This window comes from Anopheles coustani, chromosome 2, assembly GCF_943734705.1.
Source record: "Anopheles coustani chromosome 2, idAnoCousDA_361_x.2, whole genome shotgun sequence".
Taxonomy (NCBI): Eukaryota; Metazoa; Arthropoda; class Insecta; order Diptera; family Culicidae; genus Anopheles; species Anopheles coustani.
This window is the reverse complement of record NC_071289.1, coordinates 77,160,419-77,273,433: the sequence shown is the minus strand read 5'-3', so window position 1 is coordinate 77,273,433 and position 113,015 is coordinate 77,160,419. Positions and strand designations below refer to the sequence as shown.

The window sequence follows — 113,015 nt, the reverse complement described above, 5'->3', positions numbered from 1 at the left end:
AGCTAAAAGGGGAAACAACAAAACAAATTAATAAACGATGATAAAAGATAAAACTAATAACACACAAATCCAATCGGTCAATGTGAAAGCGTAGCATGTGAAACATGTACAAATTTACTATTAATACTATTGATAACAATAATGAAACTAAACATAATAATAATAATAATAATAATAAACCTTATGGTAACATTAACGTGAAAAAAGAAAACAAAACATACATGATTAAATAAGTTGATTTGAAAAGAAAAACGAAATGTTTGTATGACAAAAAACAAAGTGATCCCGAGAGCAGAGATAAGAGTGAAAGAGTGTGCATTACAAATGTTGTGATGTGGGAGGATCAAGTAAAGGGAAACCTGGGACAACAACTGGAGCTAAGGAGAATGAGAAGTGTGCAGGCGGAAAACAAAATAATGGAAAGCTTATAATGACCACCCTCAACGCTGCAGTTAAAATCCAGCATGTGTCTTGTGCATGCAAGGATAGGTCGTTTGAGGCTGAGTGTTGAAAATAGGTGCCCATGTAATGAAGCTTAAAAGACGGCTCGTTTCGAAACGTAACACCGTTACCCAGTTTCACATCACAAACCGGATTTTTGTAGTAAACTAATAGCAATTTTCAGAAAAATAAAACAACACGAGATGAGAAAGTAGCAAGAACAGGCAAAGTTTTACAGAGAACGAAAATATCAAGCACGGTTTTTGTTCGATCCCGCGTCACACAACATCCCCAGGCACCAGGTGTCCATCGTATGCGTCCATTATACAGAAATAGTAGGAGATACTACACAGAGCACATTTATCGGGTTTAATAGTGGATAGTTTATTTTCTAGCACCAGCCTGGGCACGGCCAAGCATCATAACGATATTGAGAAGAACGGTAATCGGAAAGTGAGCTGTGGTGGAAAATTGGAAAATGAATGTGTTTTAAATCCGTATATCGCTCCCCAGTGTTGTAGGATGAACCCCAGAAAGGGTTGGCCAGAAGGAAGTACAATGCAGAAAAGAATGTGAGATTGTGGGAAAAACATAGGTTTTTTCTCTTGGTAAAATACCTCCAATATGCGCATTTGTTTGTTCTCATTTCATTTGTAAGGATTTTGTTTGTACTCTCCGCGATTCATCGGGTACGGTGGAAATAAAGTAGATCGATAATACCTTGTAATAGTAGTAGCATAAGTTCAAAAATAAGTTTTCAGCGTAAACACAGGAATAGCGGAGGCGTTTTGAGGTGATGAGAGACCAGGTCTTATCGAAGAAAATCATATAATTATTATTAATATTATTATCCTTATAGTTAGCGCTAGACCCTTGCGAGATACGATGCAATGAGTTTAAGAAAGCACACAAACAAATAAATGAGCGTCGAAGAGTTGAATAAAATATGAGCCAATCTAAAATTTGTCCAGTTTCGACTGGAAACTGAAAATTGCACGAAATATGTTGTTTTTGCAATTCTTAAGAGCCTCTTCAGATTTATGTAATAAAATTGGTAGGCGAATGACCGTCCTGTATTATTGAGTGCTGATTTGCGTTCAATATTGGAATACAAAAGAATGGTAATAATGAGGTAATAATTTTTTTGTTTTTTGGTTGAAACTAACCCAACCATCAACATGTCGAATGTGAATCTGTCGAAATGTATGGCTAATTTTAGATAAGCTTCCTTCACTTTTGAAATGGAAGCTCAGGTTTGATGGAAGCAATACAAAGATTATTTTTGTAATTCAAATTTTATCCTAACATATGGTTGTCAAACTTTGATGTCTTGCAAAGTATTGAGAGTAGATAAATTGTTCGCAGTACCCTTTATGTTCAGAAGGTTTCCGACACCAGTGTTATTTCCTCTTTTTATTTCATTTTCATTACTTTCAACCGAAAAACTAATTAAAAAGTAACTGGTGGACTTGATGGGAATCAATCCATGGGTTTGAGCAAACGAGTACGGTGGGAGAACAGTGAAAACAAAAGTTTACAACTACGAATGGTTAAAGGTACGCAAAACCCACGTTCAAAACAAACAAATTCCTTCCGGAAGCGCCAAATGAAAAATCTGCAGTAAATGGAAACTGAATGTAGCAGTAGGAAGGATGGGTGTTTGGCTCGCATACAGTTTAAAATGATCATAACTATTAGCAACTGACAGTGGAAAAACGTAAAAATGAAAGTAGACATCACAACAACCCAAATCTAATACAGTCTTTATACAAAATAAAATGAAACTAGAACTGGAAGCAAAAGATATGGCAAACGCAAAGTAAACAATACAAATGAAGAAACAAAAATAGCCATTGATGAAAGTAATACAAAAAACACACACAAATTCAGACTTAACTTAGAAGCATAAAGGACAACACAAGTAGAATCAGACTAATAAATTGAGGGGGTGAGTAGAATACGAAAAATATTTGGGGAAAAATATAAAGGAATACCGAAATGGAAAAAACGGATTGAATGAATTCTATGGAGTGTGTGTTCCGATAGAGAAGTGTTTAATGGTACGCATCTAGGGATGCAAATATACAAAACAAAATCGAACCTAAATGCGTTAGTTGAAAACAAAACAAAACAAAACAAACAAAAAAAGAAATGGTGAAAACACAAAACAAATTAACGATTAATGTGATTGTACTGTACATACATTTGTATTATATAAAAAAGAAACAAGAAAAATGTGGAATGAAACTACAGCAGGAAACTTAATGAAAAATGAAAAATCAACCCTTTGGTGATGCGTGGGTATTCATTTCGTTTTTAAACCATATCCGAAAAAGACAAGGATGCTGTATTGTTTCCGAAACATGTATCAGAATTTTAAATACTTCTACAATTTTTATTGGAATACTTTTTTACCATCAAACGCATGTTCATCGCATGCCATGGAATGAATTTTCGGTTGTCTCTGAGGTTGTTGAACAAACTTTGGGCCGTTCAGTTACGTTCGCAAATAATTTCCACCGCATTTGGTTCCATGAGGATAGGCTCGAGGCAGCGTAACACGGCCGAGCCCAGGATTTCATCGAGGAGCACGTGAATAAGGCTGAAAGTAAGAAGGAAAACAAGCAAAGGGTATGAACATATGGAGCGTAGTTGATACGGAAGAAATGGAGAAGCCTACTTTTCGTCACTAACGAAACGCCACAGGTTCATCTGCAGGTAGTGCGCATCGACCTGGATTTGCTGGAGGCCATACCGGCTGAACGTACGCAGACGCACGCACTCGAGCAGCGTTTTGAGGCAGATCTTGATGATGCCGGTAATGATCGAAACCTTCGAGAATTCGACCGGGGCAAAGATTTCGATCTTCTCCGAGAACAACCGTTGCATGTTCGATACGAAGCTACTGTCCATTTGCGATTGGGGCGTGTAGGTGGACCAGGTCGACCGAAATTGCGACTGCTTCGAAGTGCCGATGCTGCTGAAGTGCGTCTTCCGGCTGGAATCGCTGCTGGCGGTGGTCCGCGAGCCGGTACCGTGTGCGTGGCTGCTGCCATCGTACAGCTCACCCAGCACGAGATCGATGGCGGAGATTTCCTCCACGACGCGTTTCATCACGGCCCGTACCGACCGTGGTTCAAGACAGTTAAGCCAATCGCGCGTTTCCACGCTCTTGCGCAGCATTTGCGAAAGGTTGAGGGCCTGCAGGCGGACGTACGAGTCGAGTAAGAGCTGGGCCGAGTCGCGCATTTCCGCACACAGTTCCGATTCGTGTACAAGCGTTACACTACGCTCGGAGTCGATACTGTACAGCTCATCGACGAGTGCGGTTAGTGTGTGAACACCGGCCCGTTCCATCTCGAGGCACACCTTGGAGAGGACGAGCAGTAGAGTAGGCGGTGCAGTCGAGCTAATGCTCCCGTACCCGTTTACGGTGCAGCAGAAATGACGCAGGAAAGCGACGAGCAGGTTTTCACGGATACCTTCGATACACTGGATGCCTTTAGGATCACTCTTGAGATTGAATGACCACTCGGGCTGGAGGAAGATGAGCAGATCCTGCATAAGTCCTTTCACCTTCTCGATGGTGGAAACGTACAGGTTGGAAATAAGCTCCCTCAGTCCACCCGTGCCCGTTCCTGCGGCAGGTGGATTAACCTGACCACCGCCAGCACCAACGGAGGTTGACTGTGTGGACGACGCGGATCCGGAATTTGATGCTGACGCTGTGTTGGACGAAACCAGTGCCAGCCTTATGGAGCTCAAGCTATCCGCGAAGTGATCCTTGAGCGATTTCATATGCGCCTGGCATAGTTGCTGTGCCGCACTGACGATGATATCGAGTCCGGATTTGCTCATGTCAACGGCCTTGCAGAGCGTACGCATCGCGGTCATTCGCCGATGCAATCGATCCAGCCCCCGCAGTATGATCTGGGAATCGCCGTGGCCAATCTCCAACTCTGCCCTGTCCTGTACCAACGCCAAATATTCGTCCACGTTTCGATTAACAAACTCGTTCAGATCAAGTCGCGCAACCTGCTCGAAGTTGTCCGCCTCCTGGTCGAGGTGACGCGCGAGAAACATGTCATTATACGAGCTAATCACCAGCGTTAGGTCTTTCAGGAAGCCCTCGATGCCGAGATCGATGAACTCGATCATGTCGCGATCGGTTTGATCCTGCAGTACGACGATCTGCTCATGCAGACGCTTGGACGCACACTCAAGCATCTCTTTGGCAAGCGAGGACGGTCGCTCGCCGAGCTGCAACAACAGTTCTCCGATTTCCGTAAGCGATTGGGCCGACTTGCCCGTCTGCCGGAACTCACCCCGCAAGCGATCCTTCAGTTCGTCCAGTATCTTAATGCAATCCTCCTGGATGCCCTGGAACGATGGCTGCTGGCCATACTGCTGCAGTACTTTCTGGGCGTGCGAGTACTCCTGCACTGCCTGCTGGTAGTTTTCCTCCTCAATCAGCGTCTTCAGCTTGGCTGGGAGGGAGGATAGAAACTGCAGCTTCTTCAGCAGCTGATGTTTGCCGGACAGGCGCGTCAACTGGGAGCGCGTTTCCTGCAGCGTGTCCGTGATGCGCTCACTAAAGTCCGTGATCGACTGCATGTTTGTCATGAGCAGGTTCATTTCGGTTTCCATCGATTTGAAGTCGGTTTTCATCTTCCTAATGGTATCGGTGGCCGAGATAAACTTGTTGTAGTTTTCGTACACCAGCGTTTGCATATCACTGTGTAGGGTTTGCGTTTGGCGTACAATTGCCGCCTCGGTGTCCATTATTTGCTTGAGGGAACATTCCTGTGGTAGCAAGGGAGAAAATGCATTCGATTAAGTTTTCCCATCGAATCCAGCTTACATGTAGCTTCTGCATTACCTTTAGCAGCTTCTGTAAGTAACGATCCGCGTCAAAGGACGGTCCGTCCATATCGTACGGGTTGCCTGATTTCTCTCCCATATTGCAGGTTCAGTTTAGGGCCCATTAACTACTATAAATATAATTATCACATAACAAAAGGGAAAATAGCTTCGTACGTACCACGTACGAAAGCAATGTCAGAGGCGTGTTTGTTTACAAATCCCTGAAATAAATGACAGCTCGCGAAACTGGTATAAACTTGTTGAACGTTCGCCAGATGCCAGTAAAACATGCGTAAATTCATGGCGATATTAATAGACATTGTTGATTAATTGAAAATAATCTATTTTTTGTACAATTTCTCTTCGTTGTTGCATTTTTTGTTCATTATTAAAAGCCTCTTTCCGAATGACAAACAAATCTTTCGATTCAAATCCATTCTGAGATTCGGATCTTCGAGTCCGAATCCCAATCCGTATGTGTTTAATTCGATGAATGATTTACATAAAGCTGGCCGTAAACGTTGCGAACTTGTTCGCGCGAACAATTTGACAACCAGGCATTGCCTATGTTAAGGAAAGGAAAGGAAGATATCCTCTTATATCTTCCTTTCCTTTCCTTAACATAGGCAATGCCTGGTTGTCAAATTGTTCGCGCGAACAAGTTCGCAACGTTTACGGCCAGCTTAAGAATATCAATATAGTTGACATTATTCTTCTAATTGTATTCAAACAACACGAACAATTTAGTCGTTTTTGGGAATATGCACTAACTGATTTACCCGAGTTCATTCCAAGAAGAGTAGCATTTATTATGTTTTAAAAACAGTTATGACAGCGTTATCATTCAAATTGAATCCATCGTGGGTCACTAAAACAGGGAAACAAGTCGTTTTGATGTTTTTCCGCACTTCCTCGGCGGGTACTTTATCGCGGAACGAACATGTTTGAGGTTCTGATAGCATTCTTCACAAATAGCGCCTCAGACATGGCTGATATAATGTATTTAAAGCTAGACAGGTAAGTAAACTGGTGCTTTGCGTCCATTAAAATATATCTAACGTATTTGAGATATTCAATTGGCCCAAATGAGCTGTTTTATTCACAGTTCAAGTTTGTAATACCCACCACTAGTTCACTTTTTTCGCCGCTCGTTTTTGGCGCGAAAAGGCGAATTCTCTCCAAAAATTTTGAGAGATCCGGGCGAAATATGCTCACGACCTCTGTGTGTTGGTGCAACAAATGCAAATGTGTGCGTGACCAAATTTGGTCTCCGCGAGAGGAAATTTCCTCTTTTCTCTCGACGTGAGCTGGTAAAATAACTAGAAAAGATGGATAAAATGTAATAAGACCCTTGAGATAAAATTACGCGTCTTGCAAAGACCTTTCATTTGAGGGGTCATTTGTGGAAATCGGTCAAGGAACTTACAATTTATGCGAGAATTGGCTTTTTTAACCTAAATTGCCAACCAACCTGATTTGCCTTTTCGCCCCCTCGGGCGAAAACATTCCAGGTGTGTTTTTTATGTACGGTAACATCTACCTTCAACGCAGTTGCGCGTCTTGAAAAGACCTTTCATTTGAGGGATCAATCGTGAAAATCGGTTAAGAGAATCAATAGTTATTAACAAATTGGCAGATTTTGGCTTTTTAGCTATCGAAGTTTATTCACCTTGTTCCCAGTAGAGTGCTGTCTCTTTTCCACACAATTTGTTTTCTAAAAAACTAGAAAGTATGGATGGATCCATTGTTGTACAAAGTTGTGTGTCTTGAGCAGACCTTTCATTTGAGGGGTCACATGTACAAATCGGTTCAGCAATTGTAAAGTTATTAACAAATTAGTTATTTCAGCAGAAAATACCAACCAAGGTTTCTGCACCTACGCCTCAGAATTTCATAAACTAAGAATTGCGGAAGAGTCTTTGTTGCACAGAGTTATCAGTCTTTAAAAGACCTTTCATTTGAGAGTTCTGGCGCTAAAATTGGCCAAGCCACTAAAAAGTTATTGAGAAATTAGTTAATTTAGCCATTATTTACAGTTGTGACCAACAGCACACTGTGCATCTTGCTCTTGTCAAGCATCTCTTGCTGTCAGTTGTGTGAGGTCCGTCGAGCGGGATAGTCGTGACGGTCGCTGTTTCGGTATGTGATGGATAGGCTTCCGTGTGCCCTCGGACGCTCCCGACTTTGGTGCACCGTCTGCTGAATTGTGTTGCAAACTTGTTTTCCAACGACCAACTCACCAACACGGTGGATCTTGATAACCTTCCGCCAGGGAATAGCAAGTTGCCCCTAGCAGGGGAAAGTTCCATCACAATCTTTACGTGTAGCGGTTCTTCCTTCTCGCTGCTGTTGTTCGTGGCGTTCTAACTCGACCGGTGCATGCTGTGAATGCGTGAAAGTGTTTTACAAACAATTGATTGTTTGTGATACAAATAGTGAACGTGCGTTAGATAGTTTTACAATTGGTTTATTAATTTCACGGTCCTGTTATTACAACCGTGTGCGTGTTGGTTCAAGGAATTGTTGTCGCGGAAGACCTTCGTTAAATGTACGAATGACTCACGACGCTGAATTTACGGCACAAAACATTTTCCTTTCATCGTAGTCCATCGTGGACTAGGATTCTTTTGTTTCGGAAGTTTCGTTTCGGTTCCTTCGACAGGTGGTATTGATATCGCCATCGCACCGATGCGCCTGTGCCTCCGTCCTTGAGAACGACCGTCCGCAGAAAAGGGCTGGTGTTGCATCTCGGCCGCAATTGTGCAAGAAGGAGACAGATTTCGCTCAGCAACAGCATCCCGAGCGCGGGATGGAAACGTAGAATCGGAGCAATCTATGCTTTTTGCCCTTTCGCGCGATCAAACGCCAGAGAATTTCTCATCGACCGTCAAGTTCGGCTGAACGAAAGAGAACGGATCTCATTACAGCATCCCGGAAGAGGCAAAACGAAAAAAGTGCATACATCCAGTTGCAACGAATCTGCAACATCTGCTAGGTCTGCATTCGCAAAGGGCCCTTCTCTCGATTGCCAATCTGTCATCTTCTTTGGCCTCTACGTGGGGATGTCATTCTGCTGAACGACGGATCGTGACTTCCAGCAGCAGCCGGCAGCCGCGATTGATCGATGCTTCGATGATCGCCGCTGGCAGAGGAAGGAACGCATCTCGTTGCAGCTGCAGCTGACCGAGAGTGAACGGCAATTTTTAAACACATATACACACAGTACCAGGTCGGAGTCTGATCACAATGTTCATCCGCGGTGGGCTCAGCATCCGGCGGCATCTCTACTCGAAGGTGCTTTTGCTGCTCGTACTTGGGTTGTTCGTTCTGTTCTACTTCAAGAACCTGAACGGTTCCCCGAATGCACTTGGGGGCGAACAGGCGAAACCGTTGCTTCCGCAAGCCATCATTGCCAATGGTGCCCGGGAGGTGAACGCATTGGTGGAGGCTGGCGCACTGAACAAGGGTAACGTGCTGCTCGGTGCTGACGGTGAGGCACTGTACGAGCAGCTGATACGGGCCGATCTGGCCAAGCAGAAACCCGGCCTGGGCAACAACGGTGAGGGCGTAGAGCTGACCGGCGAGGCGAAGGACATCGGCGAAAAGCAGTTGGCCACAATCGCGCTGAACGAGGAGCTAAGCGAACATCTCAGCTACAACCGGACACCACCGGATGGGCGTCATCCGGCGTGCAAGCGGAAACGGTACAATGACATCGCGTCCCTGCCCTCCACCAGCGTGATCATCATCTTCTACAACGAGCCGTACTCGGTGCTGCTGCGCACGGTGCACAGCGTGCTGAACACGGCCGACGCACGGCTCCTGCAGGAAATCATTCTCGTCGATGACGGCAGCACCAACGTCGAGCTGAAGGGAAAGCTCGACTACTACGTCAAAAGCCGGCTGCCGGCGAAGGTGAAGGTGCTCCGGCAACGTCAACGGTAGGTGGTGCCCAAGCGAGCAGATCAGGTTGAAGAAGTTAACCCCGTCCCAAGCATTCCTTCTCCATCTTCGTGGCAAACAACGCACGCGCGCGCGCACATGGACACGTTTCCATGTGGGGCCGCGTCGATTGAGTCACTCCGTCGCTTCCACACCTACTGGCGCACGCGCATACACACTCCACCTTGGGCGTGCGTCTTTCCCACGGCCACGCGAACATACGAAGTAGTGTTTGTCATCTTTTCGCCGTTTATTTTTCATCCGCCGCCGGCCGCGAGGGTTCGCCCTCTGCCCGGTTTTCCCACAGCGCAAAGCGCGCGTCCAGAGCAAGGCCAAAACCCAACCGTGGTGTTGTTGATTCTTTGTGCGTTTGATTCATTCTTGTTGCTTTTGTGGAAAAACTGATCCGGCCCTACATTCTGGCCACAATGGACGGTCCGCACGAAGCGATTTGTTGCCTACATGTTTTACGCTTCGCTTAGAAAATGGTTTTAAAAATAGTTCTTTACCCATTTCTCTTTGAGAGTGGCTCTTACCTTTATTTACTTACACGTTATCAATTAGAAAATTTCCATCTGGCCGATGATACCCAAGAAGTACACGAACTCGCCCGTTTGCGGAACATATTGATGGGATTTAACAGAGCATATCAAAGTAGGGATGTGGTCTTTGAATTCTGTTGTTCAATGGCCTAAAACCTAAACTTAAGTATTTTTCACTTCTTAAAGTTTCAGACGGATCTTGTTTCTTGTTTGTGTTCTATTGGTTTCCTATTGTCAAAACTTTCGACTCTACCTTTTACACCCCAAAAATTGTACCTATGCTTGTTGAACTTTCCTTGACTATAAAAAGGTACCATGAAGATTCCTTCCACGACATTCCCGTTCCGCTTAAAGTTGTGTCAATAATTGTGTTTTCTTTTGGAAAGCTTCTTTTTTTTATAAAAATAAAACCACCGCCTCAAGAAGAATGTCTGTGTGTGGAGCACGACGCTCGGTTTCTTCACCTTTTCTTCATCGTCAGCCGAAAATACACCCTTGGGGAAGATGGGTGGCGGACAACGTAGAAGTCAACGTACCCCGAACTTGCTCTATCACCATCCCCGTTGACCCTCCTTTACCTTCTCCCGAGACCGACCGGCTTTCCCAAATGTTTGCTGTACGAATGTCGAAATCATCCCGCAAGCCAAGCGGCGAGAACCGGGAGATGGTTAAGGTTTTGGTGTGGTTTCCATCTCACATCCATACTCCCCGAACCACAGGTACGCGCGTACCGCGCCGGGAACAGGTTCGTCGTCGTCGTCGGCATCGTCATGCTTAGCACCTTCTTTTTAACGCATCGTAATCTTTTCCACCGGCGAATAACGGAGTTCCCCGGTCGGTTTGCTGGATGGAAAATCGAAAACACGAAGACGCTGAGCTAATGGGGGCTAATTTTTACCTCGGCTGCTTCTCGGCTCCCAACCACGAGTGCGCAAAATGGCGTTGATAATGATCGCTTCTTACCGAACCGAGGCCCGTAAGAAAATCCCCAATCGTTTTCCTCGCCAATTCTTCTCCCCCGGTTCCAAACCGAACCGGTAGCGGAAGTAGCAGCGGAATGGAGAATAAATCAACCGATAAGATAAACATTTATTACCGGTTAAGCACGAAAGCGCAATGGTTTGAGTTATGATGGTTCGCCCTAGTTCGGACGAACGCTTTTGTTTGTTCTGTTTTTACTCCCTTTTGGAGCGCGGACGGCGTGGGGAGAGAGAGTACCCATTAGGATCACCATTAGAGGCCACCGCTAAAACATTAAAGCATAAACGCCACCGTTCAATTAGTTTGTGCCTTCGCAGCCCTTAATCGGCAATTAATTGTTAGGTTGGTGTTAAATGATTCTAATATGTATGTTAGATGCGTTTCTCGGCGCTTTCAGTTTTCGGAGCGCGTGGGAAAATGCAACAGGATGGAGGCCTTTTTATATCGATCATCGTATAATTGGATGTTAAGTAGATAACCGTTTTGCAAGCAGGATAGGCTATAATTATGTCCCATTTGTTATGGCAATTTCTTTTGGATTTTTTAAAAGAACATTGATCATTGCTAGTTTTAGGTTATTAATTGCATTTCGCTTTTTCATCTCGAAAAATTTGTGGAGGAACTGCTTCCTGCTAGCAAATCCTGGTCTTAAACTTGCAAAGACTTACAAGGTGGTAATTTTTATGATATTCAAATCATCCGCTTCAATAAATTTATTGTGATATTTTACTAAATTTCGTTGAAATTGAATCCTTTTCTAAACAAAAGGTGTTGACTTGAACGATCCTAAAAGAGAGGTAGTTTTGCGTATGAACTACAGCGTTAATTTTCCTTGATCGATCATGATCGAATATACTGAATTGAACGTCGTATTCTAAAAATGTTAATGGTTCGATTTTTTTAAAAATAATCAAACCATTTAAAATTCCTTAAAATAATTGCATAGAATTCAATTCCAATTATGAAAAACATGTGTTGAACTTGTTGCGTAAAACAAAATTTTTGGATATTACTTGACGAAACATGTTGTACTGAATTTAGGGTTTTTATATTAGTTTTCACAACTCAAAGTTTCTTCTCAATCAACATTATCTTGCCGTAAACTTTTATGGTTTTTTTTCTTATTGTTTTCGCATCGATTTAGTGCCCCAATAAATTTATTGCATGTGTTCGGCGTTTCCGCTGTAAAAGCAGGAGCACAGCATAACAACTGTTAGATGGAGCAAAACCCATTAACGTTTGGTTTATCTTGCACGACCGCCCTGTATATTGGTACATAAAAAGTAATCTGTTTGAACACATTTTTATACAGACGTTGCATCTCCACAACGTTTTACGATCCTCCAATGCAACGACTCCCATTGTTTTCCACTGTCCGATCCGAGCGACCTGCGCCAATCTCCTTCGGTCCTACGGCCAAAGAAAGTGTGAAAGAAATCTCCCTTTTGCCGGTAACCTCGAGGGGTTCAGAAAGCCCAACTTTAAACTATCGCCCAGCTGGACGAACGCTCCTGCTCCTAGCCTTATGAAACGGACGGCTACTAACCCAATCGCCGGCTAGTGAAAGTGTTGAAAAAATGGGTGGAAAATGCCAAAACATTGCTCGCGCGCGCGGCGAAAATGACCGGCAATTTACACACAAAGGGTCGTCGATCGGCGGCGGAACGATCTGCAAATTGTAGCTGCCAGCTGCTTCCTTCGGGTAATGGTTTCGCCCCACAGTCCGCAGCCACGGGAATGGCAGGAAATGGGCCCCATTTCTCAGATGAAACAGTGGGAAACGTATAATCTAATTATTTCTGCATGAGTGCAATGCATATGCAAGAAGTGAAACATTATTGTCTTGTGTAATGTGCATCACTCTTTTATCAGCAGTTCTCTTGAAGCTGTCGTAAAGTATTCGCCATAAATAAAAGACAAATCTTCTTTCTTCTGGACTAAATACTTCCATCAAAGTTTGTTAAACTTTGACCCCGGTTATGCCACAAGTATCGCCGCAAAATAAAGCAAATAATTTTCCCAGACTTCGGCTGTCCAAAAACTTCGCGACCAACGAGATCTGTTTTCTCATAATTGGATGCGTTGCTGGGGCTTCTTTACTTTGGTCGTGCCAGCCTTTTTTCGGGCTTCAAGTCAGCCACATGAATTTAAGGTACACGTTCCAAAACCATGCGTCTTTTTTGCTGGTTTCTGCCCCCCAAAGATGGTCAAACCCATTAGGTGAAGATACTCTCTGATCTTTAACGAGATTTTTTGTTGTTGTTGTTTTGCGTACCCCAAGTTGAGTGAAATTGGCGGCACCATCTTCTTCATCGAGTCATCTCTTTTTGTGGTTAGTGTGCCTTTTTGGGGACTTTTGATTTACGCCATTTCTTTTGGATGGATTTTTTAAATTGCTTTCCATAGGCGGAAAGTTTAACTTTTGGGAGACACGAACATTTTTAATAATTTCAGTACAGCAATGTTTATTTAGAAAATTTGAATCCGCGACGAATTTGTTCTTCTGTCGGTTTTGGCAAGTTTTCTACGCCGGTCCATTATCAGGCTCTTCCCTTATTTTTAGCTCCCCTCCTCACGGTCACAAATTACAGAAAAGAGGTAGGTCCGAAATTACTGACCGCGCATCATAGCATAACAGCGTGCGCTGGGCTTGTACCAGACCATCAGTGATAGTTTTCCCGTTTTCCCTCCCTTTTTCGCTGGCGTAACTCAAAAGTTACGCGAAGTCACTACGCCATCACCCGGTGTGTGTGTGTGTCTTTAAGACGTTCCTCCGCGTTCGCGGTTCGTTGATTTCGGTGGGTGCTGGCGTGACTCCCCGCTATATCGTTGTTTTATTTTCCTGCTGAAGAAGAAAAACGACGTGCGCGGGGCGCGCGTTGGGCGTTCGCACGCGGACCAACTATTTGGACAAAAATTAGTTGCGGTTTTCCTGGGAAAATCGGGTGCCCGGCTGTGGTCACTTTCTCTCTGCATCTGCGCTCCAAGGAAAGTATCAATACGTTTGATGGCTAGTGGAGGCAATGTGTGTGCATTTTTGTTTCGAAACCTTTCGAGCGATAGTTTTGCATGGGAAGATGCTAGCGTATGGTATTTAAGGCATAGAGTTAATGAGTTTTAAAATTTCTCATACTGACAGCTTTAGTGATAACGGACTAAATTTTGACGGATAAAAAAATAACACTTTCCTTTTTAGTTAAAACATTGACGATCAAGTATATGATTGCGTTTCTTTGTCGATCAACGTCAACGTCGTTCGGTTTGGTTTTGAATAGTATCCACCAAAAACCGCAAGCCGCACTAGGGTGGCTTCTCTGACGTACAAAACATCCCCGAAAGGTCAACCGCTGTACGGTTTGTCCCAAACTGGAATGCCATTTGAAGTATGTACGCAAGACGCTAGGCGGGCCATCTTGCACTGACATTCGATTACAGAAATTTGGAAATAATGCCTGGGAAGATGAAAAGCGTGGACGGCTTTTATGTTGCATTGCCGGCTGAGGTAACCGGTCAATCTTACCGGACCCTAGACATTAGGCACTAAAGTGGCTCTCGGTGTCCATTCCCCCAGCCCGTTCCGGCCAACCGCCGTTGGTTGGTTGGAGCGGTGTTGTGTGGTGATGAATGAATTATTCAACGCCTCAAGGTTGGTCAGTTTTGGATGCACGTAGTGAGGCAAGGCAGTAAGGCACTGGTGCTTAATGCTCCAAATGTAATACGACCTGTACATCGTACGTTCGAAAGAATCGAAGGGGAACGGTGTTGATTTTTTGTTGTTGTTGTGGGGAAGATTCGGTTCCTTACACGTTTTTATTACCCAACAGCATCGCGCCAATGCTATTGCCACACTTTTGCCCGCTAGTCCGAAACCTTTGTCGAACTTACACCGAGGGCGCGGGAGTGATTTATTTTAACATCATAAAAACACTGTTTGTTTGATTTTATAACGGCACGTCCTGTGTGTTTCGTGCGTGTCAACAGATCGTAGACTCGTGATGCGAAAGGCACGATCCAGACGATTTTATGTTGCGCGTGTTTTTTTATATTTAATAGATGGTTTATTCCTCGACCGGATGTGTTGATAAATTGGATTCCATAAAACGTATTTAAAACACGTCCCATATTCCAATCTTTTTCTGTTGAAAACTTTTACTTTCTAAATGTGTGTAATTTTTTAACCCTGGGTAGAATTAAACCGTTATTTCCTCATCTATTGTACGTACCACCAACAACTCTTAGTATTTCGTAGGAAAAACCTTCCTATCGAAACGAAGGATCCTCTGCACCAGTTGAATCAACCGTACATCGGCGCCCACCTCATCCGACACGCGGTTTATTTATTCATCTGACTTATGCAAATCTTTCACAACAATTCGGCATATTTTCGCCAACGCTAAATGCCAACCGTCCAATTCCGATTCCTTGCGATGGATTCGCTTCTCCCCATCCTCCGGTCTCGCTCATCTTTTTCCCCGCCACGATTGTGACACCGTCAGCCGAAACGTGCCAGCGTGTTCAAAAGTGCCACCGTAGAACGAACTTCGTTGACGACTCGGTGGCGAGACCGGACACCTCCACCGGGCCGGGTTTTCTCGAGCCGAAAGCATCGTGGCACCATTCTCGGCTGAACTCGGGGGGATTGAGACTTTGAGGGACACGTAACGCGTTAAGCGTCCCCCTAATATGTAAATTCGGTACCGTACGAATGGGTGCGTGCGTTCCTATGTGAGTGTGTGTGTGTGCGTCATGCTTAAAGAAACCGGTCCTCCAAAGTGCCGAGCTTTGGTGAGTTCAAGTTTATGCCACCGAACGTGTTTCTTCTGCTAGCTTGGAAGCTGGAAGCAAACCCTTCCGCGACCGATCATCTTCGATCAACATCGCATTGGATTTGTGGCCCGATTTTTCGATCCTTTGCACTCTGGCCTCACAACACACGCGGCATCGAAAGCGTTGTGCCCCGTGGCCAATCTGCGTCTGTTGTTCGGGTGACAACCTCGCAACCATTTGCGCTTTTCGATCTCGGATCGTGTGCGCACTCCGGTTGAGGCGAAAGTTGATCGCCTTGAAACTCGAACGCCGTTTTGGGTACGGAGCATTTTGGAAATCTTCTTCAATTTAAAGGTGGCGATTGAATGATTCACTCACAAGAACCCGCGATGAATCTTCCACGGTCGCGAAGTCTCTCTAAATGGAAGCTTTTTACTCGTTTCGATGATTTGAAGAAATGAATAACCGGCCAATACACAAATGCTATGGAAACCATGCTGTTTGTTTTTGTCGGAACCAAAACACACTTGTTCAAATTCAGAATAAGCCTTGAGATCTGTCGAATCGGTCGTAGTTTCGAAGAGGATGGAACCACTGCGTGTTGAAACGTTTATACATTTGAGACATGGCTTTAACTGTTCCTTGTTTCATAACAGAATTCACATTCTTTACTGTCCTCAATCTTGTGCAAACTTCTAACGGTGAAACGGGTCTCTTTCCGTGAAGCAATCGAAAAGTGCAACAACTTATTTAGCGATGCCATTTTGCCGCTTCCAGCCAAAGTTTTATGACGCACCAGACCGTCAATGCAATTTATTTTCCCGTAGGAACACCTTTGAATGTCATCACTACAAGACCGAATGGAGTTGAACAACTGTTCTTCTCCCACCATCACGCCTCCTCCATCGGTGGCGGCGTTCCACAAACGGAACGGAGTGGAAAATGGTTTTCCACTTCAAACCATCCGCCGGCTTCGTCCGATGCGATCTTCCCTCATCTTGTTGTTGTTGGGCGTATTGTTGTCAACCCTTCCCCGTCTGAACCTCGTCGAAGATGCCACACCGAACGTACACGGTTGAGGTTGCAAACGATCAATCATTCGCACCGGGTGAGGCGAGGCCATGTTTGTGAGGGCGAGGGCCCTTGATGGGTTTTGGTGCCTTCGAGAGGGTTCTCCGTTCCACCGCAAAAACCTCCGACAATCCAAACCGAACGATCGCAGGCGATGCTATTATTTATCGCTTCCGTAGTTCATTTAATCGTAGCCCGCGAGATCGTGCTCCGGTCGTGTGTCGCGATCATAATTCCGTTTTTTTCCGTTTTTACATTTTACAGTTGCCTTCAATGTGTCCTATTTCTCTCGCAAGAAAACGGAAACCAGTGGGGGGGTGCTGAAAGTGCAGTTACCGGCAGGCTTTAGATGTTGTGTGTTGATGTTGTTGTTTAGAAACCACCGAAAGGTTGTTCTAACCTCTTTCTAGTGAAAAGAAACCGCACTTCGGTGAAGACTCTACGCACGAGTTGGACAAATTGCATTTAGCACTTCGAGACAAGCGGGAATTGGCAGGAAAGGGGGAACCGGTCTCCGGTCGCACCCATTTGCTCTCTCGTGTTGGGCGTATTTTCCCCCACCCCGAAAGAATCCGGTCCGTAAAGACCCCTTTTCGAGGATTTGTCGATTTGCATACGCCGCACCGAGAGCTGGGTTGGCCGTAAAAGAGAAAGCGATCTGGCGAACGACATCGATTTACGGCCGTGCGCAGCGTCTCTTTTTCAGCCGGATCTTTCCAGGACCCGGAGAGGGGTGGCGGAGATGGACGACCCGGTCGGATGGTCGGTTAATTATGACCACAGTGTCATCGTGTTTGCTGCAGTCCGGTGGAAAGTCATCCAACCGAGAGCCATAAGACCACACTATCGGGTGAACTGATAAAATGTAAATTTTCATATTGCCGGCACGTTCTTCGAACTTCGAGGCCTCTCGGCCGGAGAAGAAGGCAACTCCGGTGTCCGATCCGGCATATTGCCCCCTTTTTTTCTTCCGTACAACAAACTGTTGTGTGCAAAATGTAGCCGCAAAGTTGTTCTCCGGTGTTTTTCTCATCTCTCATCCACCTAATAGACGTTTAGAGTAGAAACCTTTTATACGACCGTCGCTAAGTTTCTCCAGCACCTCCCCGGGGCTGGCGTTTTAATGGACCATTTCTCCTAAAGCTAAAGTTGTCCCCTTGCTTGCCTGCCTGCTCGTTCGGTGTTGAAGAGTTTGATGAGCGAAGATGGGGACGTTCATTTAATTATCGTCAACAGGTACCTCGGGTGTAGTCTGGTCGGGCGAACGCCATCGATATTGGTCCGGGTGTGTGCTGCCTCGGAAGCTGATGTTGCCAATTTTCGATGCAACAGTTTACCTTATCGATTTTCTTTCCGTTCGATCGAGAGAGTTTCAGAAAAATATATACGCTCCCTTCCCAGTACGGTGGCCGGTTCTATGAAGTGGACCTACTTTTTCAGCCATTTTGGCGAAGCGAAAGAGATGCTTTTAATTTAATTGAAAGTTGAACCATTGAGGCAACAAATCACCCCGTCAAATATATCATTTTCTAATGGTTTTTAATATGTCAGAAGGTTCCAATGAAACGCCATCATGGAATGGGGTACTGGGTGCTAAACAAAGTCAATCTCATGACCGCCAATAATGTCCGCCGTGTGGTATGTAAATTAATTTCCAATAGAATGTAGTTATTATGCCAAAGGACGGGTATTGGTGTTTTTGTGTGTGTGTCCCGTGCAATTTCCGCTCTATTTCGCCATCCTTTGATGATGGAATTACTTTGACGCTGCACAAAACAACCGGAACAAATCAATTAACCAGCTCGGGTTTCGGGATCGTACGTACTTTACGTTCTGGTTTAATAAACAACCTCCTCCATGATTGCATTTTAATTCACCGGCGCCGGCTGTGACAGAATTACCAGTTTATTTGTCAATTTGTTGAGCAGGAACTTTAGCCCACGGTTTTTTTTTTAAATCAATTGGTTCATTTCCGGCTCTTATTCGGGATGTTTGTGAATTATGACGTGCTTCAAACGCTTTCAACTAGTACCATTTAAACGTAGCTAATTGAGTGGTAATGGTTTACTGCAAAACGACATAAGGATTAGATTTATTATTCGTTCCTTCTTGCCGCTGACGTCATTTTGCGATTGAATTTAAAGGCAACTTGTATTGAATTACGTCGAAAAATGGCAAACGGGCGAAACGCAATCGAGGTTTCCCCGATTGATCCACCAACTAACGGGATCCAATGCGCCCACGTGCGACGTTTGGGTGTCCTTACGCTTTATGGCACTGATGAAATGCCGTCATCCAGCAAGCAATTCGAAATTCCCGTGCTGGGATTTTCCTCGGCCCCCGTTTATCGCCCCCTGTGCAGCTGTAAAAGGATACCATCGGAGGAGGGATCATTAGCGTTCGTTATGGATTCATCTCAATTTCTTCCGTTTCCTATTTTTGCAGCCTGTTGGAACATTTGAGGCGAAACGTGGATCAACGAGGGACGGAAAGAAACCTTACACATGTCATACGATAGGGATTATGCAAGAAGCGAATGGAATTGGATGCTGGTAAATCATACTTAATCCAGTTTTGTTCCAATGATTGGGATTGTATGCATCTTATTTTTGTTAAATATATTACAACATGTTACAATGAGCTCTGAATCTGTTAGTAATTGGTAGTGCTCGATCTGATAAAAGTTAAGAGACATTTAAAAGAAACCCACCGTCTGAGATTTTTGTAAGTATTTTATTTCATATGTAAAATTGATATTAGGTTGATTACAACGAGATTATCAAAGATTACTGTAAAAGGGGCAGCTTGAAATGAAACCTTTTGTCCAGCTCCAGTTGATTTATAATTCGTGAACGCGTTTGTTGCAAAATGACAAAACAATTTCCTACTGCGCGCCCACTTTGTAACAAGCTGGTGACTGAATATTTAATTTAAACACCATTTGAGTCCCAACAACAGTGAAAACAAAAAGCACACACAACGAGAGTACAACGAAAATCGTCAACCACCGATTCCGGGTGGTAATTTATTTCCCATTACCATCATCCGGTATTGAGGGCATGAGGGGGCGTTGTTTGGTTGGAACGATCCTTCCTCCCCCGTCCTCCCTCCTTTTCCTTCTTCTGTCTTGTTTGATGAACTTTTCCTCCCTGCTCAGTGACCGTGGACAATTGGTGCGGCGGCAATTGTCGGTCGCAGGAAAAACATAACCAACCTGCCAACAAGTGCATGGCGAAAAATTCCCGCTGGATTGGATCCACCGTACGGGGGGGGTGTAAGGGGTTGGGGTTGAATCGCCCGGTCGCACACTAATCTAATCACTTCATTTTCTTCCATACGAAGACGAGGAAGGCGAGGTGGATTGAGTCATTTTTTGCGACTGTAGCCAAGAAACAAACAAACCGACTGACCCCGTCATCACCCAGTGCCGGGGTGCATCCGACGATTCCCCCCGGGGTGTACCGCTTTGGCGGCGGAATGCAACGATCAAACGGAAAAAAAGTGCACGGGAAACAATAGGACCACTGCGGCGAGGTGCAGATATGAAAGTGAAATTAATGATGCTCCTTTCCAGCTGACGAATGGGCCTCATTCCCGTAGGTGGGCCTCTTGTACACCACCCTGCTTTTCAGCTACGACACGATATTCAACTCTTCCTTTCCCTACACGAGAAAAACGAAAAATAACTCCCAAAGACGTAGCAGTAACTCCCAGAAGAAAGGTGTTGGCCACCGAACTCGTCAGGAGGGTGTACACACCTGTGACGAGATTACATAAATTCGTCTGTGCGAAAATGTGGAAATTTAAGATGCACTCGCCGGTATTTATTACCGCTCGGTTGTGCAGCTCGGCGAAGTACTAATGGACGTTCGCACCAACAGTGAACGGCAGCAATCTCTACCCTGGTGGTGATGGCTTGGTGGGCCACAGGAAACGATGTAAATTGTTTTGGGGTGCAACTTACCAGGGCAGTAACACATTCGAGACACCTGAAATGGAATATTGTTAGATACGTCATTGAATACGCCTTTAAAATGGAGAACTTTTGTTAACAATTTCACTGTTTTGCTGGCTTGGCAAAAGGGATTACTCGCTTACTACATTTTACTGAAAAGTACCATAACTGGCCAATGTGGTTTTGAGAGACATTGAAGAATAATGTTACCTTCTCGTGGCAGTTGATGCAGGGATTCTAGAAATCGGTTTAGTTTTCATAGTCTACCTGTGAAAAACAGCTTAAATGTTACTTTTTATTATCTACAGTCTATCAAGAAAGTATCCGTACAGTCATCAATTTCAACTTTAAGCCTAGTTATCTCAGCGACTACGTGACCTAGGACAATTATTTAAACGACATATCGTAGATAAACTTCTATTCTATCCAATGAAGTCTTAACATTTCGAGAAAGTTACTTGTAGGTCACTTTGTTCTATAGAAACCCAAAAAAGGCTCAAAATCGATGACAAAAAAGTATCCGTACATGATGAGTATTGATGATGTGCCATCCGCACATGATGTGCCAATATGTTGCAATCAATGTCACTTGCCTCAATAATAGCCTACAAGTGCCAAGGTATCATTTCTACCACTTTTTTTCTCGAAAGATGCTGGAAATTTGACCCGATTCCATAATAGTTCTAAAGATGTCTACTAAGATCAACATAATGTCCCGTTGATGGTAAATCTAGGTATCTTTCGACAAATGTTGTATAGAGATCGATTCCGGAGACTTTGGGAGTATCGTTAACACTTGTACGGTCTCATAAAGTGGTCACTCTTAGACAATACATGGCCTATTCTAGAGATCGTTATTTTACTCAGAGAACATATTATTGAACATTTAAAGTTTATCCTAGGCATGGCTTGTCCAAGTGACAAAATGGGCGAAGTAGACTATGTCCCACAGATGATTCATACTTAATTCAATATTTCCAGTTCGATTAATGGCCTTGGAACACCATAACACAAACTCTCAACTACTGTGTTTTATCGTTGGAACAACGTTGCTCGTACTGATGGTTGAGTTCGACATCTGGTGTCTATTGTTATTCGTTTTTGGGCAAAATTGCTTAATTTTGTCTGTATTATGTCTGTATATAGTGTATAAAACACTGTGCCGACACGGCAATGGCATCAAAATACAGCGATATGCAAATCCCCAGTCTTCCTTATTCTTTCTTTAGAAACGAAAAATTTGCAACGTACAATTATGCAATGTTATTGTTTTTTCCAATAAACCTTCTTAAGAGTTGTAATCCAAATGATATGATTGGTGATCTAGACACTTCGTTCGTCATGTTTAAAAACTCTAAGTATGGAGGACTTCAGCTTTTCGAGCAATCACCCCCTCATAGCGATTGAGTAACCACGAAAGATGTCTGTTTGCAGGGTTTAGTCTAGTTGCATCCTGGTTAATTCGACAAATTATAAGTTCCTGAGACTTATCATGAGATTTTTCACAGGGTTAATAAACTTGCCAAGTTAGGTTCCCTTTACATCACATGAAAAAGATAGTTCTCTATCGGTTGCAGCTGTTTGCCTAGTTTCACCAGCCATTTCACGTTAAACGATGATATAAAATGGTTGCCGCCATACTATTAGACACTTGATAACTCAAAATAATGACTAGGTTGATATTTTGCCTACTAGAACCTCACCAAACCAGTGTTTTTCTTCAAGAAAAGTGGGTGTACGGATACTTTTTTGTCATCGATTTTGAGCCTTTTTTTGGGTTTCTTTAGAACAAAGTGACCTACAAGTAACTTTCTCGAAATGTTAAGACCTCATTGGTTAGAATAGAAGTTTATCTACGATATGTCGTTTAAATGGTTGTCCTAGGTCACGTAGTCGCTGAGATAACTAGGCTTGAAGTTGAAATTGGAGACTGTACGGATACTTTCTTGTCAGACTGTATATGTGAAAAAAGGATTCTCTAAAAGGTGTTCCTAAAATTCAAAATTAATGCGTGGGATAACTTCGATCATCAACAACAATTAGGACATTGATCTCATAGTATTGATGGTAACAGTTAAGAATTCCAACGACTGATCGACTGTTTTCTCTATTTCGTTTCCCTTTGCAGCGTCGGACTGATACGGGCCCGGCTGGCAGGTGCTCGGCTCGCAAAAGCGGACGTACTAGTCTTCCTGGATGCGCACTGCGAGTGCATGGTGCAGTGGCTGGAACCACTGCTCGAGCGAATCAAAGAGTCGCCAACGAGCGTTCTGGTGCCGATCATCGACGTGATCGAGGCGAAAAACTTCTACTACAGCACGAATGACTACAATGATTTCCAGGTATTTGATTTCGCTCTAATTGTTAGAGTAAGGCAGAAAACGTTTAATTTCAACATTGGTTTTTTTGTGTAGATCGGTGGCTTCACATGGGACGGACACTTTGACTGGCACGATGTGACGAAGCGCGAGCGGGAGCGTCAGAAGCATGAATGCCCCGAGAAGGATCTCGAGATATGCCCCACGTACAGCCCGACGATGGCGGGTGGATTGTTTGCGATAGCGCGCGATTACTTCTGGGACATCGGAAGCTACGACGAGCAGATGGATGGATGGGGTGGCGAGAACCTGGAGATGTCGTTCCGGATATGGCAGTGTGGCGGCACGCTCGAGACGATCCCCTGCTCGCGCATTGGACATATCTTTCGGGACTTTCATCCCTACTCGTAAGGATAATCAAGAAATTTCTGGTTTGTAGGGTGTTGAAAGCTAACTTTATTGCATTTTTAGATTTCCTAACGATCGTGATACTCATGGCATCAATACCGTCCGGATGGCCGTCGTGTGGATGGACGACTACGTGGAACTGCTTTACCTCAACCGACCCGATCTAAAGGTAGGGCTTTTTTTTATATAAAACGACCGTTACAGATCGAAGTTAAACTATCGGACTTTCATGCGTTCCCTTCCCACAGGACCACCCAGAACTGGGCGACGTAACACACCGGAAGGTATTGCGTGAGAAGCTACACTGTAAGAGCTTCGATTGGTACATGAAGAACGTGTACCCGGAGAAATTCATCCCCACGCGCAATGTGCGTGAGTTTGGTCGCCTTGCGTCGCAGGCGGAAAATCTCTGCCTCGACACACTTCAACAGAACGCGGACAAACCGTGGAATCTGGGCATCTATACGTGCTTCAAACCGGAGGTGTCCGCCTCGCAGCTGTTCTCGCTAACACAACGGAGTGTTCTGCGGAACGAGCGTAGCTGCGCCACCGTGCAGGCGAGCAAGTCGGAGTCGAAGTTTGTAGTCATGATACCATGCATCGACGATGATGACATCGACGATACGTGGGAGTTCACCGAGGCCCGGCAGCTGCGCCACAAGCAGTCTGGCCTCTGCCTGGACAGCAGCGACCTATCGACGAAAAGCTACGTACACGTGGCCACCTGCCATCCGAGTATCAAGACGCAGAAATGGGAATTTCAGCATCAGTAGTTAGGAACTTTGTTTAATAATGGACAGTGGTGGAGTGGTGGAAAAATGATCGAAGGCATTCCATTGAACGTATATGGTTCATGTTCCATGGAAGGATGGGTTTTCTTCCAAATTGTTAACCCGATAGTCAACACGAGCGTAGACGATCGGATGCAGAGAGAATCCAATTCGATAAACCGTTAGTACTATCACCCGGAATAGTAATACCACAACCACTGACTACCGATTCTACTATAATTACTTCGACTGGAAGCAAAACAATACCTCGTTATGGTTGCTACACCCTAAGGACATTGAGCAGGATGAGTGAATGGGGGGGGGGAAGGTTAGGAAATCATTAATAATTCGAATTGTGAAGAGGAGGTAGAAACTACAGAAGGTGGAATTGAAAAGACGATTTGAACCAGCAGGACCAACCAAACACAGCTTTGTGCATCGGTTGGTTGCGGGTGTACAGATGCCAATTTGACGAAGGTTACCAACGGAATTTTGGTCAATAAGCTATAAAATTGGTGACGCAAACAAACTATGTGGGTTGTATGAAATTGAGCTCCAATCACCACCAACACTTCCTAGAGTTCTTTTTAATTTCACTCGTTTAACGAATGTTGCGAAGCTATTGCTTTGCGACAAGTAAACTCGAATGCAGGCGAAGTTAGGAGATGAATCGAAACACTAACGGTGAACAAAATTCCATGCTCAAGGTGCTTGCGCTCCTCTTACTTTCGATGCTACAAGTGTGATCAACAGAGACTTTACTGTTCGTTAGGAACATTAACAACTATAATCACATTCCTTCCGTTCTTTTAAAACTTTTATGATACAAAAGAATTTTTTCAGCATTATTTTCAATGTATAAAAGATATACATCACACAAGGGTAATAATAGAAACATCACGGCCAAACGGAAACCGATCGTTAGCGGGATACAAAATGAGAATGAAAACAGGGAGAGGTACTTAGAATGCAAAGAAAATAGTAATTTCATACTGCGTTAGTGTATTATCCAAACAGTGCAGCTAAAACCCGTTGGAGAAAAACTTTCCACGAGGATATATGAAAAGAAGCATATCCATCAGCATTGATTGGAAGAAGGGCAAAGAAGATATGATAAGACAGAGAACTCAAAAGTGCCACGGAACTTAATATTACGACGTGTAGCTTGCTACATGGGGATTGAATGCGAAAAAAAACGGGAAGAAATCGTGCATGTTTTGAGTGAGGAAGATAGATATTTATGTATAATATATGTAGTACGCTAGTGGTTACTTAAGCTCTGCCAAAACGCGCCATCATTAATGCCAAATGCGCTTTCAAAATGCATCGGTGCAGCTCCATCGAAATTCGGGTGAGACTATCGCAGCTTGCGCTGCACAATAAGCGAAACGAATTTTTAGACAAGCTCCTTCGAATGGGGAAATACTTCCGTGGCTCTACTGATTCCGATATCTATACAGAAATTTTTCAATGGGTTTGTAAAGAAATGGCAGCTTAGAGGAATGGCAGCTACTCGTGAAGGTTGGTAGTCCAGTCACAATGGTCAAATTGTACAATAATGTGTATAAGAGAATCGATAGATTGGATGGGATAAGGAGAAGACACCGTTGTATAGGAATGGGGAAATTGTTACAATAAACTATTTGTTTTAAAACGAAAACTGTTTTTTAATGATTAGTATTTAGGGTGGTCAACGAATAAAGCGAACCACAGGAGTGTGTTTCTGTGTCTAAACGAAAAAAGTTTTCGACTGCCAAACAAGAAAAACATTCTCTACCGGAGCGATATCACGGATACTTTCTAGTGAGAATAATATATTTTACTGCCGAAAAGGTAGTAATATGAAAATAGTAATTTGAATTTAGTGGTATACTACCAATGTTTTTGTTTGATTGGTGATTTCATAGCTAACAGGTATGTTCACTGACGTTTGTGCCGTTCCCAAAGGGGGTCCAAATGTCAAAGATATATCATCTGTTTTTGATGGGTGTTTTATTTACATCTGCCTAGCAGTTCTGCAAAAACATACGAAAACGGTTTAAGAATATAAAAATCACCCAAAAAGCTACAATGAATGTAGTTAAAGCGAACGAGTAAGTAATTCCTTTGCTTCAGCTTGAAGAGCATTGCAGCATTGCATTATTTTGACCTCTCTCTCGTCCGTGCAGCTTCAAAATAATGCCACGCTCGATGGTATGCGAGGACAGCAATCTACGTGGTGACATCACGATTTCAACCGGCTGCATTATCCATCCCAGTTCGACAATAATCGCCGAGTCCGGACCCATCATTCTGGGCGAAAACTGTATCGTTGAGGAGTACGCGACGGTGCGCTACCGCATTCCCGAGAATCATCCGGCGTACGCGGAGATAGCGGAAGGTGGCGTAGCGAAACCGCTCGTTATTGGGCCGGACAATGTGTTCGAGGTGGGGTGCACCGTGGAGGCGCTTTCGATCGGCGATCGCAATGTGTTCGAATGCAAAAGCTACGTGTCGGCCGATGTAACCATCGGTAGTGGTTGTGTCATTGGAGCGGGCTGCCGGTTGGTTGGCAAGCAAACGCTGGCGGACAAAACGGTCATCTACGGTGGGCAGTGTCTGCAGCGGGAAGTGATCGAGAAACAGAAGTCGCAAATGATACAGTTGGATTATCTGCGTAAAATATTGCCAAACTATCATCATCTGAGGAAAGTGAATTATGACCCAAGGAAGCCACGGCCTCAAATCTAGGAGATTTTAGGTCTAGGTTTGATAGGGGGCACAAATTCACAGGTGTTTTCAATATTCCGTTCCATGTTTTTCATTATAGATTTGCGTGGTCATAGGATAATTAATTATTGATCTATCTACTGTCTATTAAAAATGAATTACATGATAATCGTTTATTTATCTTTACATTTCAAATAATAAGTGATCAATTAACAAAACCATTTATTGCATCTTTATTCGATGGTAAGCTTTATAAAAAAAGTCCAAAATAAACCTGAAAAGATCAATTTAGTGAATTTTTAAAATCTTGCATGCAAAAATAATCGTGATGTACTTTCCGTACTAAATATCATGCCATTAAAATCACTATTGCAAATTGAAAATCACGACGCAAACAATCAAGACACAGAATTGACGATTCTGCGATAAGGCCAGCGTGAAAAAAAGAAACCTACAGGGATTGGGAGCGGCCAGTCCAAACCAGTCCCGACGGGACGATCGGATAAGAAATTCCACATTCGCGGCCAAGAAACTATGCTTGTGCTGATTTGCCAGAGCAGACAGCCCGGGATCGAGTAAGCCATGCAAAAGCGGACGAAAAGACGGAAGACCTGCATCAAACAAATCAAACCGCCAGACGCCGCCATGGCTACGAAAGCCAGGCTTCGGTGAAATCTAAAACGAACAACAAAGCAACCAAGCCCAACGAGCGAGTAAGACAAGTAGAAGCTTCAACACTCCTTCCCTCATAGCTGCAACATAGATGGGGAGCGGGGTCTCATACTCTTTTGCACTTGGACCGCATCCCCAAAGCCTTACGGGATGGTTGGTTCCTCGGATTTGCCTTGCAACATGCCAAGCGAACGTAACGCCATTGCAGGGTGGCAGAGCAGAACCGATACTTTGGTAATTAATATTCACAGATGGCCACCAGAAAGGTACGATCGGTTGACGATCGCTCGCTACTTCTTTCTCTTCCCTCGTTTTACATTCGCGGCGGTAAATCGTTTGAGTGCCGGTAGTGTGACGGACCGCAGCAATTGGAAATATTAATTTACAATGGAATGTAAAGTAATTACTAAACATTCTTAGAGCAACCTTCGGAGAGGGTGATGAGAAAAGCTATAAAATCTGTTATGAATGTTCGCGATTGCTCCTGTGTCCCCACGTGGCACAGGGGGACAAATTTATGATGTGTTTCCTTTCCTCTTTACGACCGCCATATCCGCCGGTGGCGAACATCAAAGCACCGACTCTGGGTAAAGGAATGTGAACCCTTCGATTGAATGTATAATTGTTGAAGTTCGATTATGAACATATTTTCCTTCAGCTCCTTGCTTTTTGTAATCGAAAAGTTATATATTTGTTTTGCCCAAAAAATTGTAAGCATATAAATTGAGTAATGCATCTTTTGTTGTAACAATTTCAACCATGACTGAACCTGTCGAATCAACATTTTGGAAGACTGAAGACTATTGTAAAATCATCTAAAAGTAATCCAGATAATTCTGTTTCTGTTTGAGAGAAGTGTGGCGAGATAAATACATTTCGTATAAATGTAGGCAGCCGAACTTCTATTTACAAATGATCCAATGCGTATAGAACCATTTATTTGATTCTACAGTCAGCACTAACAAACTTTCAGTAGGCACTTTTTCAAAAACCCAATGCCTCAATACTTTATATTTTGAGAAAAATGTGTATGTGTGACGATCGAAATAAGATTATGATAAGGAAAGGACAATTTCCCAAGGCTCGTATGTATATTTTTTTTGTCGAGAACGTTAACGAAGTCTAATTCTTGTAAAGTTATTTGATATTGAACATCGTTAGGATATCACCTCACAAAGTAACACATTTAGAAACTCCCTCGAGATCGATCGGCTGACGGAGGAAAAACGCGAAGGCCAGCTACATATGTGCCAGCCTTTGTGCATCCCGATGCATCCGTCCTACAATTTCACACATCTTGCCAACGAATCACGGCTCGTTTGCGGTAATTAATGGGATGAAAATTTAAATTTAATTTTCACACCATTCGGAGAGGCGTACAGTCATCCGCGGGGGTTTCGTTAGTCAAATCGTCTCATCTTATTTTGCTATATCTCTTGCGCTGGTTTGTTCTGATGAAGGATGATTTCACTACCAATTATAGCGCACTTCTGGAATTCTCTCCTTCCTGCCGTTTCCATTTTCGGTGTAATCAGCCGGGAAGGAGGTTTTCTCAGCTCTTGGTCGCGCGTCGTTAACTGAAGCTGTTTTTCACGACAATTTGGTCGGCGGCATTCCTTCCTGCCAGGAGCGTTAACTAACGCATCGTGTTGGTTTAATTTCACGCCATGTTAACACACGCCGCCACCATTTTCACAAGCCAGAACACACACATACTCACTCTTTTGGAGGATCGCACATATGGTCCTCGAAAGAGAATATCGTTGGACAGATCGACCAGTAATTATCGTCGACATTTATTTACTTTCTAAATTTCTCCCTCGCTTGCAGGGAGGTCGAGGCGGCGGGAAATTTCACGCATTTCTAAGTGCCATAGTTGCGAGTAGAAAATCAATTACCATTTGGTTTGGAACGGTCCTTTTCCTTTGAGAGGGATTTTTATTTGAAACTTCGTTGAACGTCTTTTTTATGCCTTTGCAGGACTAGGCATCCTTCCAGCCTTTCTTTTAAATTTATGCACATCTGATTTTGATTCGTTCTAGAGGATTTTTTTCCAATTTTTTTTCTTTTTCCTAAGCAGTTTAAAATGATATTGAACTGAGAAGCTATAGCAAGCTGTTAAAAAATACTTAAATGCTAAAAGAAGCATTTTTACTTTCCTGAGAATGAAATGAAACTGCCAGCAATTATGACAAACCGTGGGAAATATCTGTTTCATTTAAGCGTGGAAAATATATGTTTGGCTTTTCCTTGATTATTTGAAAAGGCGTATGCCACCACTTCCATCCAATACTGTAGACTTTTATTCGAAACGCGATAAATGCACACGCTGCTGGAAAGTAATGAATTGAACTGTTCCCTTTGCGGTAAGTTTCCAATAAAAAAAATCGTTTCAGGACTTTTCTAGTATTTTTTTCCAATGTTTTCATTTATGAATCACATACACTTTGAACGGCTAGATCGTTTACCGTCAGCGAGCGTGAACAAATATGTAATCAATTAAAAGGACATTTGTAACGAATGACCCTCTCGTTTTGGGCAGGCATGACGTAATTATGCCTGTTGCAAAATGATAGGTTAGCCGTTTGCTGGTTTAAATAACTATCATCAATCGAACCTCGAGTTTGAAGGGTGGGTTTTGTGACATATGGCAAACAAATTGATGGTGCGTGCATAAACGCATGTATTATGTGGGTGTTTTCTTTTCTGTTTGGTTCTCAAAACCCTTTGCCGCAAAATAACTGTTTTCCGATCCGAAAACGAAACGATATAGAACACTTAAATTGGTTGAGGAAATGAAATTTGGAAAAAGTTGCAATTCTACTATACTTTTGTGTGAACGTGAAAGGCAAACGATTGTATTATTTTACTTATTTGGCAGGAAGGTTAGGAAAGGAAGGTAGCTATAAAATAAATAAGTTCTATATAACATATTTAGCATGTTTGAAATAAGCTACCAAAATGGCTAGAATAATTAATCTATAAACAAACGATACAAATGTTATTCCTGTTGACACAGCTGTTCCCCATCGTAGGCTTGAGGTTAGAGTGGTTAAGATAAAACTTTAATGAACAGCCAACGACACGGATACCCCGTTGAAATGTCTGCATTCGGTGTCAATTAGTTTGGGTTAATGAATGAGCTACTTAAAGGCAAACGATAATGTTTGCATTCACGTGAAAGTGTTGAAGCTGTCGTTTTCGTTTTCGGTCGATAATTGGATCATCATTAAAGTGATATTTGTGGGTATTCCGAGTTTTCCTAACGGATCGGTAGTGTTGTTACTATTATGTAGAAGAAAACATCGATATCCTTGCATTACCGGTTCGGTGACTGTTGAACGAAACGGTTATTACCGTTCGCTGCTAGCCAATCACAACGTGGTACATCGGCACTAAGTAGGAGGAGTTTCGGAGGGTTGTCAGCGAATCAGAGTCTTGCAAAAAACACAGGGTGCTACACACGGTTTTGCAGATACGTTGGAAAATTACAAAGTAAGATCCTCAAATTGGGTTTTATGAACAACTGTTTACGAAGAATCCATCATCCAGCGAAGAACACTCTACAGCCCCTTTTGCGAACAACATAATCGCTGTTTTAAGAAAAGGGCAAAAACAGTGTTTTTGTAACAACGGTGATATTTGTTGTGTGTACGTTTCAATTTTACCTTCGTCTTCCTCCTAGCTTACCGTTTCTTCTTTTGGCTCTTTCACCAAACAAACAAATTACAACAATTGCGTGCTGTTTGTTTGCTTTTGGCAGTCTTCCAAATGAGTGCGTATTAGTTTGCCAAAATTGTCTAGCAATTAAAATATAATTTTTAGCGTACGTCTTTTCGCGTGTTACAAAATTAATGGCATTACTACTGGTTTCTTATATACTTTATGTTGATTGTTCCAAGACTGTTTAGCCAATTGCCGAGCATGGCACTACCATAAAAATGTAGTTTAATTCACTCTACTTATACCATTACCTGTTTTTTATTACTTTAGTATAGTTTGAAAAGTGTTTGATAAAATATGGATCAGTTACTAAGTTTCAGGGTATTTTAAAACAAGATTTCCACAACAAGATGGAGGGTCAATTGCCCGTTTCACAGTATCCACTATCGATTTGCGAGAGCACTCCACGGAAAGACTCGTGATTAAGACATCGTTTTGCAGAACAAAGGCTCGTCCTGTCCTGCGGAACGTTTCACCAGAAAACAATGGCGTGACAATTATCTCCAGCATCAGCGGCCATTCATGGAATTTTGTTTTATCCAAACAAAGCAAACGTAGTCAAACAACATCTTGCCGTCTCTTTCATTGCCCGATTAATTCATGTCGTGAGTCCTGAATCAAGAGGATATCTCTTTTCGCAACACAGTAACACCTCCGTCGGGAGGAGTTTGGCTGGAAGGATCACGGTGCTGGAGTGTAATTAATGGAACAGGCATCCGCGGATCGGAGAGGAAGGACAGTCACGTACGGTTTGAGTGAGTGAGAGAGGGTGACCTACGTGAGGAGTAGTGCTGTTTCAGCAAATCAATTTGTTCGAAGTGGAAGTGAGACGGTCGTATACTCCAAAGGAGGAAGGCCTGCTCTAGCAGGAGTTGTCGGTTGACGGTTGCGCCGCACGGGGGTTGTTTAAAGCTGGCCGAATATCAAATCAGTCGGAAAGTGTCACTCGATCGATGTGTTTGCCCTCGTGCGCGGTAAAGTTGTTTGTAGTTTCGTGTTGTTCAGAACCTCCTCGAAGGTGAATACGATTTAACGCGTACGGAACGGCTTTCGGAATCGGGTTTTTGGTGTGGCTTTGCGGTGATTTATGCCTGTGCGGTGATCGGCCAGTGGGGCTGTGTGATAAGATGGATAAGTTGTCGACCGTACAGACGACGGCGCCGTTGATCGGTGCCGTGTCACGGGGTGTCACGGATGTGAAATTTTCGCGCCCCTTGCCCAGTTCGTCCTTTACGATCGAGAATCTGATCGCCGTCAAGCGAAGGCGTAGTGTGGCCTCGGACAGTTCGGACCAACCGCAGTTCACCGGTGACCGTGAGGTGTCCCTGTCCCCGGTAATCGATCCGGTCGAGCGTGGCGCGGACTCACCACAACCGTTCCCCTCCGGAGGATCCCTGTCCCTGGCGGAGTCCTCCACCCCACAGCAGCAGCACCAACAACAGTACCTGGCGGCGGCGGCGGCGGCTGCAGCGGCAGCGGCAGGATACAGTGCCGCCATGCTGTCGTTCGGTTCGTTCCCCCCGCTGTACCACCCGTGGGCCCCCGCTGGCCGCTATCTGTCGCAGGCGGCGAACGAGAAATTATCGTCCTTTTTGTTTCACCACTCGAACGGTGCCAATAATAAATCGCACTCGAGTGAGTCCTCGAGTTTCCCATCGATCGACTCCCAGCCTTCGCCCCCGGTGCCGCCCGCTCCACCAGCCTCTCACGGCATGCCGTTGCCAGCGTCGGGGACGGGAGACGGAAGGGCGAGTCCTCGGGCCAGAAGTGGCGATAAATTTCACCCCCAAGCCAACGACGCCGGCCTCCTGTCGAAGGTTTACGCGGCCGCGGCCTATCAACACCAACACCATCAGCAGCCGCGCTACCTTGGTGCCTCGTCCCCGGGCGTGCCGTTCCCGGGGTCACTGGAACCGAACCTGCCACACCCGCCACTGGCGCACGTCGCCCAGCATCGGATGCTGCCGGATGAACCTTACGGTACGCCGTTCGATGGTTCGCGGGCTGGCGGAAGTGACAGCACGCCGACGGCGGTACCCCCCGGTGGGCCAATGGTGGAGGGTGGCGATGGTGGCGACGAGGACGGTGGGGACAGTGCGGACGGGTCGGCGTACAGTGACGACATTAGTCTGTCACTTTCACCGGCCGGATGTGGCAAAAGTGCCGGTAAGTTCGCCAAAGTGCCGACGATTAATGACTCCCGCGTGAGTCGACACAAACATTCGGCCGTTCAATTGTTGACTCGGGTGAATGTTGTAAAGAGTTGTTCGGAGACAAAAAAGGAACTTAGCATCGATTAGCTCGATGAATGGAAAACGATTCGTCATGATTTAATTTGATTTGGATCATCGCATGGATTGTCGGGCTATTTTCTTTTTTTTTATTATTACCGACATGTTATTTTTGGTTTGGCTTTGCAATAAACTGTATACATGATTGAAGATCACGAAAATACTAACAACACTCTCATAAGGTGTTCTCCTTTCAACGAATCATGGAACTATCCGTTTCTTTGCTGTTCAATACCAGATTCGAAAAAAATGAACAATTAGTTACATTTAAGTACTTCGTTTTAATTTCTAATCCCTGAAGAGTGCGACCATATTAATGCCATAATTGTTCGATGCTGATTTTTAAAGTGTTGTTTTACTTAATTTCCAGTTTAAGACACTCCCAATTTTTATACAAATTGTGATGCAAATAAGGTTTGCGTGAAGTGGTTTTCGGACGAACGACTGAAACTCTGGAATGGACTAAACTCGTGTTAAGAGAGTTAACACATTATTATTCTTTACTCGAACTGTTGGTGTACTAAGAGTTTATAGTTTCTAAGATTTTTATATGCTTCTGTTGGATTTTGTAACTTCGTTGAAACTCAAAATACATATTTTGTGCAAGAAAACATTGTTGTAGGTTTTAAAAATATGAGACAGAATTGCAACTGGAACGAAATGCAATAGAAAACAAATTTCATGCATTTCTGCTTTTTCAATGTCATTCCTGGATAGTGAAAATCGGCCCCTGTTTTATACTTGATATTTGATATTTTATTCTTGAATTTAATGGATAGTTAAGGGCCATTTCCGTTTACATACCAAAGAGCCTTAAAATAGTTGATCATACGAATACAATTTAAGAACGCGGCTTGCGAAATTTCGGTATCTTATAAGAGACTCCATGGAGAAGTCTTGCTATCATCCTAATTTTTCCTCAAGAAGTTCTTTTATATTTTTTTTACACTTTTCGCATATCGTTATTCTACCCCGATTCTATTCCCCCTCTTTCGTTGCACATTATCCATATCAAAAATAGTTTGTAAATAAATTATGTAATGTCAACTTTGCAACTGATTTTGAATTTCAAAAAACTTGCCAGCCTAAGAAAAGTATTCAAGGCTTGTTCAGCGGTAGCAATATTGTAAGTCAAACATGTTGATAATTTCAAACTGAAGGGAAAAGAAAAAGTCAAATTTGGCTTTGATTCCCCCGTAAACACCTTCGGTGTGCGAAACACCTTCCAACCGCTCACAATCTTGATATCAATCACAAACAAATTAATTTAACTCCTCCACAAATATTGTAACTTTGAACATTAATAATCCTCCAAATCGTGTGAAACGTATCGTTTACGTACTTAATTTGGTTCGGATGGGAGCGTAAGCATTTGAATAAGAATATCTGTCTCCCCCACTGCACTCGTCTTATTTTATCGATACCAGCAGTAGTATTGCCCAAACGCCAACCGTCACCAGGACCAACAATCTAAAAACATGAACACGATAAAACGTTTGGCCATCGGTAACGGCTTTTTGTCGGAAAAGTTATTTTACCCTCGCTTTCATCAGATGAAGTTCCAGCCCCTTGCATGAACTCCCAAGCTGCATTCCACGCCGGAAGGAGGGCGATGATAATATTCACTTAAACGGATTATGAATAATTTACCGACCCGTTCGAACGACGTCGGTCCATCGGTCGGTGTTCCCTCCGCTTTTTTTCGCCATACACTGTCCATTTTCCCGCAGTGATCACGTGGCCGGTCTTCCGGGGGGAGTGGTGGGCGAAAAAAGGGGACCGAATTATGATTTGATTATCGCCCAACGGCCGCAAAATCACTTTCTCGGCAGTCGCCAGGCACCCAAATTGACTTTCATTGTAGGCGGTAATGAAAAGTGGCGCTTGGTGGTTTGTTTGTTGGATGTCCTTTTTTGCCTCTTTACCATATTTTGCATGTGTTTTTGAAGGAGTCCCAGCTTCTCGTCCGAGCGACTTCCCCCAACCGTAAGATTCCGTTTCCTTTTCTCCCTTCACCGAAATAGGACTAAATTCCTCACGCGTTGAGTTGTTATGTAGGGTGTAGAAAAACCTCCCTTAGGAGATGTTCTTCCTTCTGCCAAGCGATATGATCCTACAAATTGGTGAGATCAACTGTTTGTCGAGTGGTTTTAGGCGAATCAAGTAGGCTTTAACGACCAGTTGTTGGCTTTGATTGTAGGCAGGCGACTCAATGAAGATAAATCGTTCTCCGACACGCGTCCAAGGATGTCATGCGAACATTTGGATCATCCGCGGATTTTTATTTCACTTTCGGATGGAAAATACAGGTTGCTTGTTGGAAGAGTTTTATAAAGTAGATTTTTGTCTGTCTTTTAAAAGTAGATTTAACTTGCTTGTTATATTCAGATTTCAACCTTAAGTGGATATTAATAACTAGTCTTTAACTGTTTTTGGACAAAATTTCGTTGCTTCTTATGATCATTTAAAAATTTCCAAACATTTGTCAAGACATCAAGTCATTGTTGTTAGAGCATTTAAATGCATTTCATTTTAAATTAAATTCGATGTACAGTTTCTTCCATAAAAAGTATATAATTTATTTGAAAATGATTGGTCAAACGTTTACAATGTCTGTAAAAACATTATGTTGCATAAGGATTTCGTTTATCCATGAACTCATTTCCTTTTTGGAATCGTCAAAAACTATAACGAACCTACAAGTGAACATTTTCAAAGAATTGCTTTGTGCTATTCTTATAAAGGTGTGCTTAAGTGTATGCTCTTCCCTTCTTTATTATTCTTGTCAGATCTTGGAGATTCCGACTCGGACGCCTGTTCGGATGACGACGGCACGTCAAACTCGGCCAACCGGCACAAGTCCGGCAGTGGAACCGAGGGTTCCAAATCTCGTCGTCGCCGGACCGCCTTCACCTCGGAGCAGCTGCTCGAGCTCGAGCGCGAGTTTCATGCCAAAAAGTATCTCAGCCTTACAGAGCGCAGCCAGATAGCGACGAGTTTGAAGCTGAGTGAAGTTCAAGTATGTTGGAAAAAGGAACAGGATATTAAGAATGGTTTATTGGTTGATATACTCGACCTAACGTCATCGAACATTTGAACTTTTTCCGCAGGTGAAGATTTGGTTCCAGAATCGTCGGGCCAAGTGGAAGCGCGTCAAGGCTGGTCTCAACTCGCACGGCCTCGGGAACCGTAGCTCGGGAGGATCCGGTACCGGCGGATCGGGACCAACGAACAAGATCGTCGTACCGATTCCGGTGCACGTGAATCGCTTCGCCATCCGCTCCCAGCATCAGCAGATGGAGAAGATGAACCTGGTCGGACCGAAGGCGGAACTGCGGAAGGCCGACCTGGGCCTCGTCGAGACCGGAGGTTTCGAGCGATTTGGAGTGGCCAAACAGAAGCAACAGCAGCAGCAGCAGCAGCACCTTCAAAAGCTGCCAATCCCTCCAACGGAAGCGCCGGGATCTCGGCCGAATCTGCAACCCCTGGGAGTGCCCGGCGATGGCGTACCTACGGGTGGTGGTGGGAACGGGTCGGTGGGGTTAACACTGTGCTCTCTGGGCAGTCCTTCCCACAATCCTCTTCCTCTACCGGCCGCTCGTGCACTCAATCCAAAGGCATTCTAAATGCCAGCGGATAAAACGCTGACCAAAAGCAGACCAATTTTATGCTCTGCCAATTAAAATCCGTGTTTCAACGAGGATGATGTGTCCATACGATGTGTGGTGACAGTGTGGATGTGTGAACATAAACGACAGAGAAACAAAGATAGTGTTTTTTCTCCCTTCGCGTACCATTTCCCAGTGAGTCCGATGCATCGCGGTTCGGTTTAAATTGGTTCACTTAAATCGGTTTCCTGTTCCGGGTGGAAGCTAAAACAAACAGACAAACATATAAAACCATCGATGAAGCTGTGTGGAACAACAAATGTGACAAACAACAAACGATGTACATGAAGTGTGCAAATGCTGCTGGTGAAAACATTTAAAAAGCCTGTTAACAATACAATGGAAATGAATGAGGAAAACAAATCAGCATTAATTGTTGGTAATTGCACGAGGTCAGCATGGAATGATGAGCACGGAATGCTCGGAAGTGATGTTTAATTGATTCAATCTTCGGTAAATGAGAAATTGTTTTTTTTCTATTGTATAAAACGAGTTTTGATTTTATTTTCGGCGTTTGTTTTCATCCCAGTAAATTTATGTTTTTTGCACAATTGCATAGGTTTTTTTATGATTTCAAAAAACATGCATAGTATAATGTTTTATTTGTATCGTGATCTTCTAAAGTTTCTGAAGGAATGTAGGTTTTCATGTTTTTACGTGAACGAAAATTTTATGTTAAATTTATTTCAAGTATACTAAACTTCTTGCTAGTCATTTAACAACCGGATTGAAAGCACAAAAAAATCAAAGTGTACAAAGTGACAACAACATTAACAACTGAACAACGGACAATGAATGTTGAAAATAAATCCAACAAAAAATTCCTTTCTTCAACCAAAACCATATTATTCAATTTGATACGATGCCTTTAATATTTTTGAAGCAAAGTTTTCCTGTAATTAGTCACATATTAGATATTAACAAAACGAAAGCAATTGAAAGTAAAATATATAAGTTTACGTGGATAATGCAAAGTGGTAAGAAAAAAAAAATTCAAATTGTTGAAAAATTTGAAAAACAGATAACATTGTATTTATAAGTGATGGATTGTAATAAATAGCGGTTATAAGATAGCTAAACCTTTCGGCAAAATAGTAATAAAGATAAAACAAAAGCTGGCATTGACCAATTTATGGAGGAAAAGAGAAGATAAGAGTTTTTATGAATTGTTTTTTTTTTGTAATATTAGAGATGGAAGAAGCATTATTACTCCATTGCAAACGCGGCGTTAAAATATGTATGTTGAGTGCGTTAATACGAAAAACACATTAACGTAATGTTTAACACAAATTGCGCAAGCTATACAATTCGAACCGCCCATTCCATTCCCAGGCAAGGATTCTTTGAAATCTTGTTACGTTGCAAAAGCAGCTAGTGATGGAACACGATGTAGATTTCGGGGCGGGATTGTTCACGCTCTATTCCAGATATCCGATGTAATTGATGCTGCGACCCGGCGAGGCTTCGTGCTGAGGCCTTTGGTGATTACATTAATTGTTGCCCTTTTTATTGTTAGCTTTAATTTAGCTTGCCCATACCACGACCACGGCCGTGAAGAGTGTTTATCCGGGGGATTGTGGTGTGCGTTTGCGTCCTACCTCTAGGACAAATCCTTGCTCAGCAAAGGACAAACCTCGCAAAGGTGCGACATAAAAAGAGGAGGGCAACGCCGTTCCAACGGGAATGGAATCAAATCTTGCTCGAAACCTATCCGACCATTAACAGACCAAAAGGCAATGAAATAGGCAATGAGGCCGATATATTGGTTCTGACTGTGGAGAGTGCCTGGAAAAACGGGAATGGAGAGCACGTTTGCGTGTTTTTTTTCCTTGAAAAATTGGGCAAAAGTATAGAGAGCGCAAAAGTCAAACAAGGACCTCGATTAACGGGGAAAAAGAAATGTCGACAGCATCCTCTAGTGGCGTGACTAAGTGGGCTAATTTCACGCACCAAATTGTCGCTAATGCGACTCTTCGGGTGTGCGTGTGTGTATGTGTGGCTTGCTTTCACTGGCGTTTCCTTTTAGAACATCTATGCCACATCCTTTTGCTCTCGGTCGTGCTCATCCACGCTACTGGAGGTCTTTTATTTTTCCCCTGAAAGGTAGAGCTAACAATTTGAAAATTGGTATTGCCCGGGGTTTCACTGCCGGGGTTCGGCCGGCCTACATCACGACCCCCCCGAATCCGGTAGCTCATTCATTATCCCAGGTGTCTCACGCCTTTTCCCTGCTCGTGGCAGTCGATTGCGTGAGTCTGCAAGGCGACAAGGAAAAGCGAGATAAAAGAGCCAATTTTTGTAGACACAGTGTACGAGATGAGCCAAAAAAAAAGGTGCGCTACAATCGAAAGGTTCACGCCTTCGAGCCAGCTTTTGTCACCCGATGGCGTTCGGAGCCGTTTGATGTGGGTTTGCTATTGAAATTCTGAATGAGAACGTGTCCCGTTTAACGGTGACACCGATTAGGAGGGGTTGATTCCGACGCCGAGGATTGATCTCTTTCGATCGTCTAAAAGCTGCCCGAAGTCATTCTGCATTTGTTTTTCCCGCTCGTCTGCAGAATAGGAGCTTTCCTTTTTCTCTTAACAATTATTGTGCGACGTGTCCCAGCAGGCTCCTATCTATCGCTAAACGGTTTAGAACCGCACCAAGCACAGAGTGGAGGAGATTTGCAGGACACAGCCATTTATCATCATCTCCTAACCGATTAGCAGATGTACTCTCCCTCTCCCCCCTCGATGGTTCTACCCCTTTCGACGATTGTGTTATAAAACGGGTTTCGATGATGTCAACTTGCAGGACACGTGAAGGTGCGCTGACAGTTCGTGCGAAATTGGCGGCGCTAACAACTGTCACTAGGAAGGCGACGTCGTTGCTGTGAGTGTGGCGCGCCTACTTATACGAACGAATGCTGTCAGTCGATCGGCGATCGATCAAACTTCGCTGCCATCCGCCGAAGGAGGATGTTTTCATATTCCAAAGCACGTCCTATAGGGATGGTAGAGCTGAATGAGAAAGAAGCGGATACGAAGGATTGAGAAAAAAAGTAAAATAATTAAAAATGAAAACTAGGTATCGGTAGTCGGACAAAGATACACTTTTATAATTTGCATAACAATGGTTTATAATGTTTAAGATGCTTCAACTTAAACCTATTCATAATGGGATCTCATCATAATCTATTATAGAAGTGTGTCTGCTCCATTACTCTACAGAAAAATGAACTTATTTCATAACTCTCTTCCTCCTAAATCATTGGTGGACATGTGGACTTCAAAACGGATTCTCCATTCGATTTTTTAGCGATCCGAAACAATGTCACAATAACTCGTGTTGGAACCCATTCTTTACCGCCTTTGCGGCGGAAAAACATAAAAGGAAAACTATTCTTTCATAGTGCCGAAAAATTGTGCACAAGTGCGAAAGGCACGCCCTGCGACTCCACGCCTGAAGCAGCTCCGCATTCCGGAAAACATAAAATCCGAACCGAAAAGCTGTTAAAATCAGCGATGCGAAGGCCGCTAAATTGTCGGATGCTGGCTCGGCCCCTCGGAAGAAACATTGGAAAATCATCCGAACCATCATGCCCAATTAATGGTTGACGCAAAGATCGCGTCGAAGTGTTTCCGGGAGCCACATGGTCGGGACACCAACAGTTTATTACTCGTTAATGAATGTATGGCAAAGCCTTTATAATTCAGCCACATGTGGACGGGACCACCATCGGTGGCGAAGACTGCCGATGGGCGGTACAAGTTGAAACGAATATGAATGATCGGTTGCGCTTTTATGTTCCGGCCAAATTTCCGATTTTTCTTCAGCTGGTTTGCATATGTTTATGTTTTGTAAGGGTCACATTGACAAAACATGGCTAGCAATCCGAACACAAAAGGAAAACACGGTGAAGGAATAAATTGGGTTTCGAGGATGATTAATAATTTTCACGCATTCCCCAGGCATTTGGCAAAGTCCTATTTTTGTATATCTATGCATCATGCGAATTTTCAGTAGTTGATACAAGTTGTGAAGGTGTTGCGCCTGAAGTTGTATTCAAAATTAGTTTATAGCAAAAACTGGATACCTTAAATGCCAATATGATGATGAACGATCGGCATTGAAGGAAACATTATTCTCAAGTGAATAATTCAAAACTCAACGCACTTCCTTGGGAATAAGGTCAGGAATGTTTATGATTTTGCGGAAAAAAAACGAATTTAAACCTCTGCACGCCCTGATCGAACTTCGTTTAGGGGGCATTAAAAAATGATCAGCTCGATTGCGAAACCAAGAACCTGCCGAACGATGGAATCAATTTATAAGCATACGCAATCTGTGAGCGGAATTAAGCAGCTCCGGTTGAACATACCTGGGCCTCAGCACCCGCTAAAATAAATAAAAACTAGAGAACTCGAAGCCCATTCGGCAACATCGGTTACTGCACCTTTCATGCTTTGATATATCGGGTGACATATCGTTAAAAATCAATCAATAAACCAATCGTATAAATCTTAGGCGGGACGTGAGCTGTTGATGTATCGCAGGCCAGCGCGTACGTGGGTGGAAGGGTCGGGGCTGTTGAGGGTGCGGGACCCAACTGACTGACTGGCAGAAATGTTGCAAATCGTGAGAGCATTTTTGGAGGAAAGATTTGGTGGGATTCTGAATCGATTAAGCGGCAGTATTCGGTGTGGTGTGTATGGTTTAAGTATACAATATTTGCATGATTCCTGGGTTTGGAAAAATATTGTTAAGAGTAATGAATGGTTTAAATGATTCTTAAAGTAGTGATGATCGCCTTAATATAATCAAAATAAAATTTCTTTTATTTGGTTATCAAATTTCTATTCACAATACGTATGAAAAAATTAAAGGTTAGTCTAATCCTGCCTACAATGATCCATATTCAGAGTAAGAAAAATCCCATTCTTCGGTTATCCAAAAGAAATGTTAAAACTAAACACCCTGGAAGAACTAGTCCAGAAGAAGAAAAGTTATTCGATGAGCTATGTAAGAAATAAACACAGAGACAACTATCAGCGGAAGGAGGAACCGGAAGTACGTAATCGATGTGGTCGCTAGAGGAAATCAATGGCAAACGATTCCCGGCCTGAGGGAAACTTGCTGCAGTCAAGGCCGGGAGAAAAACCGATGAGCGAACACAACGAAACGAAAAAGAAATGAAAAAGTGCTACGAGGGGAAAAATCGAACGACCAACGAACCAACCCGGGCGCACTAGCAAATAAAAAGGACATGCAATAAAATATCCCTTTGTCATCATACAAACTAATGACTCCGGACACGCCTCTCGAAGTTGCGGTGCCGCTTTTCCGTGCAGAGTAGAAGGGATCGTGAAAATTTGTGCATTATTTTTCTTCTAACGAATGTTGCTGGATTCAGTTTTACAAAAAAAGAAGAAGAATTTCTCGGGAAAAAAGGTCTTGGAATTAATCTTTGAAAGATGACATGTGTTAGAGTAACGTGCGTAGCCGGTAAGTTATCTGTAAAAAAATTCTAAAAATCTCTTCTGAATCATAATAAAAGATGCAGAATTGTTATGACCCTTTTTTCCCGAACAAAACATTTTCCCGAACAAAATATTTGTTGTATTTTCTCACACAATTGTGATGAACAATATATCGAGGTTCTTATGTTTTTGATCATTGTTGGTCAAGTCCAAAACACAAATGAATTATGCGTTCAAACATGAAAGAATTCGTAATAAAATTGTTATTTTTCGCTTTATGCATAATTATTTTACCAGTTCCTCCTTTCTTCTAAGAAACTTCAAAGAAAAATCCACCGACAAGGGCGCGTGAGCATGATTAGCGAACCAAGACAGCATTAAAAAAAAACGGCAGGCCCGTGATGGGTGAGTTAAAAGGCCGAAGTAGAAATAAAATAAAACCCGCATTTTTCTACCATTAGATGCATCATCGCCTTACCCTTCCCTCGAGAAACACGAAATAAATCCCAATCCATTCGCAGTAATTAAACAATTCATTCCGCTGGCGTTCGATGAATACCAATCAGATGCGAGCCCGCGCACGGTTTGGTGAATGAGTTGTTTGCCAGCCTTTTTGTTCACAAATCGTTTTCTAAATAGTTTCTGGCTGGCGTGGCTACTGGCGATTGTCGGCGATAATTCCCTGCCTGGTGGGCTGTCGACGGAATTTTAAGCAGCAGGACATGGTGATGTTGATGAGACTTTTCGGGTGATGCAGGAAGAAACGGGAACTGATTGAAACAGCAGCAAAACAAACCCCATATACGACGGATATGATTGCAACGTTGGCAGAACGGATAACGGCCCGCTGAAGCGTCTTGCTGTCTGACTTGGTCCACGCAAGAATGACGCCTTCTGCAGTGGGAAGAAAGGCAGCAAAAAAACATGACCAAATGCCGACAAAAAGAACGAAGTGGTCTAATCTTAGCCAGACATTTTTCACCGTAATTTGGACAATGTATGGCCATGATGGCGGTCGGCACAACAGGTAGGAAGGAAACGCTCAAACACGGCGGCGTTGATGCGTGAGTCGCGAACGAAATTAATTATTTCGTTAAACAACTTGATAAGCTTTGAAAGCCCACAGGAGTTGAGGAGATGCTGAGCGCTCATTCAAGGTATCATCGAGGATGTTTTGTGTTGTTAAAAATATTATTAATTTTAGTTCGAGTTTTTGTGCAAAACAAAATTATCATCTCAAAACAATTCGAAATGGGTATTTTTAACTAGTTGAAAGACATTTTCAAAGTTTGTTCAACCATGTAACCACTTTTAGAAGAGTTTCTTAGAGAGAATTCTATGTCATTCACAATGTATCGACATTTTCCAAACCCAATCAACGGCAAACCAAAACCTTCGCTCGATTGGCAACTCCCGACGAACATTCTTGCTCGAAACGAGTGATTTTTGCTGGTCTTGCGGTTTTCCCTTTTTTCTGTTGTTTTGCTTTCGTTGACTTAATTTTCCACACTGACCGCCCAGTTTTTCATTCTCCACCACCCTCCGGGTTGGACGCAGGCATAAATACATATTGGTTGTTTGTTGGTTTTTTTTAGTTCCTATCGTTCGGGAATGTCGCAATCGGAAGAACGGAGACGAAAATGGACCGTCGACCGTCCAAGTATCATCACCCACAAAACACATTCTGTTCGTGGCAAAACCGGGGGCAGTAAAAATAATAAAAAACGTCCATGTTCAGCAGGACGAAGTTGGGAAAATGTGCTGAAAATGTTTCTGTGGGCCGTCCCCGGGAGCGCTCACGAAGTGTCCAATCAATGCTGGCAAAGTGGGCCGCAAGCAGGGCAGTAAAAATGCGGTGGTGATTTTGTTATTTTATTTTTACTTGCGCTAGTTTGTTGCGGGGCATGTGGATGAAAAGATGAAACTTCAGAATTGGTAGCATATGGGACTGTGTGGTGCTGAGTTTACGGTTAACCTTAAGCAAATGGAGGATGCTTTTTTTGTTTTTCCAAATGTTTAACACTTTAAAAATAGTCCTGCTTTGTTTGTGCGAAATAAGCCCACAAAGTAAGATTTACAGATCAAAAGATGTTAGTTAACAAGAGAATTAGAATGCTTCTAAAATTACCCCAAGAACCACATTCCGCACTCAAGGACAAAGTTAGAGTAATTGTTAATCACCTCAGCACGATTCTTTCTCATTCATGTGAGATGATTGACGGGCGTTTCTAATTGCAACTCCGAGAAAAATGAATTTTAAACGTTCCTTCCGTCCCGCGTCTCGTTGCCGTTCTCTTGTCCGTGGAAAAGCGCAACGAAATGATTTCCATTTACGAATCAACACGCTCAACTGATTTCAGCACTGACGGCGCTGGTTAAGAGTGACACATTTCACAAATCGCGCGGCCAAAAAAGGGGGTTGGAAAATAAACTTGTCAAACATCGGGTCCATTTATCGTGTATTCGTTACACTGTTCCATGCTCGAGAGGATAGGGTTCGGGTTTTTCCTTTTTTGGAAACATTTAGCAACCGATCAAGAAGAGTTTATCAAAGTAGATTAGTTTTCCGATGGGGGCTAAAGTTTCAATTCAAAATTTAGATTGTAAATGGGGTCGCACGGTAGTTTTGTTTGTGAAAGACCATTCACTCTTTTTGGGGTTTAACAGAAATAAACAGGTTCTAATTGATAATGGCACAAGTCGATTGGTATTCGTACTAGTATGCCCGTTTCTAATCCTTCCCTTTCCTTCCCGTTTTCGATCACATATCTCGAGGGATCCTCCGGGAAAAGTCAATCCGGTTGCACTCGATTACCAACCAAACCGTTCGCCGCTCGCACCGTCATGGTCCGATCCTTCAACGTATCCTTTTCCTTAGCTCACCCCTAACGATTATGGTGCAAGAGCGCAAAGCACCGACCGTACCGTCGGTCGGCTGGCGAATAGCGGTTAACAATCGTGACGGAAATGTGAGTCGTATGCGGTGCCGCTTCTAATTCATTTATCGTGTTATAATTTTTGAGAGGCGGAACCGACGGTCCCGTAGAAGATGTGGAGGGGTCACCACCGAGGAGGTTATGATTAATATTTGCTCGTCCGCGATGATGATGATGCCTGATAGCTTTTTTGTTCGATCTTTCCATTGGGGGGTCCCTCGAGGCAGTGAAAGGTGTGGCGTATGCTAAGTAGTGAATCCGGTGTTCAAACTATGGGATAAACCATTATGATGGCATAGCTACTTCTAAGATATGTTTTTAGATCTACTCCGGTATCGACATAGTATGGAAGAAAGAAACATTTCTCCATCAAACCATAAGCACGTAGGCACCATATTTTGTCCACATTGTTTCCATCGTCACAACATTTGCCCACTATTTCATTCTATGTCACTCAATCTTCCCGAGCCCGCGGCTCGCTTCTCGGCTTCGCTGCACGTTTTTCCGCGATTCGGTTCGTTTCCGGAATCACAAATCATACCACAAACTCAACAAACAGTACCGCGCGCATCCATCGAAACCGCCCGGTCGACGATTTTACGAGGATTTCTGCTTCCTTTCTACACCTTCCTGTCTAGTAGCAGTAGCTGACTGCCGCAAGGGGAAGATGGAATGCACTAGTTCGGTCGTTCGTAAAAACCGATGGTTTGCACATAATAATTGCTCGTCAACCGACGTACATCATCATCAAGGTCCGGAACGAGCAGCGGCAGCATGCAGGGCAGTGGCAGGCAGTGGCTCGCACATTTGCTAGGGTAAAGTTGTGGCAACATAATCTGTATCCCGAAGCAGTAAGAAAATCAACACAAAAGGCAGCATCCCGAACCAAAACACAACCATTAGGACCCGATGAGATCCGGATGATTATGGTAGTAAACCCGGAGACTGTTCTGCGCACAAAGAAGTTTATGAATAATTTGTTCGAAAATGAGAGAAAAAAGAAAAATCCTCTGCTACATATATCCGCCACCGTCACTATATCTTATTCTTTATCCAATGCAAGCGGGCTTTCATCGCTAACGAGGCGTACGTTTCGCGGTAGACTGTCAGTTAGAAGAGTGATCAACCATTTTTTGATGAATACTTTGAATGCGAGTAATATTATCTATACAAAATGTTAACTGATTCTTTCTTTTAATAAAAAAGTGCTACTTGGTAAAATCCAGCATACAACATTACACCAAGCGTACGATTTAGATTCTTTTAGTTCTTAGTTTATTCACTACATCCTTTAGCTAAGTATAAATGTATGTTTTGATATGGTTACTCATATACGATAACAATGGCCCTAAAGATTTTTTGCGTATTATCTTGGTTTTTTTTTGTTGTTCATCTTTCTACACGCTATGCTGTATCAACTAACCAAAATTATGAATCTTGCTAAACAAACAAAAGACAGAACAGAAAAGGATCATTACAGATCGCGAGTGATACTACAATTTGGATTCAACTTTTGTGCGCTCCGTTTGTTTTTTCTTATCTTCCTCACTTGCCTACAGAACTAACATTACGTGTTTATTGGATATTCTTAGTTGTAATGGTTCATTCGTGATATTCTGGTCACAGATTTCAACGGGGGCTCGTTCTGTAAGAGGATTGTTTCAAACACGATGGAAGGAAAAGTTTGCGTTTGGTTTGTTTTTTTTTTCAGTAGCATTCAAATGGAAAAATGGAAATGTGTTTATCTATTGCTCTATCGGATCACTATTCGTATGACTTTTTGTCTTGTGCATGTCGCTAAAGGGTGATAGTTTCTCATCTTCTTCTTCTTCTTCTTTCAGCGTTTTCGATTTAAAATTAAACCATCTAAACTACAGAAATATTACAGTATGCAGAGTAAAGTATTCTAAGAAGAAAAACAAAACTTTGCACTCGCGCCCGTCCTAAAGCAGAATCCCTCGTATCGTATAACAATCAACAGGTAATAAACACTGTACGCCACTTTTTGTCTTGCCGATGCACCAATTGATTCATTAAGGAGAAACAAAGTTGGAAGCGGTAAATGTAAGTGAACGTTGCTCGCCTAACAAAAAAAAAACGAATGATTTACAAAAAGAAAAAGCATAAACAGAAACGAGAATTATGCTCTCTGCCATTACTGCACACACATTGTGGGAATGTTTCGTTTAAGATAGTTTTACCACAGATACTTCAGAAATGCAAATGATCGCCGAGCAGATCGATTTCCATTTCCTTTCGAGAGGTTCGATTAAATGTAAATATGTTTAAGCTACCGTACGGAGGGTGGGGTTTTTATGTTCCATATAGCATGATGTACATCACGAAAAAACACACCGTTTTCCTTTTGCTCCGCTGATAGAGTTCGTATCTCGTTTGTCAATTATAATACTATATTGCTTTAGGTGCGTTAGTTTTAATTGTATATTCTTCATTGACCATTGGTTTTGTTGTTCCGGGGACTATATGTGCTTTTCTTTCTCTTTAAGCTCTATCATCGTAACCCGAAAACAACTTTCCTAAATGCCCCCTTGTAAATGGGTGCCAGATCGTGTATGTGTATGTGTGTTAACAGTTTTGGTGCAAGATCATTACACCTAGCCCACCGTTGGATGTGCCATGTTCCTCGAGATTCATTTCTGATGTTGTTTTATATCAGTTAGAATGATCACCTTTACATTGTTGACGCAATACATGTTTACACATAGGAGATAGAAGGACGCGAAAGGGATGATACATAACGTTATCTTACGATATAAGGGAGTACATACAATTACTATAACAAATTACATATTCACCCATTTCTCTTTCCTGGGGATAGCACATTCCGTCTTGCCACGTTTATGCTTTTCTTAACAAAACAAACAAACCAACAAAAAAAAACGAAAACCCCCGAATCCTCTCCACCAGCTCTCCAGAAGCACCAGCGTTTGATGGAGTCTGTTAATTTTTTCGATTGTTTCGGATTTTATGTTTTCCTGTGCAGCTGGTGTGGGAGTTTAACGTGATCTGGAACCGTATCTGCTGCACTTCTGCTTGATGGTGGCCAACTTTATGTCCTCTTGTAACCGCTAGATGTTACACAGCCACGGACATGAGCAGCGACAGATTGAAGGAGACGAGAGATGCAGCAGATAAATATTTCCAATTTACTTCTTCAGCGGATCGAACGTATCCAGTACATCGTCGGAGCTAAAGAAACCGTTCTTGGTCGTCTGTAACGGGAAACAGTGGAAAGGTAGTATCAGTAAAATAGGGTATGACTTGGAGTGTGTGCATATAACACCACTTTCTAGACTCTACTAAAGCGAACACATAGGCAAATACATAGATCTCCAGAAACACAGCGATCATGACTAGGGGGGATGGTGGACCAATTAAAACTAGGACGAACACACGCACACACGATACAAAAATGCGAAAACTGGCACAAGTCGACGAGAATGGAATGAATGTTTCGAGGATCAACAACGAATGACGTGTGTGTTACACTTGTGTCGAGAGGTTTTGATAATTAAACACAAATAAATTAATGAAGGAAAGAAGGGATAGTTGAAAAGTAAATCTTAGAAACCATGATTAGCTAACACATTAGTTAATAATTTCAATTTATGATGAAAAGCGCTTGGTCGAGCGCTGTTGATCGAGAAATATTGTTCTGTTTATTGAAAAAGTAGTGAAATGTTTGAGCTTCCTACGTTTGACCATCAAAAGTTAGAGAATTCTTCAGAACATGTGACAGAAGACTGTGATAGCAAAATAAAACAAATTTGCTTTCCTCTGACCCTCTGCCTCATCCCGGTTCGGAAACATTAGTGTCTCTTACAGGGCGCAACAAAATTATGAGACATATTAAAGTAAATATTTTAAAAATGTATTAAACAGATCGATGGTCTCGAGGAAACAGAAATACATGGTTGGCGACGGCACACACGAACACAAACATTACGCGACACGTAACGACCTCGAAGGTGTCTTTTCGAAGCCGGCAGCCATTACCTTCAATTCCGGCTGAAGCATTTTAGGCCCACCCAAGCGTAGACCAGCGGCATTAGCATTGAGCCCGTCCCCAACAATGACAACATCAGCAACAGATTTGCCCACCTGCGCTACTACATCATTAGTGACCGATGGCTTATTATGGAACCGGTCCCGCAGCAACGACGACTGCCGCTTCACGGTGCGACTGTTGATGCTCAGATCCTTCTTGAACTCGTTGAAGGCGGACAGAGCAAAGTCTTCAAACAGTGCCTCGGAGGAAGCGGCAGCCGGATCGCCGCCGGATGGGTCGGCGAGCTGGGTGATGGTGATCTGATTTAGGTGGTTAGTACCAGATGCAATGGTGGCCGCAGGTGCGTGCGGGTTAACAGTACAGTTAGCAGCAGCACTTTCGTTACCCCCGGCGGACGGCGGTATCCCGTGACAGGATCCGGCGTCCAGCCATGAGCCCGTACCGGTGTTAATGGTTAGCCGTTCCTTGTCACTCGGGTTCGTAAAGACGTCGTACGCGGCGGTTTTGTGCTGTACGGCGGCAAGCGGATTGCTTCGCAGTATTGCTGGTGCGTTGATGGCCGCCGCGAAGGGGTTCAATTTTGAGACCAGATTAGCCGCCGTGCTTGTGGCGGTGTTGGTGGTGGACGCTCCGGCGGGTCCGGTATTGCCAATGGAGGAGGAGGAGGAGGACGGAGGCGCACCTGTACCACCGTTAAAGGGTAATACACCAGGATGTGCACCAGCGTTGCCACACTCGCTGTACGAAAGTATCGAAGAGTCGAGCTTGTACGAATTGTTCGCCAAAACGTTTACTTCGCGCGTAAAGGGACTTATTCCTGCTTGTGGTGGCGGTAATGTGGCGTTACCCGTGGTCCGGGTGCCAGCAACACCGTTCTTGTTGATGATGTACGTTTTATCGTTTAGCCCGAAGGAGGACGATTCGTCCAGTGTAGAGGTAGAGTCCTGTCCGGGAGTTAGTGAAGAAGTTAACTTTTGTATTTCTGTTAGGTTCACAATCAAATTGTGACCTTAGTAATGAAAAAATATGTGTACGTGTCTGATGAGATTGGGTTTTGTTTACTTGTTGAAATACACTCGTATACCACGAAGATGATCTTTTATCGAACTATCTACTTACATCACTGCTTTGCGGATTGAATGGTGCCGACCCGAAAAGATCCTGATATGCATTCGATCCGTTGCTATTTCCGTTCGTCTGTGGTACCGCTCTCCGTGGCGCGGACTTTGCTGGTGGAGGAGCCACTAAACCGGAAGAAAGAAATCTTGCAATAACTCTCAAACACCAAACGAACGTCAAGTGAAGTGGCTTACGAATCGGAGGAGGACTGGTCAGGGCGGAGAATCCATTCGTGACGGGCCCGTTACCATTGGCAAAGCCATTATTGTGACCATTGTTGTTGCTGCCAAAGAGCTGTTGGCCCAGCGAGGCGCTGGCCGTCGGTTTCGGCGGCTCGAAGCCAAACAAATCGTTGCTGATCTTGTTTCCACCGCCGCTGCTCGTGGTGTGGCTGGTGTCGTTGTCGGGCGCACGTGGATCAAAATCGCTGTCCGAGTCCGAGTTCAACAGCAGACCCTCCAGCTTCGTGCCGACCGTTGGCTTGAACGCCTCCAGTGTGTTGTTGATCTGAAAGGAAGGTAGTTGAATATAAGGTTAATATCAATTTGAAACATTGCACCAGTATTGTTGTTTTATCAATTTTTCCAATTACCTGATTTTGGATGTTCCTTGGTGGAACGATCGGAGCGAAGTGCTTCGGTGACGTTTCGATCAGCAGCTGATCGTCATTGTTCGGTAACGATACATCAATTCCTAAATAAAAAGGTAAACAAGAGTGCGACATTGTAGCTACGGACACGGGACGAACGTATGTTCCACTGTTGCTGCTTCTTACCCAAGTCGGGCGTCTTGCTGCCATTAACAGCGCCGTTGTTGTTGTTATTGTTGATACTGCTGTAAGTGCTGTGCCCGTCGACGCCGTTCTCCAGCGCCGGCACCTCGCAGATGTCCCGCAGCCCCATCCGCAGCAGCAGCTTCTCCAGTTCCGCCTTCGAGACCAGCTCGGACAGGTCCCGCAGCCGCTGCCGGTAGGCGGTGATCGTGTGCTCGAGCTGCTTCTTCTGTGCCAGCAGTTTGACCGACTCGAGCGACTTACCGCTGTCGCTAACGTAGCGCCTATTGGAGAGCGAAGATCGGATGTGTCGAAGATCAAGAACGTCGCATATCGTCAGCGAATACCAACCTATAGGCCAGATCGAAGGCCTGCCCGATCGTCAGGGTAATGTCCGAGGCCAGCTTGTTGGAGATGAACACGAAGCACTCGTGCCGATCCTCCGTGCCGTTGGTGGTGCTGGTGGTGGAGTTGTTCGAGCTGGTCGTGTCGTCGCCGGAACTGATCGAGGCCGTCGTCGACGAGCCCGTGCCCGTTTTGGCGATGAAGCTGAAGAACTTCTTCACGCCCTTCTCGTCCGCACAGTAGGAAATTTTGTGCAGCGGAAACTGGTGCATGATCGTCAGCGATCGTGGTTCCTTGAGGGGTGTTGGGGGTAAAAGAAAACAAAGTTATTATGCATCACGGCCGAAGGACTCCTGTACTGTTTCCCTTACCTGTATTGCCACGCCATCTACACTGATGGTAATTTCCACCTTCTTCGTCTTCACATTGCCACCGCCCTCGGCTTTCTTCATCTGCTGCGTAAACTGCAACCTTCGGATGGCTTCCTTGACCACCTCGATGCCCTTAGGCTGCTCCACAGGAGTACTACCGAGGTACTGAAAGGTAGAGAGATCGATTAGTAGGGATTGGCTAAAGTCATTCTTGTTCGGTTGGGCTTTTAAAACACTTACTTTGACTAGATAGGCGACGTGCCCGTTGACAAGCACATCCGGTGCGTGTAGCCAGTTGCGGCCGTTCTTTGTGTTCTTGGCATCGTTTCCGTTTTGGCTGGAGTTGGAGTTCTGCTTGTTCCAGAACATGAGCGTCGACGCCATGGTGGATCGTATCGGTGCGCACTTCTCAGCTGGTACGGCTTCAATGAGCTACACTCGTTCCCTCCGACGAGTCCAAACCGCAAACACCGCGTAGCTGGATCTCTGCAAAGAAGGCGTAAGCGAAAGGGAAATGATTCAGACCGGCGTGCATAATTGGTGCCACCATGATAAGCTTAACGGAACATCCGTTGTCCAGCGATTATCGCTAGCGCCACAAAGCTGACGCCTTCCTCACTGAAAGCTTCTGTGGATATTGAGTCCGCACGTTTCCTACTGCGATAAAACGCTATCGGAACGGTGCGATGGACAAACAAACCACCGTAGACGTTAGCGTCAGAACAGAAGTAGAAGAGTCAGGCGCCTTCCAACAGATGGGGTGGTGTTGTTTTGACGCGACGATGCTCAAATTACTACCCATAGTGGATGCTGACTGCTAAAGGCGCCCTTATTCCAATCGATCGATCGCGTTACATCGATGGACGTCATCAATTGTTTGGAGTTTGTTTTTACACACACCAGGATGTACCTTCAGTAGCAGTACACTTTTGCTATACACGTTGCCGGAAGGGGGAAGATGCGGTTTTGGCCACACTGATTGTGCTGTGCGCCATCCGGTGCACGTTCACCATCGTCCACACAATTCATACATCGCTGCAGCGAGGAGGAGCCCATGCGGTATCGCCGTCTCCCTGTAAACCTCCCATTTCTCGGTGGCTGGGGAATTCCAATGAATAGAATGGAGCCAAATAGCCATGCTTGTGACGCAGATTCCTGTTTTTGTTGCCACAAGCGATTCTACGCGATCCCGTCGGTGGAGGCAGTAAAATTTTAGTTGGTTTCAACAATTCAATTTTATTGTTGATGGATTTTAAGTTGTTGTAAAGACGACAAAATAACAAGATGACTAATTATTTTTCTTGCCTTGTCGTTAACTCATTTCCAGATATTTGTTCAGCTTAAGCTACACGCCATTATCATTTTGAGAAATTGCATCAGCTTTTGTTATGCATTTATTTTTCCAAGTTTCATTTGAATGCGTACATTATATTTTTAATCTTTAACAAATGAATCATGCAGCTAGTAATTTGTAAAAAGGTGTTAAGTGCTTAAGTATATTCCAGCATTTGAGTGTTCATTTTAAGAGCCAGTGATCGTGCAATTGCAATAAAGAACCTGCCCGGCTATATAGAAGGTTTAAAGCTTGTGTAGGTGATAATTTGTCTCATGTTCGTGTTCTTTCGGACATGACAGAAGAAATAAAAAAAACTACTAAAAACTTCCTTCCCGTCCGACACGTTCACAACGGAAGTTATCGAACTGACCCCTATAGGTTGTTTTTCCTTCTCGTGGACATCGGTGCACTGTTGGGCACGCGCCATGTCCATGATAGCAAACAGTCTAACCATCGCAAATTTAACGGTCCATCGTAACCTGCCAAGCAGATTGTGCGACAACAACCTCTCCGGCACCGGGAGGAAGTGAATTGAACGGAGTTTTATTATACCGGCGCCTTAAAATATAATATTGAATCGCCTGCGCACGTAGCCCCATTGACGGGTTGGAAACACGAGCCTCTTCGCTACGGCAACTAGTTGCCTTCACTTACTTCATGCGGTCGTAGACTTTTTTATGGACCGGTTAAGGGTGATGGCAGAACAAAACAACGTCTAAAACAACAAATAAACCGTTCCATTGTAGCACGGTTGGTGTTGGAAAATCGGGAACTAAAGTTTGCCACTAATCCACCATCCGCGGATAGCTAGTTAGTTCCCACGTAACTTTTAACAGCCGGCGTCTATTGGTTTATGGCACGACGAGGTAACGACGTTTGGCGAGATTATATCGGCAGTCGTTAGGCTTTCGGCCGAAACAGTGCCCATTGTAGTGGTTTAAAAAGTAAAGCACCATTTGACGCTAGTCGAAGACGTTCGGGTTTTTGATACCAAGCGGCGGCCATTAATTTCCCTTTCTTTATCTCGAGAAAGTCTAAGCGTTTCCTGTTGGTTTATTGACGTCAATAAATGTGTTCAAGTAACAAAGTGCTTGTAACGCTCATGAGCGATATGGTAGACAAGAAACGGTAGGAAAAATCGACAGAATTCAAATGTAACGATCGAAGCAGCCACAGCTCGGCGCAGCTCATCTCATCACTAGTGCGAATTTCACGCCAGCTAGTTAAAACGGTCACGGTCAGCCAATTGAATTTGGCGAAGAAATTAAAGTAGAGCAGAATTGCAACGATACGGTTACGGTAGGCATTTTTATGGCCGGAGAAGGTTACGTGGTGTAAGTTTTTCGATTCGGTTTTCCTAACACCGCCATCATAGTTGTTTGGCATTGGATTTCACTTTTCTTTCCGATGAACCAACCGGTGTTTTGGGCTTGCTGGTGGTTGGCGGATGAAACCGGTAATCGATCGGTGCCGTTTGCCGCGGCTCAAGGTTACGACGGACCTCCTCCCCTCAAACCCCCAGGCTGGGGGGTTGTTGGGTCTTCTGGTCTGGGCAGCCCCGAAAACCTGGCCTCTGGGGGGAGGAGGGCTCTGCGTTGCAGAAACTGAGCTAATTATGAAATTACAACAGACGCCACCGAAAACCAAGTGTCGGACAATTGCGTACCGTTGTGGCATGGGTATGAGGAAATGTGGGCGGTTTTGTACTTGAAATGGCGGTTCAAGGTACGTTCACGCAAGTCCTCCCCCAAACCGTCGACGGACGCGCATCTGGTGTGAGTCTGTTTTTCGCCGCAGCGGATCGGCCAGCAACGCCGCTGTTAATTTAATTATAATCTAAAAAGGCAAAAGGGAACCTCCGTAGCGGTGCGGTATAAATTAATGGCCGGGTTACGATTGGATCGTTTCGTTAAATATTAAGGGTCCCTTTCACGCTGGCCATACATAGTAACGTTTTAAAATACCGGGTAGATTTCATGGAAAGCTTCCACCTTGGTGGCAAAACACACCAACAGCTAGTTCTTCGAAACAGTTAGATAGATCTTTGCCCGATTCCCATGAATATTGCAAATTGTTTGATTTCGGAAATTGATATGGTCAGGATCAAGTGACGGTAAACTTGAAAAGAAAACGGAGCACAAACAGTCAGACTAAAGTAAAAAAGATACTGTTAGATGAAAATAATACTAAAGCTTTAAAACAAGTATGAAAATTGTAATCTCCCTCATTTAACAGTAACATTAACATTGTAAATAATTAAAAGTGAAAGAATAAAAATACAAAATACAAGAAAATATATTATCAGCTAAAAAAGCAAGAAAGAAATTTTGACAAAAGGATTAAAAGAAATACAATAGAATCGTTTCCTCCTTAATTTAATTCTTTGTGTGACATTATTTCAAAATCAACATTTAAACTAAAAAAAACTGAATAAAGATTTTGAAAAAATGAAAGAATCCGCTCTGCCAAAAACAAGCTCATGAAATAAAATAATCAATAACTGTGTAAAATAAAATGTTCAAATGTTCTGCTATTTTGAATGAAATACATAACATACAAATCTTGGCCACAAATGGTTCGGTGACGCAAACCACTTTCTTTACTGGGTACAATGTAACCAATTGGACTGAGACGTACGATAATGTTGTCATCAAGCCGACAAAATAGATCGTTTTACAGTCGTTTGCACGCTCGAAATGAAAGCCAGTCGTTATTCACGCGCTAAGCAAACCGGGAGAAGGTCCGGCACGTGCGACGGGAACGGATGGGTGGTGTACCTATTTTTCATTTTTTGGTTTTCCTCGATGGATCCAAATAAAGCCAAGGGTCCAATTTTCCAACTATCTTCACATTAATCCATTCGCTTCAATTGATAAAGCACGTTCCGGGGGCGGGGAATCCCTCTGGTGGACACCCTTGGGTCGTCGTTTAGGTCGCGAACGGCGACACATGATTCCTTGTTTGGGACAACGAGCGTAAGGATCGGCGAGCTTTCAAACACGTAAACGCGAACGCGGCGAAATTGAAGTGGAAGTTGGAGGCCATTATCGGGTTAAGTTTCTATTTATACACGGCTCGGCGGGGCGGAACCAGCAGCGTGTCTCGTCCCGGTTGTATCCGATGGATGCGCTTCGAGCACATTCGACGCTGATTTGCGCCACGTCGAGGCCACGATCGAGTTAGCTGCGGGAGAAGCAGGACGGACGCGAACTGTCAGATTCATTCTGCTTTTCCTTTTGACAGCTGATCAAAGGCAAAGGCCAAAGGAAGCACGAGGGCGTCTTATCGCGCAGGGGGACGGGCACGAGGCACGGAAGCCACCATACAAACAATAACTCCTCTTGTTGACGACGTTATCAACTTGTTGCTGTAAAGCCGCCGTCGCCCTCCCCCCCCCCACCCCCCCAGGGGGCGTCGTCGTGATGGACTGGGGTGACGCGGGTCGACCCGATTTTGTTTGTGCTCATAAAAATTATGCGAGTGATTGAAATGATCAGGATCACTTCACGCCGCTGGCCTTTCTTGTCGGTGCTTGCTCGCTCCAGTTCGTTCGGTCACCCGGAGGGGGCAGGGGTTGGTGTCACGCATTTTGGGGCGCAAGAATAATCGCACACAATTGAGGTCACTTGGTGTTTGGTGACACCATGTGTGGCGGACGCCAAAAAAGGTGCTGCGGATGAAGATTGATTTGATTAGAGCGAGAGGTGCCACCGAAAAAGTTGATAAGAAAATTGTTGGAAAAGCGAAATAGTTTTCGGCGGCTTTGTTAGAAGATGCGATAGGACAATCAAAACATCATGGTCCCACCAGAACTAATTAAACATGGTCCAACGAGGTTGGATTCTCGAGGAATTAAACTATCATGAGCTTCCGGAATGAAACATCATTCTAAACACATTCGAGGCTGATAAGTTTCTTTTTAATGACTTGTTGAACAAACCGAACCAAATTAAATCATAAAGACAAGTTCGTTGGTGATTCTGACCGTCCGTCGTTCAGCTCGGTCGAGCCAAGGGTAGTCGTCTCCAATCGGCGACAATTAAATGTATCCTTCGCCGGAGAAGATTATCACTTAAGGCTATTGCTGCCCTTCGCTGTCCTTCGGGTGGAGTTCGAAATGGCAATAATTGTGGCTCGCACATAATCAACTGGGAGAGGGGACGGAAACTAATGTGAAAAAATAGCAAGGATCAGGAAGCATCGTAAATATACTACAGAACAACCCCACTCGAAGCGTGTCTTTCGACCGGAATGATTTTACGTGATCTTGTTTTGTTGCTTTCTCGCTTTAAACGAGGTGGTCGCAATTTTTGTGAATGAACCAAAGCACACACCGCGTCGACAATCGACCTCCAACTACCTCTTGTAAACCGGAATTTATCTTCAGCGCGCTCGAGCGCAAAGAAACCGATCGCCGCTGAAGGCGAAGCGAAGACGATCGGAATTACGGTCCGCAAAGTCGCGCGGGTCCACGATGACCCGGGGTTGGGGAAAAAAAAAACAACACGGAAACCGGAAATTTCATAATTCGCTCCAATCACGGCCGAAGCCTCGCCGCACGTCCCAACCCCGTTACCTTCCTTCCTGACGATCAAACCGAGGTTTCGCGGTGTACCACCATCGGCCCTTACGACGCGTGCGAAGTGATCGCAAACTACCTCTTTTTGGTTCCTCATCACTTTCTCCTGCCGGGGGAAGGGATTGGACACTTCCTCCACGAGCCCTCCCTCTAGGGCTAGGTGGGAGTTGGCTTCAACCCAGTAGCAGTTGTTGGGCCCCAAACACCGTCACAACTGCGAGACAACCCAAGCTGACCATGGAATCGGTGGTGTGATTACGCCGCAATAACATACCACCATCCCGTGGCTAATGCGCAACTCCGCGGGCCAACGTATGAGTGTGTGTGTGTGTGAACTTAAGGCGGGTGGTTTAGTCGAGACATGAATACATAGGTCGATGCAGCACCAGGGAAAGATACTAAACGCGATGTTGGCTCAGTTTTGCTGCCAGTGGTTACCAATTTCGCCCGTTGCTTTTCGCTTTCGTTGGAAAACACTGCTACTAGGATGGGGTTGGGTGTTCCCAGCGGGGGGAAATGGTACAACATGCCCATAGCTGAAGAGTTAACCATGGGGGAGTGCATCGCATTTACCACTGTTATCGTAACAAACCTGGTAGTTTTAAGTCGATTCGAAGGCATGCCGTGTGCTCCTAACGCACTACACTGTTGCAGAGATTTTTACTGAAGTTTTTTTGATAACAATACTTTAACTCCTGGTCTGTGTGTTTTTGGTTTTTGGCAAACTTTCCCATCGGTTATTCCAGGAAAATGACCCCAAAATGCTTCAAACTCTCTAGACGGGGCGGACTTGAGGACGTTTTTGTTTTTGATTTTACAATATTTCATTATTCGTTAGTTATAACATTCAGGTACTTGAAGAATTTGATAATTGGTTGAAATACCACATTCCATTAATTATTAAAGTATGGTAGCTAAATGTTACATAATTTCAAATCCATTTTGTTGAATCCTGGTGTATTATTGATTTTAAAACTCAAATTGACCAATTTCCCTAAAATTCTTTTTGGATGTATTAGACACGTTAATATTTTTTTTTTTGTCGCATTCATGTTCTCGGCATTAACCCCATAAGGTCAACTTGCACTAATATCCAAATAGATTCAAACAAGTATGGTAGATTCTTCTAACTGACCTATTAAATCATGAAACAGAAGATGAATTCCATTTAAGAAAGGAAACACAATTGTTAGCTTTACAAATATATTTAAAAGAAAAGAAAAGCCCGGAAGATTTTTAATAAATAATGTGTTGTGAGAAACACTAGCTATGTTAAGTACGGAACGAGATCGTATGAACAACCAATGGATTGCATTTTATGAACCCCTGGAGGACCCCATCCCTCTCCCATAGGGTCAATGTAGACATATGCTCCTACATAATCACATCGGATGGCGATGCCCTTTCGAGGGGCACACCATAAAACAACTGCCTTGGAACACGACAACTCGTCCACTATTACGCCCATATTCCCTTGACGAATGATAAGCTCTCCTGCTGGCGACGATGTTGACTGACGTCGCGAACGTCTGCGGTAAAAAACATGTCTTCCTGATGCTGTGTCTCCCATTGACTATGTTTCTTTTTCAATCTAACTGCCCTCTCTTCGCAGAAGCGCTGGAGACGATGATGATACTAATAATCGCATTAATGCGGCCCTCGTGGGGGGGAAAACTAGTTCGAGCACCCGCCCCGATGATGCCGTTTCCTTGTGGGGTTTCGCGAGTAGACCTCATGATGACTTACTTCCTGTTCCTGGATCGGGCGGACGCAACTGGTGATCGGTTGCGCCACAAATGCCACTGAATTCCGGTGACGACGAAAGACGACGATTGCGAGCTGATAAGAAGAGCAGGAACAGTTTGGGTCATTCCAGCGAACGGGGCGTCAACATTTTCTAGATAAGTTCTACTACTTTCCTGCAACAGCAACATCACAACCCACACTGCGATGGAATGTTGTATGAAAATAAAACTTACAATTTTTGTCATGTCCTATTTTGATGAACAGTGAATGCAAGGTTTCGAAATGGAAATCCAACTTATCTCTTTATTCTCATGCCCTAGGTTCATCCAGGTAAAGATTGCGCGCCAGATAGCGATATGGCGTACCCCATTTGAGGTTCGTGCCAACCTACATCTCCTGAGGAAACGGTGACGCGGTTAAAGAAAAGCAAGATGAAACCAAAACCGTCGCATTTTCCCTTTAATCCGGCCGCCAGCACCATTCGGGTTAATGAGCAGATCGCGACGAACAGAGGGAAACCCAGAACGAGACAGTTCCGTGTAACCGTGACCCTTTGACGGCGAAAGAAAACCGGGTCACCCCGGTGGGAGGTCGTGGAAAGATGAAAACTAAAAGATTTCCGTCTTCCCCATTGTGAAATGCAACACTCCATATCCATCGTGCGGTATTTTAATTATTATCAGTAGAGTTTTTCCAAGCTGTTTTACATTTACAACGGTTATAAGTAAACCTTCACAGTGCTTTGTGTTTCTTCGGTGTAACAAAATATTAAATACAACCTGCCCTTGAAAGCCTCAACGTGACGTACTGTACGCAGGTCGGGAATTAATTTATTACCAACCGTTTAAACAAACCGTTGATTTATTCCCAATAAAGCAATCGGGGGGATGGAAATGGCGGTCGAGTCACAAAGATTGAAAAGGTCACCCCGGTTTTTAATCATCTGCACACGTACCAGAGCCGGTTAATATATTCACGTTGAACAATCCGATGCAGCAGAAAACAGTAAACATTACAAGTTATTGATTTCCTAATGATCATTTTCACTCGAAGCACATTATTTCGGTCACGATTTGCTAACGGGTTTGTGATCGAGGCCGCTAATCGATGGGATGGATTAATAATATCCGCCATTGGGTGGTGTTCGAAACAAAGAAACCGAACGAAAAAAACACACCGATTAATACTCGATGCACACGTTTGCATTAGTTTTATTACCAAATTAGTAGTCGATATGTTTACATTTCCATACCATTTACCAGCAGCAAGCAAAGTGCCAACAGAAATGGTTGATGGATAAAATTTATGTTTATTTATTGCGAAACACAGCCGAGTGGAATAGTCTTAGGCAAACAACGGGTGGAATTGTTCAATTCTTCTCACGAAAAACCAAAACCAGCCAACCCAAGAGACTCGGAGAGTAAAACAAATCTATGATTGTGTGTCTTTTCCAAGCTTCGATAAACAATGGGAACCCCCTGGGGGTAGGAAATGGTTTGCAATAGAGATCGAGTAACTTTGTGGTTATCACACACAGAAAAAAAGCAATAGTGAAGGCGTGAGAAAAAAAACAATGGGTAATTGGCGATTGGCAAAGTGTTCCAGATTGCTGAACGGTGAAATATACAAAAAAAAAACACTATGCACTCTGAGATACTCTGCGAAAGAGGAACGGAGTCGATTGTGAGCTGCATCTAATCGAGTTGCGATGCAGCAGTTTTATCGATCGGAGTGCAGAATCGCACCACGCGTTTGGTGAAAGGGCGAAGGAAATAGGCCGAAGAAGATGGCGGGAAGAGGCCGATGCCCAGCTTTCTTAATCGCGTGCCCAGCAGCCACCTGACGTTGGCTGATGACGATGGCGATGATGATGATGATGATGATGACGAATGGAAGCCAACGAAGGACGCAGTGAGCGTTGCAAAAGATGCACCAAGATGCAATCAAGTCCACTGGCAAGCTCCGTTAGGATGCAGCCGAGTGGACGAGGCTGCCGAATAAAGCCTGTCTCATAGTAAATTGAGCCAAAGAAAGCGCGCTACTGTGGCGCCTCTAGTAGCGTCAGCCGGAAACTAATATTTTTAGTAGTATAAGTGAATAGTAACAATGAAGTTGTGAAAGTTTCAGACCTGTACTATTGTTTTTCGCTAAATGCCGTATAATGAAAATTGAACGACCAAAAATAAATCCGCACAAAATACTATAGCACCAAGGCAACTGAGCAAATTGAATATACCGGGAACCCATTAAAATAAAAAACAAAAAAATGACAAGTATTTTTCTTTTGTAGAGTTTTACATGAGGTTTGTTGTTAAAATATGTTTTTACTATTTACGTGTTCCCTGTTCTTTTAAATTCACGTATTTTGTTTTTGTTTCTTGCATTAACGCCCATGTCGTGGAATGGGACACCGTTTTCGCAACCTCCGTTAACTTCCTCTTGCCAAGAACATCTGTAACTGTTTCACCACTTTGTCTAAGACGAAGCTTTGTAATTGCCCAGATTTTTTCGATGGGGTGAAACTCTGGGAAATTTGGTTTTGGTACCAAGTGATCTTATTGACCCAGTACCACTCCAAGACACTTGTAGAATAATGGGAGGTCGAAAAATCGGCAAAACAAAGTACGTGAATTTATAAAAACAGGGAACACGTAAATAGTAACAATTTATTTTTATAACAAGCTTTATGCATAAATGTACAAAAGAAAAATACTTGTAATTATTCTTTGCTTTTATTATGGATTCCAGGCCTTGTCAATCTGTCTACCGGCGCTCCAGTTATTTGTGCGGATTTATTTTTGGTCATTCAATTTCCATTATACGGCATTTAGCGAAAAACAATAGTACAGGTCTGAAACTTTCACAACTTCATTGTTACTATTCACTTATACTACTAAAAATATTAGTTTTCGGCTGACGCTACTAGAGGCGCCACAGTAGCGCGCTTTCTTTGGCTCAATTTACTATGAGACAGGCTTTACATTCGCTCCGTATTGTTTCATTTTTATGGCCGAACGGTATCGAAGCGGGAGCAAAAACGCAATGCAATTTTCTACGTCATCAACAATGAATGGATGCTTTCAGTTGGAGGCAGCAATGAAGGTGAAGAAAGCAAGTAAGACATTGACTTATTGATTGGTAAAGGGATCAAAAAGAATGTTCATCGGAGCAGACTTGTTTTTTGTTCAAAACTGAATGTTTTTAAGGTGAATATAAACGAATTTTATTAATTAAAAAATAATCCTATTTTTTACTCTTCTGCGTTTGTGTGGCTGCTGGAACTTTGTGGAAACGCACACTGGCCAACGTCTCAAGGCGAGGCAAGGTCGACAAACCTTAGACCGCGGACCCGGCTTCAAGGTGCTCATCTCCATTACGGCTAATAATAGCCTACAGGCTCGAGGCTTTGTGCCACGCTGCGCTTCAAGGTTCAGCTCGCTGTAATCAGCGCATTCTTGCCGGAGACAATGCGGGCTAGTTTTGCGACGTATTGTTCACCTAATCTTGATTTGCTTTGTTTAGCGACAATGGCAGTAGATTCTGTTTAGCACGATCCACGACTAAGAGTAATTGTTTTAAAAAAGTTCATGCAAATCAGTGGCAAACGTGAACATCTTCATTCGAAAGAGGCAACAAATTTATTTTATTACATAATTATATTTTTTTAAATAGCTATCAAACATGACAATTATACCATCAAACAGTTTTTTCAAAACGACTAAAATTTAAAATAGTTTTTGCTTAGTTGGTAATCGATTCTAACTAGTGTTAATGTGGTATTCAGCTTTAGATTTAACAATATAAAAGACTCATTTTGAACGTTCAAAGAATTTGTAAATCTTCAAGTTATTTATGCTTCGCAAAAGTTCATCGACAGATTTATTAATCTGTTTCAATCAAGGTAGACTTATCTGAAGTTGTTTTATTTTGTTATTAATTGCAAGATTTGGAAATTGTTAGGGATCCATGGACTTAAGAATCATGAATTCGCATGAATCTCGAAACAAAAATTGAAATGAACCTGGTCGAATGTTTCATAGGACATAACATAAGGCCTGACCCAAAAGAAGGGCTATAAATTAGCATAACATCTACCAATGTTTTTTTTTATCAAAAGAGTTCATTGTTCCAAAACTTCAACAGTGCCTCTAGCCTCCATTCCTACCTGCTTTTCAATAGCGGTTGCATATGCTAAGGATTTGGTAACGCCGTTCAAAGACCTCTGGTTCAACGGAAAATGTGCGCCACACTAAACATGCTAAGGTCACCGTACCGTGTTGCAGCCAAAGAAGCTAATCTCTTCAGGGCGATGTTTGTTCGGTCCGCCGCGTGTCACAATGCAAACGATGTGAGATAACGTTGGTCTCATCGTCTCGTTTCCTTGGGAGTGGGTGGATGGGATGGAAAAGGGTGACAGCGCTGGATGGTGGCCTTGTTTGACAGGGGACCTAAGCCAACACTCCCCCGCCATTACCGCGTGCTTCACACCTTTAGGGGTTCACGAAGCCCCCACCACTTGTTGCACCCGTGAAAATATGGAAATGAATCGGCGTATGGGCCAATTTTCACATCACACAGTATATGGAACAAATTGCTAATTGGATGGCGTTGACCGTGCATTTTTCTTCTCTCGTCATCGCAACTTCGAGGGTCCAATCACTTTGCACGTGTATTACACATGCACCCTCTCCCTCGGCTTGCACACAGACCAATACTTCGACATTCGAAATAGGTCCATTGTGTGGCAGTTTCCATTCGGCCAGCTCCAACTCCCACTGACCCACCGGGCGTTTTAATGAAAATCTCCACGTCGGATACAGCAGGGTATTAACACCGTGCGATCACCGGCACCTCACCTGCGTTGGGCTCGGAAAAACGATCCGGTAATGATGTGTGCGGGACGGACGGCGGTCGGTGGTGATCATTACTATTATTCAACACCCTTCCAGCCCTGCCAGGTCCCTTGCCCTGTCCCGTGCATGATCGTTTCCTTGAAAAGACAAACGAATCTCGCGGCACGAGAACGGACGGGGTCGATGAACTTCTCCTTGGCGTGAAAATGCATTCTATTATCACATATGTGAAACGTGTGCTCGACTGGTGGCGCAGTTAGTGTTTGTTGAATTGAATTTGGACAGGAAAAACAAAGACATCAAAAATATTTGGAAGTTTTATAAAAGTTTAAAAATGTTAAAGTGGGGGAAAATTTGCAATATGGGATAGTCATAAGGCACACCATTTTAAACGAATAGCTTCAGCAAAGTGATCTTATTGGCTGCCAGGCACTGTAGGTTAATCCATATTAAAGCTAAATGGACCATTATGAACATGTAATGAAACGAATTTTTCGTATTAGCAAAGGAAACCTTTGGTAGTCAAACGAAGTACCGTAATTCGGCTTATATAACACCAGCTGTGGCGGCTTCAATTATTGCCGAGAGAAGAGGTGGTGTTATGTACGGAAATTAATATAACGGCGAATCTTTTCAAGAAAAAGATTGTTTAAATAAATATATTTAGTTAAGACTTTCAAAATTAAATTTGTTTAGCAGTAGCGAAGCATAACAATTAGAATTAATAAATAAAGACTCAAAAAAGGTATTTCATCAAAAGATTGATGGAGCTCGGAGTTTTATTTAATAGCAATGTACATCCAATGTAAAACTTGGAGTGAAAAATATTTTAAACTTTTTTTAATTAAATGAGTTGTACAAATGTATTACCTACAAAGAAAAATTGTAAAGGGAATAAAAAACACTAGGATGGTGTCATATACGCGAAAATACGGTAACTTTTTGCGAACCAATATGGCTATAGTTTGCTTTGAAGTGTTTAACTATACTATTTGTTTAACCTTCACAGTTTAAACAGGCCTCTGCTTAAATTCAATTAGAATGTCCAACAGAGCAGGAAACGAAGCGATCCTGACAACAATAAACAAAACGCAATGCTGTACTCCTCCATTCGCCTCCGAACGACTCGAGCATCCATCTCAGATTCAAAGCAACCAAAACATCCGCCAGGGCTTTGTCAGGTGCACGCGCGACTTTAAGTTGCAAACCGAGCACGATCGGTAAGTCGTCGTCGTCGTCGTCGCCGCAAAAAGATTACGCCGGATCATGCAAATATTTACAACCCCGCCATCGGCCGAACCGCAACGATATTTCACCGACGCCTCCCTTCCCATCTTGGAATCGCTAACCTTCGACAGAGGGCACACACAGAGGGATTCATCTTCACTCCCGGAAGGCGCGAACGGACGGAGAAGAGCGACGTTTGTGCAACTTCGACCGCACGAAAACGGCGGTTCGACTGTTCGAGTGTGGAAAAACTCGTTCCACAACAACAATCCCTGTTTCGTGCGGTGCAGGGGTAGGCACATTTTAACAGCACGTCGCCGAGAGGCTCTTTGTCGATCGTTTCTGCTTCAATCATGTCCCCGCAGGCAGATGAAGGAAGCATTCTTGAGGCGGATTTAGCTGTCGACTCCTTGGAGGCGGTTCACTTTTAACCTTGGGGCCGAGTCCTAGAGCATCACGTTCTAGCAATTGCGTCATTTGTTTCGCTCGTTCAGGGAGCTTACACCGTGGAGTTCACCACAAGATGGGAGCCACTGGATTTGCGAAATTTTAAAGCCAACCATTAATTTATACTGCGAAAGTATATAATTTTCCAAAAGGGGCGATGTAAGCGCACAATGTAATGGATTAAGAATTATTTTCTATCAGTTTTCATCATCATCATCGTTTCAGCTCAACGTCATCTCGATGACAGGGGCTCAAAAGCAATAGCCACAAGAAATTTATTGCTCGCTTACTGACATTCCCAATGGGTGTTGTGTCAAAACATTAATACTAGCCTTAGTTCGACAGCTACAAAACCGCAAGAAACCCCCAAATACCGCTCTCCCTCGCTCTCTAAACCTCCCAACCACACTATTAACGGAACCACCAAACAAACACAGCTAGATAAAATAGTTGATCTTCGGTGCGGCAAAACAGAAAAGAAAGAACCAAACGGAAAACCAAAACCACTCCGGTTTAACGCCAGGTCCGGGGAGAGCAAAAGGGACGACCGTTCGGGCGAAACCGGTTTTTCGTTGATTTTGGACCTTGCCCAACCACAACAAGCACCCTCCCGGCGTGCAGCGTTGGGATGCCTCGAAATGTGCGTTGTTCCGTTGGACGCTGAAGAGACCGCAGAAAACGGCAGTCCCAGAGGCCAGTCCTTGGCACCGATGAGTACTTATGGGGTTTGTTTGTGTACTGTCGATACGGCTCGGAGGAAGTTCGATGCGATGCGTGAAGGTGCCCATGGGAAGACGCATCTATCAGGCACGGTTCCTCTGGAAGATGAAGGACATTGTTCTAGAAGAACTGCTATCACTAGGAATAGGCTTCTTTGTAGCAAATTCTGAACGACGCATTTCTGGTTGTCCATGTCGAACTTAACCAATGAAAGAGTTTTGTAATGAATTGAGAATGGTGACCCTTTATTTGAAAATAGATCTGCTAGTAGTTACTTGATTTCATAAAAGCTGCGTGGTCCGGTTCTGGCATGTAAAACTTCTTCTTTTTCTTCTTCTTCTGCGAGGATTTACTCCGGTACGGCTTTTGAATCCAGCTTCCTGGGCCTTCGCAAGCTAAGCTCTATTGAGTCGGGATCGGCAACTAAGGCCATATGTCCTGATTTTCTGTATTTATTCTGATTTTCTGTGTGAGTTACATTTTGACTGCCACCATATGGTCGGAATAACCTTACTTTTCGCTAACCTATTTCAGGAACCCCGTTCACTGCTAACGATCCGCGCTAGTGCGCAGTCCAATTGTGACTGTGGAAAGTATAACGAAATACAATATCTTGCCCTTTTCTTATTTATTTACCTTTAATTCTAACTAACTAAGCTCTTTACGAGTTCCTTCAATTAAATTTAATTTTCATATAGTGGGAAGAACTGTTTAGAATTTGCAACTAGAAGAGCAACATTTTAGTAAACGTCTTTTAACAATTGGACTTTTATTTGAGCCTCATTATTGAGTTCATTATTTAATATTAAGTTTGGAAACATTCGTGAAATCACAAACAATGTTTATGCTCAAGACCAAGTCCACACACTTTTGGAAGATTTGCATACACAGCAAGGTTTGAGGTGAGAGCTTTCATGCGATGAATGTGGAACAAACTTTTATAAATTGCCAATGAATCTACACAAGTTTTAATAAAAGACCACCTGATTCCTGGATGTTTTGAGAATGAATGAAACGACCTGCACGATTTCTTTATCCTTCCATTCTAATTTCTCGCAGAATATGATGAAAACATGGTCACACATTAGTCATTGTTTGACTATCAGCTACCTTCCATTCACAACCCAGTGGAATGTGGTTTTCATAACATAACGTACACAACTTATTGCAACCAAAGAATTGCCACACACCAGAATGCATCTTCTTTAGGGCAACAGCACTTCCTCGCTCATTCCCTTCCCCTTTCACGCTATGCAGTTGCATTCCGCGTGCATTTGAGCGAACTTATCGCACACACAGTCACGATGGGTTTGGTTTGGGATGATCATGCTGTAAACATTTCGTCATCGTCACGTCTCGTCTCGTTCACTGCAGCGTGCCGGCCTCACCCGACCCCCACCCCACACACACACACTTCCATTCCACCGGTTAGTACACCTCTCCGGCGTTAACTAATTTATGCAAATGATTGTTTCCGATTCTTCTTACCCTCCTCCCCCGGTTAGCCCGGTATACAGCGTTCGTCCGGGTGTGCACAATCGTCGTGGCTAGGTTGTAGGTTATCGGTGATCTTCGATCGTTTTGATATGCACCGCCATGCAGCGAGCCGTCGACGGAACGCGCTTGAGATGCAACACGAGATAAGATGCAATGGAATGCGGAGTGCAAACGATACGCATACAGGCGAGGTAAAGCTAGCTACAACCGAACCGAGGCACACGAATGCATGCTGCTGCCCAACGAATGTCATTAATGAAGCGGTTAAAGGCGTATTCGATGGCTAAAGACAATCCTTTCCGTATTGTTGCTAAAAAATCAAGCGAAAGAAATTACATTTTATTGTAACCACAGAGCTTATGATTATCTTGAAAAATTGTTGATATGTTACCAAAACGGTACAAATTTTGTCAGAAATTTTTCCTAAAATGCAATAATGACTGATAAAGCGGTTAAACATGCATTCGATCTATAAATAAAATCTTTTTCCTATTGCTTTTAAAAAATCGAGCGAAGGTACAGGTACATTTTATTTCAACCAAAGGATTATAATTAAAATGCTTAGGATTATATCTAAAAAAATGTATTTATCTTTTACCCAAAAGTTTCTATGTTGTCTGGAAATATTGCTAATATTACCGCTACCAAACCGATAGCAATCATTGCAAACAAACCAGCTGATGCAAACCTGCTCAACCTTCTCCTTCCTCGTTGTGTATGTGTGTTTGTGTGTATGAGTTGTTTCCCTACCTAGTGGTCATCGGCGAATGCGGTTTGCGAATGGTACACCTGTGTGCGAGAGGGTGGTAGTTTAGCATGTGTGTACCTTCTTGAATCAACCCGGCGTAAAACCTGCGACTCAAATTAAGATCTCCCCGGGGGCTAGTGGGCTACCCCGAGGGTTGGTCCAGCTCCCCCAGTGCCTTTCGCGGTGGTATTGGTGTTTCCAGGACTTCACAAAGAACAACCCGGATCATTCGACATTCGCGGCCCCATTCTCGTGGGCCGGTTTTTTGCTGGAAAATTTTTACCACAAACCTGATTTGCACACCACACACGAGCGGAAAGGGGGTGAAGACATTTATCGGCATATTTAGATATGAATATTTCTCTTCTTATTCGTATCTTGTGTACTTCATTCAATCCACAGTTTGCGTTGTTATTTGCTTTTTATTTTATTGCAAGTTTCAACCGGTTTTGACTCATCAGTTCCGTTTGAGTGCTTTTTTCCGGCAGGGTGGAGCTTTTGTTTCTTTTTCATACCCCATTTTTTTGTTTTTTTCGCGATACACACACCAACAACGCGCGATGATCATTTGAAAATCAAAACAAAACACAAAACGCGTTCGGTATTTGGTAAGCATAGAGCATAGTTGGTTTTAAGGCGACAGTTATGCAACGAACGGGTGTTTTGTTTTTTTTTTTGATAGCGTTTCTTTATCGTGTTTGGTTGGTGGTGTATATTTTTCATCCAAAGACGAATATTTTTTTTTATTCAACGAAGGTAGGAGTAGCTTCAAAAAATTATTAAATTAGATATTAAAGAGAAAAATAATTGGTATAAAATACTGATTGCACACGATGCAGTTAAAAACATTTCCTCTTAAAAGCAAGGTAAAAGCTGCCATTTGTACAAAATCATTAAACTGTCAGCCAACCATTCACTTCGTTGGTGTAGAAGGTAACAATTAACCTTGTAGGATACTATCGATCCTCATATAATTGGCCAGATTTCACGAAAAAACAAATCAGTTTGAACCAATTTGTGTTCTTCCTCGTCCAGCGTTCTCCCTCTCCCTCCCCGGATTCACGCACTGTGTGTGGTGGGCTTACGTGCACATTGTTCGAGGGCCAACCGTGACGGCAGCTCACGATGAATTGCACACGCATTGGCCGATCGGCAGAACGAATCACCGAGCGAACTCATTGTCAGCTGACCGATCGACTGCATTTTTCCTCCCCCCCTCTCAAATGCACCCCCACGAGGGGGACGTAGACACTCCGTCGTGTTTGAGGTGCCCATGGTCACCGTGGAATCACGTCATGTCATGGCAAAAATGCACGAAAACATTCGCTAGAACGCGACCACCGGCCATGACCAAAAGGAACACAATTCTCCCTCCCCCAAAAGTGGTGATGGATGGCCGAGGGTGCGAGGAGGCAGAGAGGGCCACAAGGAAACCCACATTCGCATACGGCACGATGGCAGCTGACAACAAACGGACCGTTTCGTTGTGGCGCGATTGTGTTCGATCTTGTTCGAGGGAAACCTCAACCCTTAAGTGACCTCTGGAGCTATGTTTTGCACAGACTCCCATGGGAAGAGTTAGATAAATAGTACTCTTTTAATAACATTGTGGAAAAAGTGTATCTAAATAAGCCCCATGTTAGAGCATTGGATTGATAATATAGAGTTTAAATCTTTCCTCAGGTATTTTAAGGCAGACAATTTCAAACCCTAGAATTACAAAACAAAAATCCACTCGAACGTTGCAGGAAGTGGAAACTGCAAAAGGACCCTTGGAGTCATTTGTATGTTCCTTTGCTGTTTTGTTTATTTTGTTATCACTTTTTACTATCTTTTTGACCTTTTGTTTTGACGACCAAACCTGGCAGCGCCAAAAACCTCCCGTTGGTGATGTCTTAAATCTCCATCCCGTAATGCGCTGCGTCATCCGAGAAGTAAAGGTCTTTCTTTTTTGTCATTGTTTGTTGCAAACTGAGTGAATTACCCTCGCAGAGGCAGAAGCGGGTTATGTTTCTCACGTTAAGGGTACGAAAATGAAGGTACTAATTTTCTAATGGCGAACACCACTCGTTAACGACTTAAGCTGCCTGCTGCCTACGGAAACGGTTTTATTTTGCACTTAAGTTTATCAAAAATGAAGGTTAGGTGTTTTTTTTTAATCGTGTGCAGATCTAAAAAATTAAACAACTTGTGCAAGTCAACAATGTGTAGGCCAACTTATGGAGGGCTTTATTTTGTTTTCGAGTGGAGATGTCTACCGAAAGGCTTCACTTTGTTTATTTTTAAAAGCAGTGTTTTGATTACGCCAGCATCTAAACATAATAAATGAAAGCAAGGTGTGTCCATTGGTGGGACGCTCTGTGACCGCTTGATTTAATAAAATTGTTTATTTCTTCGGAAATATCACGGACGCAAGCGGCTGCGCGATGGAATGTTCCGCACTTTCCAGCCACCATAGGATGATTTCATTTTTTAAATTCTCCCATCACATTATGATAAAGCGCCATTTTCTCGCATTCCAACGGCGCACGGTTCGCAGCATCGGCAATCAATCAATCCGCCCCCTCGCTCGAGCCCGAGACTAGCGAGAGATTCCGCGCAAACTCCATTTGGCAACTGACTCGTCATTACGTGCCCGTGTTACGGTCTTTGTTGTTGCTTTGTTGCTCGGCAACAAACTCTTCGGGGAGCCACCGATCGGAGTCTTAGCTTAGGCAACAGAATGTGTTTTGCCTCAGCAACGTTCCTCTTTCCACGACGTTTGCAAGTGGCTGCGAATAAATGTTCATCGCTCGGCCACTGCATCTGGAATGATTTATGACAAAACCGAATTCCCGTGGCAGTCGATTTTTGCAACGTGGTTGGAAACTGGGGAATGGATATTCAAACGGTAAGGGGGTAGCAAGGGATGTGTGAAACTATTTTACGATCAGAGGAATCTAAGTTTTGGAGGGATTTGATAAACGTAATTATTATTGCTTAGTATCTGGCATGTTCTTCTTTTTAACTAATGATACTTCTTCCTTGCTGGCCTTCCAAGCATCTAGTAGTTTTAGTTGTCTTGTTACACAATCTTTTCTACGCGTTACCACCCCTTGTTTACCTAAACTGGTAAATCTAATGCAGCCAAACGTTATCAGCAATTGTACTGAACCTGAAAGGCATCCAAATGTAATTATTTTTTTTTTTCTTCAGCTAGTAATGTACTTCGGCAGAAGCTTGATTAACCAAACCCCATGCAATCGACAGTTACGTTAAGCTTTTAAGTGGGGTCTAGTAGAGATATCATCGTTTTTTCCTGAGTCCGTTTTCTAACCCTTGTTGTTAGATCATGCGTTATGCTATCAGTTGCGTTAGGAATGGCTAGGCAGAACTTTCGAACCTTTTATTTCACCATCAGCATTCATTAAACAACATTTAGGTTTACTACACCTCTTACTGTTATCTTTCATTGAATTTCCATACCGAAAGAAAGTAAGTAAAAGATAGCCCTTTCTTGCTTCGCCGAGCAAAACATAGAAGACACACCGTCAAGATGGAGGACGGGACGAAGACGCTTCATTGTTTTGTGTGATGATCGCGGCCGGGAAACTTAGCGGGCGGGCTATGATTTATTTAGCTTTCACTTCTACATTTTTTCCTACTACTCCAAGGGAGGAGGGATTTACCCCTATCTGTGAATGGTAAAAGCATAGCACAAACGTCTCGTTGTTTCTTGGGCAGGGGCTTGGGTGGGGGGGAATGGCAGATAAATAGCTAACTCCGAGCATTTGCGTCAAAGTGGTCGCAGTGCATGCAAATATGCAACAGTACGGCACAAAGCGCACCTGGAAGTTACTGAAGATAGGTATGATATTTATGCTTCGCTCGTTTTCTTTCTTCCTAGAGCTGTGTCTCTTTGTTCTTCACTATGGTTTGGTTGTTGGGTATTCTGATGGACATTGCGTGCAGCTTTGTGCAGTGGAATAAACTTCAATTGCGTGCAGTCTTTTGCGTTATTTGGCATCTAGTGTTTTATCCAAATAGTAATGGTAATGAATGTTATCGGTGAAGTTCCCAAAATTAGAAATGATTTTGACATTTCGAAAAAGAAATACATGGCATGGGTTTTTAAGTTGGCTTATCCAACTCTTTTGGAATTAATTCCATAACGGGAAACTATGTGAAAGTCATATTGAATAGTGATAGACAGCACTTATCAAAGCGATGCTGAAATTTGGCAACATATTCATAAACATTTTTCTAATATTACACTTCCACCTACACCTTAGTGTTCGTGTCAAAGCCAGCATTATACAATCGTTCGTAGTGTGCCATTTGAGGGCACGGTCTCACGGCAGTCCCATTCCCGTCCCGGCCGGACTGCCGGGCGATGGCGCCCAGTGGGTATCTGTGTTGGTGGCAGTTTCTATGACTTTGGTACCCCTTGGGGAAGGTTGGCAAGCATAGCATAGCAGGAAAAGCAAAGGAAGGCACAAGTCGCATGATGGTGGTGAGAGAAAAGGCACGATCCAGGTTGGCGGTTGCGGCGAAATGCCAAACAGTTTCCAGCGCACGCTAGATCGAGTAGATCGGAACGGGATTGGATCCCCCGGTCCAAAGGTGTGTGTTCGTCGCTGGGTCGCTGATATGCTGAGTGTGCTTACGTGTTCTCTCTCCCTCTCTCAAGTCCCTATTTTGTGTATTTTTTCTGTACTGTTCCCTTTCGCCCTTTACCAACGCTCTTGAGAAGCTTTTCCACAACTGACACGTCATTTTAGTTGTAATTGTACCCGAGCGAGATTCCCGGAAATCATTTATGTCGTCCGAATTTGCGGTGTGGGAACTGTTGGTTTGTATGCAAACTTTAAACCAACTCAAAACGATTCCTGTTCAAAACTTCATCATCGTTTTTTTCAATAATGGAACCGGCCTTTCCTTTTGCCCTGCACGAAGACATAAGTCCAAAAATACGGAGGAGGACACAACACCAAAAAACCAGGGAACTTTGAAGAAGGTAACGCGAAAAAAATCCAACCAAAGAAAGGAAGCCATCAACATCAAACAAACAAACGAACTAACCCACCAAATGAAGAGAAGAGAAAGTTCGAGCTTCCCAACACGCTGCTCCCCAAAGCAGCTCACGCACACACGCGCACGCAGCCGGATCGCGGATCTGGCGCCATTTGGGGGGGCGAGGGGAAATGTGTATCGTCCGGGCGATGGGTTGCCGTTGGAAAACAGAAGAAAAAAAAAATATGCAAAGGGAAAAACACACAAATGACAAGCGCGATGAGGAAAGCACATGCAAAACCAAAAACAAAAAACGCATCAGCCGACCACCACATTTGCCGGTCCGTCATCTTCTATTACCTAACGCATCCGCCTGGCGTTTGTTGGGGCAGCGGCGTAAAACGTGCCGCTCGCCGTGGAACGTGCGCGAAGAGAAAAACAACACACTCCACGGGATGCTCCTACCAGGATTCGGGCACGAATTGGGTTGAGGATCGTTTTTTTCTCCCCACACTCCTTTATTTCCCCCCGCGGGGTTTGCTTGTTTTTCTTCTTCCTTCGGCGCGGCAGGAGAAAGGTGAGATTCGCAATCATATGTGATTTGCATACAACCTCAAACTTTTAACACCGGCGAGACAGTGGGTTGTACAGAAATGTAAAACGAAAAAAAAAACTAAGCCAAAACCTAGTTCGCCCGTGGACACAAATATATTTTTTCGGTAGAAGATATTGTGTGGGACTTACCAAATTGTGCCGGTTCGTTGCGAAAAAAACACAGTTAACGGCGTTTTAGTATGATGATCAACTGCTTTGAAAGTGGCATAACCATAAGGAAATGCTCTCATATGGCACATAATTTTGTCATTAGGTCACCCGGGCTTAACTCAGTGGTTCTCAATCTGTGTGTTTCGGCGCAACACATGATCAACATTAACGTAGCTGTTTAACAGATCAGGCATTACAATTAAGGCAATATTGTTCCCCTCCCCACCCAATCCTTTCCTTAAACTATCCCATGATTCCAAACATTTCCCTAATATGTAACTTTTATTTAAGATAGAGATGAATGTCGCCGTTAAGGCGCAAAATCTCTTTAAAAAAAAAAAAAAAAAAAAAAAAAAAAAAAAAAAAAAAAAAAAAAAAAAAGATCAGGCATTACAGAACATGTATACGAATTCAGAATGACAATGCATATAATTTCATTCGTTGTTACAAGTAAGCGGTAAATTTGTAAGCTTATCACACTAGAAATCGAAGACGAAGAAAATGCTCTTCAAATGTCGTTTTTGAATAAATAAATCAGAATAAATTTGCAATGAAATATATTCCCTCATTTTATAGTTGAACAAGATTTTCGTAAGTCAAAAACCACTGTAGGTTTTTTGTACAGTGGTTTTGAATCTCGTATCATAAAACATCTTCGAACGACATATTGTCGAAACAAATGGCATTTAAATCGTTAGTATAATCATGCCCAAAAGCAAATGCTAAATGATACTTCACTTACCCGTAATGAGAGCCTTGTACCTAAAATGGTCCACGTTGGTGGGGAAAAAACAGGGCCCCCCAAAAAGCAGCGGTACAGCGACGGGCGTCTAACACGAGGTCGACGGAATCGGAATGATGGTGGAATCTCCTCGGTGCTGCTCTTGCCTCGCTCGCGCCTATTACCCTTCCGAACAGCCGCACTAGAAAACCGCAGTGACACTGTGTCCTCCGGCGCACCGATACAATTGCCTTTCCTGGGTACGGACAAGGGGTGCTGCTGGTACTGGTGACGCACACTCGCGGACACGTGAACGCTCAATTGCAACGATCTCCGGCACGGACACTTTTTGCCTGCACAAACACCTCCGGCACTGCACTCCTATTTTCAATGCACCGCACACACGCGCCTAACCACCACGCAAGATAGGGCTCGGGGCACACCGGTATACGCACTACAACCCAGGCTCTCGACGCTTCTTCTTCGCGTTTCCTGCGGGTAAAAGAACGGAGAGTGATAATCGGGAATGGGAGCTGCTGGTCTAGTGGAGCTACGTGGAAACGGCACCACGAGTCGGAATGGTCTCCATCGATCGCGATCAAGAAGGCCAAAGGGGATGATACGATCGGCTGGGATTGGAAGGGGAGGCTTGTGAGAGAACCTTTAATTTCCAAGAATACGATCATCGATGGGAAAAACCAAGTCATCGTCTTGGATACAACAAATGAAAGGAGCCCACAAAGTCTCTCAAATTGGATGTGCATTGGATAAGGTTAGAAAGAACCGTTGTACAACACGGGCTCAACAATTTAAAACATTTTTAATTTCTATCGCGATATTACGTATTTTTATTTTTTTCGCACATCTTTTTCAAAGCTCGTGTGCTAACCAAAACTTCCTTTGGCGTCGAGTCAAAATGGCCAAACCCCCAAAAAAGGAGAACGGTGAACGACAGGCCGCTCCCCAGTGGCTGCGAAAGAGATAAAAAAAACAGCTCGATCTGTCCGATGATGGATGGAGGCTTGCGTTGTCGATCATCGCCGCTAATCGACGTCGCCACCAGCAGCAACAGCAGCAGGAACAGGGAGATCACCGCGCAAAAAGCACGTACCGGTGGATAAATCTAACCACCCCGGCTGGCTTTATCGCGTTCTACCGGAGGAACACGTTTGAACTACAATAGGACGGAATTCTAAGGTGGTTAAAGGTTGCTGCATGCATCAGCAGGAGGTCGCATAGCGGAACGAGGCGATCAGCCTTCGTCACTATACGGCCATGGGTAGAAACCACACGAGATACGGAGCTGGATGGTGATATTCGCTCGGGAGAAGGGACAGGTTGCCAAATCGACAACCGTACTTGATGATCGTACCGACCGCGGTACGGAAGGAGGTCTTGGTGGAGAAGGAATAGAACAGTGCTAAGGAGAGCTGGGGATGATATGGGAAGATGGAGGCTAAAATGGTTGCTTGATTGTGCGGCCGATCACTGCTGCTGCAACAGGTAGGAATCTGGGCGAGCGGTGGTGGTGTGGGCACGAGTATGCTACAGGTAAATAAGGGCGAAGGTTATCCTGCTTCTAGTCGACCGTGCCGGGGGAAGTTTGTTTTCTTGTGATCTCGCGAGATCGTTAGAAGTGAGACTGTGCTAATAACTGCAGCACTGTGCGACACAGCCGAGTGTTTCGTGGCACCAAATGGTTCTCCCGAACTAACCACGGAATGTCGATGACTCGTGTGACGGATGGAAGTCCCTCGAGCGAGATCGAGAAATGTCCAGTACGACGACGACACACAACGTCGCCAAACGACGGCGTAGTTCGTATGCACTCGAGATGGACTCAAAGAGCGCTGCGGAACGCAACGGGAATGGGAGCGGGCTGGACGGAGATCACACGCACACAGACCGTTGACGCGGGCGGGAGTGCGGGTGGTGGGACTACGAGTCGCGTTACGAGCAGCTTGCGGGGCGGCTCACACGGGATGCTGGGAAAGGTAAACAGCGCAATGGCGACCGCAGTGATCGCGGTGACCACCGCGTTTGGGAACGTATAAACACTAGCAACAGTAACAAAAACAACAACAACGAGAAAACAACAACAGTAACAGCAACTAGGAAACACGTACGGAAAAACTGGTGGCGCTTAACGGGCAGGGAGGAACGATCGGTTGAAGATCTCTCCACGGCGATGACACGATTGGCACTGAGGCGGACGGTTGTACTACCACTGGATCGAACAGCAGGCTTGCGAACGCTCCGCAGGGGCTGGAGAATGGCCGTTCTGCGGGCGTAGTGGTAGTTGCGTAGCAGCTCGATCATACAACTACGTGGCCGATCGTGTACCGTTGACAGTTCACAGCGGATGTCAAACAGCATGCAGGTTGAACATTCAAAATTATTTTCAGAAAACATGGTATCGATGTTTTACACCTTCCTTTATCTTTTAATGCGATGTCTGTTGCTTTCACCAAATTAATTCCAGCAGTACCTATCCTGTTGTGAATCGATCGGAGAAAAACTGCTTTGGCGGTTGGATGGTTAACTGAAATAGTGGCATATTTACTGAGATGGTCGCAACCAATAGAGAGGTAGCTGCAACCTCTTAGCATCAGTTAATTTTTTATCCATTTGGAAGGCGCTCGTTTCATTTTCAAAATAAAACAAACTGGATTGCAAACGCAACACATATCGTGTTTCTACTTGCCACCATCAATAGAATCATTGAAAACAGCACGCACCACGTAAGTAATTGATGAATCGTTATTTTTTACAAATATTGTAAAGCCAATACTTGAACAACGAAACACACTTGAGTTAGATTAAGATTAAGATTTTTCCAAAGTTATATGCTGCTTTCGAACCAATGTATGTTTTTATGCTTAGTACTGTACGGATATTGCGACTCACCCTGATCAAAGCCACCAACACATTTATGTCAGCTAAATCAGAGTATTAACATAGCGTTACCATCACGCACACTCCTACCTTACTGCACCCCTTTCGAGGGGCGATCATGCTTTTGTGGGGTGGAAAAAAAAGATCAAAACCACTTGCTGAATTCTTACGCCAAACACGATCGCTCCTTTAGCTATTGAATGCGGTAGTTGCTGCATAATAAACAAACATATCTTCAATGAGCTCCAGCAGGCCCTTTTTGCGTTGCGATGGCTACGATGCTGACCGAACTGCCCGCAAAAGGGGAGGATTATGCTGTGGGACACTAGTCTTCCTCAAAAAGGGAAACCCCGTAGGAAAAACGGGGGGGTTCTCTTCCCCTTTGCAAGTAGTCGGACTATCGAGCTCCACATTACGGCCACATCTGTTTTCCACCGTGCATCGTTGCAAAACCGCTTGCGGTGCGTTGTGTATTCAAATCACACGTCAATGGGATGCTTGTTTTGTGAAGTAAAAATGGCCAACAGCGGCATGAAGAGTACAATAAAGGAAACGAAGCGGTATTAAACCGTCCAACGTTTCTGCCCTTCCCGAGCTCCCCGGTTAAAGTGGCGTGAATACTGTCGCACATCAGTTTGTTCGTTGATTGCTTTCATGATTACGGTGCAATAAATCCGATATTAGTGTCACAGTTACGTGGCGCGCGGTAATTTAGTTTAAAGTTTTTGCTAATTTCCGACCTCATGTTAGCACGTGCCATTTTTTTTTACGGGCCAACGGTTTTTTGTAGCCAACCATAAGACCTGTTGATGCGCCCTACGATACATAAGAACGTACAACTTTTGAAATATTTACATCTTTTGAACGTCTACTTATTATCGTTTTGATCCAACCAGTTTCTTCGAGTACCGGCGTTTTGAAGTTAGGTTGGTAAATTATATACTATCCCATGCGATGCCAAAAAGCATAAATAAAATTAGTTGCAAAATGGGCGAACAGAAGATTCATATCAATCCAACAGCTCGCAGCATCGACGGTGCACTCGACTAACTAAATAATTGGATGGAATGTATAACAGTGGCTTTCCGTTGGCTTGGGCTGGACCTTCAAATAGGTGCTACAATGCGCCGAAGCAGATTACGATCACACTGATTGGGATAACTGCAATGGATGCTGTAGTGTGCCTTTCCCTTATGCAGCCCTCTCTCTGCCGCACTGATTATTTAAAGGTCTATTGCCTACTTCCGGATCTTGTTTCGATAAGGGCTCCATTTCTTCGAATCCAGATCTGAGGAGGTTATTTTGAATGTTCTTTGAGTAGGACATAACTCGAGTGCAATTGAATTTAACTATTCTGTGTATTGCTCAGTAGCGAAGGATTTCCTTTGGCTTTAAGATCGATTCAATTTTCATCTCTTTTTGTTATAGTTTTTCCAATTCAATCGACATTTATTGGAGGACATTTAGCATTTAGGAAATGCACTTCAAAGTTTGTAAATTGTTTGGAATCTGAGAAGAGTTTTGGATATTTCTTGTAATTTGTAATGGTCTACAAATGAAACCAGTTATTTTATGTACAGTTCCAAATAGTGAATTTTAAAAAATCGTGGGTTCGAATCCCAACCGAGACCGGACCCTCCCCTGTACGAGAGGACTGACTATCCACGTACAACAGGGAAACAAGTCTCGTAAGCCCTTAACGGGCAGGCATGACCAAGAGGTCGTTACGCCAAGAAGAAGAAGAAGAAAAAATTGTACAAAAATATATCTTTTTATAATTTAAACAACATGCATACGTTCCTGAAGGGTACCCAAAAGGTTTCTACAGCAATGTGTTGGTTCGCACTATGAACCTTGGTCTAGAAACAAAACTGACGTATTTATGCAATCGGTGCTTGACAGCTCGGTGTTTTGAAAAGAAAATTTTCATCTTTGGTCGTGGAGAACTGATCTTTCTATCTTTCGTTGTGCGATTTCTATTCGGTAGATCGCACAGAAAGTGAAGGTAGTTTATGAGGCTAGATTCTCGGTTATGTATACTCTTATCTGATCCTTATAATTCTTATTATAGCTCGTCCAGGGGCTCCGCCATGGTTGTCACGAAGGATACTTACCTTCCATCGGAGGAAGAAATTACCGTGCCGGAGATTAACCTTTCCGGGCCAGCTCTTCGCGCCGGTGCTTTCCATTTGGGCAAGTACTGTGAAGCCCAGAATAATGTAAGTTGTGTGTTTCAAGTGATTAGCTAGCTACGACTTCTACAATTTCAACGGGAATAGCGATTGCTTTGTTATATAATTCTCAATCAAAACATAACCTTCCCCGAGCGCCGCAGTTTGCAGTTGAATACTCAAGTTGTTTACATTGTAGGAATTTATGCTATGTCGCCAAGAGCTGGACGACCCAAGGGCTTGCATCAATGAAGGTAAAGCAGTAACCAATTGTGCGTTCGAGTTCTTCCGCAAATTGAAGAAGACGTGTGCCCAGGAGTTCACGCAGTACGCCAACTGCCTGGACAAGAGCAGTGGTGATTTGGAATTCAAGCAGTAAGTTACACTTTGGTTTAAACATATTGCGTCGGAACATTGAATAACGTTTCACTTTCTTTTTCCGTCAAGTTGCCGCAAAACGCAGGGTGTTTACGATAAGTGCGTCTTGGATAATCTTCAACTAGAACGTCCCGACTATGGATATTTCTGTCGTGCAAAAGTTCACGCCACCGAGCGACCACCACCACCGAAGAAGGAGAAGGTTGTATACCCGGATGCTACTCCCGGCCTGCCGGAAGATTATCCCCGGGAGCCAGCAAAGTACGGCTCTCGCTTCCACTGGCTGAATTAGGCGCTTGCAACATTGTTCAAAGGGGTTGAGAGTGTCATATGCAAGACCGGGAGCGTGAAATCGTATCGTGTGTAGATATGCATTGATATCTGTTAGTGATTTGAATAATACTGTCAGAGGATCATGTTCAACGTAAAGAGGGTTTGTTTAGCTTCAGTAAATCTTTAAAAACGATTTCATTCAGACATGCGTACAACCTGCCGGAGCTGAACGAAAGAATATTGTTAATGAAAACAGCGATTAATAATGTATACCATCAACAAGCCATGCCCCACATGATGAAGCAAGTTTGCAGGTAATAATTTAGTACATCAAAAAATAATTATCAGTTGCTGGGCAGTTGGGCAACTGACATTTTGGCTGTCTTATTCCTCATTGACCCTATTTTATTTGTAGAATAACTTGCAACCGGGGTTAGAAGTGTCTGCGCGATGAAACACTTGTTCTGCTATTACATTCTTGGTGTGTTAAATTTTCGTTACAATCCTTCGAAACAAAAATTTAGCAGTAATGGAATGTTAACTGCATTTAAACTATTCCTTCATGTTATCGTTCCCAACTTTGTACTTATTTACATATCAGTGGTTGGTAAAAACGGTATTTTGTTAACTATTCCTTCAGTGAGGATGTTTGCGTTTTTTATTCGCATCGTATCTACGATTGTGGCGATGAATGTAAACTTACTTTTGAATTATTTCTACTCTAGTGCGGATCAAATTAAACTTGCTAACGACTTCCTGGCCACGATCAAAGAGAGAGAATACTTGAATCGCAACCTGAACAATGCAAAATCTTCTTTCAAGGGATTGTATATTGTGCTTGGGTTGTTTCTAACCCATCATATAAACTACGAGTTAAACCAGTACACGTACGTCGTATTGTATGATGAAAAGTGGCCCGAGTTTACGTTTTACGTTGTATTTTACTTTATCGAGGCGATTAGCGTTATGATCGCACTTTACTATCATTCCGTGTTAGTATTGATTCATCACATCGCACGGGAAGATTGCGACCGTTTATCGAATTGCCTTTCTGAAAACAAAGCCAAATTCAAGAATGAAATGGACACGTACTGGTGGGCCACCATTGACCAGTTTTACAACCGCGTGCTGCTTCAGCGCCAACGGCAACGTGCGTTTTGCCGGACGAATCAGTTGCAGCTTATTGTTGTCGCTCTAAACACCTTCATTTCATCGTGTATGATATTTTATGTGAATCTATCCATCATTCTGCATTGGTCCCATAACGGTTGGATAGAAAAATACAAACGTGTCACTGAGTGCTTGGGATTTTTCTCACAACTAGGCGCGCTACTTCTCATTTGTTACCATTCATCTAGCATATGCGACCAGGTAAGTTGGATTCTCGTTAAAATATGATCGCAATTTGTTTCTCCGGATACTCTGCATAATACTGGCATTTTTATTTCCAGGAGAAAAGATTGAAATATCTCATTGGACAAGCACAGTGCAAGCTAACTTACAGTTTAAAAAATATTGTAAGTTCAATATGCTGATGGTTCACGGTCTGTTTGGTGATGATTTGGTTTGCTTTCGGTTTCAGAAACGATGCAACGTGGTTAACACCAACTTAATTTTTTTGGGAAATGATAATGAAATCACGCCACTGCATCTCTTTACTTTAGACATGGGATTCTTTTTTGGAGTAGGTATCCTTATGGAGATTTAAACTGTCTCGTTCTCAATTATTTTTCTTATCGGTTTTAGACCGTGGCTGCTATTGTTACATATCTGGTTGTATTGTTCCAGTTCAGTGAGCTGGAGCCCGACAGTCAATAAATAGAAATTGATTCTATCGTGGATTTTCATCAAAATAAACTAATATTTATCGTTCTTCGTGTGTCACTTTTCATTTTCCTATGCAATGAAAAATGAATATACAATTCTAAGCATTTATTAATTGCATTTTATTTTCTACACAACCACATTACCTTAAACACATCAAACAAATAGATTAGAACTTTTTCAACTTTGCTAACTTATTGCTGCGCTGCAACGCCATTCGCCTCAGTTTGCGCCAGTACGCTTTCGTGTTGGGGTCCATTTCTTCCAGCGTCAGAGGAGCCCCGACGTGCATCGTCCACAACCATTCCGGATATTCCGAGTCAGGCTTAAGTTTGATATCTTCGCCTTGCTTCATAATGTTACTACCGCATACAAAGCTCACCAGTTTGTTCGCATCTGTTTCTACTGGTATTACTTTCTTTTCCACGACTGGGCCAAGTTTACCGAGCTTCTTTTTTTTTGACCCACCGAGGGCTCCTGTCGAAACAGAGAAATTAGCGTTAACATGCGGACGAAACCGGTGAACAGAAGTTGGTCAAGACTTGTTTACCTCCTGCCTTTGGTGTTGCATAATTTCGTACGCTGGTTATTTGAATGAAACTTCGTCTCATCAATGGCACAAGGCTTGCGATTAAGTTGCTCATTTTGATTGATAAAAGAAAATTTACTACACTAGTTATTAAACCTTAAGAAACTACAAAATTACGTTTTCCGGTTTCCGACGATCGCGATGTGGGATACTGTTTTGATTAAGTCGGCGAAGGGCTGTTTTTATTGAACTGTCACACTCACCCAAGGTATGTACGAGCATGCTAACCAATGACATCAAGGTTTTTAGATTTTGTTTTGCACTAAAATTAATGTTCCGTAAAATAACGAAAATTAGGCATGCACTACATTGGAACCATTTTGTTAGCCCTTCAGATCGTTTATTTTGCACCATCATTACACGGTAAAAGTTATCACATTGACGCACATTGAATAAAAGTCCCTGTCAGAGGAAGATGGCAAGGGAGGAATGGTTGGAATTAATCTCTCTGCTTATTCGGGCAGAGAACACTATCGTCGATTGTTGAAACCACTTCAGCTGCCTCAATCAACATATGGTCGTACTGTCCATCGCGGTGCGTCTGCTCCGGCCCCTTGAGGGCATACTTCCTAATAAACGATTCTACAATGTTCCGTTCGAGAACAGAAAACTCCAGTATTGCATGCCATGTGACGAGCGCAAACGGACGATCTTTACTCGGCAGCTGCGATGGTGTTATAACGTGCCGGTAAAGGCATTTCTTAACGATGTTTTTCAGCAGGTCAACCTGAGTCAATGGAGGAGGGCAAGAACACAATGAATCGATTCTTTCCCTAGAGCGGAAGTTGTGTACTCACTTGTTGCTTGTTTGCACATGGATGATAGAGAGCAATAACTGCACCATGTTCACTGTTGTGGAGCCACCGCTGTGGAGGAACATAGCTGAAAGGTGGAGGAGAATTTGTTTTAATGATTGTGACTACACAAACATTCTTTACTGAATAAGAAACATAGTAAAAGAATTACTGATATTCTCCATATCTCGGCCAGAGAGGTCGATGTGTTCCACTGAAAATAGATTTAAAAAAAGATAAATTACATACTTCACGTAAAGTAGTGAGAAGTTTAATTACTGGAAACTTACTACGAGGGAATCCGTTCAGCATATTCAATGCTACTATTCATGCACCTATGATTGGCCACGTAAGCAGAGGGTACGTTGTATTCTGTGATAACAGCATCCATATTGTAATCGCCCTTGTATTCCGCTTTGGGTTCTAGGCACATGAACACGTCAGAATGAGTAACATTGTACGGGTCAAAATCTATCTCCAACCCGTGTTTGGCATCGTCACAATCCGGATTCTCGATTCCCATCGCAACCCGACCGGTTTCCTTTGGCGGGGTAGGCTCATTGGTAATCGCATTGCTTATGATATCTTTCGTTACACCACCTGCCTCCGACGCGAGTTCTTGGGGAGCATTTGGAAACCACTTTCCTGACCAGTCTGTTCACGAAAGATAAAAAGAAGCGAAACGTAATTACAATTACATATCAGACCTTGCCAATCAAATCCACTAGCTTCAGAATTTCATGGTTGGATTCGCATTAATGTACCTTCCGTAGCTTGAACATAGCAAATTAAACTTAAAAGCACCAGAAGTAAACGAAACATCTTTGAATCTTTGTGCGATAAATCACAGACTCGATTGAGAAACCGGAAACCAAAACAAAATCGATGACATTGTACCAAAGTTTGTATAAAATATCAGGTAATATCGTTATCAAATTTTGCTGTTTTCCATATATACACCTTGGTGGGGATTTATCAACACGTGGTCGATTTATTTTAAATTTTTAACAACTCGTGGGTGATTTTTATCTAGTACAAGATTCGGCACACATTCATGAACTATAACTAAGTGCTGGAAATCTATTTTCTGAATAAAAACTGAAAAACATTATTATTTATGTCGTTTACAATTCTCATATTTTATTTAAACGGGATTTCGAACGGCATGTAAAACGAAAGGCTAACATATTCCCGATTAAGACGCTTTCGCCAACACTTTTTCTAAAAAGATTGTGAATAACCTCGTATTCGCGTGCGTGTGCTGTTAGTCTTCTTGACTAAAGTCGCCTTAAGGCGTGAAAGGAATGTGAATGAACTTCAGTTCATGTGTTGGCACGTATGGGAAGTAAATTCCTGAACACCCACTGCAAATCTTGACACGCGAGTCACCAAGAAGGGTCCCTTTTTCTAAACGGTGCAAAAGAAGAAAAGCTTCGGAATGCGCACACAGGATCGTTGATTTCTTTTGATTATGGACCCATGGGAAGGGATTCTTTGTACGGTGAAACGTGAAAACTACGAGATTGGAGTGGTGTGGGGAGGGTAGGATTCGACAAGTGGCGCCACGTGTCCCAGAATGCTCTATTTTTAGAAAAAGGCAGGAAGAGTAAAGCTTCTAATATGCGGAGTTTGAATAGGTATTGAACTGTAAGCAATTGTCTTTTTTTTTACAAATTGTTACTGATTTGAGGTATAGAAAAAAGAAGAACTATGATTAGGAAATATGTTTATTTAAAACAAGTTAAATATCAAGGTAATATGTTTTACAAAACAGAACTATAATTTTTAAGTTCCATTCAAATTATCTTTTTGTTTAAAAGATCAATAAAAACAGATAAAAATAAAACGATAAAATTTCTTTTAAACTTACTCTTCCAAAATAACATACTTTTTGTCCTTCTAGCTCATAAAAACCATTCGTCGTCCTTCCATCAGCTAGCGAGTGTTTTACCCATTCAGTCACGATCAAATTGAAATTGAACTGTGAAACGCGAATGGGAGAAAAATTGCAGCCTCCAAGCGGCGTCCCATTAGCAATGTGTGGGGTTCGCTAGACGTGGAACAATTCGAAATGAACCGAGCGCTGAGGTTTCCTCCCATAGCGCATTGATTTTCCCAAGGAAAGCTCCCCACCATTCACCAAATTGACGAGCCATGTGTTAGCTTCAGTTTCGGGATGAGCAAACAGCGGGTCGTCCGTTCCATCTGCCGGGCGGTCCCAAGGCGAAGAAGGATGCAGAGTAATTTTTCTTTTCAAGATGAAACCATTCCACGAGCGGCACGTAAAAAGAAATATGAAAGAAAACGGTGACTCGGTTGAAGATGGCAGACGTTAAAAGAAATCCTTTTCTATGAAAATATCAGGACAATTTCCGGCGTACACGTCTTCGTCGACGTTGGCCTCCATGGTATGGCGTCGGCGTGCTGCAATTGGGTGAAGATTGTTTTCCTTTGTCGTGGTGGCAAATTTGGGATTCAATTACCGACAAATTGTGCACCCTCGAGCTGGGAGCTCGTGCGTGCGTTAAGATAATGGCGCCCATTTGTAGTTCTTAAGTGTACGTAGTGTTCGACAATTTTCTATCAAACACGAACGTCATTTCGCTTTTGGGGAGTTCCTATTGCATCAGGGACATGCAAATTTAATAAACATGATTTGATGAAATGATCACATAAATAAACCAGTCAAATAATAATTCTCTTGAAACTTTGGGAATAATTTGGAAACAAAACTTTAAGTTTCAACCTAAAGAAAAAAATTTTAAAGGAAATTTTTATTTATCAGAATTAAGGCTACTAGGTTTCAAATCTAATAACATAAATTTATTTTCACCATGATGAATTTTTCCGTCGCATCTTGGCTGGTGCATCCAGCATGGATAATGCGTACCTTTTGCCTGTTTACGACCATTAGTCTCCGGGAAAAACCCCTCAGGTCGAAAGTCAGCCGTAGACGTAATGAAATCATAACACGACCGACGAACGCTAACCATTCGACGAATGTTGTGAAGATTTTCGCATTAACCGGTGGCATTCCGTAGTCGCGGCGGAGATTTTCCGCCCGTCGGTGTTGGTGGAAAATGTTGAAGGTGGAGGTGAGTCGGGCAAGGTAAAAGAGCATTCCAACCGGGTGGTGAATCGTTCCCAATGCTTCTCGCTGGTTCGTTTTCCTCATTCAGGGAGTTTGGCGGAATGGGTTCGGAAGAGTGGTAAATGTCTACAAGTTGTAGCAAAATTATATCCTCCCCGGCCACTCTCCTAGGCCTAGGGACGCGAGTGTCATTTGAGGAGGGGGGGATTTTGTTGGAAGTTGTTCGAGTCGCGAGCTGGAGGAGTAATCTGATTAAAAAGTATTCAAGCACCGATGTAAAACTTTCCATTCCGTTGGTCGTGTTAAGGCTCGCGGTTCTCGTAGCACAACAGCAAAAAGGAGTCCAATTCCTCGAAAGTGAAAGCAAACATAGACAAATAAAATAAAATAACTGAAACGCCTAAACTGAAGCAGCCCATCCTATACCTCCAACGGATGGTGGTTGGGAAATATTCGTTGCATGGAGCTCTTGCTGGAAAAAGTAAACGTTAAGCGGAGGAGGTGGAAAAGGAAGGGAACAAATTAAAAGACAAAAAAAGTGAATCCCTGCAGATCACAGAACTTGTGGGGAAACTGTAGAAAGGGAAATAAAAACGACAAAGAAGAGAGCGACAGAGAAAGAGAGAACATAGAAAAGGGTGCTTGTCGAGCATGTGAAGGAAAACCTCTGGTCGAAATGAAGAGGCATAACTTCATTTTTTGGGTAATTTTTCTTCCTTACCTTCGCGCCCATTTGCCACCCAACGAAATGTCACAGCGGGTGGCTCGCAGGATCTGTTTGACCGAACCCACCATCCTTCATTACCCGCACCCTGTTCCGGAATGCTCATTTTCACCCGCCGAGCTCGAGGCGGTCGGAGTTTTCCGTTGCGCTTTTCTCCATTTACCACGAGGTGGAGTGTGAGTGTGGATGTGGAAATATATAGAACCGCTTTTGGCGGTTTGTGCGCAGTCATGGCGGAATAAATTAGGCGGAAACGCTTGGAACGAAATATTATCATTCGCCCGAGACGGTGTTAGTTTAATGTTGATCTTTTGATCGTTATGCATTTTTTTTTGTGTTGTTGGCGCTCGCTGCGGTCATGTCTTGCTGTGGCAGAAAGCGATTAGGCAACATGGGGACAACTTTGTGAACTGCTGACATGTTTTAAATGGTAGGACTTGGAGTGAGACGAAAAATGGAAACGACTCTGTGGAATGTTCGTGTTCATCAGGATGAAAAGGATTTTAGGGGCTTTCAAAAACGTATTTATGCATAAGAAACACTTACATTTAAAAGTAAATCTTTGTAAAATTATCACTTTTAAAGTGGATTTTTTTTTTTAAAAGCAAGTAAAGTGGTATTTCACTAAATAGGAAAAGCTCAACGAACCAAAAGATTAAATGACAGATATCGGCAAAGATGCCTTTAATTTATCGGATTCATACGTGTAATGAATGCATTCCATATGGCCCATAGGTTGGTATTGTACAATTTTGAAATCAATATCCTTCATCGGACGAGCAGGTATGTAATTAGCGAAAATCGTTCATCCTCGTAATTCAAATTCGTGCTGCTCCATTGTTATCTTTTCGTCATCCACTGGTGTCCTAATTACATCCTTCCTCACCTTTTCTTCCACTCGACCAAACTCTTCCGTCATTATTGGATTTTTTTCGCTGTATGAAGAAGGCCAGACTACATAAAGGGAGTGTTGATGGAAAAAAGCCGATAGGATCCATCGGACTTTCAGTTGAGTTGAGTTGTATCTGTGTCAGGTTGCGAGGCTACGTTTTCATTCCCGCGTTAGGTTGCACTGACTGAAATCCTCCGTGGTGTGGCTTAAAAAATCCTTGTTCCGGCCACCAGCCCGGAAAACGGTATCATTCCGACGAGCCGACTAATTATCGTTTGCGACCGGAAGCTTCCTTCGGGTACAGGTGTTTCGCTGGAAACAAAAAATAAAACACACACATGTCATAAAACCCGTTTGATGACCATCGATTCATCCTCCTGCTCACCCACTGAGGCTGGTATAATGTCCAAACGCGCCAATTTCAAGCTTATAGGACGCAGTGCGCCACTCGAACCGGATGTCGAAACTGACGCAGTTCGACAGAATGAAGCGTAACATAAAAGACGACGAGCTGTCACTAATTAATCTAACCGTGAGTGTGTGTGTTTGTGTTCTTGCCTTGAAAGAGGGTTTCATTTCACACCCCCACTCCCATGGAGGAAAATTGTAAGTGGAACAAACGATGTCCTTCATGGAAAAAGGAAGGGCGGTCGGTTTGAAATGAAGTGTAGTGAAGTGAATGTGATACGGTTCGAAGTAAGTTGGTTATGGCTCATTTGAGGTTATAGTTGGTGTCAGGTCTAGCTACAGGTGGTTAAAGTGGAATAGAAATGTGATAATTGGTTTAGGTTTTGCGTCGCCTGCGTTAGGTATGAAAGGGGCAACGTCCGGGCGGGAAAGTGAAGTGCTCAATTACTAACGCTAAATCTACTGCACCTCAAATGTTTTTGAATTCTTCAAGTTGTATGAAACTTTTTGAAAGCAGTTTGAATGGTTATGAACCGTGTGATTGCCTTTGAAATCTTTATTTTACCTTACAAGACAACACACTCACATAGCGGATTAAAGATGATCCTGATTAGTTTGTAAGCTGCCAGAATCTTTTTGAAACTTGATGCCACCCCTACAGCATGCCGGCGAACTGTACAGGCATCAAAAGTTTATCGTCATCAATGACCAAAAAAGTAGAGATAATCCGGATAATGCGAGAATTAATTTTATCGTTCTATCAAAATCCGACATGTTTAGGGAGAAAAGCTATTAGTCTAAAAAGTATTATCTAGTATTAACTAAAAAGTTTATTATTTTGGATGGAAATTTGGAAATTTTGGATGGAAAAAAATTTTCCATTATACTTTTTTTGTTTTGTTCAACGTTCAATTCTAAAGGCAAGAAAATTTTTGCATGATATCAGTTCGAGAAATAAATCTTTTTATATGAATCTGAGAGCTCAAATTGGAAAATAATAATTATTAGTGGCATATATGAAGAAAATTTTAGTGCTAATAAGTAATGTAAATGTGTCCCAAATGAAAATAGTAATAAATTTAATGCTTTTTTCCTGAGCAAAAGTTTCAAGTTCTCCAAACCGTGTGCTTCCATACATCTCGAGTATACTTGTAGTGGATTTTCAATGCCTTATTTCTGCCTCCATCGAAAACAGTGTACTTCAACATAACAAAAAATGTACCTTTTTATGGTGATGAAGGATTTGCAATTGAAATACTACTTATATTAACGTATTTATATTAGTATGAATTTATCCTTCACATATTAAAAAAATAATGCCAGCGGCACTGCAGAAATAGTACGCAGGCTTAAACTTTTCAAAATTCTGCCTGTTAGAATGGTTAACATAATTAATCACTCTCAGGTAATCTGCAATGTTAATGTGTCCCAAATGAAAACAGTAATAAACATTGTGCCTTTTTCCTTAGCACAAATTTCAGGTTCTCCAAACCGTGCGCTTTCATACATCTCGAGTATGCTTGTAGTGCATTTTCAATGACTTAATTTCTGCCTCTATCGCAAAGGGCGTACTTCAACTGAACAAAAACTGCACCTTTTTGCGTTGATGAAGGTTTTCAAATCGACATAAAAAGCAAACGAATGAATAGACTCGAGTGAGGCAGGGCACTAAAAAAGAAGCGCAGGATGGAACAGGAAGCAAAAGAAAGCTTTTCATCAAGATGAATCTCTTCGGATGAGTGTATTTTTGCATGAAGGAAGGTACATTTTCCCCCGTTCCGAAGAGGCATAGCGTTGAATTGTGGGTATTGTCATTACGGGATGATGTGGTGCATACCGCGTACGTGTACTGATTTTTAATTTTATCGTACGTGTTCCGTCGAAAATGCGGCTTCGTCGGTAATGCTTTTGAAATTAGGTTTTTCTATTCTTTGCCCTATGATTGCTTCGGTGCTAGCAGTGACTGTGAAAGGATGAAGTTAAGCTGAATCCTTAATTCATAACGCATGCAATAGTTTTCTGAGGAGAATTATCACTGAATAGAAAGAGTTTTGTTACCTTCAACAAACAGTGCATAACGTTTAATGCGTACCATATTATACATGGTTGGTAGTGGTTAAAATGCCCCTTATTAGGCAAGACATAAGCTCTGAAAATACATGTAGTTGAGGCGCAAACCAACCCATTATAATTTAATCAACAACCGCGCAAATGTGCATACATTTATCATTAACGGGTCGATTCTAGCCGGACGTGGATACGAACGTTTGACGTGATGAATATGCGTACCATTTTCCCTTATTACGGTTGTCGGATCATGTTGCACAAGTAGTCCACAAAGTTCGGTTAATCCCTGCACCATCGATGACCGCCAATTTGAATAACAATTTGCATTTGCCATTAGAGGATCTAATCGGTAATGGATGAACTCCTATCGTTGATTGAAACTGTTTCCGAAGGTCTTAAGCTCTATGGTTGTTAGGTACGTCTCAGTTGGTGGGTTTGTTAGAAGTGATTGTGCAACGTCGATCCCGGGAGAAATATCCTCCACAGTGATCTCAAGACTGGACAATTGCATTAGTACTGGTCCATAGCTCTGTTCTCTATTAAGAGCCGCGGTTTCTTGGGTTATCAATGTGGTTTACGTGTTCGGTTCGATAAGGTGTGGTTGTGCGGTATATTTGCACTGCAAATGAGGTAATTCTCTTGGAGAGATAGCTGGTGGCGATAAGTACTGCCATTGCATATTGTCGGCTAAGTTTTGTAGTATAACAAATTATTTAGCACCTAATAATTAACGTTACTTGAAATGAAAAACAAAAACAGTGTTAAGTGATTTCAAGCCGCTTGCAACTACGACGGTTTAATGCTTACCAATTGGTGAAAGTTTCGTTAATTTATCTAATGACAGCGTTTAGCTAAAACTGACTACAATTTATCGTGGATTTATCCAAACTTATCTTGTTTTTGACGACCTGAACCGTGACCATATTGCGGTGAAGGATAAAAATCATCAAAGAAGAGCAAATAAACATAAAATGATCATGCCTAGGGTACTTTTCCAAAAATTTCCAAAAGCTGTCCCAAAACGACCACACCAACAGAACGACCAGGAGTTGTTTACCAATCGACAATAATAAAATATTATTGTTGACGCACACCTTTCGAAAAGCACAACCGTGCGCGAATCGTCAACGTCCTTTGACCCAACGACAGGCAAACGGTCACCTTCTGGCACGGAACGGAAAACCCATCACCCAAGATCAAATATTTGGTCCGAATCGGAGTCCCGCGTTCGCCAGAACAAAAACAAACCAACCCACCCCTAAAACAATAATAAACATCGGCCATCGAAATGGGCAAATTGTACTTGAGGGATGAGCACAATACGATGCACTACAATGTAAGACATTCAACTAAGCTTGAACGGAGTGTGGTTTGAAGGTTGGACGGAATTGGTTCAATCGTCAAATTGGTTCAATCGATATCTCGTCGGGCGGAGCCCAAGGACCGCCGGGAGGACTGCGGATTATTTTGTTCGCTTCATTCGTTCGTGTTTACAAACATCATCCGTCTTCGGGCGGTTTATGATTCCGGCGACTGCAGACTGCATGGTGGACCGACTCGGGGAAATCTTCAGCACATTCTTGGGGGCGGAAAGACATCCATGCATCAGCTAACGAGAAATCGCGGGAGAAAAATATTTTGATAACGTGGAGTTTTTTTTTCGCCCGAATACTCGGAGGCACGGAGGAACACGTGAAAATTCTTCATAAATAAACATACATTTGATGGAGTTGAAAACACCCTTTCAACGGTCATACGGTGATACATTGCCGTGCATAAGGTAAGAAACACGAATAAGAAAATCTTTCGCCTCGTTTTTGCTCGAGATAAATTGTTCAAGCGTCTCATCTCCGTCCACCGAGGGAAGCCAAACTTCGGCGACGAGATCAACGGTCCTTATGGTTTATTTATTTTTTCAATTACTTGTCACAACTTTCTCCAGCTGGCCACCGCCGTTAGAGGGGGAAACTCCAGAAGAAAAAATAACTTTCGTCCTTATTTAAACAAAAAGACACTCTCGTGCAGTGTAAAATTTTGCTAAAGTTCATTTTTACTAGTCCCGTCGCTTTCCACGCGCTCGGGAGGAGAAGGTGAAGGCCAAAAGATTGGCTGGAAAATCATGTTCCTCAGTTTTCCATGTTTTCATGCTACGACTAAAATTGACACACACTCACACACTCTTATTTTCTCTCTCTCTTTCGTGACGTTTCTTAAAAGTTGTCCTGTTCAGTTGGTTCCGGGTATTGAAATGGTCTTTCAAGGATTTTTCCCTATTGTTGGCTGAAAGGAAAAATGAAATTTAAAACGAGAAAAGAAGCGAGATTCGTAGTTAAAGTTGTGGGATAGCATGTCATTTTATTTTCGAAGGGTTTTGGCCACTGGTTGACATGTTGTTGTTAAAGTTTTAACAAGCAAGATTTTCAGTGCTGCAAAAAGGGCTAACCGTGTCAATGAAATTTGATGTTTTCCTCAGAAAAGAATGAAAAATGAAAAAAATGTATAGTTGAACAATAGTTTTTTTAACAAATACCAGTTTTTTTTTATATCATTCCGGGAAGTTAGACTCTAAAGAATTGCAATTCCATTCTGATTGAAAAATGAAACTTTCTAAAAACACGTGAACACGTTTGGAAAATAAGGGAAAGTTAATTATACGCCGTCATAATTAAAAGGTGTAATCAAAATGGGGAACCATTTACAAGCACGTTTTATCGTTATTTTCTCTACCTTTCAATTAATGTTTCCCGTTAACGAGGGTTTTTTCTGGGCATTCTTTCAATTACTTCTCCGATGGGGTTTCACAAAGGTCGTTCAATTACTTCAACAATGAGGTTTTTCTCAAATTGTCCCTCGACCAAGAAGCAGTCTTTACCACATTTTATACGGGTCTTATGATGTTTGACTTTCAACTGATGTCTACCTTTTGCTCGCCATTAGTGGTCTCGTATTTTTCCACTACGAACTTGGCAACGACGATATTGATTCATTTACGTGCCATATATTTCTCGTACTATTTTTAGCGAATCTCGGCTTCGTCGATGATTGAATTCCGTCTACCACTCCGGTGGTGTGTATAGCTCACCGGACACGAAACCAAAAGCAACTAGGGAACTTCAGCAAAATGGAAAATTAAATTCACTTAGTCCAGTAAAACAGTAAACAAGGAGAGAGGAAAAATATGGCATCAACGCAATCAACTAGATGGTTTCTGAATTGCAATGAAGCTTGATTCACCAAGCTAAGTTTGACGGGTTTCTATATTGCAACGCAATGTTGTTTTGCGATTTCAACTGCTTTTTTTACAATTCATTACAACAAGGTATTCAATTCGCTGTAAAATGTCTTGAAAGATGGTCGCTTTTGTGTAACATTTCCATTTCTTTGACTCAAAGTGCTGTGTATTTGATTGTGGAATCACAAACATATTTGACAAGAAAACGTATCAAAGTGAAAACATCAGGATAAGTGTTTTAGCGGAAGTTAAACATCGCAGCACACAAACGGTTGGATTGTTTGAAAATAGTTGAGAGATTATTTCCCCCCCCCCCCCCCCCCCCCTTTGCTGCCACCCGCGGAAATCATGCGAGAAGGATTAACTAAACTGAAAACCGTGGAGCAAAATGTGTGGGCCTTTTCGAAGCGGAATCGAGCGAAAAATGTCAGCCGAGAAGCCACTGCTGGTCGGTTGGCGACCATTAGGATTATTCAATTTTATTATTCATCTGTGCTGCTTTATCTGGCGCGTTTTTTTTCTGTCGCGATAGATTCCTTTTTTACCGGGTGTTTTCTCTCAAACTGTCCTGTGTGCCTGTTTCGCTTTCACTCACTCGCTCACTCGCCACTTTTGCAGATCATCCCGGAGCAACCCGGACCGTGGGATCGTGGAGCAAAACGTGTATGAATCATTAATCTGCTTAAATAGCTTCCGGGGATAGCATGACCTGTGCGCATTGTTGGAACTTAATCTCGGCAATGGTCCGGGAAAAGCGTGTCCCTGTGAGTGTGCAGGAATGGTTGAGTCGTGAAATGCTTGCCGCCACCAGTTGGGGCACCTGGGCAGGGCGGAAGGATGGGATTAGGCTTGCAGGCGTGTCCGGGAAATTCGTGCCATGATTTACAAACAGTTACGAGTGCCGTCCATTGTTATTGGAACGCGTTCGGCGGAAGGGAAGTTGGTTGCCGGGCACATTAGCTGATTAGGTGTGACGGTGTGTGTGTGTGTGTGCGTTTGTATGTCGGCAAGGACCGCCATAACCGGAAGATGGCTTTAATTTTTAACCTCTCATTACGAAACGATCGCACAAACGGACCGGCACGCGTCTTGCATAATTTCACACACGGGTTTTAACATTGCGTCCACGGAAAGGGGTTGGAGTTTTCGGTAGGATAAACCCAACCACTTCAACACCGTTATTCCGCAAAGTGTTGGTGGACGTCCTTGGAACGGCCGGTGATCCTATCCAACAGTCAATTATACTCCCAGAACAGGGAAGGAGGGGATTTAAAGCCGATGAAATCCATTCACGGTTTACCGATAAAGAGCTTCTCGGAATGTAATTTCCCGTTAAATGGGCAGTTTTAATTCAGCTCACCGGAGGTGGTTAAGTCCAATCATTCGAGCACTGTACGCCCGCAAATATTCCCTCAGAAATGTATTAATTTTCAATGAAGTTAATTAAGATGCTGGGTATTATCAGGCGTGTTTTGGCGGTTGATTAATGTTAATGAGTTCTTTAAAATGCACACAAAAAGGTAAACACGTATTCAAAGGTAAAGGTACGTATTAATTCCCATTCAATCTGGTAATTGTGAAGTTAAAAAAAATGAAATTCCTTTGTTTTACGTGCTGCGGCAAAATGAATGTTGATGCGTTTTTGAAAAGCTCGCACAGCGGGAAGAGTAGAATTAAACGGACAATTTTTATCTGCTCATAAAATATACGTCCATTCAGTACTCCGCGCCAGTACGGAAACCGGGAACGGCAATATTGAAATTTATGTACGCTTTTCATCATCTTCCGCTGGCCCCAAAACCCATCCTCACCCGACAAACGCCCGCTTCTTACACTTGAATGGCTCGCGTGTTAGTACCGGGATTGGGATTGGGATTGGGTCGGGTTTTTATCATCAAATCCACTTAGGCATTCATAAGATTCGGTGTAGATCTGGCTGACAAACGTGACATAAAACATTGTTTTCTCCTCTCCAAAGGACTCTTCCCCCCTCTCCTCAAACACATACGTTCCAAACGTGGGTAACGGCTCACTTTTAAGCATCAGAGGGGTCAACCATCAAACAGGGGAATCATATTTTTTGCCATATCTTGTGGCATCCCAGTTTTGATATGTGTGTCCGGTGTCAAAATACGGGGGAAAATAAAAAATAAAAATGAAAAACTCAAACCCCACGTGCGGGTCCGAGTTTTGGGGGATTTTATTTTCCCGTTTCGACTTGTGTGACAGCATCGGTTTTTTGCACTATTTTCCACGCCGTCCCAGTGCGGTCCCAAGGACAGACACGGGCACACGAGTGTTTGTGTTGTGCTCACTCACAGCTATCATCGTGTTGGGCCGGGCTGTGATCCAATACACTGTGCAATAATGGAGCAGTGGGAATGCATAATTCAGTCATAGTTTTCGATCCTCCGCGACGCTTTGCGAAGAGCCGAGAGTTTTCCATGTTTTGCCCACACCGAGCGGAAAAGCAGAGGATAAAAATGTAAAGTGAAAAGTGTAGATGTGTTAAATAACGTGAGTTCAGTAAAGTTAACTTTATGCATTTTCTCAGTAAATTTATTAGAAACAAAACTCTTGTAAAATGTTTTCAAGTGATTCAAATAATGAGGCAGTTAATAATAAAACGAAGTTATTTCTCAGTATTTACTCTTGATCTATTAATTTACTGAAATAACATATATAACAGCATAAAACCTAAAAAACCATGGCTAATCAACCACACTTGGATCATTTCAATCTCAATGCGAACAGTTTATCGATTATGACTCTCGGGTGACCGGAAACATTTAATCAACATTCAAAACAACTGTTGGCATGTAATTTGCTGATTGGCAAGAGCTTTCGTTCGATGTGGTGAGATAATTTCATCACGTCTGGTTGGTGTCCCTTTCGTTTTTTTTTGCTTTAAACTATATCTGACACGCACCAAATGCTCGTTCAACGGCGCGCAACGGGATTGTCCATTTTTGGGGAGCCACAAACAAGCGAGTAGAGAAAGGATTTGCATATTTATGTATTATTCTCAGCATCGCATGGCTCTATTGTCTGGTTGGTTCCGTGTTGTTGGTGTGTACGGACTTAATTTCCGCTTGCAGTTTGTTGAACCGTTTGCACTTTTATTTTCGTCCATTGTTTTCCAACTCCCCCCCAAGGGGAGGTGGAAGGTGTTACATGTAACTGGAAGGGGTGTCGTATGTTTGGTGAAAGCTTCGGGTTCATCGGGACAAAAGTGTCCATGGACGCCAAACGAGCAATAACCTGATTTCCTCCCTTAATTCGTACAACAAGCAGCCAACGCGAACGTGTGGAAAAAAGCTTCTTTTTGGTGGGAAAATTGGGAAAATGGGATTGCAGAAGCTTTCGCAGCGCATCGTTGGGGGCAGTTTGGTGTTGGTTGGTATTCGTTCTCCCACTCTTTATGTCACTCCATCCAGCGGTGCCATTCCGTTACACCGGAAACGGGGGACAACCATCAGCTCCCGGCGATTCCCGTGATTGTTGGTGATGCAATTTTAATCGGAAAGGAGGAAAAAAGGGAAAAATCAAATCACTCGACGCTGCCGACGATCATTGGCTGGCGTGCAATTGGTACGACAAGCAGATTATCATAATTTTCTGTGATATTTCATCGCCCACGATTGTTGTTGATTCAAATGGTTCCCATTCGTCGTTGGAGCTTCATGTTGGATTATTTTTAGCAATGGAGGCGCCCTGCCCTGCCGTACGGTAGGCAGGTCGATAAGCCGATGGGAAGTGACTGGGGTGGCCATTTTCCTGCACACAGCACACTCACACACAGCCACATACATCCCGGGCCGTGTTTGTTTCGATTGTCTGTGATTGTTGACGTGCAGAAACGTCGTTTTTCCTTGCCGCCTGTCTGGAGGGGAGAAAAATGGCAGCAAAAAACCGGCATGTGTACCGTTTTCCTCTTCCTTTTGTACGCAACAACAAGAACGATGTTGTATCGATTTGGCTCGAGCGGGTGGGCATGAATATGAATGGCTCGAATACGGGTGCTCGATCGATCAGTGCAAACGTTCCCAAAATGGAGGAGGAAAAGGAAAACGCCATCGAAGAGGACTCATTCCGAGGCTAATAATTACAGTTTCCGCGGAAGTGGACAATAGCACGAATGTTGCGGATTGGTTGTGATTGTGTTTGGCGGATTTGTTCATTTCCCTTCCTGCAAAATGGATGATTATTGGCACGAAAGAAAATTAATGTCCGTACGATCTGCGTAAGGAGAGAAAAATAGGGGTTCGTCGTTTTGGTGCTACTAGAAGTTAGAAGAAACTTATGGAACATTTGATGTAAATGTTTTACTTTAATTGAGTGTGAAATATCATTGTTAAACTAACGAAACTGATATTGTTTCTAAGCGTATAAAAAGTTGGTGGTATTATAAAATTGGATTTATGAACTTCAAAAATTTAATTGTAAATTTGTAATGTGGAAATTACCATCAAGAGTTTGTGCCAGTGTAAGGTCGTATCAGAATTTTACTCATTTTCATAGAAGTAAATGGTCCTTTGAACGAATTCCATATCAAGCCATCTTCTTTGAATTGTTGCTGGTTGATGTAACGGCCATTTAGATTGCTGAAATTAAAACATAACGATGAGGCGTAAACATATTTGGCGGAAGCTTTTCGGGATGAGCTTTTACACGTACCTTGCGTAACAATCCTTGTACCACCAGCCACCATGGTACATGAACGCACAGTTATTCGTATGCGCATCATTGTCCTGATCGTGTGTGCTAAATTTCGAGTTGAGGTGATACTTTAGTGAATCGCCCGCAGTTCCAGAGTACTTGCCCAACGTCTTCAACACGAACTGCTCCGACTCATCACCGATGCGGAAGTCATCGTAGTTTGCGTACGCCGTCTCATTCTCGAACGATTCCAGCAGGATCAGCAGCTCGTGGCGGTTCCCCGTCAGTAGTCGATGCATGTGCTTAAGCCCTAGCCAGTGTTCCCCCCGTTGATCACCAAAGCCGTCCCTGTAGTCATGCCAGTCCCGGTTGAAGGTCAGTGATCCGTCGAAGCGGTGTTGCAGTACGACCCACGAACCATCAAGTCGGCCATCGTTGTGGTTCTCGATCGTTTCCACTCTGCACGGCACGTTCAGCTGTTGGCACAGGGACGTCTGTTCATTGAGATTCGGTAATCCACTTAAGCGTTGATTCAAGCTGGTTCCCGAAGCCTGAAGGCTGCGCATCAGCTGCTCGATCTGCAGGGTTTGATTTTTTGCCAACTCGTCCAGCTTCTCCTGTATGCGACCCTCCAAAGCGGAGAGGTGTGTTAGCAGCAGCTCGAAGAGAAATCCACTGATCTGAACGTTGTTGGCTTCGGTTTGCTGCTGCCCGGACACGGTGGCCAACACTCCAAACACCACCAAAAAGATCACGGTCCGCATCGAGATGTTGTTTTCGTTAGGTACTTGCCTTTAAGCGGCCAACACTTGCACACTGGTTTTAGTTTGACAGCGAAGTGATAAGGTACCTCGCGAATAAGAGATGTTCGGGCTAAGGTTAAATGCTGTTCAAACTGGTTTTTAAGGCTCGAATGTGTTTGTTTCAAGAATTTCATCAAGACGATGACTCGGTTCCGCGTGGAGATCAGATGTTGATTGTTTTGTAGTAGTAACAGACGCCACGATGGCGATGTATTGATGAAATTAATATTATGCCTTATTCGATTAACAGATTATGTTTCTTTCCAAACTAACAATTATTTATTTTGGGCTTACTGACTATTTAACTCATTACAACATTATTTTCACTATCCGATAAAATCATATGATGAAAAAGAATATGTCAACTGTTCTCATTGATTATTTGAATCTTAAAATAACAACAAAAAGGGATTCATACAGTCAATAAAATATTTCTTTATTCTCTTCAACAATGACAAATATGGAAAGGACTACAACGATTACCCCTTTTACGTTTTACGACACCCCATCCGTCAGTGAAATCATTGTCACAGTAAGGAAAGCCGATGTAAATACCCCCCGCGGGGAGCAGATTAACATAAGGTAATAATGGTGGCCTATTAAACAACAAAAAATGGCATTCTGCCGGCCGGTATTGTTCGAGGAAATGGTTCAAGTTAATATTTCAAACTTCCAACGGAATCAAAAGAGTGGCATAATTGTGCCGAAAGCCACCCCGTTTACTTTAATCCTCGGGACGGCGGCGTTCAGGGAACGGGCACGCCGGTCCCGAGTGGCCACTCCAACCCTAATGGATCGTACTTCTGTGGGGAATATGTGTGTGTGTGTGTGTGTATGGGTGTGTATGTGGGGTAGTAAAGAAAGTTTAAAGGAAGCAAAAAAAAGCCGGTAGCTTCAAGCTACGTGTGCATGGGTATGTGCGTCGTATCCCTTTTGTTTTGTGATCCTTGAGGCAAGCAGCCGCCGCCGAGGGAACGTGGCGACGACGAGGGACGATGTAAAATGATAGCATAAATTTGTTACAAGATTTTATTTTTAATGAGATGATTAAAAGTTAACTTTACACTTCTGCTTTCGGTAGGTTTTTTTTTTGCGACCGGTTTTTGTTTTGTGTTGGTTTCAGCTCCTGCCGACCGTAACCGTCGTCTGGTTTGTGCTCGGGCCGACGCCATTTCATCGGTGGTGCGGGACAGACTTCCGGTTCCCCGTTTGGGGCCCACCAGGGCAAAGAGTGGAGAGAGCCGGCCGGGGACGCTGGGTGTTAAGTACAGGATTTGCAGGCCGCGGTTTCACTTCACGGCAAGAAGTGAGAAGAGATTAGCTAAGCGAGTGACTAACGCAATGCAGAACACGATGCGAAAGTGATGAGTTAAATGAGATCCAAAAACCCAAAAAAATACGTTGAAAAACGTAGAAGAAAAAGGAATATCTACAAGCTTGGTACCGGAATAAACCCCAGGCTTGTGGAAAGTAAGGAAAGTAGGCCCGAGGCTTCAGGCAGGCCAATTGAGCGACCCACAATCGTGGGCCTTCTGCGTCGGCTCGTACTGGGAAATGAACCCCTGGGAAACAGAACCCCCGGTTTATGCCACGAATGTGTATGTACTGGCAAAAAAGAAAGAAAAACGAAACGGCTCCAGTGAAAAACCGGAAAACACCAGCTCATGGTGTGAGTGAGCATGGGGTTTTCAGAACAGCTCCAGCCGGCTCGATATTGTGGCCTTGTTGAAGCAGGCCTTTGAGCGGATATGCGAGTGAACATTTAATTACATGTTTTAATTTGTGTGTAAGTTTTAACGAGCCCGCGGGCACTCGTATCATGGCCCGGTCCGGCAGGGTAAGGAAAAGCCCTCTGCCAACGATGCGAAATGTACTATATGTCGCGTATGGTGGATCGTGAACAGGTTCTATTCAGGTTGTATGAACAACAAACGTAAGCAACACACAAAGCTCTACATAGCGTAATGGGTGTTTTCAAAAGAATTTGTTTTTAGAATTTTTGAACTAAAAAGATCTAAGGGTGTCCATTATTATCCTTAAACTGGGTGTAACAATGTTATGGCAAATAATACAAGCTTAATGTTACTAATTTTATCTGACAAGCATACATTTACGCTCATTAACTCCAATCGGTGTAGATAACTTGAAATGAATTTTGCGTTCTCTAGCATCTGTTGTATTTTATTTATTTTGCAACACACTGCAGATAATTCGGTCGGCGTGATATCATCGTGGTTCCTTTTTCTCATCTTTACAAACTTCCCAAAGCAATAATACTACCGTTCGGATTTTCACATTTCATCTTCCGGCACGATTTGTTAAAAGAGGATTTACTTTTTATGCCAGCTCATTTGTGTGGACGCAGCAAAAACTTGAAAAAAGCCCACGTCGCGCATTCGTCGCAGTTCAGCAGTTTTACTCATCTGCGAAATGAGTGAGCGCCCCGGACATCTTGCTTTCATAAATGAACATTAAAACGGAGGATACGAAATTAAAATCGACCTTCACCGGGTGCGGGAGTTGGATTGCACGATAAAAATAAAAAAAAGCAACAAAACTACGCTTAAAGGAAATCCCCCCGGCTTGAGGTCATTTTTCGCTTTTTCCTGTACCATTTCCCAATTTGTTTCATCCCTCTTTCTTATGGGGGGAGCTTTGCAGAGAAAAAATATAAACGTTCCAATGCGATTCGCGGGATTCGACGGGATCAAGAAGAGCCATAAAGAAACCGAACCTGAGCCGGGGGTCAGTAGTACGATGTTGCTTGTGGTGGGTGGATAATTTAAATTGAAATGATACTAAGAGGCTTGCATCGGAATTGCGGCTCCATTTCCGTTTCGTTGTTGAGTAACGTGTCGTAAAAAAAGCGAGAGAGTGCATTGCTAAACGGTTTTACGACGACGGTATTGGATGCAAATAACATAAATTTACATATAAAAAGTATAACATTCAAAAACACTGGTATGGTAGACTATAAGTAATTGTATACACCTTTAGTATGAAAAAGAAATTCAAATTATTGGACATTTCCATTAGAAGTTTATCCGTGTATTATTTTTATTTATTTTAATATGTTCATGTCGGTTCAGTGAATTTTTAAATTATATATCTTTCTGGTTTTCTGGCAAGCTCTCTTTCTCTCTCTTTCAAACGAAATCAATCCCACCCCCGTAATTTTGATTCCCGCAATCAGGCGGACACAAGTTTGTTGTAGATAAAAAATCATCCGATCGTTATGAAGGTAATTTGCTTATGTGCTTTCACAGAAACGGGAAGTTTATTTTTTCGTCGCTTGGTGCAAAATTCATGCACCGAGGCAAAAGTTTCGTTATCCAAAGCGATACTCCATCTTTGGGAAGGTGAAACTTTGCCTCCCTTACCGGCAGCGTCCAGTATTGACGTAACCGAGAAATTATCATAACACATTTATTTAAACACTGCAGATGGATGACGGACCGCCGGGAAGTCGGTGAGCTCGTGTAAAAGAGAAGCTGAAGTGGAAAACTACGGCGAAAAGCGTAAAGTGCTGTTTTCCCTGCATAGAATGAGAAAACTTATCCCCACCACCCGAAACCATCCACGTTCCGGGGCGTTCATCCCTTTTCGGCGTGTCAGCATTTCACGGCGCGGCGCAGCAAACGGTGACAATGACAACGACGTAATGACCGTGGCTTCAAAGTTAGTCTCAACTTCCGGACCGTCCGCTCGTGCAGAGCGCACGATAGGGGCGTGAGTTAAAGGCACGCAGCTTACCTGAACGAACCTGCCAACACGAACGTCGTGGCACGATGGATGAGGTGCTGTTGGTTTTTTTTTTTGCAGAGCAAGAGATTCAAATTTGGGAACGCACGGAAACCGGTGAGTAGTGTGGGGTGTGGGTGGCGGATGGCCGTTTGATGATGGTCGTTCGTCTGCTGCATGCCATGGCCCACACCCGGAACCTGGGGGACAAACTTTAGTACTCTTAATTTGAATAAATTTAATTTTCATGATTACACGGCCCACGTTTCGTCGAGACTGGAAGCGGAAGGGAGCTGGAAGATTGATGGGGTGCAAAGGGAGGGGATGGCACCGGATGGGGCCAGCTGATTCCCTGTTTCTGGTGGCGATACGTGACTGCAGTACCCGAGGTCAGATAGAGTCTCGGTGCGTCCAGCTCGGGACCATTTACACCTTCGTTCGGACCGACGGCTTTTGAATGGGTGCCCTGGCAAATTGATCCTGAAGTCGTGAGCTGGACGCTTGCCAACGAAACCGTGAGCCTAGGATGATTGAAATAAATGGTTCATGGCGTGGCGTGGCTTGGCTTGGCATGCTGTCTAGAAGCTTTTCGGGTAGCGAAAAATGATGAACTTTCGACCGGAATGAGTGATCAGGGATTAGGCGAATCGCAGCACAACAAAGGAAAGCCGATGGAAAGCGTGCACAGACTGCGTAGGGGGAACCGTATTTTCCTTTTTGCCATAAACTGAGTGCCCTTTTCGGTAGTAAAGAATAAAAGGAATAAACGCGAAAGAATGACGGGAAAAATGAAAAGTAGCTTTGCAAATGCGAAAAGTTAAAACGAGTGGATCATGAAAGGCCCGTAAGCGTGGATAAAGAAGACTTTGCTTGCCTTCCTAGCGAGGAAAATTTCATTCACTTTAAGCATCGACGAAACTTACCGGTGAGCAAAATTATTAGTAAGAAAAAGGCAGTGAATTGTGGAAACATGCAAAATAATTGACTCAAGCAATGCAGACCAAGATTTATGGAATTGGTTTTGGGGGTCGCATTTTTTCCTGACCGATTCGTCATCATTATTTACCGTTAGTAAGCATTTTCGGCCGAGTGTCATGAAGCAGAATGGGAGGATAACAAAACCTTGGATCATGCACGAGCATAAGCAGCGTGCTAAAAGTTGCAAGGCGAATATCATTGGGAACTGTTGAAGAAACGGTGTTTGCTGGAAGAATATGGGAGATTCTGTTTTATTACGATGTATTTATTTATGGTTTTTGGTGAGAGCATCAGTTTCATGATTTTTTTACTTTTTTGTAATTTAACCTAAATGAATTCATTCATTTTCATCCTTTCCAAAAGAGAATTGAAGCGTTTATTTGAAATTGGCTTGATAATAACAAAACAATATCTCTTTTAAAACAGTTGCAGCAATTTCCTTAATTAAATAAAGCAATTATCACGAAACGTGTTGCTGGTTTATGCACAATTTTTTTACTTACTAACGCCATATTTATCCCAATGATGTTGGCTCGGGCAAAGTTAGGTTGTTATCGCACGCAATTTTGGACACGCAAGTATCTAGGACAATAATTTAATTTGGAGGTTATTTCTGTCGCTTTCCCAAGAAAAAACCATGGACCGCGAAAAAATACACGTAAACAACAAAAAAGCAGATAAAGAATGTTTGCACTTTTTACCAGCGAAAATCGGGCTATGTTTGCTCTTTGCACCGTCGCTAGAATGGCGCCGCGCACAGCAGGCTGTGGTTTCATTTTTTAATTGAGTTTCCGTTAATTATCAAAATTCGGTTAATCATCGCAGGGAGTTTTGGGCGAGCGGACTGGGTTGTCGCACACGCAGGGTACGTTGTTGGACGAAATTTTAGGGTGGCTTTATGGAAAAGCACTAGTGAAAGCGAAAGAAACATTTGAAATTAAACAGAGGTGGAGTTTGCGGGCGAAAGTCTTCTCTTTGAAATGGGTTCTCTTGGTTTTGTTTTTTTGCGAGGGAAGGACCGGAGGATTACCATGATGCGTCGCGTCATAATTGTGAGTTGGCGTTGATGTAGGTTGGAGGAATTAATCAAAACGAGAAAGTGTGCCGTAATTTTTTACCTCTTGAGCAATGAAATTAAATTGTCATTGTGGAAACGAGGGTTAAGGCAATCGGGGCCTTTTGGGAGGAGCTCAATATGTCAAAGTAACCCACGACGGATCCATTCTCACTCGTTTAACCAGTTCAAGAGAAGTTAAAGCTTTCAATGACAGAAAAAGGAATAACTATAATGCTATTCTGCACCAAGTGTAGTACGTCCTTGTGTAAGAGTAATGAATGAGTCGTTGATGGTAAAACTTAGCTGCAAGCAAAACGCAATGAGCGCTGTCTAATCTTCAACAAGATAGACAACACGAGTTGTTTATAGTACGATGCAAAGCGGGAGATACCCTTGGCTAATGCCATCGTAAAGTGTGTTTTCCTTACTGTCAACGTCTATGGGCCACAAGGAGTGCCTTGAACATCCATGGACATGTTACCATATGCAAACAAGCAACGGAGCGTTCCTTCGACTCCTTGGAAAAGTCCTGCGCGTCGTCCGCTCGACAGGCGACCATCGAGTAAAGGATGTCACCGAACTCGCTCCGGTGCAAGATTATCATTACATAATTTTCTCCGATAGTACCGCTTCGATGGCGTTCCCATACCGAGCCTCAATGGTGCTCGAAGAAACGCACCGAACCGAAACTGAAGGCCAAAACTGTGTTGGTGCCCGAGTGCAGGCACGTGGCTCGGGATCTCGGAACGGGGGACGATTTCGTGAGTAATTGTTGCTCCGCAAACATGATTCTAATTTACTGAAACGATTCGTACGACTGCCTTCCCCAAACAGTCCGGGTGTAAATGTGCCAACAAAATCACAAGCCAAAAAGCCAATGCCAGTATTCCAGCCGCTTGCTCGCTCGCCATTGTTTCGGTGCAAGTGAAGGGTGGATGGTGACTTCTTTCGCAGCCAAGATTCACGACGCCACGAGCCCCACAACGAGGTACAACTTTCGCAGATCGCATTCGAACTGTTCCATCGTTGGTTTGTCCTGTCGTATGGTGTTGTTCTTCGCCAAAGCCCGGTCCATATGCTTCACGCTGTCCATCGGCACGTCGCTAGCCTGAATCCTCCCGAAACGGGCTTATAATTAAGCTGAGTAAGCACCAGGCTCCGGGCCACTCTCGGCGAGCATTTTCATTACATTTAACTTAATTGAATGGCTTTCGAAGGCAGCCAGTGTGGAAAGGTAAGCCCTGGATGCCGAAGGATGCTGCTTTGGTTTTCGGGTGACCATAGGATGCCGCCGTTTGGGGACCGTTTTCCCACGGGAGCTTCCGAGCTAAATCGCGTGTTGCGTGCCGTCGGTGGTTTGGGTGCTGCGTCCTGTGAGTGAATTTCCCGAATCCACCTTCGTGGTCGTCGTCGGCGAGGGTGCGACTTTGCCAAAGCAATTTCATGGTGCTTCTGTTGCGTGCTGCAAATTTAGGTCAGCCGGTAGAAGCACCGTGCAACCTGCGTTGTGGCCTTCGGAGCAGAACAAGAGAGGAGTTTGATTAGATATTGAAGGTTTTCACTTCCACGAAATTGGATTCATACGAAAACCCTCTTCGTTCCGTAGGAAAAAAATCACCATAAAATCAAATTTACGCCTTTGATACCATTATCTAATGTTTGTTAAATATTACGTCGTTAACCATTCCAGTTATAAAGCGTTTGAAAATTTATGGGCAATCAGAGTTCTTCTGCGGAGGGGTTCGACTTTCGATTGTTTGCGGTATAGTCAGGACCCCTTTTTTCCCCGACCGGCAGCTTGATTTTACATTTTCGGTAATATTTATGAGATCGGCGAGAGATTTGGTAAAAGCTCGTTTAAAAAAAAAAGACACACACACGCGTTCTAACTTGTTGTTCGGAGGGCAAACGCGGTTGCGCCCAATCGCACCGACCTCGGAGCGCTATAAAAATCCCGTTTGCCAATCCACTCATGAAATATAGAATCCCATCAAGTGGATTAGCCGGATCCGGAAAAGGGAGTCCCGGGGTGCCTTTTCCCACTTTTTTTCCTTTGCTCTTCTGGTCGCCAAGTCAGCCGCAGGTAAACCACCTCCCGACACGTGTGCCCGTCAGTTGGTTGTGGTTTTTTTTCGCTCCCCTTGTTTGCAAGGGAGATCATGTTTACCCACAACACATGGCGAGAACGATGGTTTTAGGTGTGTTGAAAGTGTATTTCCTGCAGCCGCCGCCATTGTGAAAGTATATTTATGGCGTACGAGATCAAAACAAATAAACTCTCCCCGCGGGGTGCCGCGAGGGGAGGGGGCGGTGGTGGTGGTGGGTGTATCTCGATGGTTTAGGAGGGATTTTCGGCTGACTTGCCAATTTGATGGCTTTTCAGTATGGCCGGCAGTCAGAGTCGCGGACTGCTGACTCGGTTTTTGCACGAGACTATGGACGGCTTTTGTGTGGAATCATAAAACGGTGGTTTTGTTTCTTCCGCACAGTTTTCGTTTATTGAATCGTATTAGAAAAAGTTCACCGAAACCGTCCGGTTGGTCGTTTATTTCGTTTCAACTGCAATCACTCCAAACCGATACGGTTTTCGAGCATTAACAATGAGAAATATTTTTCGAATTGAAATCAGATTCTGTGAAAAGAATGTTTCATGCGATGGTTCTATTGAATTGGTTTATAAATAACATAAATCCATACTTTTGCAAAAAAAAGAGCGACCAAGGCAGCCTCTTTGACAAAGAAAACATTTGCAATAGATGCTTGAGATGAAGTAAAACGTGACCAGAAGACGGGACGAGCCGGGTACTCGGTAGTTTCTGGACAACATGAAAAGCCCACTGACCTGGAAGTTGTTTAGATAACGTCGCAGCTAATGAGAAGGAACAGAATGGCAGAGATGGCAAGACTATCGATGCTTTCGTCTTTGTGCGCATGCAAATTTGGCAAAGGTTTTTCCTAAGATGTTTCGTGGAAAAGCACGTTTTCAATTCACTCGTACATTGCTAGGCAAATGAAATTTTAACGAGGAAGAGCTTTTTTGTTATATGAGGCCTTGTTGCATTCAATTATGTTGTTCTATTGTACAGAGCATGGACACTGTGCACCACATTGCTTACACTTCAACGAAAGATGGAATACTCAGTCATCCGAACGCAGTGACCTACATTTCGAAACATGTAGAATTCTGTCCATCCACCGTCACCGGCCTCGCTAAACGTTCCATGAACTCGAGAAAGTCGCCCGACGTCTATTGCGCCTCGCTGCTCTATTCGCGGTCTGCGTGACGGTTTCACTCTCCGTTCAGACGCGTGAAAAAAGAAAGTCCACCATTGACACCGTGCCGTAGACGCCATACGTCGTTCTCATCGGAAAAGACGGTATCCGATCGCACACGGCTTGTCTTCTAGTTTGTTTTCTACGTCACCTTACAGCGGCGCTGGTGGGCTTACCTTTCCCGGTCGAAGTGATGCTCTGGTTAACAACTTCATCGTCACGTCCGCTCGCTGCGCTTGACCTGAACGTACCCGTTTCGCTCGCCCTGGGAAGAAATTATCACGTTATCTTTTTATCTTTTTGCTGCCTACCCGGGGAAAAGCTTCCGGGCAACGGTGGCACTCGACCAACGCACCGGCCGTCGTTGTCGCGCCAGTCTTGCGATAGTTTCGAATCGGTTCGGTTTTTATTCGATTTCCTTCCCAGGGGAGCAACAGCGTAGGGCGTGACATCATCAGGTGTTTTCCAGTCGAACGAGATGAGCTGGCGGGCAGTGATTCTTTTCCTGGGCATAGTAGTCGCCGGTGTACGGGCGAATGTGCTGTCAAACTCATCGGTTCTCGTGGACACTACTCGCCAACAGACAGTGGATGGCCATCGAAGTGGCAGATGTGAGTTGGATAGTTTTTAGTTCCGCAAACGGTGCAAGAAAAATCCGCAACGGTGGAACGGTGTCAGTTTGCTTGTTCCACTTCCTTTAAAAATGTGTGAGATTGTGAAAATGGAGCAGCCTCTCAATCATATTTGAAAGAATAAGTGCAGGTAGCTGCTTTGTGTAGATGTTGAGCAAGACAAAGTGCTTACAATGCTCTTGAAAGGTTTAAAAATATCCATTGTGAAAGAGAATTGAATGTTCATTTAAAAATCTAAAAGTCAAATATGTTCATCACTTACTTTCATATTTAACCATGTGCTGGCACAGTGGTTAGTCCTTTTGTTAAAACATTCAAACCCAGGGTAAAAGTCCTTGTTGTTCCATTGTTAGTCCTTGTTATCCCCCTCTCTTGTGAGTTATGTAAAAACAAATACTTAAGTTCAAACCAATTGCTCGACTTAGCCAAGGTGTTCAAATAGAACGTATTACTTGGATGTAATTTGGAGACAAGATGGTTAATTGTTTTCCAAAGGCTATTGGTAACGTGGCTTCTAACTAACTTATGTAGAAAAACGAATACTAAACAGGTTGGTTTCAACATGATGAATAAATAGGAAAAAGGAGACAAAACGAAAAAGAACTAATGATAGAACCAAAAAAGAGTTGGAAAGTTGGAAAAGTGCGCTACTTGCAACAAATAAATCTAAAATTACACATTCTTTTGTTCGTCATAAATCTCAGGAGTAAAACAAATTTAAACAAAATAATCTTGTGTTCAACCTCGTACGAGATAGCACATCTAACATTTGTGCACACTCAGGCGAAACGGGACAGGACAGTGTTAAACACGAAGTAGGTGTTCCTCAGCCCACATGTAAAAAGAGATTCGTAAAATTTGGCTCCCGCCTTTTCCGAATCGGCGGTTCGTTTCGAATGGCGGCCATTGCCGGTATCGCTCGTGTTGTGGAAGTTAGGAGGTCAGGAGTTGTTTTACGGTTTGCCAGATAAGCGTTGAAATATTCCTCGCTTGAGTCGGCCAATACGAAAGGGGCCAAGGGAAAAACGTTTTTTTGTCTAGTTTTCCGAATTTTTTCCACTCGTGAGGAAATTTTCCACCCAAAATGAAATATCGACTAATTTTTCGGGTGTGGGTTGGGGTTGTGTGATTTTTCGGTTTCACTATTTTTCCCTTGTGTGTGTGTGTATATTACAGTTTTTCCCTTCTACACGATCGGCCGCATCGCCAACGTGCCGTGCACGTCCCCGTCCGGCTTATCGGGAACCTGTCTGATCGCTGGCGAGTGCAAAGATAATGGTGGCCTCGCGTCGGGCTCGTGCAGTACCCGCACCAACCAGGCCGTCTGCTGTGTTTGTGAGTATTGGCGGTGGATGTGTGGGATGGAAGGGATCCACGATGGTGGCTCATGCCGGGCCCATTCCGGTTGCTTTTACTTTCAGATACGCAATCGTGCGGTGGCTCGACGAATCTGAACAGCACGTACTTTACCAACAACGGCTATCCGGGGCCGTACAATGGCGGTGGAACGTACGTAATCTCCGCAAAAGGAGGAGCCGCGAGGACGAGGCGGTCTTAGTCGAGATGTGTGGTTGATTTGTTTTCCTTCCCTGCCCTTTGCAGTTGTTCCTTTACGGTGTCGCCGACGTCCGGGATTTGCCAGCTGCGGATCGACTTCCGGACGCTGTCGCTGGTGCAGCCGACGGGAGATGGTGCCTGCAACACCGACCGGCTGACGATCACCGGCGGAAGTCCGTCGGTGGTGCCACTGTGTGGCGAAAACACCGGTCAACATATTTATCTTAATTTCGTCGGCAGTGGACCGATCTCGATTCGGGTGGCGACGGACGGCGGTTCCTCGTTCAATCGGTTGTGGAACATGGAGCTGTCGCAGATCGCGTGTGCCAGCGCGGATCGTGCCCCGGTCGGGTGTCTTCAGTATTACAAGGACGAAAGTGGAGAGATTAGCAGCTTCAACTACGGGCTTGGTGCAAACCCTGGCCTGACGACCGTCGGAACGCGAGGAAGCCGGCAGTTGGCCAACACCAACTATGGCATCTGCATCCGGCCGGCCGCCGCAAGGTGTTCCATCACGTACTCGCTGGTGAGTTTCAGGAGGGCCAAAGCCACTAGTTCTAGTGTTGCCACTAACCACATTCCCTACCTCGACAGCCACCGACTGATCGGTACGCGTTCACCGTCACGGGAGACGCGTCGGCAATCGATCCGGCACTCGTCGGCACACCCGGTGTTGGGATGACGGGCGCGGCTTGCACGACCGACTACATCATCATACCGAACCCAACCGGTGGCGGAAGCGACCGATATTGCGGCCTCGGCATCGGTGACGTAACATGTAAGTGAGGCGTGAGACCAAATACCATACACCCTCCCCGAGCCTTCCCGGAACGTCGTTCTGAAATGCGTTAATGCCTGCCTTTTTCCAGCAGCTAGTGCGCGACCGTTCGTCGTTTACACGGTGACCAACGGGAACGAGACGCCGGACGTGGCTAACCGTGGCTTCCGGTTGCTGTACGAGCAGAACGCCTGTGCCGCGGTGTGAGAGCAAAGGCGCTCCAGTGCTGCCAATACCTGATTCTATCGATATTTCAGTGTGTTTATGTGTATGCTTCTGCTATGTGGGAAGAAGGATGGCGTGATGGTCTTTTGATAAGGGGTTACATAGGGTGGAAATGCTCCTTGACAACGACTCGCAGCGCCAAGCAGTGTAAAAAGAGTGCAAGTTTGAGCTACATTCATTGTAA

At 43.6% G+C, this 113,015-nt stretch overlaps 11 protein-coding genes across 13 annotated transcripts; 6 read left to right on the top strand and 5 right to left on the bottom strand.

Moving 5' to 3' along the window:
- Positions 1-2,583: 2,583 nt before the first annotated feature.
- On the bottom strand, positions 2,584-5,451 carry LOC131266089 (vacuolar protein sorting-associated protein 51 homolog). 2 transcript variants are annotated; one of them, XM_058268446.1, is made up of 4 exons: positions 5,321-5,451; positions 4,142-5,244; positions 3,122-4,057; positions 2,584-3,043 (listed from the first exon to the last, which is right to left on the bottom strand). In XM_058268446.1, exons 1-4 carry the CDS (start codon positions 5,399-5,401, stop codon positions 2,935-2,937), a joined length of 2,229 nt encoding a protein of 742 aa, XP_058124429.1. In that variant the 5' UTR covers positions 5,402-5,451; the 3' UTR covers positions 2,584-2,934. The 2 variants fall into 2 exon arrangements, with proteins under 2 accessions (XP_058124429.1, XP_058124428.1); XM_058268445.1 differs by having other exon boundaries at positions 3,122-5,244.
- Positions 5,452-7,420: 1,969 nt separating this feature from the next.
- Positions 7,421-25,685, top strand: LOC131263585 (polypeptide N-acetylgalactosaminyltransferase 1). Its single transcript, XM_058265809.1, has 5 exons — positions 7,421-9,245; positions 22,691-22,904; positions 22,977-23,287; positions 23,352-23,457; positions 23,537-25,685. Exons 1-5 carry the CDS (start codon positions 8,551-8,553, stop codon positions 24,059-24,061), a joined length of 1,851 nt encoding a protein of 616 aa, XP_058121792.1. The 5' UTR covers positions 7,421-8,550; the 3' UTR covers positions 24,062-25,685.
- Positions 25,686-26,074: 389 nt separating this feature from the next.
- On the top strand, positions 26,075-27,048 carry LOC131263838 (dynactin subunit 6). The gene is made up of 2 exons (XM_058266102.1): positions 26,075-26,151; positions 26,227-27,048. Exons 1-2 carry the CDS (start codon positions 26,129-26,131, stop codon positions 26,786-26,788), a joined length of 585 nt encoding a protein of 194 aa, XP_058122085.1. The 5' UTR covers positions 26,075-26,128; the 3' UTR covers positions 26,789-27,048.
- Positions 27,049-32,289: 5,241 nt separating this feature from the next.
- On the top strand, positions 32,290-37,079 carry LOC131265090 (homeobox protein unplugged). The gene is made up of 3 exons (XM_058267352.1): positions 32,290-33,328; positions 36,243-36,472; positions 36,564-37,079. Exons 1-3 carry the CDS (start codon positions 32,290-32,292, stop codon positions 37,077-37,079), a joined length of 1,785 nt encoding a protein of 594 aa, XP_058123335.1.
- Positions 37,080-46,929: 9,850 nt separating this feature from the next.
- On the bottom strand, positions 46,930-78,012 carry LOC131262066 (PTB domain-containing adapter protein ced-6). 2 transcript variants are annotated; one of them, XM_058263979.1, is made up of 11 exons: positions 77,917-78,012; positions 75,812-76,282; positions 52,400-52,645; positions 52,160-52,324; positions 51,795-52,081; positions 51,447-51,727; positions 51,264-51,364; positions 50,866-51,178; positions 50,672-50,796; positions 49,540-50,496; positions 46,930-48,755 (listed from the first exon to the last, which is right to left on the bottom strand). In XM_058263979.1, the coding sequence occupies exons 3-11, from the start codon at positions 52,541-52,543 to the stop codon at positions 48,690-48,692; spliced, it is 2,439 nt and encodes an 812-aa protein (XP_058119962.1). In that variant the 5' UTR covers positions 52,544-52,645; positions 75,812-76,282; positions 77,917-78,012; the 3' UTR covers positions 46,930-48,689. The 2 variants fall into 2 exon arrangements, with proteins under 2 accessions (XP_058119962.1, XP_058119963.1); XM_058263980.1 differs by lacking the exon at positions 77,917-78,012 and adding an exon at positions 76,654-77,011.
- Positions 78,013-80,577: 2,565 nt separating this feature from the next.
- Positions 80,578-81,709, top strand: LOC131262030 (NADH dehydrogenase [ubiquinone] 1 alpha subcomplex subunit 8). Its single transcript, XM_058263930.1, has 4 exons — positions 80,578-80,690; positions 80,757-80,904; positions 81,056-81,231; positions 81,304-81,709. Exons 2-4 carry the CDS (start codon positions 80,776-80,778, stop codon positions 81,524-81,526), a joined length of 528 nt encoding a protein of 175 aa, XP_058119913.1. The 5' UTR covers positions 80,578-80,690; positions 80,757-80,775; the 3' UTR covers positions 81,527-81,709.
- Positions 81,710-81,758: 49 nt separating this feature from the next.
- Positions 81,759-83,325, top strand: LOC131265089 (uncharacterized). Its single transcript, XM_058267351.1, has 4 exons — positions 81,759-82,878; positions 82,959-83,024; positions 83,090-83,191; positions 83,254-83,325. Exons 1-4 carry the CDS (start codon positions 81,958-81,960, stop codon positions 83,323-83,325), a joined length of 1,161 nt encoding a protein of 386 aa, XP_058123334.1. The 5' UTR covers positions 81,759-81,957.
- Positions 83,326-83,363: 38 nt separating this feature from the next.
- LOC131262031 (large ribosomal subunit protein mL54) lies at positions 83,364-84,076 on the bottom strand. The gene is made up of 2 exons (XM_058263931.1): positions 83,882-84,076; positions 83,364-83,808 (listed from the first exon to the last, which is right to left on the bottom strand). Exons 1-2 carry the CDS (start codon positions 83,973-83,975, stop codon positions 83,501-83,503), a joined length of 402 nt encoding a protein of 133 aa, XP_058119914.1. The 5' UTR covers positions 83,976-84,076; the 3' UTR covers positions 83,364-83,500.
- A 167-nt stretch (positions 84,077-84,243) lies between these two features.
- On the bottom strand, positions 84,244-85,580 carry LOC131263536 (uncharacterized). The gene is made up of 5 exons (XM_058265746.1): positions 85,479-85,580; positions 85,005-85,368; positions 84,887-84,928; positions 84,718-84,802; positions 84,244-84,647 (listed from the first exon to the last, which is right to left on the bottom strand). Exons 1-5 carry the CDS (start codon positions 85,534-85,536, stop codon positions 84,360-84,362), a joined length of 837 nt encoding a protein of 278 aa, XP_058121729.1. The 5' UTR covers positions 85,537-85,580; the 3' UTR covers positions 84,244-84,359.
- A 13,047-nt stretch (positions 85,581-98,627) lies between these two features.
- Positions 98,628-100,551, bottom strand: LOC131265088 (microfibril-associated glycoprotein 4-like). Its single transcript, XM_058267350.1, has 3 exons — positions 99,806-100,551; positions 99,595-99,732; positions 98,628-99,367 (listed from the first exon to the last, which is right to left on the bottom strand). Exons 1-2 carry the CDS (start codon positions 100,549-100,551, stop codon positions 99,597-99,599), a joined length of 882 nt encoding a protein of 293 aa, XP_058123333.1. The 3' UTR covers positions 98,628-99,367; positions 99,595-99,596.
- A 7,100-nt stretch (positions 100,552-107,651) lies between these two features.
- On the top strand, positions 107,652-112,813 carry LOC131265087 (uncharacterized). The gene is made up of 6 exons (XM_058267349.1): positions 107,652-107,739; positions 111,448-111,606; positions 111,693-111,780; positions 111,874-112,354; positions 112,423-112,606; positions 112,698-112,813. Exons 1-6 carry the CDS (start codon positions 107,652-107,654, stop codon positions 112,811-112,813), a joined length of 1,116 nt encoding a protein of 371 aa, XP_058123332.1.
- The last annotated feature ends 202 nt before the right edge of the window (positions 112,814-113,015 follow it).

What these genes read in the sequence shown, in the direction of transcription:
- LOC131266089 (XM_058268445.1), bottom strand. Translation starts at nt 5,401, where the DNA reads ATGGGAGAGAAATCAGGCAACCCGTACGATATGGACGGACCGTCCTTT. An exon ending in ACTTACAGAAGCTGCTAAAG is followed by an intron (nt 5,245 to 5,320) that starts GTAATGCAGAAG and finishes TTGCTACCACAG; the next exon opens with GAATGTTCCCTCAAGCAAAT. An exon ending in CGTTTCGTTAGTGACGAAAA is followed by an intron (nt 3,044 to 3,121) that starts GTAGGCTTCTCC and finishes TCTTACTTTCAG; the next exon opens with CCTTATTCACGTGCTCCTCG.
- LOC131263585 (XM_058265809.1), top strand. Translation starts at nt 8,551, where the DNA reads ATGTTCATCCGCGGTGGGCTCAGCATCCGGCGGCATCTCTACTCGAAG. An exon ending in ATGACTACAATGATTTCCAG is followed by an intron (nt 22,905 to 22,976) that starts GTATTTGATTTC and finishes TTTTTTGTGTAG; the next exon opens with ATCGGTGGCTTCACATGGGA. An exon ending in TCAACCGACCCGATCTAAAG is followed by an intron (nt 23,458 to 23,536) that starts GTAGGGCTTTTT and finishes CCCTTCCCACAG; the next exon opens with GACCACCCAGAACTGGGCGA.
- LOC131263838 (XM_058266102.1), top strand. Translation starts at nt 26,129, where the DNA reads ATGAATGTAGTTAAAGCGAACGA. An exon ending in AATGTAGTTAAAGCGAACGA is followed by an intron (nt 26,152 to 26,226) that starts GTAAGTAATTCC and finishes TCGTCCGTGCAG; the next exon opens with CTTCAAAATAATGCCACGCT.
- LOC131265090 (XM_058267352.1), top strand. Translation starts at nt 32,290, where the DNA reads ATGGATAAGTTGTCGACCGTACAGACGACGGCGCCGTTGATCGGTGCC. An exon ending in CGGATGTGGCAAAAGTGCCG is followed by an intron (nt 33,329 to 36,242) that starts GTAAGTTCGCCA and finishes TATTCTTGTCAG; the next exon opens with ATCTTGGAGATTCCGACTCG. An exon ending in TGAAGCTGAGTGAAGTTCAA is followed by an intron (nt 36,473 to 36,563) that starts GTATGTTGGAAA and finishes CTTTTTCCGCAG; the next exon opens with GTGAAGATTTGGTTCCAGAA.
- LOC131262066 (XM_058263979.1), bottom strand. Translation starts at nt 52,543, where the DNA reads ATGGCGTCGACGCTCATGTTCTGGAACAAGCAGAACTCCAACTCCAGC. An exon ending in GCCTTCGATCTGGCCTATAG is followed by an intron (nt 51,728 to 51,794) that starts GTTGGTATTCGC and finishes GCTCTCCAATAG; the next exon opens with GCGCTACGTTAGCGACAGCG. An exon ending in TGCTTCAGCCGGAATTGAAG is followed by an intron (nt 48,756 to 49,539) that starts GTAATGGCTGCC and finishes TTCCCGTTACAG; the next exon opens with ACGACCAAGAACGGTTTCTT.
- LOC131262030 (XM_058263930.1), top strand. Translation starts at nt 80,776, where the DNA reads ATGGTTGTCACGAAGGATACTTACCTTCCATCGGAGGAAGAAATTACC. An exon ending in ACTGTGAAGCCCAGAATAAT is followed by an intron (nt 80,905 to 81,055) that starts GTAAGTTGTGTG and finishes TTTACATTGTAG; the next exon opens with GAATTTATGCTATGTCGCCA. An exon ending in GGTGATTTGGAATTCAAGCA is followed by an intron (nt 81,232 to 81,303) that starts GTAAGTTACACT and finishes TTTTCCGTCAAG; the next exon opens with TTGCCGCAAAACGCAGGGTG.
- LOC131265089 (XM_058267351.1), top strand. Translation starts at nt 81,958, where the DNA reads ATGAAACACTTGTTCTGCTATTACATTCTTGGTGTGTTAAATTTTCGT. An exon ending in CTTACAGTTTAAAAAATATT is followed by an intron (nt 83,025 to 83,089) that starts GTAAGTTCAATA and finishes TTTCGGTTTCAG; the next exon opens with AAACGATGCAACGTGGTTAA. An exon ending in ACATGGGATTCTTTTTTGGA is followed by an intron (nt 83,192 to 83,253) that starts GTAGGTATCCTT and finishes TATCGGTTTTAG; the next exon opens with ACCGTGGCTGCTATTGTTAC.
- LOC131262031 (XM_058263931.1), bottom strand. Translation starts at nt 83,975, where the DNA reads ATGAGCAACTTAATCGCAAGCCTTGTGCCATTGATGAGACGAAGTTTC. An exon ending in TGCAACACCAAAGGCAGGAG is followed by an intron (nt 83,809 to 83,881) that starts GTAAACAAGTCT and finishes CTGTTTCGACAG; the next exon opens with GAGCCCTCGGTGGGTCAAAA.
- LOC131263536 (XM_058265746.1), bottom strand. Translation starts at nt 85,536, where the DNA reads ATGTTTCGTTTACTTCTGGTGCTTTTAAGTTTAATTTGCTATGTTCAA. An exon ending in CTATGTTCAAGCTACGGAAG is followed by an intron (nt 85,369 to 85,478) that starts GTACATTAATGC and finishes TTTCGTGAACAG; the next exon opens with ACTGGTCAGGAAAGTGGTTT. An exon ending in CCGAGATATGGAGAATATCA is followed by an intron (nt 84,803 to 84,886) that starts GTAATTCTTTTA and finishes TCCACCTTTCAG; the next exon opens with CTATGTTCCTCCACAGCGGT.
- LOC131265088 (XM_058267350.1), bottom strand. Translation starts at nt 100,551, where the DNA reads ATGCGGACCGTGATCTTTTTGGTGGTGTTTGGAGTGTTGGCCACCGTG. An exon ending in TACAAGGATTGTTACGCAAG is followed by an intron (nt 99,733 to 99,805) that starts GTACGTGTAAAA and finishes TTTTAATTTCAG; the next exon opens with CAATCTAAATGGCCGTTACA.
- LOC131265087 (XM_058267349.1), top strand. Translation starts at nt 107,652, where the DNA reads ATGCCGCCGTTTGGGGACCGTTTTCCCACGGGAGCTTCCGAGCTAAAT. An exon ending in CCGTACAATGGCGGTGGAAC is followed by an intron (nt 111,781 to 111,873) that starts GTACGTAATCTC and finishes TGCCCTTTGCAG; the next exon opens with TTGTTCCTTTACGGTGTCGC. An exon ending in GTTCCATCACGTACTCGCTG is followed by an intron (nt 112,355 to 112,422) that starts GTGAGTTTCAGG and finishes CTACCTCGACAG; the next exon opens with CCACCGACTGATCGGTACGC.